This window comes from Cervus canadensis, chromosome 3 (assembly GCF_019320065.1).
Source record: "Cervus canadensis isolate Bull #8, Minnesota chromosome 3, ASM1932006v1, whole genome shotgun sequence".
In the NCBI taxonomy this organism is placed as follows: domain Eukaryota; kingdom Metazoa; phylum Chordata; class Mammalia; order Artiodactyla; family Cervidae; genus Cervus; species Cervus canadensis.
In genome coordinates, this window is record NC_057388.1 from 26,163,769 (window position 1) to 26,307,947 (window position 144,179).

The window sequence follows — 144,179 nt, forward strand, 5'->3', positions numbered from 1 at the left end:
AGCAAAATAGTAATTTGTAAGTCCTTTTTAAAAGGTTTACTTTCTATTCATTGATGAATAGGTTCTAATCCTTTGTGTTTAGGGCACATTTTCTAAATTTACTTGGTTATTTGTTGGAATATACTAGTAATATATTCACATTTTTTCCAATTCTGAAGATTGCAAAAATATTTCCCTCCCAGGTCTGTCATCAAGCACACAGACACCTTCCTGTATCAGCCAGGGTTCAACCAAAGTGGTAAAATTGATCGTGGCAGAAAGGTAGATAATCTATCTCAAATATCCCCTGTATATATTTATATATTTGTGTGTGTGTGCACACACACACACTATCCATGCAACATATGTATATAGAGAGATTTATCACATGGCATTCTCTTACGTGATTGTGGAGTCCAGCTAAGCAAGCCCAGAATTTCTATGGCAACCAGTCAAGGGAATGTAATGGGCAGACTCAAACTCACTGGTATGCGCTGGGGCTACTGCCTGTCAGTACTCAGGAAAGGAGTTTTATGAAAAGAATGGAACTTCACAGACACAGTCAGAAGCTGTTTTCCACAGGTGGAATTTCTTTTTTCTCTCAGAGAAATCTCAGCCCTGCTTCTTTTGGCCTCTGAATAGATTAAATCAAGTCATGAAGATTATCCAGGATAAATTAAAGTTAACTGATTAGGAGATTTCCTGATATAAACATCTTTGATATTGTGTAATATTCTTTTAATATTGCATTGTGTTTTTTCTAAAATATGTTATTAAATTTTTGTAGCTATATTCATAAGTGAGATTGTGATTTTGTTTTATCTTTCTACTCTGTAAGATTTTTGTAGCAGTGTAATTCCAGCTTCATTTTTTTTTTTAATTTTTTTATTAGTTGGAGGCTAATTACTTCACAACATTTCAGTGGGTTTTGCCATACATTGATATGAATCAGCCATAGATTTACACATATTCCCCATCCCGATAACTAGAATTTTTTTTCTTCCTTCTATGCTTTGTGAAAATACATATGTCACTAGAATTTTCTTTTCCATAATTGTTCAGTTGAGTTTGACTGTGAATAGTCTTGGCTTGGATGGCATATTTGGAGGTAGCTGCTTGACAAGTTTCCCTATTGCTTTTAATAACAAAATTAGCCCACTTACAGCTTCTTTTCCTTTTGGAGCAAACTTAAATAAATTATCCATCCCTGAAAATGTGACTTCCTCATTCAAATTCTCCAAAATTTTTGCATAAACTTGGGTGAGCAAAGCATGTTTAGAATTCTTTTATTTCTCCTGTAACCATACTTTGTTGGTTTCTCAGAATTTCTTAGTTTGTAAAAGTGTGTTTTCTCTCCCTCCTTTCTCATGGCCCCTTCAAAAAAGTATTAATGCAACTAAAATATTGGTGAAGTGGTATAAATAGGTTCATGTACTACATATACCCAAGAGAAGGAAATGGCAACCCACTCCAGTATTCTTACCTGGAGAGAGAATCCCATTGACAGAGGATCCTAGCAGGCTACAGACCATGGAGTCACAAGAGTCAGACATGACTTAGCGACTGAACCACCACCACCACTACATATACAATGTAATGTGTAGCATGGCATCTCTAGTTAATAATACTGCATTGCATATTCAAAAGTTCTAAGAGAGTAAATCTTAAAAGTTCCCTTCACAAGAAAAAAAAAATCTGTATTTATGTTTGGTGACAGGTGTTAAGTAAGATTATTGTGGTCATTTCAGAATATGCACAAATTTTGAAGCACTGTGTTGTACACCTGAAACTAATATAATGCTGTATGTTAATATACCTCAAAAACAAAGCAAAACCAATGGTTAAAAGCATTGTTCAGTCTCTAAGACCTTGGAGAAATTTCCTTGGCTTCAGTGTTCCTCAGTTTCCCCATTGCTAAAAAGGAGTAATATGCTACTTACTGTATATGATTGCTTGAGTTGACAAGAAATGTGTTTTTAAGTACAGTGTTAATTACTATTACTGTTATTATTGATATTATTATCATTTTTTCCAGGGAGGCAGCAATTGGATTTATTTATTCTATTCCTTTTTGTTTTCAAATATAATTCTTTCTTTTTGAAATCCTTAGACTTATTTTTATTATTCTTTCATTGATACCAAGGTTTTTGCTGTGTTTTTATTAGTTCATTCTTTAATTGGTTAAACCAGCCTCTGATAAGTTTTAGAAAAAGGGTTATTTGGTTTAATAGTTGAAGATCCTTCATATTCAGAAATATTTGTTAAGTGGCTTTATAGTTGGGCTGTTTGGGATTGGTAGACATTTCTTGGATCCTAGTTTCTTTCTTGAAGGATTCTTTCAGGCATTGCTTTAGTATCTTGAGTTATTGGTTAAATGTTTGGAAATTCATAAGGCCATCTTGATGATTTTTCTCTTTAATGGGACTTCATATTCTTTGCTAAAGTGTCCAGTGATGTGTTTATGTACTTTTTAGATCCAGTAGTTTTATTTCTTGATGTGGTCAATTTTGCATTGGTTTTTCTGGGAGGCAGTTTGCTGTTATAATCTGCAAATTCAAATCATTTTTTTAAAATATTTTAAGTTTAAATTATTTTAAACATATTTATTCCATTTCCATATCAAAATTTAATATAGGAATCCCAGTTATGTGTATGTTGGATATCTTTTGCTTACATTCAATATCTATCATTTTCTTTCAAACTTGTAAACTTTTTATTATCATTTGCTATTTTTTTTTTCAGATTCTGGTATTCTGCATTTTTTACTGTGTCATCAGCATTGTTAGTACTAATTTGCATAGTATCATGGTCATTTCTTTGATTTTTAAATTCTTCCAATTCTTTCCTAAACTCTTCTAGCTCATGTTTCATCCTCTTTTGTCTAGCCCTGTTCCTCCTGAACTCTTATCTCTATTTTGCTCTATAAAGCCAATAACCTCATTGAAAGTTTGTAAACATATAGTGTAGTATTTGTGTAACATTTCCTCTGATTTCTGGTGAATGTTGTTTGATTTCTGTTTTTTTAATTTTCCTTTTCTCATTTTTTTTCCTCAGGAAGTGTATGTAGATCCTGTACTTTTTTTTTTCTTAAATCTTTGAAATTTATTGAGCATTGCTTTCATCTAACATCTATCAGTTCTTCTAAATAAATATTCCTTGAAAGAAAAAATAGCATAATTTTTCTTTTGTAGGGTACAACGTTTATATGTTTCTTTAGATCAAGCCTGTTAATTTTTCTTTCTTTTCTTTTTCTTATAAGTAATTTGTTTATTTTAATTGGAGGATAATTACTTTACAATATTGTGGTGGTTTTTGTCATACACTGACATGTATCAGCCATGGGTATACATATGTGCCCCAATCCTGAACCTCTCTCCCACCCGCTTGGCCTTCTGGGTTGTCCCAGAATACCGATTTTGAGTGCCCTGCTTCATGCATCTAATTTTCACTGGTTATCTATTTTATGTATGGTAATATACTTGTTTCAATGTTATTATCCCAAATAATCCCACCCTCACCTTCCCCACGTAGTCCAAAAGTCTGTTCTTTACATCTGTGTCTCTTTTGCTGCTTTGCATATAGGATCGTAGTTACCACCTTTCTAAATTCCATATATATGTGTTAATATACTGTGTTGGTGTTTCTCTTCCTGACTTATTTCACTCTGTATAATAGGCTCCAGTTTTATCCACCTCATTAGAACTTACTCAAATGCATTCTTTTGTATAGCTGAGTAATATGCCATTGTGTATATGTACCACAACTTCCTTATCCATTGCTCTGCTGATGGAGATCTAAGCTGCTTCCATGTCCTAGCTATTGGAAACAGTGCTGCAATGAACATTTGAGTACATGTGTCTCTTTCAGTTCTGGTTTCCTTGGTGTGTATGCCCAGCAGTGGGATTGCTAGGTCATATGGCAGTTCTATTTCCAGATTTTTAAGGAATCTCCACACTGTTTTCCATAGTGGCTGTACAAGTTTTCATTGCCACCAACAGTGTAAGCCAGTTCCCTTTTCTCCACACCCTCTCTAGCATTTTGATGGCAGCCATCTGACCAGTGTGAGATGGTACCTCATTGTGATTGTGATTTTGATTTGCATTTCTCTGTAATGAGTAATGAGCATATTTTCATGTGTTAGCCATCTGTATGTCTTCTTTGGAGAAATGTTTGTTTAGTTCTTTGGCCCACTTTTTGATTCGGTTATTTATTTTTCTGGTTTTGAGCTGCATAAGCTGCTTGTGTATTTTTGAGATTCTTTGTCAGTTGTTTCATTTGCTGTTATTTTCTTCCATTCTGAAGGCCACCTTTTCACCTCACTTACAGTTTCCTTTGTTGTGGAAAAGGTTTTAAGTTTAATTAGGTCCCATTTGTTTATTTTTGCTTTTATTTTCATTACTCTGGGAGGTGGGTCACAGAGAATCTTGCTGTGATTTATGTTAGAGTGTTCTGCCTATGTTTTCCTCTAGGGGTTTTATCATTTCTGGTCTTATGTTTAGATCTTTAATCCATTTTGAGTTTATTTTTGTGTATGGTGTTAGAAAATGTCCTAGTTTCATTCTTTTACACGTAGTTGTCCAGTTTTCCCAGCATGTTAAAGAGATTGTCTTTTCTTCATTGTGTATTTTTGCCTCCTTTGTCAAAATAAGGTATCCATAGGTGTATAGATTTATCACTGGGCTTTCTATTTTGTTCCATTGATCGCTATGTCAGTCTTTGGGCCAATACCATACTGTCTTGATGACTGTAGCTTTGTAGTATAGTCTGAAGTCAACCAGGTTAATTCCTTCAGTTCCATTCTTCTTTCTCAAGATTGCATTGGCTATTCAAGGTTTTTTTTGTGTTTGCATACAAATTGTGGTATTGTATATTCTAGTTCTGTGAAAAATACTATTGGTAGCTTGCTAGGGATTGCATTGAATCTATAGATTGCTTTGGGTAGTATACTCATTTTCATTATAGTGATTCTTTCAGTCCTGAACATGGTATATTTCTCCATTTATTTGTTTCATCTTTGATTTATTTCATCAGTGTTTTATAGTTTATAGGTCTTGCATTTCTTTAGGTAAATTTATTCCTAAGTATTTTTTTCTTTTCATTGGGATGGTGAATGGGATTGTTTCCTTAATTTCTCTTTCTGTTTTCTCATTGTTAGTGAATAGGAATGCAAGGGATTTCTGTGTATTCATTTCATATCCTGCAACGGTACTATACTCATTGATTATTTCTTGTAATTTTCTTTGGTGTCTTTAAGGTTTTCTATGTAGAGGATCATGTCATCTGCAAACAGTCAGAGTTTTACTTCTTCTTTTTCAATCTGGATTCCTTTTATCTATTTTTCTCCTCTGATTGCTGTGGCTAGGACTTCCAAAACTATGTTGAATAGTAGTGGTGAGAGTGGACACCCTTGTCTTGTTCTTGACTTGAAAGAAAATGCTTTCAATTTTTCACCATTGAAGATAATGTTTGCTGTGGGTTTGTGGTATATAGCTTTTACTATGTTGAGGTATATTCCTTCTATGCCTGTTTTCTGGAGAGTTTTTATTGTAAATGGGTGTTGAATTTTGTCAAAGGCTTTCTCTGCATCTATTGAGATAATCGTATGGTTTTTATTTTTCAATTTGTTAATATGGTGTATCACATTGATTCATTTGCAAATATTGAAGAATTCTTGCATCCCTGGGATAAAATCCACTTGGTCATGATGTTTGATCTTTTTAATATGCTGTTGGATTATGTCTGCTAGAATTTTGGCGAGGATTTTTGCATCTATGTTCATCAGTGATATTGGCCTGTAGTTTTGTGTGTGTGTGTGTGTGGCCTCTTTGGTTTTGGTATTAGAGTGATGGTGGCCTCATAGAATGAGTTTGTAAGTTTACCTTTCTCTGCAATTTTCTGTGTCTTCAAATAGGCTTTTATTGCTATGAACCTCCCTCTTAGCACTGCTTTTATTGAATCCCAGGTTTTGGGTTGTCATGTTTCCATTTTCATTTCTTTCTATGTGTATTTTGATTTCCTTTTATTTTCTTCCAGGATCTGTTAGTTATTCAGAAGCATGTTGTTTAGCCTCCATATGTTTGTATTTTTAATAGATTTTCCCCCTATAGTTAATCTTAGTGCACTGGTGATCATAAAAGATGCTTGAAATCATTTCAGGGTTTTTTAAAATTTAACAGGGATAGATTTATGGCTCAGGATGTGGTCTATCCTGGAGAATGTTCCCTGTGCACTTGAGAAAAAGGCGAAATCCATTGTTTATGGGTGAAATGCCCTATAGATAGCAGTTAGGTGTAACTGGTCCATTGTATCATTTAAAGCTGTGTTTCCTTGCTAATTTTCCATTTGGTTGATCTATCCATAGGTGTGAGTGGGGTATTAAAGTCCCCCACTATTATTGTGTTACTGTTAATTTCCCCTTTCATACTTATTAGCATTTTACTTACATACTGAGGTGCTCCTAAGGTGCAGTTCAATTATATTTATAATTGCTGTATCTTCTTGGAGTGATCTTTTGATCATTATGTAGTATCCTTCTTTGTCTCTTATCTGGTCTTTATTTCAAAGTCTATTTTATTTGATATGAGTATTGCTACTCCTGCTTTCTTCTGGTCTCGATTTGCATGAAATATCTTTTTCCAGCCCTCCACTTTCAGTCTCTATGTGTACTGGTTTAAGGTTTAAGGTGAGTCTCTTGTAGACAGCTTATATAGGGGTCTTGTTTTTGTATCCATTTTCCCAGTCTTTGTCTTTTGGTTGGAGCATTTAACCCGTTTATATTTAAAGTAATTATTGATAAGTGTGATCCCATTACCATTTACTTTGTTGTTTTGGGTTCATCTTTATAAACCTTTTATGTGTTTCTTGCCTAGAAAAGATCCTTTTGCATTTGTTGAAGAGCTGGCTTGGTGGTGCTGAATTCTCTCAGCTTTTGCTTTGTCTGTAAAGCTTTTGATTTCTCCTCATAGCTGAATGAGATCTTTGCTGGGTAGAGTAATCTTGGTTGTAGGTTTTTCTGTTTCATCACTTTTAAGTATGTCCTGTCATTCCCTTCTGGTCTGAAGAGTTTCTACTGAAAGATCATCTGTTATCCTTATGGAGATCCCCTTGTGTTATCTGTTGCTTTTCCCTTGCCGCTTTTAATATTTGTTCTTTGTGTTTCATCTTTGTTAGTTTGATTATTATGTGCCTTATGTTTATCCTGTTTGGGACTCTCTAGTTTTCTTGAACTTGGGTGGCTATTTCCTCCCCCATTTTAGGAAAGTTTTCAGCTATCATCTCCTCAAGTATTTTCTCATGCCCTTTCTTTTTGTCTTTTTTTTTTTCTGGGACACCTATGATTCAAATGTTGGGGCATTTACATTGTCTCAGGAGTCTCTGACGTTCTCATTTCTTTTAATTCTTTTTCCCCTCTGCTTCATTTATTTCCACCATTCTATCTTCCACCTCACTTGTCTGCTCTTCTGCATCGGTTGTTCTACTGTCAGTTCCCTCCAGAGTGTTTTTATTCTGGTATTGCACTGTTTGTTATTGATTGACTGTTCTTTATTTCTTCTAGGTCCTTGTTAAGTATTTCTTGCATTTTCTCAATCTTTGTCTATAGTCTATTTATCTGTAACTCCATTTGGTATTCAAGATTTTGAATCATCCTTACTGTCATTATTCTGAATTCTTTTCCAGGTAGACTCCCTATCCCCTCCTCTTTTGTTTGGTTTGGTGGGTTTTTATCATGTTCCTTTGTCTGCTAAATATTTCTCTGCCTTTTCATTTTGCTTAGATTGCTGTGTTTCCAGCCCTTTCTGCAGGCTGGAAGTTTGTGGTTCCTCTTAATTGTGGAATCTGCTCCATGTGAGTGGGATTAGATAGTGGCTTGTCAAGGTTTCCTGAGTGGGGGAGCTTGCCTGTGTGTTCTGGTGGATGGAGCTGGATCTCTTCTCTCTGGAATGCAATGAAGTGTCCACTAGTGAGTTTTGGGGTGTCTGTAGGTTTGTCATGGCTTTGGGCAGTTCATCTTTTAATGCTCAGAGTTGTGTTCCTGTTTTTTTGGAGAACTAGCATGGTGTGTCTTCCACTGGAACTTGCTGGCCCTTGGGTGGAGCTTGGTTTCAGTGTAGGTATGGAGGCTTTTGGGTGAGATCATATCCATTAATGTTTCCTGGAGTCAGGAGTTCTCTGATCTTCTAAAGTTTTGGAGTTAAGCCTCCTTGCCTCTGCCTTTCAGTCTTTCTCTTACAGTAGCCTCAAGACTTCTCCATTCATACAACACAGAAGATAAAACTCCTAAGTTAATGATGAAACAATTCTCTACAGCCAGAAATACCCAGAGAGTATATCCTGTACTTGTTTCTCTTAATTTTTCAAAATTCTGAAAGAGTCCCCTCTGTCACTGGATTAGCAATTTAAAGGTGTTTAACGTGACGGATGGGTCATGCTCAGACTTGCAGAAATTTTGATATAACTCGGTTTTTTGAAGAGTTTTTTGAGTCTTTTCTTCACCCGTTAGTAGAGCCTGGTAGTTGTTGGGTTGCTCACAATGGAGAGTTCATTTCTTCTAGCTGTTTACTGATAGACTGACCCATGCTTACACATCAGTAGGATTGCTAAATTGGATCTTGCCTGCTCTGTTTCTTAAAACCAAACCATGTCCAGGGACCCTGCAGCCACTAGCCGATGTGTTCCATTACTACTTTTCCAATCAAGAGATTATGGCCATGAAACTCAGATTGCCTCTCCTCTCCAGGCAGTGGTACATTCTGCCAGCCTTTTCTGAGATCTACAACTATTAGTAATCTCTCTGTACTTCTTATTCTGCACTATTCACTGCTTTTGCACTTACTTGTGATTCATAATTGCAGCTGTCTCTGAGTTTCAGTAAATATTTTGTTTCCCTTTGATTTTGTCCCTGTTGACTTGATGTTATTTTCTGTGAAGGAAAGGTGAACATTGGACTTTTCCATTTTCAAGCCAGAAGTTTTCATGGGGGTCAAATTTTCTATTACTACAATTTTGACTGCACACTTTGAAGATATTAAGCAATAAATATCAAGATAAAATTATGATCTTGCTTCTCCCTTCTTACTTGCATCAAGCTGTCTCAGCTCTACAGTAGGACATGTGACTTAATTAGCTCAGCAGTCACTTTAACATAGATCACAAAAGATTGTTTACTCAAAGTTAGCCAAAATATATTTAACTTATTTTCAAAATTCCAAAGTCCACCAGCAAAAGGATTACAATCCTAGGTAACTATAGTATACTAATTGGGAAAGAGTGACATTTTAAAGTGTATTTTCCACCAGTTATTGATGCCAGTAATTATTTTATTGATTCAGTTGTTCAAAAGCATTAGATGTTTATTTTGACAAAGAGTATATGAACAATTCGTTCATTTCCAAAATATACTCCTGGCTATTCTTTTAAACTTTAAAATGAAAAAATGATGTTAGATCTAAACACACTGACTTTGATGTTATCCTTAATGTAGCCAACAAGACCCATCGTGGACTGCACCCTATTAACTTTGTGATCCTGTCTCCTGTTTCTCTTGCCTGCATTCATTCTACTCCAGCTACACTGGCTTCTTTGTTATTCTTCAAGCATGACCAGCTTATTTTAGACTTGAAACCTCTTTTGCATTTGCTGTTCCCGATAGCTAGAATTCCTTTCCTCATGTCTGCATGGCTTACTTCTTCACCTTCTTCAAGTCTCTGCCCAAATGTTACCCTTGCAGTGACATTTTCTCTGAGTATTCAAAGAGCAACATTAATCTTCCCAACCTCTACTCTCATCTTTTGGTCTCCCTGGTTTCCTTCATTGTTTTTTTCTACAGCTGTATTTAACTTTCTAATATACTCTATCACCTGGTGTCCCCTAGTAATATAAAAGCCTCATGGGAGAAGGGCTTTCTTTCTGTTTTATTCACTGCCATATCCTGGATCCCTATTGCAGTTCTTGGAATATTGGAAATGCTCAATAAAATGTTTGTTGTTGAATAAGAGTATTGTATGTACCAGTTAGTCAAAAACCAGTTAATCACCTTTACAGTCAGCAGTGCAAATCAACTTTTAAGTTATTACAATAATTTTGATTCAATACAGTAACTGTTTTGGGAGCAGAAGCTAAATATCCAGTATATCAGCTGGAACTCTTTAATTTCTGAGTAAAAGATTCATTTAGCCAAAACTGACTAGCCATGTCACCAACCTGCCTGAAATTGCTTAAGGTAAAATTCAAATGATTTGAACCAGGAATCTGGCTCTGCTTCCATTGTGTTAACGTCAAGTTGAATGAACAGCAGCTCCAGAGCTTATTAGCCTCGGATAGTTGATCCATCAACCAGTCGATATTGCCATGTCAAGGAGTACTCTGTCTGACTGAGGGCTAAGGTCATGCCTAGGCCTTGAAGTTAGGAGTTGCCAGAACCACGTAGTCTGAGAATGGGGAAGGAAGAGATTGAACAATAAGACAAAAAACAAACTAAATACTATACAAAATATGTAGGTGTTCAATAAATACTGGTTGTACATTTTATGGTCATTTCCCCTCACAATAATTCATTTATCTGTTTAATACTTGCAACTTATAAATGCTTGCTTCACTTTCATTCAAATGCTGGAAGCTTTAAAAAATGTTTTAAATTTAACTCGGTTTTTGTTTAAGATCTTCAGATAATTGTCCTTCCTCTTCTCCTTTTGTAAGAGAAAGTTAATTGCAGTCAAGAGGTACTGTTGTAGCAACTTCATGGAGTTTTCTGGGTCAGTAGGGAAAATAAAGTCAGTCTTGGTGGGAATCTTGGATGTCTTGTCCTACCATGGAGAAAGTTGCTGCCTATCTTCTAAGCATAGTCACAATTAAGGTTAGGTTGTCCAAACTGTTGCTCAAGACATCATTCTACCAGAATTACCAGGATATTGCTATAGTCTGTAAACTGTATTAGAAATCTAAAAAGATTTTTAAAGTTGTATTTCATGAAGTATTGTATGTTGTTGAAAGAGCCATTTTACAAAGCACCCCACACCTTGGAATGAGGCCTCAAGCCCTGGGAAGGCTTAAGTATAATTAGCAGGTATTGCAATGGTATATAATAAACCACCCACACCTTATTGGCTAGAAGCAGCAAGCTCTATTCCTACATTCAGAGGTCTTCCAGTTGAGGTTTAGCCTGTGTAAGAGGGCCTTCAGCTGGGTTGGCTCCAAGTTGAGGATTCACTTCTGCACAACATGCATGCCTTTTGGGACCCAGATGAAAGAGACGTCGACAGCCAGGGCCATGATCACTGCTTCACAGAAAGCAAGAGGAAACACGTGAACTCCTTTTGGGTCCTGGCCTGGAAATTTCACATTGTCACTTTCTTCTGTATCTTGTTGATTGAAGCAAGTCATGTACCAAGTCTGTGGTTTGAGGAAATATCTTATTTGTCTAATGGCAGAAATTGGAGAGTCTCAGGACTGAAGGTGTGATATATAATTCTAACACAGAAGGCTATGAAGAATTGGGAACATAGGTTCAGTTATCCCCAGTAATGAGAGATATATGCTAAATCACTTCTGAATTGAGGTTGGGAGTTACAGGATGTGTGTTCTGCTGAGTGAAGTTTATAGATTAGGTCTTGTGTTAGGGTTCTCCAGAAAAACAGAATAAGTAGGAAGTGTGTATACATGTGTGTGAGATACAGATAGGTAGAGACAGATAGATAGATGATAGATATAGATGTAGATTAGATATGATTTATGATTATGTAGGCTGACAAGCTCTAAGATGTGCAAGGTGAGTAGGCAAGCTGAAAACCCAGAAGAGCTGCTGGTGTAGTTTTGTTCTGAAGGCTGGTGAGTTCCAACCCTAGGAAGAACCAGTATTTCAGTTCAAGTATGACGGCAGGGAGAAAAGCCAGGGTCCTAGTTTGAAGGGCAACAGGCAGGAAGAATTCTCTTTCACTCAAGGTGGGTGGGAGTAGAGGGGGGAAGTCAGCCATTTTGTCCTATTATGACTTTCATCTGATTAGATGAAGCCTAATCACATCAGGGAGAGCAGTCTGCTTTACTGTCTACATTTAAACGTTAATCTGATTTGAAAACAACGCACCAGATATTGACCAAATATCTGTTCCCCAGTCAAATTGATACATAAAATTAGTTCCTATGTTTTGGGTTTGGTTTTGTGTTGATTCTTCATGACAAAAAAAGAGAATCTGCATCAGTACTCCTTTTTCTGTCTTTTTCTTACTGAGTTCTCAACCTCTTTTCCAAATAGAAAGCCAGCCAAACTTTGAAGAATATAGGTTTCAAGAGATGCCAAATTATTAGTCTTGAGCACCCATGGATCTTGGTCTGGCTGTGTTCCTAAGGTTTGTGCATGTGGTCCTCAGTAACTCAAGAGAATGAAAGTTCCTTTTCCTTCAAGAGAGAACCATACTCTGTGGGCATCTGAAGTCTTGATTCACATGACCTCATTGTGGAACTCAGCATTAAAACAGTGGGTAGGGATCTCTGAGGCTACTTAATAGCATGCTGATGCCTGACGTTTCTTCTTGTGGGTGTGGTACATAGAAATTGTGGTGATACTTTTGCTGATTCTTTTATGGTGAACTGACTTGTGAGTCAATAAGTAGATTTTTATAATTTTCTTATTCACTTGCATAATAATAGGAATGTCCAAAGAACAGGTTGAAGAAGCCACACCTTGCCTTTAGAATAACAAAATGTCTGAGATAAAATGTTATCTTTAGAGTACGTTAAAGGTGGGATTGGGAACCTAAATATGTGAAATGTCAAAGGAGAAGACCCAAAAGTGGTTTCAGTACTGTCCAAAGAAAAATGATGTAAATTTAATGAATAGTAAAGACCATATAGTTATTTTTTTATGGTTGCCTTTAAGGAGAAGAGTTACATATGAGATCCTACTGGAAGTTTCCAGAGAAATAAAAATAATCACTTTATCCCTCTGCTTAAAGAACTTGTAGTTTGGTTTGATTAAAGAATAGAGGGTCAATGTATGAAGGTGAGAAAGACAGCTCTGGCTATGTAACATTGAGGGCCTTTCTCATGAAGCCAGTGAGTGTGAACCTTTCCTTATGGGTGGTAAGGACCCCTTATAATCTAAGATTAAGATATTGATCAAATTAATTAAGCAACAGAATGACCGAATTGGTGAGTTTCTGGAAAAGTTGCATTGGTAGTAGTAAGAAGGACAGATGAAGTCTTCATCAGAATTTTTGAAAGATTTAAGCATTGAAGTTTCTGTGGGAGCCCTTTATGCAGTTCAAACTAGTACAGAAAGCATATGCAAATGTTGAAACTAAAAGAACATTTAAAATGTAAATATCATTATTATAACCTCCTTCCAGAGATTCTAATTTTTTAAATTTGGACAAATTTGTTGAACCTAAGCTCTCCTCATATTTTGTATTTTTTTTATTGGCACCCTAAGAACAGATATTACTATAACTGGGTAATCCAGTGTTCCATCAAGATTTGTACTAAAGCAATAGCAGTGGGGATGCACAGACAGAGGAAATTTTAAAACGTAGAGGTGAAAGAAGTTAGTGATTAACTGGCACAGGAAAATGTCAGGGATTTGCATGTTTCTAGCTTAGAACCATGGGTAAATTAAAATGAAAGCCATAGGAGAAAGCAACATTTGGAAGCATATGATAAATCTGGAATGTAGATTAATTCTTATTGTATCATATAGAAGTAGTTGGGAAATAAGTTCCCTGGTGGTAGAGAGATTTTTTGCTAAATTTATATGGACCAAGTTTATGTTGTTAATAGTGGCAATTCAAATAACTTCCACAGCCTAACACAAATTTGAGATTCAAAATCAAAATTTTACCTTCATATTATCTAGACAGCTTTTTATTTTTTTATTTTTTTTTCTAGACAGCTTTTTGATGACAGATGTCTAATTATTTGGAGAAAATCTAACTTTCATTACCAAGTTACAAGCATTATGATTTTAATAAATTGTGTAATATTAGTTATGCCTATCAATGATTTGAACTCCTTCAGCCACAGATGAATTTGGAACCAAATAGTTTCAGAGTTCTAAAGAGCTCACTTCCACAAAATTGTGAAATCCCCTTCATTACTTCAGCGAATGTTTCTTTGGCACAGTAAACACACACAATCTGTAAGTAATCCTGATATTTGCTATAGTGTATGAAACAATCTAATCCATTCTTTATGTCCTAATACATCTTTGACCTGACCTGTTATAAAATGCTGGAATTGAAAGAAAGCAACAGAGAAGTGGTGAGTGTTTTGTTTGGTGTTTGGTTGTTGTTTCTAATCTTATTGCCAATCATGGTATACTTTGAAATGTTGTTAATTAACATAAACAGACTTAAAAGAAGATATTCAGACTGACTTGGGATTTGGATTCTGACATAGAAACATGGCCTTTTCCCTCTTCTTTCTCTGTCTCCTACTCCTTCTCTCCATCTTATCTCTCTCCTCCTCCATGGGTGTTAAATACAAAAATTAAAAAAAAAAGAAATAGAATTATTTCTTCTCAAGTTCTTATAGTTGTTGATTTGCCTGTCTGCTGACATTGCCGTTCTTTACACCCTGGGAGAAAATCAGCGTGAAGACAGTGACCTTGTGCACTTGTTGTAGATGAGGGCAAACAGAAAATGATATTACTTGCCTGAACAGGGTAGACTGTCCCATGGAGGAAAATAATAGCTGTCTTCTACTTTCTGTTTTTCTAAAAGACCAGTGAGGACTTAAAAAGAGAAAGAACTGGAGAGGACAGTGATTACCTTAAGGATTAGAGTTGTTACCCCGGTGAAGTCTGCAAATACTGTTTCTAGGTGATGGGTTGAATGTCTCTTGAGTAAAATGAATTTCAACTAAGGGATTAGCAGTAAATCTTTACAGGAAAATATCTCTCAGTTATTCATTATGACAATATGATTTCAATAAAAATGAATATTGTTTCACTCATTAACCATGTTGTTACATAAATATTATTTTAAAAGATCAGAAAGAATATACTATTTGTTGAAAAAGTTCAAATTTCTGAGTTTTATCACAAGTTTAGCTCTTTTATTTAAAATTAAATCATCAAAAATGATTCTTTTAATGAAACACAGTATTTTCCTGGCCTTCTTAGTGAATTTACAAACTGAAACGTTCTAAGTGTTTTATCAAAAATATGGTAGATATAGGTTTCATAGATGTCTCATATATTACTGTATCCTTCTGTTGGCATTTTTTATTTTTGAACAGTAATCAAAAATGCATTGTAAGCTCAAGGAATAGCATATATGCTTCAGGTTAGCACAGTAATGTCTCTGACCTTTATCCCTGATGCAACTGTTCTAACAGCTCTTTGTGAAAGGACACCAAATACTGAAGAAATTGGAAAGGTTAACAAAGTTAGTGGACAAAATAAACTTGATACTGAGAATGAACTTTCACATGTAGCAAAAAAATAAACACTATTCTCTTAGGCTGATCATCAAAGGATGTTTAACATGCCTATATGCTTCTTAGTGCTAAGTTCATACTCTCTTTTGAGAATTGTTTATACAAAGGGTTACTAAATTCATAGTGAGACAGTTATTGTAAATTCATAAGAGCTAATATGTATGGGATCATTTTAAAACAATTGAAGTCTAAGCACCATTGCAGTGGCAATAATATTTAAGAACTTGCTATTCTTTCAAAGTCATTTTCATGACATCCAAATATGAGGCCCCTATGTAGACCCCAGTGACTTATTCCCCTATATAATTTACAGAATTTGGGTCCAAAATATAACCTGTATTCTTAGCTACTACAAAGTAATGTAAAGCCTGACTTCTGTTACTGACACATTTTGGAAGTTCACAGCTCAGGCTGACTCTATAATGGGAATTAGGTATCAGATTACTTTTCTCTTGTAGAAATGGTATAGAGAAAAATTACTGTAAAAGCTCTCTGATCACCTGGAACATAGTGTGGAAATTTTCTTAAAAACACTCTGAGATGGTAGGTGAATTTTTGGGTAGTTACCGCTTATCATTTACAGAGTTTCATTGACATTTCCTGAACACTGCACATCAGTGTATAGAGGTAATGATGGTTTCTCTCTCCTGTACACAAGTGCCCCGTAAGAGAAATATACCTGACTAAATCTCACCAGAGCACTCAATGTTATTTTTGTAATGAGAAATACAGGTTAGGAACTCTTCCTCCCCACCTCCCCGTATCAAGAAAATAGTGTTTACATGAAAAGAAAAGCAAAGGGCAGACAAGAATGATCATATCTGGTTTTGCATTTAAAAATCCAATCCTTGATGGCTTAAAAAAATAAAACTTCAGGTGGTCTTAGTTTTTAACTCAACAAAGTTCCACTTGTTATATAACTCATCTTACTAATTTATTGTTGGGCTTTGAAAAAGCCTCTCCATTCTGCCAGTCTTCCGAAGTATTGGTTGATGTGGCTAGCAGTCTTTCAGAAAATACCAGGATTAACAGGGTATTTGCACACCTGCAAAGCTCATTTAATGACTAAAATTGCAAATACTGCACAAGTAAAACAAAAATATGTATATTTTAAGTTAGTTAGTGACCACAGCTATATAACACTATGTAGACAACCAAGAATGTATGCCTATATATTATGTATTCCAAAACGTAGTTTTGATTGATCATTTTTCCATGTCAAAAACACTGTGATTTGCTGGAAGAGATGACAAAAATCCTTAAAAGAAATGGACAATTTTATGAAAAAATGGCTGAGCAGCAAAAACATTAAGAAAAACTTTGATTTTAGGGGTCTTAAAAGATGAATGAAAAGAGAAGAGAGTACATGTAAATAAAGATGGACCACATGGCTGATCATTTTTCTAAGGACTTTCATTCTGAGGCATTACCATGCATAAATGAACTAAGCACATCATTTCCCTGGAAGGTGTTCTCCCAGGATGGCTCCCACCTCTCAGATGTGTAGTTTTTTAAAAATATGTGTTTGATGAAGAGATTTTCATTTTGATGATTGCTAGGTTTCTTGAAATTTCTCTCTTACAAAACGGTTTTCAGTTGAAAGCTGTGTTCTCACCAGGAGTATGACTTTCTAAGAAGATAATTTATCAAGGGCTAACTGAGATAGAGAGGGATTATGTTTTATGAACTGAAATTATAACCAGAGCAATCCACACCATATAGGAATCTGACATTTTCTCCACTTCTGAAGCCCATCCTAGATATAACTAATGGATTAGAGAACTTGGATGTGGCCTCAGAGTCTTCCTTGATTTGGGACTCCAGGCAGCCACAATTAAGCCCTTAAACTGGCACAAATGGTGAAATTGATTTGCCATCCTGCATAGATTCATGTTCTAAGCTTAGTACCTACTCTTCCTCTCTTCCGTGGAGATGACAGCATCATTCTCTGCTTCGCTGGCTTAAGGAGTCCTTAGGGAAGGATCTATAGAGACATAATTCATCTTTCCTTCTAAAGCTATAGGACTACCCAATGATAAACCCATTATGATGAAAAGATGCTTTATCAAATTTTCCCTAGCACATTTTCTATTTTATTTCTAGATCACTGTTTCTCATCTTATGTTCAATGTAATAAAAAGTTAATCCACTTTTGAATTAATAAAAAATGAAATTCTGTAAGATCTTAGGTTTTATTTGTGACGTTATTGTAGTTTATACTACTGATAAGTTTTACCGTAGGTGCAGGAAAAGAAGAAATAATATTTGCTTATAAATAGATGTGTTTGATGCTATCGATTTAAGGGAGAAAATAATCCTGAAAATCACACCTCATGGAAATTAGTATCTAACGTATTAATATTCTGCTTATAGTTTTCAAAACATAAGCACTTTGCTACCTAAATTTTCAGCTTATTTAAGAATCAGTTTGCAACTTGGAAAACCCGTGGGCTTTTTAAGTTGTGACTATAAGTGAACGGGTGTTAAGTTACAGATAAAAGGCTGTAAATAAATGGAGATTCTCCCTGTGAGTGGGTTTTAGAGCACGTCTGCAAGCTGTAACCTAGATTCAGCTTGAGCCTGTGTTTTCCCTAGTGTGACTCACTCTATCATCGCCCTGTTTGTGTTATTACTGACTCCCAACTATGCGAAACACTCCCAACAGTTGGGATTCCTTTTGGAACACGGACAAACAATCCAGATCTTCCAGTTGACATTATGTGGTTGGGCCTAAGACTGTTAGGATGACAGGGAGGGAAAACCTGAAGGCGGTCTGTGGTTTTGGGGTGTGGTGTTATGTGGTGTTATGGAGTTGGTGGTAACTAACTAGGGTGTTAGTTAATATAGGAATATACTCATGTTACATCCAGTGTAACTACCACAACAAAATCCCCTCTCCCCAAATCCCTCCCCTCCCTTCAACCCTCCCACCCTTCCTCCCTCCCTCCCCGCTTCTCTCTATCATTTAGTAACAGTTGCCGCTAACCTTCCTGACAAAGTAACTGGAAGCAGATTATTTTAGGTAAACTAGAAAAACAATTTCTCTAAAGTTTTTCATCCTTCCAGTCTAACCCACCTGAAGTTTAAATAAAAAGTCATTCTAATTACAGATACTTATTTTATTCAATTTAGTAGGAACTGCAGTATCTCATCATCTCTTCTTACCAAAACGCTGAACTCTTTAAACCCCATTGCCACAGAATTGTTCTGATACATAACTTTCATCAGTTTTTAAAATCATTGCCTTTGTTTTCCAATTGTCTTGACTTTTAAAATTTGAAATATAGTTCACATACTATAAAACCCACCATTTAAAGTGTACAGTTCAGTGCTTTTTAATATTCACAGAGTTGTACAGACTTTACCACTGTCTAATTCCAGAACATGGTCATCATCCAATAGAGAAACCCTCTACCCACTAGCAGTCACTCCCCTTTCTCCCTTCTGGAAGCCATTAGTCTACTTGCTGTCTCTATTCTGAACATTTCATATAAGTAGAATCTAAAATATGTGGCCTTTTGTGACTGGCTTCTTTCACTAGGGATAATGTTTTCAGTGTTCATCTATTGGCTGAATAATATTCCATTGTATGGATATCCCACATCTTATTTATCCTTTCATCATTTTATGGACATTTGATAGGGAAATGATTTTCCTTCCCCCTCCCTTCTGCCTCATGTTATTTTGGGTTTTGTTATCCTTATGATATTTGTTGTAAGTTACTTGATTTCACACATGGAAAATCCTAGTAGTAGCTTCTGAACTAGTGCTTCTCAAACTTTAATGTGTGTATAAAACACATAAGGCTCTTTTTAAAACACAGACTCTGGTTCAGTAGGTCAGAGGTGAACCCATGATTCTAAGAAATTCCCAGCTGGTGATGATGCTACTGAAATGTAGCCCATTCTGTACCAAGGATTTGAACCACATGTTCCATTGAAAAGGAATGTTCTAAATAGGTTAGTTTATGCTGGACACACTTGAAGATGCTTTCACAAATTTTATGTAAATATTTTATTAATAGCTATGGAATAACATGTCAGCTGCTTTCATAGAAGATTTAAGTGAGCTATATGGTTGGCAACCTCAGGGCTGTGATTTTTTGCCTGCCACCATTTTGGTAAATAAAGCTCTATTAGAACATAGCCACACCCATTCATGTGCATGTTGTCCATAGCAGCTTTAGACTTTACTCAGTAGCAGAGTTGAGTAACTGTTACAGTAACCTTATGGCTTGCTAATTATGACAAAGACCACATGGCCTACAAAGCCTAAAATATTATTATCTAGCCCTTTACAGAAAAAAAGTTGCCAGCCCTGGTTTTAAAACATACTACATTATGAAACAGTTTAAATCAGTTTACTTAGGCAAATCCAACTATAGCCTAAAAAACTTATAGAACTGCAATAACTCACCAAGTACATTTTATCAAGATGAAATTAATGTTCATCAAGAACATTTCATATATTTACCACTTTCAAATGATGGTCCAACTGAAAAATAAAAGTACAGTAAATATTTTAAGTCCCTTGAACGTTTAAAGTTCAGTTTAACTCTCTGTCAATTGTTTGAGTGCACCCAAACAGTTGAGTATGGTGGGAAGTAAGACAAAAGATAGATAGTCAGACAGTAATTTTTTGATTACTAAACCCAATCCAATCCTCAGGGAAACAATTACTGTGATTCACTAGCTATTTGCATTTGCACACTGTCAGAGGACTACCCATGCCCTTTCCTCTCTGCTTAAACTTCCAACACCTTCTCTCCCATTCCAGTCTTAGCTAGGACCACTTTCTTTCTACTAAGACAATAAGATCTGTTGGAAGAGAACATCCATTTCTTCTGTCACTGCATCATATCCTAGCTTGTATCGGCCTTAGCACTCTGCTTTGTTCTTGTGTCACCAGATGAGTTGTTTATGCTCTTGACAAAGGCCAAACTCTTCAGTCGTGCCCCGTATTCCTACTTCTGTCATCTACTTCAGAACATCAGGGCAGCATCTCTTTCTCACTCATACATCATCAAATTTGGCCACTCCCCTAGATTTTCCCTGTCAGTATACAAACGTGTTCTTATGTCTTTCATCTTCAAATAAAAGAATGAAATTTTATTGACTCCACTCGCCCCTCCATGTGCACACATTTCTTTCCTTCCCTTGACTGCTAATGTCCTTGAAAGACCTGTCTACTCTTTTTCTCCAGAATTCTCCTTCCCTCCTCTATTGAGCCTGCCGTAACTGCTTTCATCCCCACCCTTCCCCTGAAATTGATCTTATGAAGGCCACCAGTGACCTCCCCAATACAAATTCCTATGGCCATTATCTATACCGAACTTGTCAGTGGCCATTTACACAGATAAACACTCCCTTCTTTTGTAACATATTCATCCCTTGGTATATAAGAGCCACACTCTTGTCTGTCTTCTGATACTCCAGCCATTTTCTCCCACTCCCTTTTACTTTTTCCTTCTCATCTACTTGGCCTCTAAACACGGATCCTCTTCCTTTCTTTGTCTACACTCAACCCCTTAGTGTATCATGGTTTCTAATACCACATACATTACGATGGCTTCAAGAGTTGAATCTGCACCCCTCTCCTGTGAACTCTGGAGTCTTTAAGTCCAACTGTTTGTGTTCTGTCTCCATTTTGATATACAGTAGGTATCTCAAACTTAATGTGCATACAACTAAATAGCTGACTTTCTCCCTTACCCCAAATTGTATACTTCCATCTTATTCATCTCAGTGAATGGTAATTTCATCTTTTTACAACTGCTCAGACCAGAAAGCTTGGAGTCATTCCCTATTCTTCTTTCACACCCCCCATCTAATCCATAAAAGCATATTGTCAACACTTGCTTTAAAATACATCTGGAATCCAACCATATTTCTTCATTTCTACAGCCACCATCCTTGTCCAACTCACCATCATCTCTCACCTGGATTATTGTAATAGTCTCATAATGGGTGTCCCTGTTCTTCTCACCCTTTGCTATTTTTCACTGCAGCAGCCAGTGATTCTAATAGAATATCATGGTGCTTTATACATATTTCAGTAACTTCCCCTCTTGCTTAGAGTAAAAGCCAGTATGTTTCTAATGGACCATAAGTAACTACACACCACATCTATGACTTTGTCCCCTGCTTATCTCTTTTTTGCTCACTCAATAGCCTTGGCCACTTTACTTTGTCATGAACCTGCCAATCACATTCATGTCATGGAACATTTGTACTTTTAGTCCAGTTTGCCAAGATTATGTCCCACATTTACTTGACTCCCTTCATTTCCCTCAGATACTCACTTTCTGTTAAGCCTTAAGACTTCTTTCCCTATCCTTTTTTTTTTTTTTTTTACGTAGTGTTCTTCATTATATTTTTGACACTCAAACAGTTTCTATCTAGTTATTTTGGTTATTGTCTCTGTCCTTCAATTAAAATGTAAGTGAAATGAGATTAGGGATTTCTGTATTTTGTTTATTGTCATATTCCTGAGCTTGCCTGGCATATAGTAAGTATTAATACTATGCATTGAATTTATGATTTTCAAAATAAGTAAACTTTTTTTTTTCTTGTGAGGTTATAGTTAGAGACCCAAAACCCTTTACTTCTAGATGGCAGGAATTTCTCTGGCAAAAGCAATTTCAGCTCAGTGTTATCTCTCCTCAAAGGGTGATCTGGGTGATGTTACTTGTCACTTGTCACTCTTCTTCATCTTCTTTTTTCCCTTCTTTTCTCTCCTAGATAAAAAGACAGAGTGCTGACTTTTGCCATCACTCAGAAATACTTGAAGGGCTTTTACAGTGCTTTCCCCACAAAACGTCTTCTTATGTCTTTGAGTAACAGTCACAGTGCAGCTCTGCGTCTGTCTTTGAATTCCTTTAACAAGAGAAACTCCTGTCATTATCTCAAAACACCCCATGTGTTCTGATTAAAACCAACAAAAAAAGAGACGCTTTTATCCTATAAAGAAGTCCTCTTTAGAAAGAGGTTAGCTGTTACAAGGGAAGCATTGTAGATGGCAAAAATCATTTTCCATTTTCCAAAAACAGAGTAGTGAGTTTTTAAATATCCTTGAAAGTTAAGAAGTCATGTTTCAAATCCTCTCCCAAAGGGGGTGTCTAGCTATTCCATTTTGCCTTATATACTGACTCTTTAATCTCTACCTATTGACAGATGAAGTTCCATTCAAATTCCATGGAGCAGTTGTAAATTTGTTTGTAAAAGATGTAGGTATTTAGCATCTTGTTAGGTGGATTAATGTATTTTATGTTATATTTACTGCATTTGGATTTGTATCTGTATTTGGAGACCACTGGTAAACTTGGTCAAGAAAAAGTCAACCTAAAAATTAAGACTGAATATTAATTCAAACTTTTTGTTAAATTGCTCCCTTGCTTTGAGGAACTTTGCCAGCACAAAAACCAGTCCACAGTAGCCCCAGATAGTGGTTTTTGGCTAAGTATCATATGATTAACAATATTCATATGTATTTCAAAGTACAAAAGCTGGCTACACTTTGTACTGAATATAGAATTGTGCTATTTAATATTTTTAAATGTTACCAAGGGATTTGACTTTTTTGAGTTGCTGTGATATAGATTCCTTGCTTTTACATAGAATTGTATTTATATTGAACCCCAAATCCCACCTTTTTGTACGCACATATAATTATAAGACTTCAATATCCATTTCCAAATTCCCTGTGCCAGCATGCTTTCCTTTCACATTTTATCAGGAGAAGAAACTATTTCTCCAAATGTGAGATTTCTGATACTGCCCCTTGGTTGCTTGTTTTTCTTCTGCCCTGGCTTTATTCCAACACGTGTTCCTCTATACCGTTTATCTCTCTAAAGAATCCCTTTTTTCAACCTAAGGACTAACCTTTTTATGTCAACTAAAAAAAAAAAAAATCAACATTTCCAGTTTTATACAAATTCTTTATGACCTATTTTAATGTTTTTACAGTTAAAGTGTATTTGACTCATCTATGAGTTTAATCTGCTGATTTTTAACCAGAGTCTTAAGGGTTACTTTTAAAATCCATTTACCTGATTTTGAGATTAGAAAACAGGCTAAGTGAAAAAGTTGCTTTATGGGTCAGTTTACTGTGTGGATGGTAATAGTAGTAGTAAGTAATATATTTTAATTGCACTCTGTATTTTATAATCTCTTTTAGAAGTGTTGGCTTATTCATTACTGGAGACTGTTGTATAGTTCTGCAACAACCAGATTTTAGTTTCTAATTATTGATTCTTAAAGTGGGTCTTTTAGGCATGTTAATGGGAATGGGAAAATATTCTTCCTTATGTTTCCACTATATAATTCTCTTTAAAATAGCTATAATCACATATTTACTATTTCTTTTTTTCTATAGCTATTCTTCCATAGATATCTGTCTAGGAATTCAAGAAAAAAAATTTATAAGCAATCTTACAAAGATTTTTCAATAATTCCTTAAGCATCAAATTCAATTTTAGTCCACATTCTTCCTATATTCTCTAAAAATTTTAATACTAAAGCAAGCTTCTCTTGAAAATCTCGTGACTTCTAAATAATAGTCTCCTATTTCTTTCTCTGGGTCTGGCTGATTAGGTGATAAAAGGTCTTGGACCATTCACCTTTTAATCAAGATTTTATCCTTGAGTCCCAGTAACTCTTTCGTAATGTCCTCAACCAATAGGCAGCCACTTTGTGAACCTGTGTCTGTGGCTCTGTTCTTTTTCCTGAGTTCTAGTTGATCATGTTACTGCTACTGCGAAGTCACTTCAGTCGTGTCCGACTCTGTGCGACCCCATCTCTGGGATTCTCCAGGCAAGAACACTGGAGTGGGTTGCCATTTCCTTCTCCAATGCATAAAAGTGAAAAGTGAAAGTGAAGTCGCTCAGTCATGTCTGACTCTTCGTAACCCCATGGACTGCAGCCTACCAGGCTCCTCCGTCCATGGGATTTTCCAGGCAAGAGTACTGGAGTGGGGTGCCATTGCCTTCTCTGAGTTGATCATGACGACTAGTTAAAAAAATTTTTTTTTACACGCCTCCATTCAAGCTCGTTAATCTTTCCTAACAATTTGCTTCTTTATAATCCTTGTCATTCAAGTTTGAAAATTTAATCATCTTAATTTTCCTAGCTTCTTTTGTTACTTGTAGCACTATCTCCCAGATCCATTCTTTATTCACGCATCAACTTCCCTGTCTGTTTTTGTTTCTTTCTATCTAAAATCATTGCAAGAGCCTCTCATTTTCTCTTTTGTACCATCTTTTGTTTCGTCTTCTAATTTCCCATATGTTCATCTAGTCTTAAATAATGTTTCTAGTTTCAGATCTTATATCTGGACTCATGGACTCTGTCTCTTGAACTTCAAATTTGAAGCCCAGCTTCTGGAGGGAATATGAGTGTTAGTGTCTTTAACACTGTATGTTTCTACTCTGTTCCTCAGTATCACTTTCCATAAAGATGTCCTTGATCATTATGGCTGGAAGTGATTGCTCTCCCTTCTGAACTTCCACATGATTTATATTCCAGTATGATTTGCTTTCTTTGTTGTATAATTGCTATTTTTTGTGGGATTAAAAATTCATGGAAGATAGAACTCATGCCTAGTTATCTTTATAAGTCCTATAGTGACTATGCCAGTGCTTTGCTCATCATAGGTACATGATAATTGTTGAATGAATAAAGAAAGATCCCACATGCATTACATTTATACCACAATTGCTTTATACATTATTAAAGAATCCTTAGATTCTGTAAATATGAAAGATATTGCTTAACATAGCATCATATAGTGTATGAAACAACTGACATGTTCATATTTTGTTTTGGGCATATGGTTCTATAGCCTTAAATTTTATGAGGATACCTAATCAAAAAGGGACACAAGCAAAGAGTAGAGAGAACTGTTATTCTGAAAGTTTCCTTCAAAGGCATAGAGCAAAAGGCCTGGATTTGGCATCACAAATCATTGTTCCCATCGTCTGCCAAACCACTACTGCCACCAAAAAGAAAAAAGAAAAAATCTTGTATATGAGACTTTAGCAATCCCATGTATAAATCTATAGAAATTTGTCTCACTCTTCAGAAACAAGATGGTACTGGTCATGTTGTTGAATATCACCGTATTATATAGTGCTAAAAGATATGGTGTTTGGTGTTTATTATGTATATGATTTCCACGATTTATATATTACATATTTTTCAAGAAGGAAATTTGAAAATTATTTTCTTTTTAATGTTTCACCTCATATCAGAAAGTACTTAAACAGAATATGTTGCATAGGGGTTATTTTGAATGTAAACTGAAGTAAAATTAATTAGAAGTTGCTGAAATGCTAGAGAAGTAATCCTAATTCTAAATGGGCTCCATCTGATGTTTGATTTCATTACTGACAAATTCAGAATGGACTTCATTTATTATGCCGCGAATGTTCATTATTTTTGCAATGTATTGCACACACATTTCTATCCATTCCAACCTATTTTTTAGTCTCAGCATTTCTATTTTGACATTAGAAAAATATACAACCAAAATCTATAAGACTTTGATTAAATGTTGATACAGCTGATTTCAACATAGCCAAAGCCAGTGACCATACATGGAATCTAAACAACAGCTAGTAATTACAATGTCAAAGGCATGTATACACTGTGAGTTATGTTTCATTGTCTGGCATGCAAATACAGTCTCCGTTTCCTTTACACTATGTCCAAAGTATAAAGAAAGCCAACCAAAGAGTTCTGTTTCGTTTACACAAAAGAACAAGGTTCAATCATGTTTGATAAGTTGCAAATTACTGGTAATACCACAAGTGTTGTTACAGCTGCTAAGAATGGTCAGGAGGATGTACAAAATGCAGCAAAGGCATGAATCAAAAGAAAAAATCTAAACAAGTTTGAATGATGGTGTATAGTATGGCTAACTTTAACTTCACTTGGGGCCTGGAAATGCCATATTGGGTGCAATGTGAGGTGCCTCATATGGGATCTGGCCTTGTGCAGATCTGCTGGGCTTTCAGATCTTTTGTACAAATGAAGTGGCCTCCTCTTGTTTGCAGGCAAGCGTAACATTTACAAATCAAAATTCCTACAGTCTTATAATTTAAGATCTGATCAAGCAGGGACAAAGAAAAGGGATAAAGATGGGTGAAAATATTCAGAGACAATAGGAAACCATCTGAATTTTTCTCTGCAAAACTGAAACTCCTTTTAAAAAATCAGATCAAGTTGGTGTATTAAAAGAAAAAACAAACAAAAAACCCAAACCACTATACGTCTCTGTGAACCTGAAGATTTGAAATAGGAGAGTTTTGAAAGCCTCTAACGCATTCTGGGATTTAAATTCAATAAGTGTTTATTAAATCCTACCGTATGCAGCAATTTCTCATTTCACATAGAACTTTCATCTCTGCCCCCCCTCTTCGTCGATCTAACAATTTAGGTAAAAGTGTTTTAGAAAAAGAAGAAAGCTAAACCAAGCTCTGGGATAGTGGAAAAAGAGTCAGAAACGGTAGTTCCTATTCCTTGTTGAATTGTGAACTTACATACCTTGCTGAGCTCTTCTTGGCTCTCACTGGTGTGCGTGCAAAGTGAGGAGGGTGTGCGTGCAAAGTGAGGAGGAATGAGTAAAATCAGAAGCTGCAAGTGAGCGATCCTACGGCCAGATGTGGCTGCAGACCTCTTTGGTTGAATCCGCAATCTGAATTAGGTTTAAATACTTAAAAGCCAGAATGTTTTATAGAAAACTCCAGATTTCTAGCTTCTCTTGAGAGAATCGTAAAATCTGCCAGCGCTGGGCTTGTCTTTCTACATGATTGGGTGCAGCTAATTAGGTATGCAGAGCACACAACCTCCTCTCAAGGGCAGTCTTGAAGTGAAGTGAAGTGAAGTGGCTCAGTCGTGTCCGACTCTTTGCAACGTGTGGACTGTAGCCTACCAGGCTCCTCCGTCCATGGGATTTTCCAAGCGAACGTACTGGAGTGGGTTGCCATTTCCTTCTCCAGGGCATCTTCCCTACCCAGGGATAGAACCCAGGTCTCCCACATTGTGGGCAGATGCTTTCCTGTCTGAGCCACTAAGGAAGTCCTAGTATGCAGAGCACACAATCTCCTCTCAAGGGTGGTCTTAGAGGGATCATTTGTGTTACCTGTCCTACCCTTTAATGACTTTTTCTTCTCTAAAATTTGTAAAACTATTTTTTTTAAATTTGCCTTCAGAGTCATCTTCTTATGATTATGCTATATTCATAATGTAAGTACAGATAGAAGTTATTTATGTCTCATGAAAGCAGTTCTACAGTATTGCCCCACTACATAGTTATAATACTGTTACTACTATTGTTACTTCTAGTAGCAGTGGGAATGCTCACAACAGTCTACTATAATGTAAGTTCCAAGAGTTTAGGACCTTTCATTCTAAACCAGTGATCCTTAAGCTTTAGCACACATCACAGTCATCTGAGGGGTTGGTAAAACATAGGTTGCCAAGGGTGAACTCTATAGTTTCTTATTGGGTAAACCTGGAATGGGGCCCCCAAATTTGCATTTCTGACATGTTCTAGGTGTTGCTGATGCCATTGAGCGAGTGACCACACTTTGAGAATGATCTTTGGTTTAAACACTGCTATATCCTCAGTGCCTACCAGATAGTAGGTATAACTTAATACTTATTTGCCAAAAGAATATACAGAAGTTGTATTATGTAAATGCTTTTACTCAGTGAAGTGATAAGGAAACTAAGCAATTTGGCTAAGGTCATATATCTACTAAATATTAGAAATAGGATGTTAGTACTTGTACTTACATCATAGTATTATAACGAGAATTAAATAAGATAATACATGTAAAAGTACTAGGTTTGAATTAAGTGTTCAATATATGTTAGATATTCTTATTCTACTGTGGAAATCTGTCAGACCATTTGACATACATTAAGTTTTGGGCATAGTGCCCAAGCATTTCCACAAAAGTGTTTTTTGTTTTTTTTAATTGTTTTTTAATTGGAAGAAAATTGCTTTACAGTGTTGTATTGGATTCTGCTGTACAACAGTTCAAAAAGACAGATGTACCCCAATGTTCATTTCTGCACTATTTACAAAAGCCATGACACAGAAGCAACCTAGATGTCCTTTGATAGATGAATAGGTAAAGAAGATGTGGAGTACATATATATGATGGAATATTACTCAGTCATAAAAAGGAAAATTTGAGTCAATGTTAGTGAGATAGATGAACCTGGAGTCTGTTATACAGAGTGAAATAAGTCAGAAAGAGAAAAACAAATATCACGTATTAATGCATACATATGGAATCTAGAAAAATGGTACTGATGTACTTATTTGCAGGGAAGGAATGGAAACACAGATGTAGGGAATGGACTTGTGGACACAGTGGGGAAAGGAGAAGGTGGGGAAGGAGGCTCCATAAAAGCTTTCTGTATGGCCCTACATTTAAACTGAATCACAAAGTTACCAACAATTTGATTCCCTTCTTAAAACATACTTAGCAATGAGGAGGGTCTGCTGAAGGTTTATAGCTAGAAGGCTAGTGTGCACTAATAGTGTACACTACTCCTACCAACTGAACTTGGTGTTTTCCAAGAGACATTATGTTTGTTTCTAACTGGTTTATTTCTGCTTTGGTTATTATTGTAATTTTAGTGAACATTGGGTAGATCTTTGAAACACGAATTTCAAAAGTAACAGACATCCTTTCCAAAGGAGGCTTTGGAAAGACTCCAAGTAGAGTAGCTCTAATAAGATACTAAAATATAAGGTGTGAGTGAGGAAGCTGTAACAATCCGAAAAAACAAATCACAAAAATGTTTACAAATTCTGCATTTATACTGCTTTGCATTTTAGATGATTTATTGAAAGGTGAAGTTCAGAGCTGAAAAAAAAAAAAACAAAACAAAACTGGGAAATTTCACTCAATCCATCATGGATGTGATTTGTGCAAAGAAAGAAAAGCAGCAGTGAACCTACACACCCAGAGGTCGGCCAACTATGGCTTAGATCGGAACTGGCCCATGGCCTGTGTTTGTGCTGACCATGAACAGAGGATGGTTTTTAAAATTTTAAAGGGCTGTAAAAAGAAGGAAAAGGAGAAAAAGAGAAAGAGAAGAGGGAAGAAGAGGAGGAGGAACAGGTGATGGTAGCTGAGGAGGAGGATAACCTAGAGCAGCAGCAGTGACAGAGGCCAAATGTGGTCCTAAAAACGAAAGACATTTACTATCTAGTCTTTTTAAAGAGAAAGGTTGGAGGACTCATCTTATACAATAAAAAGGGCTTTGTCCCATTTTAGCAGTTTGTATCTATGTATGTGTCGTGGTGTGTCTGACTCTTTTCAACCCCTTGGACTGTAACCTGCCAGGCTCCTCCATCCATGGCATTTTCCAGGCAAGAATACTGGAGTGGGTTGCAATTCCCTTCAGGGGATCTTCCTGACCCAGGGATTGAACCTGGGTGTCCCGCATTGCAGGCAGACTCTTTCCTGTCTGAGCCACCATACCTGTATGTCTTTTTTTAAAAAAAGGGGTCACCTTTAATTGATTTTTTCCCTCTATTACTTAGCAAACTATCTTGATCACGTGATTTTCCACTCCTCGAGTTGCTCAGAAAAATAACCACCTCATTGTGCATTTACCTTATAGACTTCAAATCTGCTCAACTCCCTTTAGTGTCAGGATTCTTCTGAGACACTATCTAGCATTTTCGTCATCAGTCTTTTCTGAATAGTCTGGTCTTGTGGACTGAGAAATCCCTTACAGATAATAGCAAACTCATACAACCCTAATGACGTTATAAAACTTATTCATTGATTTATCCATCATGGATTGGGTGTCACCCTGGTGCCAGGCAATGTGCTCATCACTGTTGCATTAACTCCTCATACTATCCTCAGGGCCTTACTTTCATACCAAGTTGAACGAAAGGAAAACTCTGCATTGGCTTTTTTCTTTCATTCCTGCATGGGTCCCCTACACAACTAGTGTCTCTGCATGCATTGTTTGGAAGAATTTAATTTACTTCTGAATTACTTAGCTTGATGAAAGTATGACTTCATTCATGGGCATCTTGACTAGGTGAGGTAGTAGGAAAAGATAAGCGTGTAAACTTAACCTCATCCATGAGCCAATTTCCCCCAAATGTATGGAGGTACTGGTACTTTTTTGTGTAGCACAGAACCTTTAGGAAATAGTATTTTTTAAAAAAGCCTTTTTAATCTCCAAGGTAAAATAAAAGTGTACTATAAAGCCATATGGAAATACTTTCCAACAGCTGCGCTGAGACACTGTACTGCTAATTTGCACAGTCCTTTTATGTAGGTTAAATGTATTTCTTTTGCTAAACGCAGTTCCGAAGGCAAGGGTCTTATTAATTGCTAATGCTGCCCCTGGTATTCCGATATTCACTCCTAATTACATAAACCAGTATGCTACAATCTCAGTGAACCATTATTCTTCTGCTCTCAGATATTTGATCAGAAGGAATTTCACCTCTGGAACAACTTGTATTAGGTTAGCCCCCTGGGAAAGTTCTAATTTACAAGATACTTACTAAAAAAATCAAATCTATTTCAAAGAGATTACATTATAAATGTAAACTTCCTAATGAGCTTGAGTGAAATGCTGTAGGCTACAACTGGTGAACTTTCAAAGTTTTACCCTTTTCCTCTTCCTATATATATATTTTATGTAATCTGTATCCTAAAGGCCTGTAAAGAGACCAGCTGTTACTCACAGTGAACTGATGTATGTAGCCAAATCCGTCTTTTTCTCTGAAATAGGTGATACTTCTCCTTTTATTATTTTCATTTAAGAAAACGTTTACTACTGATAAAAAGAGCTAACACATTGGTGATTATATACCAGATGGCAGGCTAAACACTCCTGCGTAAAATACTTCATCTGATCTTCACAAGAAGGTGAGTAACTTGCCCAGGGTCTCTCACCTATTAATACTTAGAATTAAAAAAAAAAAATGGGGCACGTCAGTTTGCTGGAACTTGAGATTTTAAAAGAAATAATAAAATCATGAAGATGTCAGAGACGGAAACTATTTGATTTTTAAAAATCATTAATATCTATCATTTAGAGATCAGAATACTGACTTGTATGGTTTTTGGAATCCTTTTCTTTGAAAATATGAAAACAGATGAAAATGAATCAAAGTAAAGTGACTGATATCTTACTCTATTCTTACTTTTATTTTTATTGAAAATCTAAGGATAGTTTTTGAGTAATTAGTGATCCTAATAATACTGTCAGTTGACTGATAAATGTCTGGTACACAATTACCTATGACTCTGACTGTAGCATATGACAATATTTATATCTGGCATTAAGCTCTTCCCAAAAGTCCACCATTCTTTCAGGTGGCCTGGGTTTAAGTTCCAAACTGATCACCGTTATTACGTGTATGACTCTGGACAAATCTTTCCATCTCTGTGGACTCCAGTTTCTTCATGTAAGAGTAAAAGGGAATGGTTGCATTTTGCTATCTCTGAAATAACTTATAACTCCAGAATTCTATGGACATTTGAATTCAAATTTCCCAAACTATTAGTTGCATGCCCAAGTAAACCTACTGCTTTTGAAATCTGGTATGTAGTTCGTCACTTACTTGTTTCTTGCCGTCCATTTCCTCTCATTTGACTCAGTTTAGCTACTCTATCCTTCACCTCTTTGTTTCTCTGAAATGATAGTGGCCCTGCACAGAGAGACTTCTTACATGCTGTTGGCAGTGTAGTAGAGTTAAATTGAAGGAAAAGCTGGCAGTTTTCCACTGGTTGGTAGAAACAGAAAGAGAAGGGAGGAACTTTTAAACAACCATCCTTTGATGCCTGCCCAACTTTCTCCCATTCTTTCCTTTCCTCTTTTGCTCCCTGTAGTAATTAAGCAAAACAAGCCTAATGCACTTTATTCTCCTTTACTATCCACATCCAAAAAGTTTCATGTCTGTGCCTCTTCACTCCCATCCGACCCTCCATGGACATCTTGAAGGAAAATGCTAAGGGCCCCAGTAGCGCATGTCAGCTCTCCTTTCACATGCTATAGCATAGCCAGCTTTTAGCAGGCATCATTCTCTCTGAACGGCACCTTTTAGCCCTACTGGGGATGAGAAATGTGAGAGATGAATCAGTTATGAACTTTATTAGTAGTCTCTGGGTGAATCATAAATATTTAGAACTTGGAGATGAAATTCTCAAAAATTAATACTGATTGACATAAATAATAGAAATTAATGTTATTTATGATGTACATGGAAGGGAAGGCAGTGATTCAGAAGGAGAGAGATAATGAAAAAGAAGGAAGGAGAAAAATATTGTGATCATACTATACATTGAAATACTTAGAGTAATAGTTTACAGCTATAATATATATTATATATATAATATTATATATATATGTATATTTGTGTGTGTGTAGTCTTACATCGTTTGGTCTCTAATTAAAGATTTTTCTCAGATAAGCCTAGGCAGTATTCAGTCGACATGAAATTTGCTTTTTCTAAAGATGCCAAATATTTACTTTCTGAACAAGAAGGGGGTTTTCTAGAAGAACTGAAACTGTCTAAATCCTTTTTGGGATGGCTATATCAATGTAGAGTGAAGAGGTAGTAACTTAGGGAGTGAAATGTACATTCTGAAATGTTGGCAATTGGAAAACTTAAAGATACTTCCTGCGTAGTTCCTTGAAAAAGCCACTCTCCCTGAGGCCAGGTCTGCTCTCCAGTTTGTGGCGTCAGTGAGTTTTGACTTCACTTGGTCCTGACACTTGCCTCTTTCCCCATTCCATAGTGTGTTACCCCCTCTATGTTTGTGGGATTTCTTTCTGCTTTGAAGATTTCTGAGAGAGAATGGGAGACATGCTGTCTCCTCCTTACTTTTCTTCTGAGATCGTTATTGTTGTCATTAATCTAATGATATGAAGGAAACTGAGTTTTCTGAACATCAGTTGGGAGAATTTCTTCGTAGGGAAACCTGAGCTTTGCTGAGAAGACTTCTGAAAAAGTCTATGGTGGGAGAGAAACTAGATTGAGACTGGTATGTAGGATTGGTGAAAGGAAGAAGGTAACATTCAAAGAGGGGAAGGAAAAGAAAACGGTTCTGAAGACTATGTGGGAGGAACGCTTAGAGCTGTTGGCAGCAGGAAGGAAGGAAGGACTTGGTGAAGGGAAACATCTATTTTTTTTTTTAAGTGAAATGCCAATGCACTGTGGGATGTTACCTACCCAACCCAAGCCACAGTGCCATAAAAATTCAAAAATAATATACTAAATGTGCTTGGATTCCTTATGAAAGAGAGTGAAGGGAGTTGTGTTTCAGGTCAAGATGAACAATGGCCAGAAAATGGAAAGGGGCAGTTGACATCAGGGTGTTATTATTATTCAGAGGCTGTGGTTTTCTGGAGGAAAATTCCTCTGCACTTCTCTCAACTTTCGGAGGTTTTCTACCATCTATACGCAGAACACAAACACCAGGTTCAGGTAAGAAGTGTTCTTGGAAAGTCTTCAAGTACAAAGTGTGTAAGAGTGTTCGAGGTACAACAGAGATGTAGGCACTGATTGATATTAACTGATATTTAGACAACTACATTAATTTCCCTAATATCTGTATAAATCTCAGTTGCATGTCATTATGCCACATCTAAGCTAAGAGTCTGCCTGCAGTTGTGTTACCAGTTATTTTATTTTAGCCAGAGAAATAATCAAGAAGGAGAAAAATCCTACATTGTTAAAAGTTGCCAGGTATCCTTAGCTGATGAAACAGCATTCTCAAAGGCCTCATCTTCTGCGTTATCCTAGTTTTAACTAAACACAGAAACTATTTTGTTAAAATGGATTGCAGACACAAAGAAAAACTATTTCCAAACCCTCCAGTCAGGTGAAAAAAGTCTCTGGCACTTAGTCCGGGGATCTACAGCAGTGTTTCTGGAGCCAGGAGCTCACCCAATGCTTCCTGCCTGCCTAGCTGCTGGCAGATATGGCTGCTGGTTGGAAATAATCGTTTTTAATAATGCAGATCATCACAAGAGCTCGTGGGAAATCACTCTAAATATTACCCTTGGACTTTAGCATAGAAATATAGCAAAGGGAAATTGTCCCTGTGATGCTCAAGGGTTAGAATAATATGGAAAAACCAACTCAGTTCACATAATTTATTGTCTCTGCCATGCTTTTTGCATAGCACAGCTTAAGCTGTCATTCACCGAAGGGCTATTTATACAGTCTGAAATTCCAAAGGATTCCTGGATTTGTGTTCTTCTGCTCTTTTTAAATGATGCATAATAAGGTACTCTACAGAGGTCTTTTGTAATGAATGTGGAGATGTTTAGTTTGGGCCCCATCAAAGGGATGGAAGAACAGAAACGGGCTGTTTGAAATTTTATATTATAGAAACTAGACTCTGCCATCGCTTGAATTTGTTAGCATCTTTAAAATAAACTCTATCCTCAGACAAAACCAAATAATTCTTTGTATTCTTGACATTTCACTGTAGTGGCCAAGGAGAGGTGTAAATAGAAGCCCTAAGGAACGGAGAAGTAGTTTTCCTAGAGGAACATACTCCAGGAGATACACTAACTGTTGTTGATGGTGCTTTTTTTCTAAAGGTGGCCAAGTTTTTCTTGGTTTCTTTGACTTAATTATAATACTTGCTTTCCAGCTAGGCATGACAGTGTTGGGATTAGAGTTGCAGAGCTGTCAAGCCAAATACCTGCCAAACATCTTGAACTGGGTGTCCTGCAGGATCCCCTGCTCTACATGGTCAAGTTCTTGCCTCCAACCACCCCCTCCCCCAAGTACCTGATATCTCTCTTTAATTCTTCATCTCAGCACATGGCAAATAACTCACTCAGGAATCAAACACATAATCATGGAGCACAGTGTGGGTAACAATATGAGGACAGCGTGAGATACTTAGTGCAGTTTGGAGTGTGTTCACAAGTTAGTTAAAAATATGGCTCTAACAAGATCAGTGGATCATATCCATGTCAGTATACTGAATGTGCTACTGTACTACAATTCCACAAGGTGTTTTTATTGAGTGAAATTGGGTAAACTGTACCCAGTTAAATGTACCCATATAAAACTATGTTTCTTGATTCAGGTATAGAAATGCAGGTCAAGTACTCTTTTAAGCATAAATTATATTTTCACTGTATGGAAGGTTCATGCTTAAAGTATTATAGCTAACTTTAAAGGTGGTTTTCTTCTATTATTCTAGTTCTTTGGTTTTTTGGAGTTTGAAACAGTAAATTAGACAAATCAAACAATAGTCCTAGGCTGCTTGTTGATATCTTATATGGAAACATACGTAGATGGTAGGGTTTGAGATGACCAAGTACACTTTCACTGCTAAACTTGCGCTGGCTTTCTTCTTATAACATGTAGCTCTATCACTGAGAGAACTTTACCTTCCTCCCAAAATGCAATATGATTTTTATAATTATGTGTGACTTACTTTATATCTTGAATTTCTCAAGGGATACTGGATCAGATTAAGATAATTCTATTTATGGATTCTGCATTCTGATTAATGACCTGGCCTGCAATTGCTCAAATAGTTTGTATCTGATGGATTATGTATAATATTATCTCTAAGGCCATCTGAGGACCTCAGAATGACAGGAGATAGTGAGGACCAGTATGATTGCACCTTTCTATGTATTATTTGGGAATGTGGTTTGTTAGAAACAGATGAAGAAATCACGATGAAGTTCAACTTTATCAAAAAGGAACTCTTGGCCTATAAAAGTTGTGTCATATTCCCAGTACTGTGTCTTGCCCTGGCATAATTTCTTAACCTAATGTTTACTTAAAAGAAATTAGCACAACATGCTGCTAGAATGTAAACTGTAACCAGGAAATTTCCAAGGTTTAGGAAAAAACACATTATTTGGTTAAGCTATTGATTCTTGTTTTGCATATTTTCATATCAGTTGTTTGAGGTTGAATGCAGTCATTTTTGGTCACTTGAGCACAAATAAAGATGTAACCAAGTAATAGATAAAACACATAAGATAAGAAAAACTTTTCTTCTTTCTGTTCTAGTAGACTGTTCAGGATTTGCTTGTATCAAGGGCTTTGATTTTCCCTGTGTTCATTTATTTTGAGGATATATTTATTCACTGGAAAGCTTAATCTGTAATCAATTATATTTAACAAGTTAACTCAATTTTAAATGATATGATATAAATGAAGATTAAAGCTAATTTAAGACAGCATTTTTTACTACTGTATAAATTAGCATTGGAAAAGTCAGAAGGAACTATGTTTTTGATTAAGGTTTTGTTTAGGCTGAAGAGTTTCAAAAAGATAATTTTTATAAAACTCTAAACTGGAGCCAATACCTGGTAAAAGATAACAGGGTATATTAAAACCATGTTAGAAATTTTAAAAAATCCTTAAAAATCTTGAATCAGGAAACAAATTGTGTGTGTGTGTGTGTGTATTGTGAAGCCTACCCCCATTTGCCATACCTTTCCTTCAGTTCAGTTGCTCAACCATGTCTGACTCTTTGCAACCCCATGAACTGCAGTACACCAGTCTTCCCTATCCATCACCAACTCCCGGAGCTTGCTCAAACTCATGTCCATCAAGTCGGTGAAGCCATCCAACCATCTCATATCCTTCCTAATCCTACTTCCTTTCCTGTAAGTCATGCCACCATCTACTGTAGCCAGAATGATTGGTGTTCTGACTAGCATCCCTTGTGTACAGTTTGCACTCTGCCTTAAAATTCCTGATTCATATTTTATTCCAAAATCAAAATGATCTAAAATACTATTCTGAAAAAAATAAATAAATAAATAAAATAAAATAAAATACTATTCTGATCATGGCCAGCTCTCTGCCTAATACATCTCCATTGGCCTCAAGATGAAGTCCAAATACTTTACCTTAGTGTTAAATGCAGTGTTGGGTCTACCCCTGTTCAATTAATGTCATCCCTCACAACACTCTCCTTCCTACCTCATGCTTACTTACCCACCTTATGCTCTAGTATTGTATGAAGTTTTCATTTATCTCCCAGTCTTTGCAATGTTTTAAAACTCTTCCTGGAATATCTTCCCCCTGCCTTTCAAACAAGTCATCTGCTAACGTCTAACAATGGCTCTTCCATGTCTTAGAATGGAAGAATCTCCTGGGTTATGGAGGTAGCTTAAGTGTCTGTCTTCCCAATAAGTATGAAAGGTCACTTAGATCAGGGACTGGATCTTGCACAGCCTCACATGTCCCTGATTTATCAGGTCTAAAGACTCTCTTGATGCAGGATACTATACAACAGAGTGACAGTTGGATAGGTGGAATGAAGAACCCTTTGTTCCCATCAGTACCAATGGTGAGAAGACTGCCAGTCAGGATCATAGCTCTAGGCTGCTTCACCTGGGACAGGTTACCAGCAAGTTGGAGGAGCAGAGGCAGCTTATATGTGGAGAGTGGGGTGGGGTTAGCCTCCCTATGCATTGGCCAATATAAAGAGTTTGGGTGGCTCTGGGACAAAAGGGCTGTGCCCAGATAGCCTGGTGTTTGGCCCTTGGAGAGCTGGGACTATAACAACCAAACAATGGAAGTGGTTGGGATTTGGACTCAATCAGCTGTTCAAGATGAGTGATCAAGATGACTAATCTCTAGCCAGTGCCTCAAAGCTGGGTCAGGACATTTCAAACAAATAAACAACAGTAGTATGTTACAGTTCAGTACCTAAATTATGTGCTAAAAATAGATGTGTTGACACAATGAGTGAAAAAATGAATATATGTATGCATGAAAATGTGCTACTATTTGGCCCTATAACAATTGCACTAAAAACAATGCTAGTTATTTAGTATAATTTACAGGCTCACAATGCCATCTTCTATTCACTAAGTGTATCTGGCCCTCAGTTTTTACAAGACTAAAGGGGGTCTCAGTTCAGTCGCTCAGTCCTGTGCAATTATTTGTGACCCCATGGACTGCAGCACACAAGTCTTGCCTGTCCATCACCAACTCCCGGAGCTTACTCAAATTCATGTCCATCAAGTTGGTGATGCCATCCAATCATCTCATCTTCTGTTGTCGCCTTCTCCTCCTGCCTTCAATCTTTCCCAGCGTAACAGTCTTTTCAAATGAGTCAGTTCTTATAAGGTGGCCAAAGTATTGGAGGTTCACCTTCAACATCAGTCCTTCCAATAAATATTCAGGACTGATTTGCTTTAGGATTGACTTGTTGGATCTCCTTGCAGTCCAAGGGACTGTCAAGAGTCTTCTCCAATACCACAGTTCAAAAGCATCAATTCTTCAGCGCTCAGCTTTCCTTATACAGTCCAACTCTCACATCCATATGTGACTACTGGAAAAACCAAAGCTTTGACTAGATGGACCTTTGTTGGCAAAGTAGTGTCTCTGCTTTTTAATATGCTCTCTAGATTTGTCATAGCTTTTCTTCCAAAGAGCAAGCGTCTTTTAATTTCGTGGTTGCAGTCACCATCTGCAGTCATTTTGTAGCCCCCCAAAATAAAATCAGCCACTGTTTCCACTGTTTCCCCATCTATTTGGCATGAAGTGATGGGACTGGATGTCATGATCTTAGTTTTTGAATGTTGAGTTTTAAGCCAACTTTTTCACTCTCCTCTTTCACTTTCATCAAGAGGCTCTTTAGTTCTTCTTCACTTTCTGTCATAAGGGTGGTGTCATCTGCATACCTGAGGTTATTCATATTTCTCCTGGTAATCTTGATTCTGGCTTGTGCTTCATCCAGCCTGGCATTTCACAAGATGTACTCTGCATATAAATTAAATAAGCAGAGTTAACAATATACAGCCTTGACATACTCCTTTCCCAATTTGGAATCAGTCTGTTTCTTCTTGACCTGCATACAGATTTCTCAGGCAGCAGGTCAGGTCTTCTGGTATTCCCATCTCTTTAAGAATTTTCCATAGTTGGTTGTGATCCACACAGGCAAAGGCATTGGTGTAGTCAATAAAGCAGAATTAGATGTTTTTTCTGGAACTCGTGCTTTTTTGATGATCCAGTGGATGTTGGCAATTTGATCTCTGGTTCATCTGTCTTTTCTAAATCAGCTTGAACATCTCGAAGTTCATGGTTCACGTACTGTTGAAGCCTAGCTTAGCTTCAGCAGTTGATACTGTTGAGCATTACTTTGCTAGTGTATGAGATGAGTGCAGTTGTGTGGTGGTTTGATCATTCTTTGGCATTGGCATTCTTTGGCCTTTCTTTGGGATTGGAGTGAAAACTGACCTTTTCCAGTCCTGTGGCTACTGCTGAGTTTTTCAAATTTACTGACATATTGAGTGCAGCACTATCACAGCATCATCTTTTAGGATTTGAAATAGCTCAACTGGAATTTCATCACCTCTACTAGGTTTGTTCATTGTGGTGATTCCTCAGGCCCATTTGACTTCACACTCCAGGACTCCAGGATGTCTGGCTCTAGGTGAGTAACCACGCACCATCGTGGTTATCTGGGTCATGAAGATCTTTTTTGTATAGTTCTTCTGTGTATTATTTCCATCTCTTCCTAATATCTTCTGCTTCTGTTAGGTCCATACCATTTCTGTCCTTAATTGTGCCCATCTTTGCATGAAATGTTCCCTTCGATCTCTATAATTTTCTTGAAGAGACCTCTAGTCTTTCCCATTCTATTGTTCAGATCTCTGTTAACAGTAGGAGAAGTGTTAATATTTCTGATAAGTTTTAAAATGTACATATTTTATTTTTAAGATATTTGATAATTATATTTATCCAAGATAAATGTCTCAAATACTCTACTATAAGTATGCTGGCTGGCTGGTCACATTTTTGTAAGATTTGATTGGTTAAGAAACAGTCTCTAGACCTGGAAGGCCAAATTTACTCTCTGCTTTTTAAAATATACCTAAAGAGTAGCCTTTCAGTATACAAGTGTTCTGAAATATAACTGCTGACATGACAGACAATAATCCTAACACATGAAAGAAAAAAATAGCTTTTGTTTTAAGTATGTTTTTTCTAATTAAGGATAACTTGATTATTTTTCTTACTCTTGCTATAGTTGCAAGAATATATTGTAATATAGCTTATGTAGCTATGTTGTTACATACCAGGCTATGGATAAGAAGGAATTCTAAACCACAAATATATGACAAACCATAACTCATTCCTCATGTCTTCAGTGGTCTTAAATTGCATATATCTACTTAGAATCCATATCTCTAAGGAAAGTGAGGAAAGAAAACAAGCTCACTTGGTATGGAGATTCCCTAAAAAACTAGGAATAAAACCACCATATGATGCAGCAATCCCACTCCTACATTATATACCCTGAGGGAACCAAAATTGAAAAAGACACATATATCCCATTGTTAATTGCACACGATTTACAATAGGTGGAACATGGAATCAACCTAGATGTCTATCAACAGATGAAGGGGAAAAAAAAAACCAAAAACAGATGAATGGATTAAGAAGTTGTGGTACATATACACAATGGAATATTACTCAGCCATAAAAAAGAACACATTTGAGTCAGTTCTAATGAGGTTGTGTGGTGCTGGAGTGGCGAGTGGCAGCTGCATGTCGCTGGAACCGCAAGTGGCGGAGAGGAGATACCCCACATAAAAAATAAATAAAAGAATAAAAAAGTAGGAAGTCAAGAAATACCTGGAGTAACAGGCAAATTTGGCCTTAGACTACAGAATGAAGCAGGGCAAAGGCTAATAAAGTTTTGCCAAGAGAAAGCACTCATCATAGCAAACACCCTCTTCCAACAACACAAGAGAAGGCTCTACACATGGACATAGCCAGATGGCCAACACTGAAATCAGATTGATTATATTCTTTGCAGCCAGTGATGGAGAAGCTCTATACAGTCAGCAAAAACAAGACCAGGAGCTGACTGTGGCTCAGATCATGAACTCCTTATTGCCAAATTCAGACTTAAATTGAAGAAAGTAGAGAAAACCACTAGACCATTCATGTACAACCTAAATCAAATCCCTTACGATTATACAGTGGAAGTGAGAAATAGATATAAGGGACTAGATCTGATAGAGTGCCTGATGGACTATGGACGGAGGTTCGTGACACTGTACAGGAGACAGGGATCAAGACCATCCCAAAGAAAAATAAATGCACAAAAGTAAAATGGCTGTCTGAGGAGGCCTTACAAATAGCTGTAGAAAGAGGAGAAGCAAAAAGAAAGGAGAAAAGGAAAGATACACCCATTTGAATGCAGAGTTCTAAAGAAGATTAAGGAGAGATTAGAAAGTCTTCCTCAGTGTTCAGTGCAAAGAAAAAGAGGAAAACAATAGAATGAGAAAGACTAGAGATCTCGTCAAAAAATTAGAGATACCAAGGGAACATTTCATGCAAAGATGGGCTCAATAAAGGACGGAAATGGTATGGACCTAATAGAAGCAGAAGAGACTAAGAAGAGGTGGCAAGAATACACAGAAGAACTGTACTGAAAAGATCTTCACGACCCAGATGATCATGATGGTGTGATCCCTCACCTAGAACCAGACATCCTGGGATGTGAAGGCCCACACACACAAGTGGGCCTTAGGAAGCATCACTACGAACAAAGCTAGTGGAGATGATGGAATTCCAGTTGAGCGATTCAAATGCTAAGAGATGATGCTGTGAAAGTGCTGCACTCAATATGCCAGCAAATTTGGAAAACTCAGCAGTGGCCACAGGACTGGAAAAGGTCAGTTTTCATTCCAATGCCAAAGAATGCTAACTACTGCACAATTGCACTCATCTCACAAGCTAGTAATGTTCAAAATTCTCCAAGCCAGGCTTCAACAGTACATGAACCGTGAACTTCCAGATGTTCAGGCTGGTTTTAGAAAAGGCAGAGGAACCAGAGATCAAATTGTCAACATCCATTGGATTATAGAAAAAGCAAGAGAATTCCACAAAAACATCTATTACTGCTTTATTGACTATGCCAAAGTCTTTGTGTGGATCACAATAAACTGTGGAAAATTCTGAGATGGGAATACCAGACCACCTGACTTGCCTCTTGAAAAATCTGTATGCAGGTCAGGAAGCAACAGTTAGAACTGGACATGGAACAACAGACTGGTTCCAAATAGGAAAAGGAGTATGTCAAGGCTGTATATTGTCACCCTGCTTATTTAACTTATATGCAGAGTACATCATGCAAAATGCCAGGTTGGATGAAGCTCAAGCTGGAATCAAAATCACTGGGAGAAATATCAATAACTTCAAATATGCAGATGACACCAAACTTATGGCAGAAAGTGAGAAGTAACTAAAGATCCTCTTGATGAAAGTGAAAGAGAAGAATGACAAAGTTGGCTTAAAGCTCAACATTCAGAAAACAAAGATCATGGCACCTGGTCCCATCACTTCATGCCAAATAGATGGGGAAACAGTTGCTGACTGTGGTCAAGGCTGTGATTTTCCCAGTGGTCATGTATGGATGTGAGAGTTGGACTATAAAGAAAGCTTAGCGCAGAAGAATTGATGCTTTTGAACTGTGGTGTTGGAGAAGACTCTTGAGAGTCCTTGGACTGCAAGGAGATCCAACACGTCCATCCTAAAGGAGATCAGTCCTGGATGTTCATTGGTAGGACTGATTTTGAAAGTGAAACTCCAATACTTTGGCCACCTGATGCAAAGAGCTGACTCATTTGAAAAGACCCTGATGCTGGGAAAGATTGAGGGCAGGAGGAGAAGGGGACGACAGAGGATGAGATGGTTGGATGGCATCACCGACTCAATGGACATGAGTTTGGGTAAACTCTGGGAGTTGGTGATGGACAGGAAGGCCTTGTGTGCTGCAATCCATGTGGTCACAAAGAGTTGGATTGACTGAGTGACCAAACTGAGCTGAATGAAGTGGATGAACCTAGAGCCTCTTATGCAGAGTGAAGTAAGTCAGAAAGATAAAGATAAATATTGTATCCTAGAGCAGATATATGGAATCTGGAAGAATGGTATGGAAGAATTTATTGGCAGGGCATCAATAGAGAAAGAGACATAGAGAATAGACTTATGGACATGGGGAGAGGAGAGGAGAGGATGAGATATATGGAGAGAGTAATGTGGAAACTTACATTACCATATGTAAAATAGATAGCCAATGGGATTTGCTGTATGTCTCAGGAAACTCAAAAAGGGGCTCTTTGTCACCCTCGAGAGGTAGGATGGGGAGGGAGATGGGAGAGAGTTCAAAAGGGCAGAGATATATGTATACCTATTGCTGATTCATGTTGAGGTATGACAGAAAACAACGAAATTCTGTAAAGCGATTATCCTTCAATTAAAAAATAAATTTAAAAAAGTGAACAAAAAGCAAGCTCACTGAAACCAATAAAATAGATGCAAGATTCTAGACTTAAGTTGTGAAGAAAGAGTTCATTTAGATGTCATAAGCAATTAATTTTGTATTTTTCACCCTTTGCTGGAATTATCTTTTTTTAAAATTTTGAAATAAGCAGATAAACCTTGCAAACCCAGTGCAAAATACTGTTTCTTTCCTCCCCTGCTTTTGAGAGTAAGCTGTCAACACGATCTACAACTCAAGCACTTTGTTATTTACTAAATACAAGGTCTGACCCCTACATAACCACAATGACCCCCCCCCCATAAAAAAACTAACATCATTGTATTACTATGAATTCATCCACAGATCCCACTCAGGTTTTACCAGTTTCTTCAATAATGTCTTTTATAGGAAAGGATCCAGGTCAGCATTATAAATTGAATTTAGGCATTTTGTCTCTAAATTTGTTCAGTCTCAAATAGTTGCAGTCTTTCCTTAATTTTCATGACTTTGATACTTTTGGAGGCTAGAGGCTATTTTGTAGAATGTTCTCAGTTTGAGTCTTTCTGGTGTGACCTCATGATTAGATTCAGGTGATGCATCATTGTCAGAAATATTGATACTGGGGTCTTGTTATAAACTACAATTGGCTCATGATTTCTATGTATTCCAGTTTTGCTGATGTGGACTTTGATCATCCCACTCAAGCTGACTTTCCATACTAGCCTTTTTGCCATTTCCAGTGTCCTGGAACTGGAACATATACTCTCATCCCACTCTGACGACACCCCACATCAGACCATCCCTCCACATGGATGTCGTCTTGAGCCTGACTTGTACTGTCCCACTAATGGTTTTAGAACTGAAGTTTTAGAAAGGCAAGGGGGAAAAAGGAAGGCAAGGCAAGGAAGAGATGGGAGAGAGCAATCTTCTTTAACTTTATGAATGTTGTATACCCACAGCCTTTAATTAATGAATAAAATATATGGAATTCAGGTTTCTGGTCCAATACATAAAAGGCTTAGAAGTCATGGCTGTCACCCTTATTACAAGAAATGGTAAATAAGATATGAAAAGATGTTCAACATCACATATCATTAGGGAATTGCATATAAAACAACAATGAGGTATCAGTACATGTTTTTAAGAATGGATGAAATCGAAAACACATTCAACATCAACTTCTGGCAAGAATGTGGAATAAAAGGAGTTCTGATTTGTTGCTCATGTGAAATTATAGAGCCACTTTGGGAGACAGCCACACAATTTCTTATAAAGCTAAACATAGGCATACTGTACAGTATGGCCGAATGAGATGAAAACTCATGACCACGTAAAAAATTGCACATGATTCATTTTATCAGCTTTATGCATAATTGCTGCAAAAGCAAACAAAATGTCTTCAAAAGATGAATGAAGAAACAAACATCCATATGATAGAGTAATACTCAGCAATGAAAATAAATGGGCTATCAAGACACAAAAAGGCATGAAGGAAAGTTAAACGCATATTACTAAGTTAAGGAAGTCAACCTGAAAAAGGCTATTAATATATACTATATGATTCCAACTACAGGACATTTTGGAAAAGCCAAACTATATAGACAGTAAAAATATCAGTAGATGTTTGAATTTAAACTATTCTGTATGATACTATAATGGTGGATATACAACATCATGCATTTGTCACATCCATAGAACTGTACAACATGGAAAGTGAACTCTATTGCAAACTATGGACTTTAGTTAATGATAATGTATCAATAGTGGTTTATCAATTGTAATAGATGTACCACATTAAAGCAAAATTTTAATAATAGGAGGAACTTGGAACAGGGTAGGTATAGGTAGTAGGATTTGAGAACTCTGCACTTCCTGTTCAATTTCTCTGTAAATCAAATACTGCTAATAAAAAATGCAATATATGCACAGGTGAATATATGCACATTCACTATAAAAAGTTACAAAATGGAAATATATTTTTCTTAGATCTGCAATCCTACTATCCCATCATTGAAATGTTCTTCTGTTTCCTTGCGGAACATTATTGTCTGCTCACCAGCCTGAGCACATGTGCATGTTCATATATACATCTATATATGTAGATATCTATACCTCTTTCATTTATATAATTTAGCACTGATTTTATTGAAAATATAACTTGGAGTTGTCCTGTATCTGCACATACAGGATGCCTCATCATGTTATTAGAAATGGATAACATTTGTCCAACATTGATGATTATTTAAGTTTTTGTTCTTATCATTGTCTTTTCTTCCCCATTATAAGCAGTTTTCCATAATAATTTTTGTATAAATTCTTGGCATTCTTCTGTAAGTGTATGTACAGCATAGATTCCAGACTGTGGAATTGTTAGGTCCAAGGACATGTATGTTTTAAATTTAACTGTGTATTGCCAAATTGGGCTTCCCCAGTGGCTCAGCAGTAAAGAATCCTCCTGCAGTGCAGGAGCTGCAGGAGACGTGGATTCATCCAGGGGTCGGGACGATCCCCTGGAGGAGGAAATGGCTACTCGCTCCAGTATTCTTGTCCCAAGAATCCTGTGGATAGAGGTGCCTGGCAGGCTACAGTCCATATGGTTGCAAAGAGTCGGACATGACTAAAGTGACTGAGCATGCACGCATACCAAATTACTCTCCAGAGTTAAGGAATCAATTTTCCTACATCCATTTTATCAATCCAGTAGTTGAAAAATGGTATCTTATTTCGTTTCAAATTTGTGTTTAAAAATAGTATTTGTATCAGTTCAGTTCAGTCGCTCAGTCGTATCCGACTCTTTGTGACCCCATGGACTGCAGCACACCACGCCTCCCTGTCCATCACCAACTCCCAGAGTTTACCCAAACTCATGTCCATTGAGTCAGTGATGCCATACAACCATCTCGTCCTCTGTTGCCCGCTTCTCCTCCCGCCTTCAATCTTTCCCAGCATCAGGCTCTTTTCCAGTGAGTCAGCCCTTCTCATCAAGTGGCCAAACTATTGGAGTTTCAGTTTCAACATCAGTCCTTCCAATGAACACCCAGGACTGATCTCCTTTAGGATGGACTGGCTGGATCTCCGTGCAGTCCAAGGGACTCTCAAGAGTCTTCTCCAACACCACAGTTCAAAAGCATCAATTCTTCGGTGCTCAGCTTTCTTTATACAGTCCAACTCTCACATCCATACATGACTACTGGGAAAACCGTAGCCTTGACTAGACAGACCTTTGTTGGCAAAGTAGTGTCTCTGCTTTTTAATATGCTATCTAGGTTGGTCATAACTTTCCTTCCAAGGAGTAAGTGTCTTTTAATTTCATGGCTGCAGTCACCATCTGCAGTGATTTTGGAGCCCAAAAAATAGAGTCTGACACTGTTTCCACTGTTTCCCCATCTATTTGGCATGAAGTGATGGGACCAGATGCCATGATCTTAGTTTTCTGAATGTTGAGCTTTAAGCCAACTTTTTCACTCTCCTCTTTCACTTTCATCAAGAGGCTCTTTAGTTCTTCTTCACTTTCTGCCATAAGAGTGGTGTCATCTGCATATCTGAGGTTATTGATATTTCTCCCGGCGATCTTGATTCCAGCTTGTGTTTCATCCAGCCCAGCATTTCTCATGATGTACTCTGCATGTAAGTTAAATAAGCACTGCTGAATTTTCCAAATTTTCTGGCATATTGAGTACAGCACTTTCACAACCTCATCTTTTAGGATTTGAAATAGCTCAACTGGAATTCCATCACCTCCACTAGCTTTGTTCGTAGTGATGCTTCCTAAGGCCCACTTAGCTTCACATTCCAGGATGTCTGGCTCTAGGTGAGTGATCCTACCATCGTGGTCATCTGGGTCATGAAGATCCTTTTTGTACAGTTCTTCTGTGTATTCTTGCTACCTCTTCTTAATATCTTCTGCTTCTGTTTGGTCCATATAATTTCTGTCCTTTATTGAGCCCATCTTTGCATGAAATGTTCCCTTGGTATCTCTAATGTTCTTGAAGAGATCTCTAGTCTTTCTCATTCTATTGTTTTCCTCTGTTTCTTTGCATTGATCACTGAGGAAGGCTTTCTTATCTCTCCTTACTCTTCTTTGGAACTCTGCATTCAAATGGGTATATCTTTCCTTTTCTCCTGTGTTTTTCATTCTCTTCTTTTCACAGCTATTTGTAAGGCCTCCTCAGACAGCTATTTTGCTTTTTTGCATTTATTTTTCTTGGAGATGGGCTTGATCCCTATCTTATGTACAATGTCATGAACCTCCATCCATATTTCATCAGGCACTCTGTCTATCAGATCTAGTCCCTTAATTCTATTTTGCACTTCCACTGTATAATCGTAAGGGATTTGATTTAGTTCATATAATTATAAGTAAAATTGAATATTCCTTTAAATTCATGAGGTTTTTAACTTCATTTTTTGTATAGAATTATTTTATATTTTATTTTAAATACTTCTTGAGCTGGACTTTTTTTTTTAAACATTTCCCTGACTCTTCTCATTTTTTTCAGATTAAGTTGATAATAACAGTTATATTAAAACAGTTTCTCTGATTGTTAAAGTTTTTCACTGTGTGGAATATTTGTTAAAATTCATGAACAATTCCCAGGGTCTCCTGCATTGCAGTAAGATTCTTTACCAACTGAGCTATCAGGAAAGCCCCTAATTAGAATATTGGTATCATATTATATATACAAAGTAATTTAGAAAATACTGATATCTTTTTTAAAATGCTGTCTTATATGTTTAATTCCACTGTCTAATGTGTGAATTTATGGAGAACTAATAAGCTACATCTATGAAAAGACAATGATATCCCTAAATACTGTTTTTCTATTAAAATAGTTTGAGTTCTCACCTGATTCTGTTTCCTGAAGAGATTCAGTTTTTTAAAAAAATGTAATTCATGTGGATAATATATTTATATGCACATATATTAATCTTATTTTAGAAATATTATTGCCCATTTTTTAAAAAATAGAAGCAATTCCATTCTGTTGAAGTAATCTAAGAAACACATTGCATACTTGAAAGTTCAGTGAGCTTTTTCATTTCTTCTCAGTAATTCTTTTCATAGGAATTGTTTGAAAAAGATTGTGTATGTTGGTGCCAGTCCTAGAAAGAAACACTTATGGTTGAGTTACCCTTAAGTTGCTGATAGGCTGCAAGGATTTTGTTCTTTTCTCACACCCCTACTATTTCCAAAAATGTTTGACTTTTGATTCTTTCTTTATGAGATAAGCTTTATGAAGTTGTGTTTATATATGTTTATATTAAAAAAATGTCTTCTTCACAATGCCAGGTTGAATATTAGCACAGAAATCGCACAAAGTAGGGAAGTGATTTTCTAAATAAGATGACAGTGCAGTAGAGTGGGGTTCAGAGATGATGTAGTAGAATGGGAAAATAAATTTTATTTATTTAAAAAATTTGTATACAATTTTTAAAGGTTAGTTTTTTCATTTAGTTATTATGTAATATTTGTTGTATTCCCTATGTTGTACAGTATATCTCTGAGTCTATTTTATATCCCATAGTTTGTACCTCCCACTACCTGACTCCTACACTGCTTCTTCCCCACACTGGTAACCGCTAATCTGTTCTCTAAATCTGTGAGACTGCCTTTTGTTCATTATAGACTACTTTGTTGCATTTTTTAGGTTCTACACATATGAGTGATATCACTGTTTTTGTCTTTCTCTAAAATACTTCCCTTAGTACAATGCTCTCCAAGTCCACCCGTGTTGCTGCAATTGGTAGAATTTTGTTCTTTTTTATGGCTGAATAGTATTCCTGTGTGTGTGTGTATCCTATCATCTGTTGATGGACACTTAAGTCATTTCCATATCTGTTGATGGACACTTAAGTCGTTTCCATATCTTAGCAATTGTTAATAATACTTCTGTGAATACTGGGATGCATGTATCCTTTTGAATTAGTGTTTTCATCTTTTTTGGATATATGCTCAGGGGTGGGATTACTGGGTCATATAGTAGTTCTATTTATAGTTTTCTGGGAAGCCTCCAGACTGTCATCCACAATCACTGTACCAATTTATATTCCCACCAATAGTGTACAAGGATTCTCTTTCCTCCACATCCTTGGCAACATTTGTTATTTGTGGTCTTTTTGATGATAACCATTCTGATGTGTGTGAGATGATATCTCATAGTGGTTTTGGTTTGCATTTCTCTTATGATTAGTACTGTTGAGCATCTTTTCATGTGCCTGTTGGCCATCTGCATTTCCTCTTTGGAAGAATGTTTGTTCACTTCTGCTCATTTTTAATTAGACTATTGTGTTTTTTTTTTGATGGGTATTATCCCCTTTTTAGTCAGATCATTTGCAAATTATTTCTCTCATTCAATAGGCTGTTTTTTACTTCTTATTTTTAAATTAATTTTTGTTGGAGTGCAGTTGCTTTACCATATTATGTTAGTTTCTGCTGTGCAGCAAAGTGAAGTAGCTCTACTATACATATATCCCCTCGTTTTTGGATTTCCTTCCCATTTAGATCACCACAGAGCAATGAGTAGAATTCCCTGTGTTAAACAGTATGATCTCATTTGTTATCTATTTTATACTTGCTATCAATAATGTATATATGTAAATCTCAATCTCCCAATTCTTCACAACCTTCTCTTTCCCCTTGGCATCCATATGTTTGTTCTCTACATCTGTGTCTCTATTTCTGCTTAGCAAATGTGATCATCTATGCCATTTTTTCTAGATTCCACATATATGCATTAAATAAAATAAACTTTTGTTTTTCTCTTTCTGACTTATTTCCCTCTATATGACAGTCTCTAGGTCCATCCATATCTCTGCAAATGACCAGTTTTGTTCCTTTTTTTCTGGCTGAGTAATATTACATTGTATATATGTACCACATCTTTTTTATCCATTCCACTGTTGATGGACATTTAGGTTGCTTCTGTGTCCTGGTTATTGTAAATAGTGTTGCAGTGAGCACTGATGTGCACGTGTCGTTTTGAATTATTGCTTTATATGGGTATATGCCCAGTAGTGGGTTTGCTGGGTCATATAATAGTTCTATTTTCAGCTTTTAAAGAACCTCCATACTGTTCTCCTCAGTGACTTATCAATTTACATTCTCACCAACTGTGTAAGAGTGTTCCCTTTTCTCCACACCCTCTCTAGCATTTGTCGATTATCACTTTTGTTTTGTTTTGTTTTTATGATGCTAGGTATTCTGATGTGTGTGAGGTGATAGTTCATTGTGGTTTTGGTTTGCATTTCCCTGTTGATTAGTAATGTTGAGCATCTATATGTCTTATTTGGAGAAGTGTCTCTTTAGGTCCTCCACCCATTTTTTATTAAGTTAAGATCAGTTCAGTCGCTCAGTCATGTCCAACTCTTTGAGACCACATGGAATTCAGCATGCCAGGCTTCCCTGTCCATCACCAACTCCCAGAGCTTTCTCAAACTCATGTCCATCAAGTCGGTGATATGATCCAACCATCTCATCCTCTGTCGTCCCCTTCTCCTGCCTTCAATCTTTCCCAGGATCAGGTTATTTTCTAGTGAGTCAGACCTTTGCATCAGGTGGCCAAAGTATTTGAGCTTCAGCTTCAGCATCAGTCCTTCCAATGAATACTCAGGATTGATTTCCTTTAGGATTGACTGGTTGGATCTCCTTGTAGTCTAAGGGACTCTCAAGAGCCTTCTCCAACACCACAGTTCAAAAGCATCAGTTCTTTAGCATTCAGTTTTCATGATGGTCCAACTCTCTTGTCTATACATGACTACTGGAAAAACCATAGCTTTGACTAGTCAGACTTTTGTTGACAAAGTAATGTCTCTTCTTTTTAATATGCTGTCTAGGTTGGTCATAGTTTTTCTTCCAAGGAGCAAGTGTCTTTTAATTTTTAAAATTTTTTGATTCTTGTTTGTTTTTTGATATTGAGCTGCAGGAGCTGTTTGTATATTTTGCAGAGTAATACCTTATTTGTTGCTTTGCAAATATTTTGTCCCATTCTGAGGGTTGTCTTTTAGTTTAGTTTATGGTTTCCTTTGCTGTACAAAAAGCTTTTAAGTTTAATTAGATCCCGTTTGTTTATTTTTGCTTTTATTTTCTTTGCTTCAGTAAACAGATCTAAAAAAATATGGCTGCAATTTATGTCATCATGTTCTGCCTATGTTTTCCTCAAGGAATTTTATTGAATCTAGTTTTGCATTCATGTCTTTAGTCTATTTTGAATTTCTTCTTGTATATAGTGTTAGAGAATGTACTAATTTCATTCTTCTACATGTAGCTGTCTAGTTTTCCCAGCACCACTTATTGAAGAGACTGTCTTTTCTCCACTGTATTTTCCTGACTCCTTTGTCGTAGTGTAATTAACCATAAGCTCATCTATTTATTTCTGGGCCCTCGATCCTGTTCCATTTATCTGTGAGTCTGTGTCTGTGCTAGTATCATACTGCTCTCATTTCTGTAGCTTTGTGTTATAGTTTGAACTCAGGAAATGTGATTCCTCCATCTCTGTTCTCCTTTCTACAGATTGTTTTGGCTATTCAGGATCTTTTGTGTTCCCATACAAAATTTAAAGTTACTTGTTTGAGTTTTATGAAAAATGCCATGGGTATTTTGATAGGGATTGCATTGAATCTGTAGATTTCCTTGTGTAGTGCGTTCATTTTAACAGTAATGATTCTTCTAATATAAGAGGATGATACATCTTTCCATCTGTGTCATCTTCAGTTACTTTCATCAGTGTCTTATAGTTTTTGGAATACAGGGAACATAAATTTTCAAAAGATAAACTTACTTTATCCAAAGCTTATTAATTTTTCCATCTTCTTTGGGCAAGCAAATAAAAAATGTCAGTGGCAAAAATATAAAGTTGAGCATGAGAACTCATACTAGCTGTGTACTTACTCTGCTGTGACTTATACTATGCTGTACTCCATGACAACATCAGGACCACTTTGGCACTCAGAAATCAGTAACTACAAATGGAAAGAATACTAGGCATAGGGCTGTGGGTAATAGGCCATAATTAATAAACAAAACATACAGAATATGCCTAAATAAAATGGAAAAAATTAAAAACTGACCTCTTTCCCACTTTCTCACTTGTACCCTATAGGCAGTTTCGTCAGGCGTATCACATTGCAGGTGACAAATAACATAACTGCCAATGCTTCTACACTGTATTCTTGTTTTTTTTAATTTCCAATTGTGCTGTAATGTTTATGGCATGTGCCACAAAGTTTTTTTTTTTTTTGTCTGTGAGAGACTTTATTAGTAAGGTAATTAAAAAACCTGCATTTCTCTTTATAAAATAAGAACTCAATATTAAGCATTTAGGGCTTCCCAGGTGGCTCAGTGGTAAAGAATCTGCCTACAGTGCACGAGACACGGGAGACATGGGTTCGATCCTTGGGTCAGAAGATTCCCCTGGAGGAGGGCATGGAAACCCACTGGACTACTCTTGTCTGGAGAATTCCATGGACAGAGGACCCTGGTGGGCTATAGTCCATGGGGTTGCAGAGAGTCAGACATGACTGAGCGACTAAGCACAGCACAGCACAGATTCTGCCCACTTCCCTTCCTGTTCTCCCTCCATTAATGTTGCTTTGTCCCTGGCCCTATGACTTTTCTGTGAACAGCCCTACACATTTGTCAGTCTGTAGAGTAAATGCCAGAGAACAGAGCATAGAGGAATTTAGAATTGAGACAGCCCAAACAAGGGATCTGGATCACCATCCCTCATAATGCCTGAGGTATACGGCCAGGAACAAACCTTGAAATCACACAAAGAACTGATCTGGGAAAGACATAACTTCACAGATACCATGACTTTTGCTGCTGACAACATCTAGTGCATGACTTAATGGTGATGCCTCAAGAAATTGGATCCACAGTCCCTGATTTTATCCCTGCTAGAATGAATTCTAAGTATTCCCTGCTGCTTTACATTTCTGGCTCCAAAGCCAAACTCCACTGCAGGTGCTTCTGATTAGAGCTTAGCTTTATGCCGGCATCATAGCTTCAAAGGTCTGAGCAAGCAGGTATCTGATGTCTATGGTGGGGGAAAAAATGTCAAACAGCTATTGCATTTGTCAAGGTCCCTATTACAGAATGTCTCCCTAAATTGAACGCATCATTCCACATGGCTTATGCAGTATTCAGTATGCAGCACAATTAACCCTCTTCATCTGGACAGAATACATAATTATATTAAAGCACATCCTAAGATTATATGAACATTTTTAAGATCCACATCAAAGGGCTGGTTTATAATTAAGCTTGCAGTTAACTATAATCCTAAAACGTTCACCTTTTATTGCTGTTTAGCCATGTGTTCTCCATTCTGTATTTATACAATTGTGTTTTGATTTTTTAAATCCAAATACAGAACTTTATATTTAGCCCTGTTAAATATCACTTTGTTTGCTTTGGCCCATATTTCCAACTTTTTGCAATGCCTCGGAATACGGTTTCTGTCATTCAATACAGTAACTCCCCAGTTTTGTGTCATACACAAATTGGATAAACATGCTTTTTGTTTACATTCACATCTCTGATAAAATGTTGAAAAGAGTATAAACTGCTATAGAATACCACAAAGTATTTCCATCTAGGGTGGCATCTAACCATTAATTAATACATTGCACCATATTAACCAAACCTCATTTATCTAGAGTTATATTAAACTCATGTTCATTATTTAGCTTGTATCATGATGATGATAATAATGAAAAGGAATAGATGAAAGGTATTTAAAAGAAAAATTCTTTATACTGTGAGCCTTATACTCAATAGAATCAGGAAATAGAATGTGATTAATAATCAAAGAGAACACATTCTCCTGTGTGTGCGCATGCTCAAAAAAGTAAAATTAGAGAATCCCAGATCTCTATCACCTGTATATTGAAGATCAGTCTCAATAATGTACCCATATAAATCTCAAAGTATGTTAGAATGGAGGCCAGCAAGCATTTTCTGTGAAGGAACAGACAATAAATATTACAGACTTTGTAAGTCCCATGACCTCTGTGTACCTACGCCCTTGTAGAACAAAAGCAGCCATAGACATTACATAAATAAATGGTCATGACAATGTTCCCATGAAAGCTTATTTATAAAAATGTGTTGCCAGATTTGGCCCCAGGCTATAGTTTGTTCATGTTAATGATTATCTATTCAAGTTTTACCTGCCTTTAACTGATCTTATACACAGGCTAACCTTATGAGTTTGATTTTGAATGCTAGTCTTCCTATTTGAAGTCCATGTAGATTCCTTTTGTCTTTCCAAATCAGTAAAGATCATCTTTTACAGTTAATCTTAAATAACCACACCAATTGCTTGCCATTTATACAACTTTGTGGTTCTCAGAATTCTCACAATTTCTAGAGCAAGCATCATCTCTTTACTGATGTCTAGGGACACTAAAACATTGCCTTACCAAACTTGAAAGTCCTAAATATCCACCAGAAGAGACAATAAATAAAAAAAGTCAACAAGTTTATTCTTTCAAATGAGCTGTATGGAACATTAGGGAATAGAAAAAGCAAATATGAGATTAAATTTGTGTTCCATATGAGTTTAAAAATCAGTTACAGAGATGAGAAATGGAAAGGAAACTAATGCCTCCTAACAAATAGGAAGTGCCCAGTGGATGGTGAGAAAACTAAGATAGTTAACAGTATACCATAAGATGGTCTAGGCAAGGGAAAATGAAGGAGCATTTAAATGAAATGTCACCTTTTCCCAAATTACTTTCTCCCAAATGATTTAAAAGTCATACATAAAATTACTATCAGTTCAGTTCAGTTGCTCAGTCATGTCTGACTCTTTGCAACCCTGTGGAATGGAGCACGCCAGGCTTCCCTGTCCATCGCCAGCTCCCAGAGCTTACCCAAACTCATATCCATCGAGTCAGTGCTGCCATCCAACCATCTCATCCTCTGTCATCCCCTTCTCCTCCCGCTTTCAATCTTTCCCAGGATCAGGGTCTTTTCCAGTGAGTCATTTCTTCGCATCAGGTGGCCAAAGTATTGGAGTTTCAGCTTCAACATCAGTCCTTCCAATGAACATGATTCCAATGATTTCCTTTAGGAAGGACTGTTTGGATATCCTTGCACTCCAAGGAACTCTCAAGAGTCTTCTCCAACACCACAGTTCAAAAGCATCAGTCCTTCAGTTCTCAGCTTTCTTTATGGTCCAACTCTCATATCCATACATGACTCCTAGAAAACAACAGCTTTGACTATATGGACCTTTGACAGCAAAGTAATGTCTCTACTTTTTAATATGTTGTCTAGGTTGGTGATAGCTTTTCTTCCAAGGAGCAAGCATCTATTAATTTCATAGCTGCAGTCAACATCTGCAGTGATTTTGGAGCCCAGGAAAATAAAGTCTCTCGCTGTTTTCATTGTTTTCCCATCTATTTGCCATGAAGTGAAAATTACTGTAGCATGGTTAAAATCAGGAGAGATGATTAAAAAAAAAAAAGTTAGAGAATGGCAGGGAAGTAACTTTTAGCACTTTCTTTTGCTAGTGATCCTGTAAAGCATTTTACATAGGCTGATCATTTAAAGAAATGAGCTTTAAAGAATCATTTAAAGAATGAATCCGCCTGGCAATGCAGAAGACAGAGGTTCCATCTCGTGTGTGGGAAAATTCCCTGGAGTAGGAAATGGTAACCCACTCCAGTATTTTTGCCTGGGAAATCTCATGGACAGAGGATCCTAGCGGAATACAGTCCCTGGAGTCACAAAGGAGTCAGATACAACTTAGTGACTAAACAACAATAGTCATTTAACCACTAACTCACTGTGAGATGAGTTTTGCTGATTACTATTTTATAAAAAGGTGACTGAGAATCAAGGAAGTTAAATAGTTTACCTAGGGACACGAAATTGTTCAATAGTGAACTGAGACTCTAATCCAATTCATTCTGTCTCTAAACACTTTTCCCCCTATTTACGCTACATTGAAAACATATCAATATAAAATATGCAGATAGACCTAAAAAGAGAAACAATTGCTTGTATACTTTATTTAAACTGCAACCTAATGAAGATTGCCTGATTCATATTTTCTTCAGAGAAAGAAAAATAAGATAAACAGATTTCTAAATCTATCTTCAGAATTTACACTAGCAAAAAAGTGTTAAATGTATTTGGACAGAGCTAGCAATGAATATTCTAAATTTTATTCAAACAGAGATTGCATCCGTCTAATTTACAACATTTACATTTTAGAATGGAAATTGCTCCCATGCTGTGGTGTTTCTAGAAAAATAGTGAAATACATTCTTTAGCAATTAGAAATTTGTAAACTTCAGGTGCTTTCCATTTTGGAAGATTCTTCACTAAATGTTGTTGCTGGAGTCAAAACTGAAATTGCAGCATAGAAGTATGAATACAATGCAGGTTGAGAAAGGATAGGGTTTGAAAGAGCGTTGGTGATGAGCAAGTGCCAAAAGTGTATAATGAGATATTAAGTCTGAAATTTTAAATTAGGCACTAGATACAGTCAAGTCTGATTCAAAGACAGGTTACAAAAACTTAATCCAAAGTTGTTACACACTCTTAAGAATCTCATACACATGAAGACAGATGAAGAGTAGGGAGGCTGGTGCAAAGACTTTAAATATAACTGTTTTGAGTGCTATTCTCTAGATTTGTTTAGTGGAAGGAAGGTAATTTTCCCTTCAGGCCAAGACAATGTGAGGATTGTTAGTAGGACACTCAAGAGAGCTTCCTTGGTCTCCTGAAGTGAATTACATCACTTGCTGATGCCTGCCAAGAAAATGGAAGGCAAAGAAGGCTACCCAGTCACCTGATGGCAGTGTGAGGAATGTGCTTACTCTGCTGTGATTGTGTTTTCAGAGTTTGTATAGGTGAAGACTGTTCGAGTGCTTCCTAAGGACCAGACACAGAACATAATTAAAGTCTATCTTAGAGTTTGTCCAATAGGGTCACCTAGAGGGAAAGCTGAAGGCAGAGATTGAGTTTTGAAGGGGTTAAGGGCGGTCATAAATAAAATGGTCAAGAATCTTGCAGATGAGGTCACCAGTAACAGAAGTCTTTGTAGAACCCATGAAAGTGTCCCATGAGAGAAGAGGTCTGCTTTAAATATTCCTCATGCCACTCTTCAGAGTTCCAGCCAGGAACAGATATGAAATAGCAGTTAGGAGTGGGGGAATGAGTATACAAAAGAGGGGAAGAAGCTAAGTACAGTTCCTGTCCCCACCCCTTATTCTGCATACAGCTAGCTAGCAGGTCATAACTGGAGGAGGCAAAGAAGTTGTAGCTTTGCCTTGAGATTGAGTGTGGATTAGTATATTATCCTGATAGTCACATTATTTAATTTATGCTCTATAGATGTGTGAAAGTGACTGTAGAATTATAGGACTTACCTAGGTTTTCTTCCAAGGTGACCACTATGGAAGAAAATTTCAAAGATTAATCGAAACAAAAATGAAAACTCCTTTTGGTTCCATGTCATGAGTTCTTCTTGGTCAACCTATCAGGTACATATCTTTTTATGATCAGGATAATTTTATTTCAGTGAGCTCATAAGAAAGAGTAGGAAGGAAAATTGACAAAACTGGGAATTACAGCACTGTGAATGTCAGGCTAAGGCATCTGGTCCTTATTAGGTAGGAAGGGGGATATCACTGAATGTTGGGGTCTGATAAGATGAGTATTATGACAATGACTAGCATTATTTGTAGTGATGAAATGGATCATTTCCTGATGGAAGCTTAGTAATGCAGAAGGCAGTAAAGATCTCTGAACATATTAAATACTTGAGTACATAGAAATAGATTTTTCTCTTCTGTTTTAAAACAACAATGATAATATTTTCTGAGGTGTAAAATATATGTGAAATTAAAATACACAAAAGGAAGGCATTGAAATATAAGTTCCTTATTTTACTTTGGAAAAAGTACAAATTAAGAAAAATAATTTGGAGATGAATGTTAATCTGTAAAGTAATGACAAAGAATAAAACAATATGTCATTAGAAACCTAGTAAAGTACTCGAGATTCATGCACTTTACTGATGTAAATGACTCTTCAGTGGAAACAAGAAAAATTTTGAAATATACCTTTTGGGAATGTCTCATGGCTTTTGATCATATCTATTTTGCAATGCCAAGATGCACACAAACAAATACACACACACAGACACACACACACACACACACATTCTTTATCTTCCATTGTTTATCCTCTTATCTGCTCTTTATATCTTTCTCTAATTTGCTTGTGTCTGTTCTTTCTCCCACGTCAGTACCAAGTTCTTAATGGTAATGGCACTAAGGAGCCCACAGGGGCTCCTAGTTTCATTCTGAACCATTTTATAAGATTCTCTGGAACTGGGCTTTTATGGCATCCATGACTGGAGCGGGGAGTTGATCATTGGATGGACAGGGGGCTGATATGGGGTTTATCTTGTTGAGAACAATTGCTTTAGAGCTGGGGTTGACAAACTTTTCCTTTAAAGAATCAGATAGCAAAATTGTTCAACTTTGTGCACCGGTGAACTATGTTGTGACTCTTCAACACTGCTATTATAGGGATGAATGCAGGCATGGACAGTATGTAACCAACTGAATGCGTCTGTGTTCCAATAATACTTCATTTACAAATGTGTGAGGCAGGCAGGCCATATTTGTCCCACTGGACCCTAGTGCTATGACCCATGCGGTAGATAAAAGAAGATAGGTGCACATAACTTTTTAATCATTTTTCTGTTTGCAGATCAGTCTGTTGAAGCTTTTCTGCTGTTTTATAAGCTTTGGCTAGCACCAATGGTATTTCAGACATTCCTTAGATTTAAGGTTCCATTTTATTATTCTATTTTAAATTTCAATTGTTTATAGTCTTGAGTCTTAAAAACAGAATGTAACCAACTATATTAGCATAAGAATATAAAGTAATTTTTAAAGATGTCTACTGTTATATCAAAGAGAATCAATATTTTCCATTTAATTGTTGAAAATGTAGTCTACAATACCAAAAAAAAAAAAAAAAGGTGCACATTTCACTTTTTATAGACCTACTGCTAATAAGCCCTGTTTTCCCAGTCCTTCTATCTATATTGTGAACATGGATAAAATATAGAATTACCTAGAGAAATTCAAATAAAATAGGAGAACTTTGGGTCATGGCAGTAATGTACTTCTTGTTCCAAGAGAAGGCAAGCAATGACTTCTTATATTCAGTTTGGCTGGGTGGATATTCATTCTGGCTTTTTTATTTCTGTTATCCTTTGGCACAAAAATTTTAACATTGTATTAACTTTATCCCTAAAGTTGAAAAATATATGTCCCAAAGGTTAATTTTAAGCAGAGTTGTCCTTGGTAGAAAATATATTTAGTTCCAGTTATGAAAAAAAGTACATAAAAGTGTAATAAAGCTGTTTGGAAAAACAAACATCAGGTGCTTTTTCCTGTCCTCTCAGGAGAGAGCACAGCTCTGTTGGAAAGCAGCTTTGGAGACTGAAATGCCTGTTTTCTCCTCATCTTACCATGCCTTATTAGTGTGCTCCTGGTAAATGACTTTGGCCTTTTAAAATCTCAGGTGATGAGTTTGCAAGAACTCATTGCCTTCTACTCAGAGGTTTCAGGAAGCCATATTAACTGCTTTTTTTTTTTTTTTAATTAGCTCTTTGTGATCTTCCAAAGCATCTTTTAAAAAATATATCTCTTAAGTCATTTCTCTTCCTTCACCAGGTTTTGATTGGTCTTCTTAAGTATTAAGTGGAAAATAGTATCTATAGTTTCCATTTCATGAAGTATTTACTCTGTGGCACAATGAGAAAATGGACAACTGAACAATAGTTAATTTTGAAATTAGGTGGATTTTCTTTTGGCTGCAAACAGTTGCTCTTTATAGCTTCACGGTTTCTAGGGAATTTGGCTGTGGTATGAATTTTGTTTCTTGAAACTATTCATATAGTCTTAATATACACATATGTGAAACATTACAAGAAAAATTCTCTGTTTGGAGTTGGGGACAAAGAAAAATTACCAGGAAAGTAGATAAGGACACTGGTGCTCACACTAGTGAGATCTGAATTTTATGATCAGCCTTTATCTGTTCTTTAGGGATCCATTTTATGGAGGCCTCTCATCCTTACTGACCCCACGCATCCATATTTACATTATCATTTTTTATTTGATCATAGCTCCAAGAGTGAAGTCTCTAAATGAAAAAAGCCTGAATCCACTTACCAATTTATGTGCCATACCTGGCAGCTCCCTAGACCCTGAGGCTGGTTGCTCTTGTTGATGTCTGACAAACAGTAAATTTGGGACATTACTCTTTTATCTAAGTTGTGTAAAAACCACTCAAAATACATGACAGGTATCAGAAAAGTGGAGGCAGAGGTTAAATGCTCTGATTACTTGAAGAAAAGGAGCTGGGTAAATGCAAAGAATGTTATCATTTATGGAGACACATTTCCTTATTAACCACCACTTTCATGCCAACAAATATCCTCCAAAAGGCTCAATTTATCTTTGACTATTTTGCATGCAGTCCTTGGCAGCCACCTAGTAAACCTTTTGGTACTATTCCTACTGTTTACAAATATTTCATTATGAATTGGGCCTTTCAGCTGGTAAACACAGAAAAATTAACCATGAAAATAAACCAATACTCCATACCAAAAAATAGAGCAAAGTGAAAAATATCAAACCAAACTTCTCAAGCCAAACATGACTCTAAATGTCCTATCCCATGATAAAGCCCAGCTTATTGGAAAGTGACAGCATTATTTTCATTCAAACATGATAATTTATCTTAAACACATGATATCCCTCATTAATAAAGAGAAAGGCCATAGAAAATAGGTACAATTAAACTTTTCCTCCCACTCAAATTTAAGAAATACTTACTAGGTAATTCATACCCTAATATTTCAGGTTAGCCTATTTGTAAAATTTGACTGTAGGAGGTGATGCCTTATTAGCTGCTGCAGTACAGTGAAATTAGAAATTCAATTTTAAGTTTGTGTTAACATGCTTATACTTCATATTTATTACTTACCAGTAGAAGAAAAAAATATACAGTACTAGCTACTCTGTCTGGATTCTCACAGGAAATTAAGTTGTTCCTCTGTATATCATGAGGGCAGATTAAATGTATTGACATGTCACTGATATTAACACAGCCTATTCTGAAATAGGTTAGTTTTTTAGCTGGTTCTGAAAGACTAGTTACAAGCAAAGCTTGAGGATGGAAGACAATACCTTATTAAGGTAAGTGGAAAATGGAACATGAGCAAAAGTACAAGTAGCCTTCATGTATGTCTTCTTGCCTGGAGAACCCCATGGACAGAGGAGTCTATGAGCCTACAGTCCACAGATTTGCAGAGTCAGACACGACTGAGCTACTAACACACTATTTGATTTTTAACTATTTTTGTATTTAGATGATATTTGACTCTAAGCCATTAATTATTATCATTTATTTCCACATGTTCCTCCTGCATTTTGTGACTCATTCTCAAGAATTCTGTCAAGTATAATCATTTTAAGACTAATATACAGTTTAGTACAAAGGGAAAAGTTTAATTCACATTATAACAAAAAATACAGAACTAATGCACTTTTGATAGTAATTTTTTTCTGTTAGGAAGAACTAAAAGTTTACAGTGGAGACACAAAATAAAAAGGTTATCCCCCCTCAGCAAAGTTATTCATTCAGTCATAGCATTTTAGCATTTTCTGTTCATGGGCAGTGTACCACAAATATATTTGACTAGTGCCTAAATATCCAGATTCTCTTGTCTTATAAGTAATATGGAAACTGATGATTTTCTAATGTTGATATATCTAAGATTTTGAATCTGTATAATTCATCTAAATGAAACACTTCCTTAGAAATCTCTTTTTACCTAAATTAACCTTGTTGGAGTTTCATGGCCATTGTTCAGTCGGTAAGTTGTGTCCAACTTTTTGCAACTGCATGGACTGCATGCAGTACACCAGGCCTCCCTATCCTTCACAGTCTCCCAGAGTTTGTTCAAACTCATGTCCATTGAGTTGGTGATGCCATCCAGCCATCTCATCCTCTATCATCCCCTTCTTCTTCTACCTTCAATTTTTTCCAACATCAAAAGTCTTTAATAATGAGTCAGCTCTTTGCATCAGGTGGCCAAAGTATTACAGCTTCACCATTAGTCCTTCCAATGAATATTCAGGGTTGATTTCCTTTAGGATTGACTTCTTTGATCTCCCTGCAGTCCAAGGGACTCTCAAGAGACTTTTGAAATACCACAATTCAAAAGCATCAATTCTTCGGCGCTCAGCCTTTTTTTATGGTCCATCTCTCACATCCATAATGACTACTGGAAACACCATAGCTTTGATTATATGGACCTCTATTAGCAAAGTAATGTCTCTGCTTTTAATATGCTGTCTAGGTTGGTCATAGCTTTTCTTCCAAGGAGCAAGTATCTTTTTAATTTCATGGCTGCAGTCAGTGTCCACAGTGATTTTGGAGCCCAGGAAAATAAAGTCTGTCACTGTTTCCCTTTTACCCCACCTATTTTCCATGAAGTGATGGGACTGGATGCCATGATCTGAGTTTTTTGAATGTTGAGTTTTAACCCAGCTTTTTCACTATTCTTTTTCACCTTCATAAAGAGGATCTTTAGTTCTTCTTTGCTTTCTTCCATAAGGGTGATGTCAAGTGCATATCTGACGTTATTGATATTTCTTCCTGCAATCCTGATTCCAGCTTGTGCTTCATCCAGCTCGGCATTTTGCATGATGTCTTCTGCATGTAAGTTAAATAAGCATGGTGACAATATATAGCCTTGATGTACTCCTTTCTCAATTTTGAACCAGTTCCTTATTCCACATCCAGTTCTAACTGTTTCTTCCTGAACTGCATACAGTTTTATCAGGAGGCAAGTAAGGTGGTCTGGTATTCCCACCTGGTAATACCCATCTGGTATTCCCCTTGAAGAATTTTCCAGTTTGTTGTGATCCACACAACCACACAATTAACATTTAGCATAAGCAATGAAGCAGAAGTAGATGCTTTTCTGGAATTCTCTTACTATTACTATGATCGAACAGATGTTGGCAATTTAGTCTCTGGTTCCTCTGTCTTGTCTAAATCCAGCTTGTACATCTGGAAGTTCTGAGTTCACGTGCTGTTGAAGCTTAACTTGAAAGATTTTGAGCATTTCCTTGCTAGCATGTGAAATGAGTGCAATTGTGTGGTAGTTTGAACATTCTTTGGTATTGCCTCTTTTTGGAGATTGGAGTAAAAACTGACCTTTTCCAATTCTGTGGCCACTGCTGAGTTTTCCACATTTGCTGGCATATTGAGTGAAGCACTGTAACAGCATCGTCTATTAGGATTTGAAATAGCTCACCTGGAATTCCATCACCTTCACTAGCATTGTTTGTAGTGATGCTTTCTAAGGCACACTTGACTTCACACTCCAGGATGTCTGACTCTAGGTGAATGATCACAGCATCATGTTTATCCAGGTCATTAAGATATTTTTGTATAGTTCCTCTATGTATTCTGTTTATGAGTGAAAGAGATACACTTAATAAGTATGTCAGGATAACAATTAAAAAGTAGCACCTTGACAAACCAGAATATACAGAATGCTACTTATTACATAGACACTAAGTTTTAAAAAAAATCCTCATATACATGAAGGTGTGAAACTATTTGGCATAGTAAAACCCAATTATTTTGAATAGGATAGCATTTTGATTTAGTGAGGATACTGAGAAATGCTATAAAATTAAAGGTTACTATTAGCATATAGTGATTTGTTTTCTATAACGTCTTTGAAAATTAAGGAGTAAATTTTGTGCAATATAAAATAATTTATAGTAATACAGTATATGCAAGTGATGGAAAGTTTTTTAACTCGATAAATTAATGGATACAATCATTCTTGTACTAATTCCACTGGAGCATCTGTTGCTGATAAAGGTTTCAAAGATCACTCCTACCCTCTGTTTGGAAGCTGGCACCACTACTGAACGCTCCAGCCTCCACTGCCAGAACCCTTGCTCTTTCTTCCCTTGCCTTAGGCAAATCACGTGCTTTGTCCTAGTCTCTATAGTTACTGCATCAGGATTGTTGTCAGATAAAATTAATAGTAACATTTTAATTCTCATCCACCCTAGCCAAGTGGTCAGATAAAATTAATGGTTAATACTTTCTCACTCTAACCAAGCATAACTTGACAGTTATAGAGAAAATATTTAAGTCTCCTTCAGGATTAACCTGTAAATCAACCTTAAGTTGAGTATACTTGAAGAACTGAGTTTTGCATTGTTAGTTGTGGGCACTCAGATGCCAGAACTCACATTTCTAGGGCATATTAAGATCTTTGTTTGGCTATGAAGAAAGAATACTCAAGTATATTAGCAAAAGTTAGAATTCTTACCTATATGTGTAAACATTCACCAATTTTCTGTTCATAGGATGTTTGGTTTCATGAAGAAAAGTTTTACCCGTAAATTTAAAAGTTCAAAACATGTCATATCCTGTGATCTCCCAAAGAAATGTGGAATCATCATACTTTATGGGTAAACTCAAGAAACATGGACCCTCCCATCATTAATGATAGATTTTTCTAGTTGTATCTGAAAATGGTTTCCTTGCATGTAGTCAACACAGACCCCCATATTTGGTACAACTGTCTTTAGTTTATATTATTACTTTGTAAAATGTTTTACTTTAAGATAGCACATTTGTAAGATTACCTTGTTTACAGCATTTGAAGACACAAGACCAAAAATAGTGTAAACTTGATTTGTACATTGAGTGGAAAAAGAAGATGATAGAATCCCATTAGAAGAAAACAAGTAAACTAGATTGTCACTTTAAGAGATTTCTTTTGGAGGATTTATTCTTTAGCTTGTTATGATTTCATTTTTATAGAAGCAGCTGTACTTGTTATCGCACTCTGCCACATCATCAGTCATCTAGCTACTGCAGAGAATTCCCCCCGGCAGAACAGGACATTCATGGGTTTATATTACTGCCATAAATTCTTTCACTGTAAGTTTTTATACAAATAATCCCATGTCTCTTGTATACATTACACCAATTGGTTAATAACATGATCTCTACCAGGGGATTTCTGGAATGTTCTATCTTTTAAAACAATGGTCCAGAGTACATTTTTACATACACTAAAAATACTCTAAATGAAATTGGGCACTCTGAGGACATCTATATGATGAGAAAATATGTTTTCTCTTGATTTTTCAATTTAACCTGGTGACTTTTCTTTTAGCTGAATGACATGAAAACAAGTTTTGGCAAAAGGGATATTATAAGGTTAGTATGTTTAAAAAAATTAATAATGGAGTAGATCCTCAAATGAGAATAAGTTTCAGGCCATGAAACTTTTCACAGTTCTTTTCTTCCATTGCTTTTCAGAATCCCAGCATTTCCATTATGCCAATTGCTAAGTAGTTGTCAGATTTTCTGGCCATTAGCAATTTCTTCACACAATAGAAGTGAAGAGTACTTAAGAACACCAATTGGTCCATTAACTAAAGCTTGAATGTGCTTATCTGATTTTCCTTTACCTCCTTTTATGTGTGAAGAATACAGTAATAGGATCTCAAGTGTTATTCCACAACTCTAAAAGTTGAAAATGTTCTTCCTTGGGTCTTCTTTCATCAATTATACCATCTGCTATGTTCTGGTGAGCTCCATTTCTGATTCTACTAAACCATTAACTGGGTCTCAAATTTTAGTGATAAATAATATCATCTGAAGAACCATAGGTAAGTTTTCAAGAAAAGAGGCAGATACAACATAAAGTACATCAATTTAGATTTGGAGAAGAGAGTTTGGGGATAGTGTTTATGATAATTCAGAGTGATCTAACATCATTATTCCAAGTCCAATCACAATTTTACAATTTGAAAAAGTATGATCAAATAAATAAAACTTTAAATTGCTCACGTACTACCCTCAGTACTATGCTCTTTTGATATAAATATATTCAGTAGCTTAAATGTAGCTTCAGTTAGAGTTTAAGATATGCCTGCTGTTGAAATAAAAGATACTGCTACTGCTAAGTCACTTCAGTCGTGTCCGACTCTCTGCGACCCCGTCCCTGGGATTCTCCAGGCAAGAGTGGGTTGCCATTTCCTTCTCCAGTGCATAAAAGTGAAAAGTGGAAGTGAAGTCGCTGAGTCATGTCCGACTCTTCGTGATCCCATGGACTGCAGCCTACCAGGCTCCTCCATCCATGGGATTTTCCAGGCAAGAGTACTGGAGTGGGGTGCCATTGCCTTCTCCAAATAAAAGATAAGGTCACTCCAAAAATGATATTCTCAAAATAGAGGTAAGTCGATTATCAAGTTATAGATTCATGTATATAGTAGAATCCATTTGTAGGGAAAGGTCATAAATATGGTTGCTTGTGCTTATACTATTTACCTACAAAAGTATTCATTGTGATTATTTATAGCTGGAAACTCTGAGAGCGAGAATAGTTTAAGTTGTAATGTTTACTTATATTTTTTGTACTATTTGAATTTTAGGAGAATTGGGTAGTTTTGTTTTTTTTTTTCCTTTTCTGGAAAAAAAATTAAAAACAATTTAAAAACAGATGAAAGAAAAATGATGTGAACTCTTTTAATCTTTATCAAGAAAGATATATTTTTTTCATTCAGACATATAAAAATAGTACTGACAGTTCTAAAATGGAAATGAATTAAAGAAACATTTTATTTTTTTTAATTTATTTATTTGAATTGGAGGCTAATTACTTTACAATATTGTAGTGGGTTTTGTGATACATTGTCATGAATCAGCCATAGATGTACATGTGTTCCCATCCTGAACCCCGCTCCCACCTCCCTCCCCATCCCATCCCTCAGGGTCATCCCAGTGCACCAGCCCTGAGCACCCTGTCTCATGCATCGAACCTGGACTGGTGATCTGTTTCACATATGATAATATACATGTTTCAATGCTGTTCTCTCAAATCATCCCACCCTTGCCTTCTCCCACAGAGTCCAAAAGACTGTTCTATACATCTGTGTCTCTTTTGCTGCCTCGCATATAGGGTCATTGTTACCATCTTTCTAAATTCCATATATATGCATTAGTATACTATATTGGTGTTTTTCTTTCTGACTTACTTCACTCTGTATAATAGGCTCCAGTTTCATCCACCTCATTAGAACTGATTCAAATGTATTCTTTTTAATGGCTGAGTAATATTCCATTGTGTATATATACCACAGCTTTCTTATCCATTCATCTGCCAATGAACATCAAGGTTGCTTACATATCCTGGAAGTATAAACAGTGCAGAGTTGAACATTGGGGTACATGTGTCTCTTTCAATTCTGGTTTCCCTGGTGTGTATGCCCAGCAGTGGAATTACTGGTCATATGGCAGTTCTATTTCCAATTTTTTAAGGAATCTCCACACTGTTCTCCATAGTGGCTGTACTAGTTTGCATTCCCACCAACAGTGTAAGAGGGTTTCCTTTGCTTCACACCCTCTCCAGCATTTATTATTTGTAGACTTTTGGATAGCAGCCATTCTGACCGGCATGAGATGGTACATCATTGTGGTTTTGATTTGCATTTCTCTGATGAGTGATGTTGAGCATCTTTTCATGTGCTTGTTAGCCATCTGTATATCTTCTTTGGAGAAATGTCTGTTTAGTTCTTTGGCCCATTTTTTGATTGGGTCATTTATTTTTCTGGAATTGAGCTGCAGGAGTTGCCTGTATATTTCTGAGGTTAATTCTTTGTCAGTTGCTTCATTTGCTATTATTGTCTCCCATTCTTAAGGCTATCTTTTCACCTTGCCTATAGTTTCCTTCATTGTGCAAAAGCTTTTAAATTTCATTAGGTCCCATTTGTTTATTTTTGCTTTTATTTCCATTACTCTGGGATGTGGGTCATAGAGGATCCTGCTGTGATTTATGTCAGAGTGTTTTGCCTATGTTTTCCTCTAGGAGTTTTATAGTTTTCTGTTCTTACATTTAGATCTTTAATCCATTTTGAGTTCATTTTTGTGTATGGTGTTAGAAAGTGTTCTAGTTTCATTCATTTTCAAGTGGTTGACCAGTTTTCCCAGCACCACCTGTTAAAGAGATTGTCTTTTTTCCATTGTATATTCTTGCCTTCTTTGTCATAGATAAGGTGTCCATAAGTGTGTAAATTTATCTTTGGGCTTTCTATTTTGTTCCATTGATCTATTTTCTGCCTTTGTGCCAGTACCATACTGTCTTGATGACTGCAGCTTTGTAGTATAGCTTGAAGTCAGGCAGGTTGATTCCTCCAAGTCCATTCTTCTTTCTCAAGATTGCTTTGGCTATTTGAGGTTTTTTGTATTTCCATACAAATGGTGAAATTATTTGTTCTAGTTCTCTGAAAAATACCGTTGGTAGCTTGATAGGGATTGCATTGAATCTATAGATTGCTTTAGGTAGGATACTCATTTTCACTATATTGATTCTTCCAATCCATGAACATGGTATATTTGTCCATCTATTTGTGTCATCTTTAATTTCTTTCATCAATGTTTTATAGTTTTCTATATATAGGTCTTTTGTTTCTTTAGGTAGATTTATTGCTGAGTATTTTATTCTTTTCATTGCAATGGTGAATGGGATTGTTTCCTTAATTTCTCTTTCTGTTTTCTCATTGTTAGTGTATAGGAATGGAAGGGATTTCTGTGTGTTAATTTTATATCCTGAAACTTTACTATATTCATTGATTAGCTCTAGTAATTTTCTGGTGGAGCCTTTGGGGTTTTCTATTTAGAGGATCATGTCATCTGCAAACAGTGAGAGTTTTACTTCTTCTTTTCCAATCTGGATTTCTTTTATTTCTTTTTCTTCTCTGATTGCTGTGGCCAAAACTTCCAAAACTATGTTGAATAGTAGTGGTGAGAGTGGGCACCCTTGTTGTGTTCCTGACTTGAGGGGAAATGCTTTCAGTTTTTCACTATTGAGGATAATGTTAGCTGTGGGTTTATCATATATGGCTTTTATTATGTTGAGGCATGTTCCTTCTATGCTTGCTTTCTGGAGGGTTTTTATCATAAATGGATGTTGAATATTGTCAAAGGCTTTCTCTGCATCTATTGAGATAATCATATGGTTTTTATCTTTCAATTTGTTAATGTGGTGTATTACATTGATTGATTTGCAGATATTAAAGAATCATTGCATCCCTGAGATAAAGCCCATTTGGTCATGATATTTGATCTTTTTAAGATGTTGTTGGATTCTGTTTACTAGGATTTTGTTAAGGATTTTTGCATATATGTTCATCAGTGATATTGGCCTGTAGTTTTGTTTTTTTGTGGCATTTTTGTCTGGTTTTGGTATTAGGGTGATGGTGGCCTCTTAGAATGAGTTTGGAAGTTTACCTTTCTTTGCAATTTTCTGGAAGAGTTTGAGTAGGATAGGTGTTAGCTCTTCTCTAAATTTTTGGTAGAATTCAGCTGTGAAGCTATCTGGTCCTGGGCTTTTGTTTTCTGGAAGATTTCTGATTACAGTTTCAATTTCTGTGCTTGTGATGGGTCTGTTAAGATTTTCTATTTCTTCCTGGTTCAGTTTTGGAAAGTTACACTTTTCTAAGAATTTGTCCATTTCTTCCAAGTTGTCCATTTTATTGACATATAGTTGCTGATAGTCTCTTCTGATCCTTTGTATTTCTGTGTTGTCTGTTGTGATTTCTCCATTTCATTTCCAATTTTGTTGATCTGATTCTTCTCCCTTTGTTTCTTGATGAGTCTGGCTAATGGTTTGTCAATTTTATTTATCTTCTCAAAGAACCAGCTTTTAGCTTTGTTGATTTTTGCTATGGTCTCTTTTGTTTCTTTTGCATGTATTTCTGCCCTAATTTTTATAAATTCCTCCCTTCTACTCGCACTGGGATTCTTCATTTCTTCCTTTTCTAGTTGCTTTAGGTATAGAGTTAGGTTATTATTTGATGTTTTTCTTGTTTCTTGAGATACACCTGTATTGCTATGACCCTTCCCCTTAGCACTGCTTTTATAGTGTCACATAGGTTTTGGGTTGTTGTATTTTCATTTTCATTCGTTTCTACGCATAATTTTTATTTCTTTTTTTATTTCTTTTGTGATTTGTTGGTTATTCAGAAGCATGTTGTTTAGCCTCCATATGTTGAGATTTTTAATAATTTTTTCCTGTAATTGACATCTAATCTTCCTGCATTGTGATCAGAAAAAATGCTTGGAATGATTTCAATTTTTTTGAATATACCAAGGCCAGATTTATGGCCCAGGATGTGATCTATCCTGGAGAAGGTTTCATGTGCACTTGGGAAAAGGTGAAATTCATTGTTTTGGGGTGAAATGTCCTATATATATCAATAAGATCTAACCGGTCCATTGTATCATTTAAAGTTTGTTTCCTTGCTAATTTTCTGTTTAGTTGATCTATCCATAGGTGTGAGTGGGGTATTAAAATCTCCCACTATTATTGTGTTATTGTTAATTTCCCCTTTCATACTTGTTTGCATTTGTCTTACATATTGTGGTGCTTCTATGTTGGGTGCATATATATTTATAATTGTTATATCTTCTTCTTGGATTGATCCTTTGATCATTATGTAGTGTTCTTTTTTGTCTCTTTTCACAGCCTTTATTCAAAGTCTATTTTATCTGAGTATTGCTACTCCTGCTTTCTTTTGGTCTCCATTTGTGTGAAATATAATTATTGATAAGTATGATCCCGTTGCCATTTACTTTGTTGTTTTGGCTTCAAGTTTATACACCTTTTCTGTGTTTCCTGTCTAGAGAAGATACTTTAGCATTTGTTGAAGAACTGGTTTGGTGGTGCTGAATTCTTTCAGCTTTTGCTTGTCTGTAAAGCTTTTGATTTCTCCTTCATATTTGAATGCGATCCTTGCTGGGTACAGTAATCTGGTTATAGGTTTTCCTCTTTCATCACTTTAAGTATGTCCTGCCAATCCCTTCTGGCCTGACAAGTTTCTGTTGAAAGATCAGCTGTTATCCTTATGGGAATCCCTTGTATGTTATTTGTTCTTTTTCCCTTGCTGCTTATAATATTTGTTCTTTGTGTTTGATCTTTGTTCAGTTGATTAATATGTGTCTTGGGGTGTTTCACCTTGGGTTTATCCTGTTTGGGACTCTCTTGGTTTCTTGGACTTGGGTGACTATTTCCTTCCCCATTTTAGGGAAATTTTCAACTATTATCTCTTCAAGTATTTTCTCATGGCCTTTCTTTTTGTCTTCTTCTTCTAGGACTCCTATGATTCGAATGTTGGGGTGTTTGACAATGTCCCAGAGGTCTCTGAGGTTGTCTTCATTTCTTTTAATTCTTTTTTTCTTTTTTCCTGTCTCCTTCATTTATTTCCACCATTCTATCTTCTACCTTACTTATCCTATCTTCTGCCTCAGTTATTCTACTGCTGGTTCCCTCCAGTGTGTTTTTTATCTCATTTATTGCATTGTTCATTATTGATTGACTCTTTTTTATTTCTTCTAGGTTCTTGTTAAACATTTCTTGCGTCTTCTCAATCCTTGTCTCCAGGCTATTTATCTGTAACTCCATTTTGTTTTCAAGATTTTGGATCATTTTCACTATCATTATTCTGAATTCTTTTTCAGGTAGACTCCCTGTCTCCTCCTCTTTTGTTTGGTTTGGTGTGCATTTATCATGTTCCTTTACCTGCTGAGTATTTTTCTGCCTTTCCATCTTGTTTAGATTGCTGTGTTTGGAGTGGCCTTTCTGTATTCTGGCAGTTTGTGGTTCCTCTTTATTGTGGAGGTTCCTGCCTGTGGGTGGAGTTGGACGAGTAGATTGTCAAGGTTTCCTGGTTAGGGAAGCTTGTGTAGGTGTTCTGGTGGGTGGAGCTGGATTTCTTCTCTCTGGAGCGCAATGAAGTGTCCAGTAGTGAGTTTTGAGATGTCTACAAGTTTGGTGTGACTTTGTGCAGCATGCATATTAAAGCTCAGGGCTATGTTCCTGCGTTGCTGGAGAATTTGCATGGTGTGTCTTGCTCTGGAACTTGTTGGACCTTGGGTGGAGCTTGGTTTCAGTGTAGGTATGAAGGCTTTTGGATGAGCTCTTATCAATTGATGTTCCCTGGAGTCAGGAGTTCTCTGGTGTTCTCAGGTTTTGGACTTAAGCCTCCTGCCTCTGGTTCAGTCTTATTCTTACAGTAGCCTCAAGAGTTCTCCATCCATACAGCACCAATGATAAAACATCTAGGTTAATGGAAAAAAGATTCTTCACAATGAAGGACACCTCGAAAGGTTTGCTGCGTTACATGGAGAAGAGAAGAGGGAGGAGGGAGATAGAGGTGACCAGGAGGAGAAGAGGGGTGTCAAAAAGGGAGAGAGCAATCTAACCAGTAATCAAATCCCTATGTGCTCTCCACAGCCAGGAACACCCAGAGAGGTTCACAGAGTTACATAGACAACAGAAGAAGAAGGAAATAGAGGTGATCAGGAGGTGATGAGGGGAGTCAAAAGGAGAGAGACAGATCTACCCAGTAATCAGTTCCCTGAGTGTTCTCCACAGCCCGGAATACCCAGAGAGATTCACAGAGTTGGGTAGAGAAGAGAAGGGGGAAGGAGGAGATAGAGGTGACCTGGGGGGGGGGTGGGAAGGAGAGTCAAAAGAGGGAGAGGGCTATCAAGCCAGTAATCACACTCCTAAGTAAAAATGGGTACTGAAGATTGGATTCTTAAAGATACAAAATTGATAACAAATACCCAACAGCAAAGATTAAAAATCTAGAGGAGAGGTTAGACTCTTAAAAATACAATACTGAAAAACAAACAACGACAAAATCACAAAGATTATAAAAAATATATATATGAAATTTGCTTTAAAAATAGGGTGTTTTTTTTTGCAAGGTAATAGTAGGTTATAAAAATGAAAATTAAAGGAGTAATAGAGGACTTAAAAATAAAAAAATAAAAATAAAAAAATTTCAGAACTAATAATAGTAAAAATATATCTAGGAATTTCTCTGGAGCTGTTGTGGGTGGTGTGGGGTCAGTCCAGTTTCAGATAGTTCCTTGTTCCAGCTTATACTTCTCAAGATCTATAGGCTCCTCCCAGTGTAGTCGGTGCTAACTACCGAGTTTTAGTCTGGTGCACCCGTCACTTCATAAGTGGTTCCCTCTGTTTATCTTGGCTTCTTCTGTTTGCTGGTCTCTTCAGGGTCTAATTTCCGCCCTGACACAAGGGGGTGACGGTGGTCACTTATTTAGGCTCACTTGTTCAGTCGTGCTGCGGGGAGGGAGGAACACGGCAAACAAACATCACTGGCGTGTATGGGGAGTGCTCACAGTGTCTGGGCCACACTGGGTTTCCCCCGCTCAAGGCGTGTGCGCTTGCCCCGTCTACACTGCTCAGGCTCCAGGTTGCTCTGCCGGGAACTGTCTAAAGCGGGCCCTGGGTTGTGTGCGCTTCCCAGGTCTAAGCCCATCAGGTTCAGGTTCTCGGGTGCTCCCCAAAGGCGCAGACTTGTTTGGGCCTGCATTTTGTGCCCTTCCCAGGTGTGAGCGGCTCAGGTGACCAGTTGCTTGGTGAGCGCCCTCTCCTTCGGTGCGGCCCCTCTCTTCTCACCCCCCCCCCCCGCCACACCCCCCAGCCCCCACTCCCGTCCCAGCCACTTGGTTTCCCGAGTGCGCCGTGTGTCTCTTCAGGGGAGCTGATCTCTGGCTGCAACCCTCCTGGCGGATGTCAACTGTCCAGGATCCCAGGAAGTTTTCGTTGGCAACTGGGAGCCTGCTCACAGTTTGGTGGAGGATGCTCTCTCTGAGGCTGAGTTTGCCCCTTTCAGGCTCTGGTTGCCAACCACCTGCCTCCCTGTCTCAGGCAGGGGACCAACGATCCACTGCAGGCTAGCTGTCCTCTGGTATTCGCTCAGTCCTTTGTTCTGTGAGCGGCCCGCAGTGCCTTAGGTTAGGGCTTTTCTGGGGAAAGTTCTCTCTCTCACTCTGTCTCTCTTTTCTCTCTCTCTCTCTCTGGCTATCCCACAGTTTGGGTTGCTATCTCAAGTTAGCTCCCTTAGATTGCCCTCAGGGCATTCAGTCTGCATCATAACTCTAAGCAATGCTGCCGGTGCCTCCCTGTTCAGCCCTCACTTGCTGGTGGCGGATGCGAGTGTCTGGGCTACATCTCCGCTGGGAATTGCCTTTAGGCATGCAATCTGTGGGTTTTTGTTTATTTATTTTATTTATTTATTTATTTATTTATTTTTCCTCCCAGTTATGTTGCTGTCTGAGATTCCAAATCTCCCCACAGACCCACCAATGAGAGGGTTTCCTGGTGTTTTGAAACGTCTCCTCTTTTATGACTCCCTCCCAGTGATGGGTCTCTGTCCCTAACTCTTTTGTCTCTCTTTTTATCTTCTATATTTTGTCCTACCTCCTTTTGAAGACAATGGGCTGCCTTTCTGGGGCCTGGTGTCCTCTGCCAGCATTCAGAAGTTGTTTTGTGGAATTTGCTCGGCATTCAAATGTTCTTTTGATGAATTTGTGGGGGAGAAAGTGGTCTCCCCATCCTATTCCTCCACCATCTTAGGACGGACCCCTAAAGAAACATTTTAGTATCGTGTTAAAAAAAAAACAAACAAAAAAACCATGATGAGCCATCGATCATTTCATTTGTGTAATATTTTACTAACATAAATTGTTCAGTTTAGTAACTTACTTTAAAATAGAGAATATTATAGCTGTGTTGTAAATTCTAAACTTTAATCAAGATTTTAAAAATGAATATTCTCCTTTAAAATAGATTTTCTTTTAGTGGGCAAAAGTAGGCCAAATAAACATGATCTTTATGTGTAGAATGATAAATGTTTTTAAAGCTAAAAATAATATGTCTTTTTAAATTTCACAATCCATCAGCTTTGTGCTACATAGGTATAGAACATCTGTTAAGTAAAATGATACCTCAACCTCCTACTGCTATCTAGGTTCATGTTGGACTTAGGGATGATAGAATTAGATATTTAGAGAGTGAGCATGATAAAACAAATTGTAAGTAATGCCATTTGAGAATTAAAATTAATATAATTTTTTATGCAGCACCGGAACATTCAGGGAGATGTTGACTTCCATAGTTAAGTGCAAAGTGAAAAGCACAGGTTGCACAAATCTATATCAAGCCACCTCGCAATTACTGAGCACTCTACTCAAATGCAGTGGACATTTTATTGCATTTTTCTGTTATCTGACCTCTTTAAAAATTTTTCTGGTGTATTCTGTATCTGGTGTTTGGGCATTAATAATCTCACCAGAAGAAGGCTAATAAAAATATGAGCGAAAATAGTGTTTTCCTTGAAATTCTTCCATCATGATATAGGAGTTCATTTAGATACTATATTCCTCTTACACCAAGCATCTTCTTTCTTTCTCTAGAAGCCCAGGTGCTTCCTTTATTTATTTATTTTTTTATCTGCACAATGACTATGACAAAACAATAGGTTGATCAGTTTTTTTTTTTTTTTCAATTAATGGTGTCACAAGCAGTGACCTTTCTGTTAATCGGGTGAAGTGATATTGAAAATTATCCAAAATGAATTCATCTCAGTCAATAGGCATAACGTTTTAGATACATATGTTGTTATGTATACATTTGATAGGGTGAGGTTTCACTTAGAATAATAAAGCCACAGTTGGATGATCTGACACAGGAGAAACTGGAATGGAGCCCACTTCCATGATCTAATTCCAGACTCAGTCTTATTTTGTAAGTGCCTCCAGGAAGAAACTAGAGTCCTCCAAGTTCTGTCCTCTCAGTTCTTATCTGTAACATAATACTACCCAGCTGTTTAGGAATCTCTTCACTCAGAGAAAATAGGAATAAAACAAATATTTAAATGAGGTGCTTTTGGACTGTTACACAAGATAACACTAGGATTTATAGATAATTTGCCCACTGATATTTAAGATTTATTATCAAAAGAAAATAATTTTAATGAATCTGCATGTTCATTCATTTATTCAGTCAGCAGACATTTACTCATCACCATTAGTACCACTTTTGTTTAGTGCCACAGGGTGAATAAGATAGTGAAAAGCAGTTTACAAACCACTGCCCTACGTGAGCTTACAATTGGACAGAAAATAAATTCTGTCCATATGTGAGGATTATGTGAATCATCATGTAATGAATGGCTAAAGAATTATGATGAAAAATATTGTACACTGCTTGTAATGAGTATATGAGTCTTCATTGTGAAAAGATCAATTTTTATTATGTAAAGCCTAATTTCAGTGTTCCATTTCCCCCAGTAACAGATTTATTTTTGTGATCCTCTGTTAATTTTTTTTTAATTTTTATATATTCATTAAGTAGGAACATATGTCACTATTTCAGTTAGGATGTATATCTAGGGATACTGGGCAGATGGCATGGTGGTGGAGGTGGCAGAAGAGATTTTGTATCTTTCTAACTCCCCACATAAAAACAGAACCACTGAATTACAAACCCCCAAATCTATGTACATGTATGACAAAACAAGGTGACAAGGTTTCCCTACAAACTCCAGAACCCTCACATACAAGCAGGTGGCGATGATGCACCCAAAGCCTCTGATCTCAACATCTGTATGGGAGGAAGCTGAAAGAAACAGGGCATGTGATAATGCTGTAGAGGGAACCACAAAATAGCCAAGTTCTTGGATTTCTTGATGAGCTTGAATTAGATTGCAAATTGTGATATCATATTCAAGAAAATTGGGCTTCCCTGGTGGCTCAGACGGTAAAGAATCTGCCTGCAATGCAGGAGACCTGGGTTCAATCCCTGGATTGGGAAGATCTTCTGGATAAGGGAATGGCTGACCACTCCATGATTCTTGCTTGGGGAATATCATGGACAGAGGAGCCTGCTGGGCTACAGTCAATGGAGTTGCAAAGAGTCAGATACAACTACACGACTAACACTTTTTACACATAAACAAATGGAAGTGCGAAAGGCTTAAAGAGTCATTTGACCAAAGTCATGAGGCTTACAAATAGCAGGGCCATGAATCCCTTGCAGTGCTCAGTGGCTTCAGACCAAATGATGACCATTACAGCATATTGCATCTCAAAACACAGAACACAACAATGTGCATGTGTTCATTTCTTCAGTTGTATCTGTCTGATTGGAGAAAATGTGTGCCAAATTTGGTTTTCTATACCAGGAAGTCAGGTTATAGCTAAAATGAAAAAATACCTAACAGTATTAGATGATTTAGAAATATGAAAATAAATGGTAGCTAAAAAGTTGAAAGCAGGATCAGTTAATACACAATGGGAGAGAAAGGTGCTATTTTTTTTCTTATAATTTATGTAATACTATTGAATTTTCTGAATGATGTATATATATCTATACATATATATATATATAAAAGGCTGAGAAAAAATTTTGATGTCATTGTTAATAGTATTGGCAAGAAATTTAAAAATACTATTTCAATGATCTAAGTGAAAATTGAATATAAACCTTTGAGGCTAACATTGGAGTGCCTTTTAATGTCAATATAGAAAAATATTAAGGAGAATTTCAGTTAAATCCCAATTCCATCCAGAGAAAACAACCCTTGCTGGCTTCACCCCAAGCAATTTTGGCTCTAGTATATGTTTGAAAATTGTAGTGCTCTCTTCCTTTCTTAAAAAAACACTGAATTTATTTTGAAGAAAATTTCTACCTGAAGTATTTCCAAAATATAGAAATTTTTAAAATTAATTTAAAAATAGTAATGACAGATATCATTTACAAAAAGATGTCACATTCATTTCTTGTTTGATCATCAAAAAATATTGATGAGCCTGAATATTCATATGGTCAGCAAATGACTTTTCATAAAGTAAAAAAAGAATCATACTTTAACTTCAAATGTTTTGACACAAAATTGAGTGATACTAGAGTTTTTCCAAAAGGTGATTTTAATAATTAGTATTAGGTGACAAAACTAACTTAACTAGATCTACGGGTTAATATTATTTAACTCAGGTTATAGTAGTATCTTCCTTGATATTTTTCTTGAAAAATGTTTATAGTTGAAGTAGAAAACTTTTTCTCACTGAGTGCATGAGCATGCTCAGTCGCTCAGTTGTGTCCAACTCTTTGCGACCCCATTAACTGTAGCCCTCCATGCTCCTCTGCCCATGGGTGTTTTCAGGCAAGAACACTGTACTGGGTTGCCATTTCCTCCTCCAGGAGTTCTTCCCAACCCAGGGGTTGAACCTGCATCTCCTGTGTCTCCTGCACTGGAGACTTTTTACAGCTGAGCCACCTGGGAAGCCCCATTCAGCACATAACAATATTTTATTCCTCCTCTTCATAACCTAAGATACTGACTTGTCAATACTTAAATTCTGAAACATTAAAATTACTATTGGAAGGTGGTTGATAAGTTTGTGGGGATGTAAAGATAACTTGAAAAATAAAGTTGGGCTTCCTTGTGGCTCAAACAAGTAAAGAATCCGCCTGCAATGTGGGAGTCCTGGGTTTGATTCCTAGGTTGGGAAGATCCACTGCAAAAGGTTTTGGCAACCCACTCCAGTATTCTTGCCAGGAAATCCCGTGGACCAAGGAACATGGCAGTCTACAGTCAGTTGGCTCACAAAGAGTCAGACACAACTGAGTAACTAAGCACAGCAAAGATTACTTGAAAAATAAAGTATGCATAAAGTATAAGCTTTTTATAGAAGCATAACATAATTATATACAAAAAACATAACTAATAAGTGCTCAGCAAAAAGAATTTTTGTGTACTCGACACAGCCACTTTATCAGCATGCCAATGAAGAAAGAGAATAGTACTACATTCTAGAAGCCCATGCTTATAATGGATTACTTTTATCTGTCTTTGAACTTTACAGAAATTAAGTAACAGTTTATACTCTTATGTATGGCAGATTCTTTTAGATGACATATATAATTTTTGCATGTAGCAACATTTTTTCTTATTTCTATATAGTACTTTGTTAAATTAATATACCATGATTTCCTTATTCATTTGATAGAGATAAGAACTGTTTGCAGTTTGGGAGTATTAAAAGAAGTGCAAGTGTTATGAACTTTTGCATGTTCTTTGGTGATAAATGGATACCTATCTGTTAGATATATACAAAGGAGTAGGATTCAAGGGTTGTAAAGTTACCATGGGAATGGCTTTGGTAGATACTATCAAAGACTTCCATGCTTATTGATCCTGTTTGTATCAATAAATACAAGCACCCATAGTATACCATTTTAATAGATGCATGGTGGTATCTCATGTTGCTTTTAGTTGACATCTTCCTGATTACTTTACTAAACTTTTTAGCCTTTATTTTGTTAAACATTTTTCGGCTCCATGGTAATCCAAGTGTATGCCCCGACCAGTAATGCTGAAGAAGCTGAAGTTGAACAGTTCTATGAAGATCTACAAGACCTTTTAGAACTAACACCCAAAAAAGATGTCCTTTTTATTATAGGGGACTGGAATGCAAAAGTAGGACGTCAGGAAACACCTGGAGTAACAAGTAAATTTGGCCTTGGAGTACAGAATAAAGCAGGGCAAAAGCTAATAGAGTTTTGCCCAGAGAACACACTGGTCATAGCAAACACCATCTTCCAACAACACAAGAGAAGACTCTATACATGGACATCACCAGAAGGTCAACACCAAAATCATATTGATTATATTCTTTGCAGCCAAAGATGGAGAAGCTCTATACAGTCAGCAAAAACAAGACCAGGAGATGACTGTGGCTCAGATCATGAACCCCTTATTGCCATATTCAGACTTAAATTGAAGAAAGTGGGGAAAACCACTAGACCATTCAGGTATGACCTAAATCAAATCCCTTATGATTATACAGTGGAAGTGAGAAATAGATTTACGGGACTAGATCTGATAGATGAGTGCCTGATGAACTATGGTCGGAGGTTTATGACATTGTACAGGAGACAGGGATCAAGACCATCCCCAAGAAAAAGAAATGCAAAAAAGCGAAATGGCTGTCTAAGGAGGCCTTACAAATAGCAGCGATAAGAATAGAAGTGAAAGAAAGAAGAAAAGGAAAGATATTTCCATCTGAATGCAGAGTTCCAAAGAATAGCAAGGAGAGATAAGAAAGCCTTCCTCAGTGATCAGTGCGAAGAAATAGAGGAAAACAACAGAACGGGAAAGACTAGAGATCTCTTCAAGAAAATTAGAGATACCAAGGGAGCATTTCATGCAAAGATGGACTCCATAAAGGACAGATATGGTATGGACCAAACAGAAGCAGAAGATATTAAGGAGAGGTGGCAAGAATACACAGAAGAACTGTACAAAAAAGATCTTCATGATCCAGATAATCATGATCATGTGCTCACTCACCTAGAGCCAGACATCTTGGAATGTGAAGTCAAGTGGGCCTTAGAAAGCATCACTATGAACAAAGCTAGTGGAGATGATGGAATTCCAGTTGAGCTATTTCAAATCCTAAAAGATGATGCTGGGAAAATGCTACACTCAATATGCCAGCAAATTTGGAAAACTCAGCGTGGCCACAGAACTGGAAATGGTCAGTTTTCATTCCAATCCCAAAAAAAGCAATGCTAAAGGACGTTTAAACTACTGCACAATTGCACTCATGTCAGACGCTAGTAAAGTAATGCTCAAATTCTCCAAGTCAGGCTTCAGCAATACGTGAACTGTGAACTTCCAGATGTTCAAGATGGTTTTAGAAAAGGCAGAGGAACCAGAGATAAAATTGCCAACATCTTCTGGATCATAGAAAGAGCAAGAGAGTTCCAGAAAAACATCTATTTCTGCTTTATTGACTATGCCAAAGCCTTTGACTGTGTGGATCACAATAAACTGTGGAAAATTCTGAAAGAGATGGGAATACCAGACCTCCTGACTGCCTCTTGAGAAGCCTGTATGCAGGTCAGGAAGCAACAGTTAGAACATGGAACAACAGACTGGTTCCAAATAGGAAAAGGAGTATGTTAAAGCTGTATATTGTCACCCTGCTTATTTAACTTAAATGCAGAGTACATCATGAGAAATGCTGGGCTGGAAGAAGCACAAGCTGGAATCAAGATTGCTGGGACAAATATCAATAACCTCAGATATGCAGATGACACCCCTTATGGCAGAAAGTGAAGAAGACCTAAAGAGCCTGTTGATGAAAGTGAAAGAGGAGGATGAAAAAGTTGGCTTAAACCTCAACATTCAGAAAATGAAGATCATGGCATCCGGTCCCATCACTTCATGGCAAATAGATGGGGAAACAGTGGAAACAGTGGCTGACTATATTTTTTGGGCTCCAAAATCACTGCAGATGGTGATTGCAGCCATGAAATTAAAAGATGCTTACTCCTTGGAAGGAAAGTTATGACCAATCTAGACCATATATTAAAAAGCAGAGACATTACTTTTTCCACAAAGGTCCCTCTAGTCCAGGGTATGGTTTTTCCAGTAGTCATGTATGGATGTGAGAGTTGGGACTATAAAGAAAGCTGAATGCCAAAGAATTGCTTTTGAACTGTGGTGGACAAGACTCTTGAGAGTCCCTTGGACTGCAAGGAGATCCAACCAGTCCATCCTAAAGGAGGTCAGTCCTGGATGTTCATCGGAAGGACAGATGTTGAAGCTGAAGCTCCAATAATTTGGCCACCTGATGTGAAGAGCTGACTCATTTGAAAAGACCCTGATGCTGGGAAAGATGAAGGCAGGAGGAGAAGGGGACGACAGAGGATGAGATGGTTGGATGGTGTCACCGACTCAATGGATATGGGTTTAGGTAGACTCCAGGGGTTGGTGATGGACTTGGAGGCCTGGCGTGCTGTGGTTCATAGGGTGGCAAAGAGTCGGACACGACTGAGCGACTTCACCTCACTTCATTTTATATATATATATATATAAAAAACAGAATCTCTAAAGTAGAAGTGTTCAGTACAGTTCAGTCGCTCAGTCGTTTTTGACTCTTTGCGACCCCATGGACTTTAGCCTACCAGTATCCTCAGTCCATGGGATTTTCCAGGCAAGAATACTAGAGTGGGTTGCCATTTCCTTCTCCAGGGATCTTCCCGACCCAGGGATCGAACCCAGGTCTCCCACATTGTAGGTGGATGCTTTACCGTCTGAGGTACCAGGGAAGCTTATATATATATATATATATTTCATTGTACTGCACATCCTTGAGGTTTTATTCATTTATTTTAAAATCTATTGTGTCTCTATTGTTCAAATTTGAAAAAAATTTATTGATATATCTTCAAGTTAATTTTTCCTTCCATGTAAGTTTTTGAAAACTTTGTGGTTATAGTACTTTTAGTTCTTAAATTTTCATTTGATTGCTCTTTATAAATTTACTTTCTTTTGTGACAATTTCTACTTATTCAGGTGTTTCAAGAGTGTTCATAAATACTAAATTATTTTTATGACAGCTGTTTAAAATCTTTCTCAGAGGATTCAGGTATCTGTGCCATCTCAATATTGGTGTCTGTTGATTGTTCTTCCTTATTTATGGTTTTGGTGTGACAAGTTATTTTTATTGTATCCTCGACATTTTGGATGGCATTGTATGTGACTTAGGTTCCTCTTTGAGTTTATTGCCAGATTAGGATGGTAATCTGAGCTGTGTTCACACAAATAATCTCTACAGATATATCCTGGCTGGGAGGGGAGTTGTATCCTTAATGGAGTGTGTTATGATAGTCATTGTCTGCCTATACTCCTTTATGGATGCACTGGCTGGCAAGGAAACTCTCCTTACTGCCTTCTGGGGATAGTAGTGAATCTGTGCTTACAGACAAAGTCTACAAGTATCTCACCTAACCCTGGAGCAGACCTACCTCTTCACTGTAAGGTGGGGTGGAAGTCAGAGCTCTGCTCACTTTGGCTGGAGTAGAGCTGTTGGGTAACTAAGATCCCACATACCACATGGCAAAAAAAATAAAGCAAAAAAAATTTTTCTCTTTTTGTCCTCCAGGGCTGCTCCTCTCCCAGGCCTATAGCTAGAACTTTACGCTATATATAGGCGTATGCTAGAACCTGCTTGTGTGTGTGTGTAATTTTTTTTCTTTTTGTTGTGCCTATTGATATATTTTGGCTGCCAAAGCTTTTTTATCACCTAGACTGGGCTATGTGGAAGGAAAAAAGTAACAAACCAATAAATTGCAACTAACAAACAGGAAACTCAATTCTAGGTTCTGAGGCCTCAAGAGAGTTTACCTTCTTCTTCACCACCTTTCCAGTTCTCTGATTTTGTCTCTTGTATTTTACCCTAGACTTTTAGGTATAATAAGTAGGATGAAATACAGTGAATTATATCTACTCTATTTTGTTCAGAACTAGAAACAGAATGGTATTATTTTCAAGTTTCTTTTCTAATTGTGTATTGCTGGTATAGAAGAATACAGTGGATTTTTTATATTGATCCCTTCACTGGTGATTTGCTAGATTTACTTACAAATTCTAACAGTCTATTTTCTTCTGGATTTTCTATATTTAAAAATGTGTTAACCATGAATAATTGCAGTTTTTCTCTCTTTTTTAACATTTTAATTTTTTTAATTTAATTGCACTGAATACAGGGTTTGGGGTTTTCCTGGTGGCTCAGCTGGTAACGAATCTGCCTGCAATGCGGAAGGCCTGGGTTCAATCCCTGGGTTGGGAGGATCCCCTGGAAAAGGGAATGGCTACCTACTCCAGTATTCTGGCCTGGAGAATTCCTTGGACTGTGTTTCCATGGGTTCACAAAGAGTTGGACACAACTGAGCAAATTTCACTTTCACTCCAGGGTTTAGTAAAAGCATTATGCCTAAATTCATAGGGGAAATTTTAATATTTGATCATTAAACACAATATTTACTATAGGCTTTTGGTAAATATTCAATCACAGTTAAAATTTTTCTTTTAATTCATTGCTTTCTATGATTTTTATCCTGATAGAGTATTTAATTTTATCAATTGCTTATTTTACAACTAATAAAATGATCATTTTCTCTGCTTTTTAGTTAAGCTGATAAATTTTGTTGATAGTTTTTCATATGTTAAAGAAACTTTGCATTCATGGACCAAACCTTGAAAGTGAAACTGTGAAAATATTAGTTGCTCAGTTGTCCCTGACTCTTTGTGACTCCATGGAATTCTGTTAGTGAAATTCTCCAGGCAAGAGTACTAGAGTGGGTAGCCATTTCTTTCTCCAAGGGATCTTCCCAACCAAGGAATCGATCCCTGGTCTCCTATATTGCAGGGAGATTCTTTACCATCTGACCCACCAGGGAAGCCCTGAACCAAACAGTATTTCATCATGATTTCTTATTCTGTTTTTATATTTACTGGGATCTCTTTACTAATGTTTATTTGTGACTTATCATTGGTATTCAGGAAAGAACTTGACCATTAATATCACCAATAGTCATTGTTTTAAGGAAAAGTTTCATGTTACAAATTTAATTTTTAATATGTGTATAGTATTCTTCAGATATTCTATTTCCTCTTGTGTCAGTCCTGATAAAGTGTATTTTCCATAAACTTCATTATTTTAACTTAAGACAGCAGGATGGCAGAGTAGTTACCAGCCTTCTTCTCCCACAAAACATCTATCTATCTAATGCAGATTAAATTCGCCCTAAGTTTAGCTTCAGGTGCATCCCACAAATTTTGATAGATTATATGTTTATTATTTAGTTCAAAATTTAGTCTAATATCCATGATAATTTCTTTTTTACCCTTGAATTACTAAAGTGTATTCCTAAGGCACAATGAAGCGTCTAGTAATATTCTTTTGCTTGATTTAGGTGCTAGTTACATGTGTGTTCATTTTGAGAAATGCTTTTTTCATTAAGCTGTACATTTTGGTTTATATGCTTTTTCCTAAAGGTATTTTCCTTCATTCCAATTTAAATTAGAAAATATAGTCTTTAATTTCCAAATATTTTGGCAATAATTTATTTTTTAATTATTTGTTTTAGTTTGACTCTAAATATGTTGAATTATTTCAATTCTTTGTTGGCACTTGCTAGAAGTTCAGTATGTGATAACATCATATGTTTATTTTAAAAATATTTTAAATATCTTAACATATATTGTTTTATGTATGTCAATCAGGCTAAGATTATTAATCATGCTGTTCAGTTACATAGTAGGGCACGTTTTTCTGCTTAAATTGTGGGTTTGTTAATGTCTCCTTTTAGTTTTATCATTTTTTGATTTATGCATTTTGGAGTTTTTAAGATACATGTGTCTTTACAATTATTATTTTAGTGTATATCCACTTTAATGTTTATAGATTTCTTTCATATATAGTATGTAAATTATTTTTTATAGTATGTATGTGTTTCTTTTATATATAGATAATATATATGATTGTATTACATGTAGTAGAACTACATAAATTAAGGTCTACATGACTGATGATAGCATATGCCACGAGCTTTATTTTCCTTAGTATCTGCATGTATTTTTAACGACATTTTAAACTTCATATTTAAACTTTGTCTATTCTTATATTCAAGGTGATTATCTTTAAGTAGCATATAGTTTTTGTTTTTCTTTCAATCTAAGAATCTTTTTTTGAAGAAAAATAATTTAAGAAATTGAATTTAATAAAGCCAGATATATTTGAGTTTATATCCAGTTTCTTACTATTTGTTTTTTTAATTCTCCTAACTATTAACTCACTAGGTATACTTTCTTTTACACTCTTTAGTCATGATAAATGAAACCCTTGATTTATTATGATGTAATACAATTGGTACTTTTTATAATTCTCCTGACAATTCTAGTGCCTTAGGCCTTTAATTCAGTTCATCCCTACTTACCTTTTGTCAGTCATGTATTTACATACATGCATACACACTCCCCACAACAAAAGACTTTATTATTGTTTTGCCCACACATTTACTTTAATTGCTCTTTATTCCTTCATGTGTTACCTAGTTTCATTTCCTTCTGCTTTTAGTATTTCTTGTACTGTAGTTCTTCTAATTAGAAAAATTTCTCACTTTTTGGAAAAGTATTCTTCATTTCCAAGGGCATTATCGCTGGAAATAGTATTCCATAATGAAAATTAATTCCCTTCTCCATTTTTAACATGCTATTTCATTAACTTTTGTCCTTCACCATATCTGTGAAGTGTTTGGCTACAAATCTAATTGTTGCTCCTCTGCAAATAATGAGTCTTTCTTTTAATGACTACCTTCAAGATTTTATCTTTCAAGATTTGTTTTTCATCAAAACAAGTAGTAATTCAGTGTATCTAGGTGTTCTAGTCTTTATATGTATCTTGCTTGGTTTTCCTAGTGCCTACTGAATTATTGGCTTGCTATATTTCTGATTAGAAAAAAATTCAGCCGTTTTCTCCCTACTTTTTATTCCATTTTTCCAAATAGTAACTAATCACACATATATTAGTTGCTTTAATTGTGTCACATAATTTCTTATGAGCTTTTCTCCATCTTCCAGTTTCTTTTCTCTCCTCACTTCATACTGGATATTTTCCAATGGTACCTCTTTTGTTTTGCATTCAGCTGTGAAATTTATATATTTAGTGTCTGCATGCGTGCTAAGTCGCTTCAGTAATGTCCGGTTCTTTGAGACCCTATGGACCATAGCATACCAGACTCTTCTGTCCATGGGATTCCCCAGGCATACTACTGCAGTGGGTTGCATTTCCTTCTCTAGGGGATCTTCCGGACCCAGGGATTGAAACCGCATTTCTTAGATCTCCTGCATTGGCAGGCAAATTCTTTACCACTGGTGACACCTGGGAAATATCAGTTCAGTTCAGTTCAGTCTCTTAGTCATGTCTGACTCTTTGCGACCCCATGAATCGCAGCACGCCAGGCCTCCCTGTCCATCACCAACTCCCAGAGTTTACGCAAACTCATGCCCATCGTGTCAGTGATGCCATTCAGCCATCTCAGTCTCTGTCATCCCCTTCTCCTCCTGCCCCCAATCCCTCCCAGCATCAGGGTCTTTTCCAATGAGTCAACTCTTTGCATGAGGTAGCCAAAGTATTGGAGTTTCAGCTTCAGCATCAGTCCTTCCAGTGAACACCCAGGACTGATCTGCTTTAGGATGGACTGGTTGGATCTCCTTGCAGTCCAAGGGACTCTCAAGAGTCTTCTCCAACACCACAGTTCAAAAGCATCAATTCTTTGGCACTCAGCTTTCTTCACAGTCCAACTCTCACATCCATACATGACCACTGGAAAAACCATAGCCTTGACCAGATGGACCTTTGTTGGCAAAGTAATGTCTCTGCTTTTTAATATGCTGTCTAAGTTGGTCATAATTTTCCTTCCAAGGAGTAAGCGTCTTTTAATTTCATGGCTGCAGTCACCATCTGCAGTGATTTTGGAGCCCCAAAAAATAAAGTCTGATACTGTTTCCACTGTCTCCCCATCTATTTCCCACGAGGTGATGGGACCAGATGCCACGATCTTAGTTTTCTGAATATTAAGCTTTAAGCCAACTTTTTCACTCTCCTCTTTCACTTTAATCAAGAGGCTCTTTAGTTCGTCTTCACTTTCTGCCACAAGGGTAGTGTCATCTGCCTATCTGAGGTTATTGATATTTCTCCCGGCAATCTTGATTCTAGCTTGTGCTTTCTCCAGCCCAGCGTTTCTCATGATGTACTCTGCATATAAGTTAAATAAGCAGGGTGACAGTACTTGACGTACTCCTTTTCCTATTTAGAACCAGTCTGTTGTTCCTTGTCCAGGTCTAACTGTTGTTTCCTGACCTACAGGCCAGATGGGTTCGATAAAGGACAGAAATGGTATGGACCTAACAGAAGCAGAAGATATTAATAAGAGGTGGCAAGAATACACAGAAGAACTGTACAAAAAAGATCTTCACGACCCAGATAATCACAATGGTGTGATCACTCACCTAAAGCCAGACATCCTGGAATGTGAAGTCAAGTGGGCCTTAGAAAGCATCACTATGAACAAAGCTAGTGGATGTGATGGAATTCCAGTTGAGCTATTTCAAACCCTAAAAGATGATGCTGTGAAAGTGTTGCACTCAATATGCCAGCAAATTTGGAAAACTCAGCAGTGGCCACAGGACTGGAAATGGTCAGTTTTCATTCCAATCCCAAAGGAAGGCAATCCCAAAGAATGCTCAAACTACCGCACAATTGCACTCATCTCACACGCTAATAAAGTAATGCTCAAAATTCTCCAAGCCAGGCTTCAGCAATACGTGAACCGAGAACTTCCAGATGTTCAAGCTGGTTTTAGAAAAGGCACAGGAACCAGATATCAAATTGCCAATATCCACTGGATCACTGAAAAAGCAATAGAATTCCAGAAAAACATCTATTTCTGCTTTATTGACTATGCCAAAGCCTTCGACTGTGTGGATCACAATAAACTGGGAAATATATTTACTACTAAATATCAATATTACAAATTTCAGTTATATAATTCTCATTTATTTCCTATGTAGTCTTGTTATCTAGAGACATTTATCTTTTTGTTACCTATTTTATGTCTAAGTCTAAATCTTATAACTCCAGTGATTTAGGGATTTGTGTATTTGTTGGCTTCAGTTCAGTTCAGTCACTCAGTCATGTCCAACTCTTTGCAACACCATGAACCACAGCATGGCAGGCCTCCCTGTCCATCACCAACTCCCAGAGTTTACACAAACTCATGTCCATTGATTGGTGATACCAGCCAACCATCTCATCCTCTGTCATCCTTTTCTCCTCCTGCCCTCAATCTTCCCAACAACAGGGTCTTATCAAATGAGTCAGCTCTTCACATCAGGTGGCTAAAGTAATGGAGTTTCAGCTTCAACATCAGTCCTTCCAATGAGCACCGAGGACTGATCTCCTTTAGGATGGACTGGTTGGATCTCCATGCAGTCCAAGGGACTCTCAAGAGTCTTCTTCAACACCGCAGTTCAAAAGCATCAATTCTTCTGCACTCAGCTTTCTTTATAGTCCAACTCTCACATCCATACGTGACTACTGGATAAACCATAGCCTTGACTAGACGGACCATTGTTGGCGAAGTAATGTCTCTGCTTTTTAATATGTTGTCTAGGTTCCTTCCTTCCAAGAAGTAAGTGTCTTTTATTTTATTTTATTTTGTTTTTTAGTAAGTGTCTTTTAATTTCATGGCTGCAATCACCATCTGCAGTGATTTTGGAGCCCCCAAAAATAGTCAGCTACTGTTTCCCCATCTATTTGCCATGAAGTGATGGGACCGGATGCCATGATCTTCATTTTCTGAATGTTGAGGTTTAAGCCAACTTATTCACTCTCCTCTTTCACTTTCATCAAGAGGCTCTTCAGTTCTTCTTCACTTTCTGCCATAAGAGTGGTGTCACCTGCATATCTGAGGTTATTGATATTTCTCCTGGCAATCTCGATTCTAGCTTGTGCTTCCTCCAGCCCAGCGTGTACCATGATGTACTATGCAAATAATTTAAATAAGCAGGGTGACAATATAGAGCCTTGATGTACTCTTTTTTGAATTTGGAACCAGTCTGTTGTTCCATGTCCAGTTGCATGTCCAGTAACTATTGCTTCTTGACCTGCATACAGATTTCTCAGGAGGCAGGTAAGGTGATCTGGTATTCTCCTCTCTTTAAAAATTTTCCAGTTTGTTGTGATCCACACAGCTAAAGGCTTTGGTGTAGTCAATAAAGCAGAAATAGATGTTTTTCTGGAACTCTCTTGCTTTTTCTGTGATCCAGTAGATGTTGGCAATTTTATCTGTGGTTCCTCTGTCTTTTCTAAATCCAGCTTGAAAATCTCAGAGTTCTTGGTTTACGTACTGTTGAAGCCGGGCTTGGAGAATTTTGAGCATTACTTTACTAGCGTGTGAGATGAGTGCAGTTGTGCAGTAGTTTGAACGTTCTTTAGCATTGTCTTTCTTTGGGATTGGAATGAAAACTGATGTTTTCTAGTCCTGTGGCCACTGCTGGGTTTTCTGAATTTGCTGGCATATTAAGTGCAGCACTTTCCAAGCATCATCTTTTAGGATTTGAAATAGCTCAACTGGAATTCCATTACCTCCACTATTTTGTTCATAGTGATGCTTCCTAAGGCCCACTTGACTTCACATTCCAGGATGTCTGGCTCTAGGTGAGTGAGCACACCTTTGTGATTATCTGGATCTTGAAGATCTTTTTTGTACAGTTCTGTGTATTCTTGCCACCTCTTCTTAACATCTTCTGTTTCTGTTAGGTCCATACCATCTCTGTCCTTTATTGAGCCCATGTTTGCATGAAATGTTCCCTTGGTATCTCTCATTTTCTTGAAGAGATCTCTAGTCTTTTCCATTCTATTGTTTTCCTCTATTTCTTTTCATTGATTGCTGAGGAGGACTTTCTTATCTCTCTTTGCTATTCTTTGAACTCTGCATTCAAATGGATATATCTTTCCTTTTCTCCTTTCTTTTTCGCTTCCCTTCTTTTCCCAGCTATTTGTAAGGCCTCCTCAGACAGCCTATGTTCTTTTTCCATTTCTTTTTTTGGGGAATGTCTTGACCCCTGTCTCCTGTACAGTGTCACAAACCTCCATCCATAGTTCATCAGGCACTCTGTCTATCAGATCTAGTCCCGTAAATCTATTTCTCACTTCCACTGTATAATCATATGGGATTTGATTTAGGTCATACGTGAATGGTATAGTGATTTTCCACACTTTCTTCAATTTAAGTCTGAATTTGGCAATAAGGTGTTCATGATCTGAGCCACAGTCAGCTCCCGGTCTTGTTTTTGCTGACTGTTAAAGCTTCTCCATCTTTGCCTGCAAAGAATACAATCAGTCTGATTTTGGTGTTGACCTTCTGGTGATGTCCATGTATAGAGTCTTCTCTTGTGTTGTTGGAAGATGATGTTTTCTATAATCAGTGTGTTTTCTGGGCACAACTCTATTAGCCTTTGCCCTGCTTCATTCCATACCCCAAGGCCAAATTTGCCTGTTACTCCAGGTGTTTCCTGACTTCCTACTTTTGCATTCCAGTCCCCTATAATGAAAAGGACATCTTTTTTTGGTGTTAGTTCTGAAAAGTCTTGTAGGTCTTTATAGAATCATTCAACTTCAGCCTCTTCAGCATTACTGGTCAGGGTATAGACTTGGATTACTGTGATATTGAATGGTTTGCCTTGGAAATGAACAGAGATCATTCTGTTGTTTTTGAGACTGCATCCAAGTACTGCATTTTAGACTCTTTTGTTGACTATGATGGCTACTCCATTTCTTCTAAGGGATACCTGCCCACAGTGGTAGATATAATGGTCATCTGAGTTAAAGTCACCCATTCCAGTCCACCTTAGTTTGCTGATTCCTAGAATGTCGACGTTCACTCTTGCCATCTCCTGTTTGACCACTTCCAATTTGCCTTGATTCATGGACCTAACATTCCAGGTTCCTATGCGATATTGCTCTGTACATCATTGGACATTGCTTCTATCACCAGTCACATCCACCACTGGGTGCTGTTTCTGCTTTGGTTCTGTCCCTTCATTCTTTCTGGAGTTATTTCTCCACTGATCTCCGGTAGCATATTGGGCACCTACCGACCTGGGGAGTTCATCCTTCAGTGTCCTATCTTTTTGCCTTTTCATACTGTTCATGGGGTTCTCAAGGCGAGAATACTGAAGTGGTTTGCCATTCCCTTTTCCAGTGGACCACATTCTGTCAGAACACTCTACCGTAACCCATCCGTCTTGGGTGGCCCTACATGGCCTGATTCATAGTTTCATTGAGTTAGACAAGACTGTGGTCTGTGTGATTAGATTGGCTAGTTGTCTGTGATTGTGGTTTCAGTCTGTCTGCTCTCTGATGCCCTCTCTCAGCCCCTAGTGTCTTACTTGGGCTTCTCTTACCTTGGATGTGGGGTATCTCTTCACGGATGCTCCAGCAGAGCACAGCCACTGCCCCTGACCTTGGACGTGGGGTAGCTCTTATTCCTCAGTAATTATCAATTCAATGTCACATATTTTGTATGACTGCAGCCATGAAATTAAAAGACGCTTACTCCTTGGAAGGAAAGTTATGACCACCTAGACCACATATTAAAAAGCAGAGACATTACTTTGCCAACAAAGGTCCGTCTGGTCAAGGCTATGGTTTTTCCAGTGGTCATGTATGGATTTGAGAGTTGGACTGTGAAGAAAGCTGAGCGCTGAAACATTGATGCTTTTGAGCTATAGTGTTGGAGAAGACTCTTGAGAGTCCCTTGGACTGCAAAGAGATCCAACCAGTCCATCCTAAAGGAGATCAGTCCTGGGTGTTCATTGGAAGGACTGATGTTGAAGGTGAAACTCCAGCACTTTGGCCACTTGATGTGAAGAGCTGACTCATTGGAAAAGACCCTGATGCTGGGAAAGATTGAAGCCAGGAGGAGAAGGGGACAACAGAGGATGAGATGGTTGGATGGCATCACTAACTCGATGGACATGAGTTTGTGTAAACTCTGGGAGTTGGTGATGGACAGGGAGGCCTGGTGTGCTGCAGTCCCTGGGGTCACAAAGAGTCGGACATGACTGAGCAACTGAACTGAACTGAACTGAACTGATTTTGTATGAAACATTACAGAAGGTGAGGATCAGTATTCCCATATTCAAAGAAAGTTCAGTATTTTCTCCTTTAACCAGTTATAATGGAGTTTATCTGTAGACTTTGTAAGGTGTGATCTATTTCTGTTCCAGCCCCCACCAGTTAGGCATCCTAACTAAGAGTTTGGGATGTCTAGTGGTCGGCTTTAGTATTGGGTATTGACCTCCTGTTTTTTGTTTGTTTTTGGCTGTAATTAATTTATTTTTTATTGAAGGATAATTGCTTTACAGAATTTTGCTGGTTTTTTTTTTTTTCCTAGTAAACCAAAATTTATTTTCTGTCAAACCTCAACACGGATCTCCCCAGCATCATGGGATTGCTTGAAATTTCATTCTGTATTTTAAAATGTCTGATAGTCTTCTCAGACTTTCACCTGGGTAGCTGAGGAATTTGACCAAATATTAGCATGTTAAGGGGAAGTCTTCCCATTGACTGTTCTGCTCATACTTTGACTCTTTTTCTCTCTCTGATCTCGTTCCCACAGGTACTGACTGCCTTGAGAGACACAAAATATATTTTTCCTCCCAGTTTGTAGGATTTCCAAAACCTGATGCTTCCTCTTTATTTTAATAGTGATTCTCTTCTCGAATTTGTAATCTTTCCAAGCACCATGAGTCAGTAGATTCTCCAAGGACAAAAGAAAGTAGAAAGTCTGTTCATCTCTTGGAAGTTCCCTTCTCTCTAAAACATTGGCTCTTCCAATTCTGCTCACTCTATCACTTCTCCTATACACCCAACTTTGTGGGTGCATGTCAGGGAGAGGGGTGTTATTTGGCTTTCCTAAGTGTTGTTTTCTGTATATCAAAAATGATAAAATAGACCAAAGGGGAAATTGAGATATGTGCTTTAATTCTTAAGTTATATTTAAGTCACATTTCTATCAAATTGTTTCTGATATTGTTTTTATTTGATAAACTGATGGAGCATGTTGACTACAAAATTTTACTTCAGACTTTCTACACTTTTCACTTACGCCATTAAGAATTACTTATTTAAAAATTACTTAATTCATAGTCAGATAAATCTATGCTAGAATCTTTTATCACTTCTTCTGTGGTGGCCTAGAGGGATGGATGGGGGGAGAGAAGGGAGGCTCAAAAGACAGGATCAAATCAATTATGACTGATTCATGTTGTTTTATGGCAGAAACAAACACAACGTTGTAAAGAAATTTTCCTCAAAATAAAAAATAAATAAAAAATTTTATACTGAAGTACTAAATATCTGATTCCTATTAACCAGAAAATAAATGTTATTTTCTTTTCTCTAATTATCCTGTCCTTGGCTAATGATATGAAATAATAGTGGCTAGTGATTTATTATAGGAAATGATAGAGAACTAAGGGACTTGTATATATGTGAGTAATCAAGATTGGGCAATAAATGCCAACATAATTATGGAATTCAGTTTAATTAAATTATTTTTTCTTCATTTATATAAAATTATGAAAATGGAATAAGGAGAAAGTTAGTGAAAAATCAATGAAAAGATAGTAATATATATTCTTCCATCATCAGACATATAGTAGGGCTCTCATGTAATTTAAAGAAAGTTATGAATCAATTATTCATTACTGTCATGAAAGAATATATTCCCTACTGTTTATCAATTCATTCACTCTGAGCAATAATCATTTGGTAAATTAACTTTGATGAAATATTTGTGATAAGCTTATCTACTGTCTCAGAAAACATCAAAATGTGTGTGGGCATTTTCCTTTATCAACAACCACATCATAGTCATCTCTTACCAGCAACATATACAATATGCTGAGGCAAAGGGTGTAGCTCCCCTACCCTCCCATAACTTTTTAAAAGGTGTCAAATGAGAGAACTTTTGAAGTCCTTTTTCTTTAACTGATAAACTCAGTTACATATCAATGTCAATAAAGTGTTGTAAAGGACAGAAACAAAGGTGGCAGAAATACAGGAAATTATGTCCTTTAAGGGAAAGTGTAAGACATAAAAGTAGCCCAGCTTAGAAAACAATTGACTATCTAAAGATCATATGGGAAAATTTTATATATTTTAAAATTCCATTGAAGTCCAGAAGAGTTTGGTTAAAAAATGTGGATTTGAATTAGAATAATAAAAAATACTAGCATCTTAAAACTAATGTTTTACCAAGAACACTGAGAAGGGTAATCTTTCATTGAGGTTATAAGAAAGTTGGCAAATGTTTTAAAAATTGAGACTTCATTGTTTTGCCCTTGACTATCCATATGTCTAAGTTCTCTGGGAAGTGATATTGAGCTGATTGGGTTTTTTTTTTTGGTTGGTATTTTATTTTATTAGACTCTTACTCTCTGAAAGATTCAGGGAACATACATATTAATATAAATTTAAAATAATATGAGTCACACATGTAGGTAAGGCCAATGAAGATGTTGAGAACTTTGTAGAAGAAATGAATAAAGGATGTTGATAGGTCTTAATTTCCCAAACTTGCAAAACTACTCCAGGAACCAGCTTTCCATGCTTTGGGTTTCTTCATTTTTATTTTCTTTTACTATGTTTTTTACTACTTGTTCTCCATTTATACAAAAAATTTTTTAGTCAGTGCAGATTACTAAATCAAGCATGATTTATATTTACAACTTCAGAGGCGAACCTGACTGTTTCATGGGGTGGGTCAAACCAAACATTTTTTAGAGTCATCCAGCCTATTTAATTTGAAAAGTAGTTGACAATGGCATGTTTTTGTGTAAGTTAATGATGTGAGAAATATGCATTGCATCCTGGGCTATTTCAACATTCAGAAAAGTTCTCCGCTAACAGAATTTCTAATATTATTTTTTACCCATTTCATGACACGTTTAGTTCCACCAAATAATTCAAGTTCAGTTATATACTGTTCAAGTGCCTGGATTCTTCAAATAAGACATTCTTAAAGAGTTTCTTTGCCACTAGGGATGGTTGGGCAAATGGAGAAAAATCTTGTCAGCTTTTTTTCCAAGAAAAATCTTGAATGTTTTCCTTACTTAGTCGAGTCACAAAAGGAAAGCAAAATGGCCTCTGGGCAATGTTCTACAAACTGTGACCTGTCAAGGACCTCAGTTTTCAAGTTTATTTTGTCCCTTTCTTTCCTTTATTTCCCCCTCAACCACTTGCTAGGCCAGTTATTCCAGGATTCTAGCAGAGAGAAGATACCTTGAGAGTCTGTTGCCATGAATATATTTGCATTTGTTGTAACTACTCTTTTAGATAGGTAAGGAACAGAGACATATATAAAAGAGCAATAGGAACATAGCAAGAGCATTGAAGAATACCACTAATTTCTATATCCCCCATGCCTCTGGCTGTAGCATTTATAAAAACTGAGAGCCACTGTTTAAACATCCATATGTTTAGAGATGGGATAGAATGAAAACACCAAAGCTTAGGAAACCTAGAAAACTTGATTCTGGTCTTGTTGTGGCCACGAATACTGTATCCTTAGTCTTGGTGCATTATGGTTTCCTCAGCTGTAAAATGGATGCTGTCAGCTCGACTCTAAGCTGCTTTCTTATTGTGTAAATTTTTGTTGACTGAAGGTGTGACAAAGCCAAACTTTATCTGGTCAGTGTCTTCTGCATGTGTGTTTGTCTGTTCAGTTGTGTTCGGTCCCATTCTGTGACCCCATGGACTGTAGCCCACCAGGCTGCTCTGCCCATGGGATTCTCCAGGCAAGAATACTGGACTGGTTGCCATTCCCTTCATCAGAGGATCTTTCTGACCCAGGGATCGAACCCACATTTCCTGTGTCTCCGGTATTGGCAGGCAGATTCTTTACCACTGAGCCACCTGGGAAGTGCTCTGTATCTTCTAAGGAATGCTTATTCTAGACGTCTCAGTGATTTCGCTTAGGCCTCAATGAGCCCAAAGCTACTGCAGGTAGCGGTCATGGGTTTTGTCTGGCAATTCTGAGGGAATATTTGCAGTTAACACAGAAGTTCTGAAAAGAGCAAGAGGAAAGGCTGTCTCTGCTTGCTGTGACTTCTCATGGGCAACAAGAGTAGGTGAGCAGAACACTGAAAGGATGTAAAGAAAGTGAGAAGAATAAGAATACCTGAAAATCATCTGTGCACCTGTGGCACTAAAAAGTCTTCCTGTGAAAATTAGCTAAGAATAGACTAGCAGTCTTTATTTGTGGTTTTATCAGATTAGCTATTGGAGCAATATGCATGTGAGTGTGTGTGTGTGTGTGCATTTTCTCTGAAAAATTGTTAATGTAAACACTGGATCATCCATTTGAGAAACAAGGTATTTTCTTGAGGGATCTCTTATTTTTAGTTCAGAAAGTTAACTGATTTTTTATGCCTTGGCCATTAAACCATCATCTTGGAGGTATATGGACAAGGTACAAGAAGTGATGGAGGGGATACCTTGCAATCTGTCAGATACTGTGCAAACATTATGTATTTATAGTTTTATGTAGTGTTCACAGTTAATTTATAATATCAGTCATTAAAAAGCTCAGAAAGATCAGTTAAATCCTCTAAGATCACACAACTATTAAGTGTTGGAGGACTGATTGGAATCCAGATCTTCTTCACTCTGATACTCTTCTTTATGCCTTGTAGCCTCTATCAGCTGAACAGGGGCATTATCACTAATATTTACTAATTCTCGGCACCGGTGAGTCTTGACTTTTATTTAAATCACCACAAACTCCGCAGCTTAAAACCATACTCACTGCTTCATAGTTGTGTAGGGCAAAATTCAACCTTACTGACAGGTAGTCTGCTTAAGGTCTCACAAGACTAGAATCAAGATGTCTGTGGAAGTTATGGGGAAGGGAGAATCTGATCACAGGCACATTTAGCTGCTTGATGTCAGAATTCAATTCAAATCCATGGGATTCTAGGACTGAGACCCCTGTTTCTTTGGTGGCAGTTCCCGAGGGTTTCTCTCAGTTTCCTGAGGTCACTTGTATTCATTGGCTTGTGGGACCCTCCATTTTCAAGCTGAATAATGGCACAGCAGATATTTCTCCCTCTCTGAATCTCTTTATTTTCTCTTTGTTGTATCTTTATGATCACCTCTTCTGCCTCTGCCTGTAAGGACTGATAGGAATACATTGCGCTCACACTGATAATTCAGTATAATCTTCCTATTTTAAAGTCAAACATTTAGTAACCTTAATTATCTCACCAAACTCCTCTGTGTGTGTGTAAGGTAACATATTCAGTATTGTAGCTCATCATAGTCACAGTCCCAGGGATTAGGAGTAGAATCTCTCTCTCTCTCTTTTTTTTTTTTCTTTTGGTGGTATCACCAGCATATGGAATCTTATTTCCCCAACCAGGGATTGAACCCTCACCCCTTGTACTGAATGTGTGGAGTCGTAACCCCTGGACTGCCAGGGAAGCCCCAGGAGTAGAATCTCATTGGCAACACAGTTCTTCCTGCCACAGGTGCTCTTCCCCCAGATCCCTTGAGGACAGTAGTATATGGTCTAGATGGATGCTCATATGCAGTGAATTTTACTTTCAATGAGAAATTCTAAGCTTTAGGAATCCACTTTTATAGGAAGCATCCGGAAAGACTGTCTTTTGTTTAGTGGAGAGACACTAATTCATCTTTCAAGGTTTTCTCTCTCAATCGCATAACACAACCCTGAGACATTACTCACATAAAGAGTGGCCAGAGCCTTGTATTCTTGGCACAGTTAGCAAGAATTTCAGGGGACAAGAGACCCAGAGAGGACCCCCTCTTTAACCAACTCCCAAAACTCTTAAGGAACCCCAAATGACAAATTAACCCTGAATCTATTACACAGGTCATTACCAGTGAAGTAAAAGATGTCTTGTGGATCAGACTTTCAGTTACATGTGTGCTCCATGAATTTTAATAAAGAGAGGACTAGAAATAAGTCTGACAATCAAATTCTATACAGTATTGGTGGTTAGAGCATAGTCTGTACTGTTTGTATAATAATATTATTGACAAGAGTCAACTCAAAATTTCTGAAAAAGCTTAGGATGGCAGGTTAAAGAAAGATATAATGGAAATACCTTTGATTACATTATAGTAGGGTTTCAGGTTTGCCCTGTACCTCTACAGATGTGTGATTTTTGACAGATCATTCAAATACTCTTTGAGCTTCTGTTTCTAAATCTATTTTATGAAAATAATAATACCTATTCTAAAGAATATTAAGAGATATGAATGAGATAATTCTTGTAAAGCTACTAACATTGTGTTTATAAAATAGTAGGTATCCCACACATATTTCTCTACCCCTCCCCTCCCCAACTCTTCATCTACCCAACAAATATGGAGTATTTGATACAAACTTGCCTTTGATCTGATAGAACATGAATCCTCCAAAAATATCTACTAAAAATCAATAGCTACTGTATGTTGAGCACTACCATGGTGCACCAAGATACCTTTCATAATTATTTTCAAAATTAATATGACTATGTACATAATAAACATAGGGTTGCAAATTATATTGAAGTCTACATATATCTGTGGATCCCCTCATTCAAAACATTTCACTTTGCATTCTAAGTTTAGAAGACTTTTGAAATAAATTTTGAGTATCATGTGCACTGTATTCTTAATCTATCATAAAAGCATATAGTAAAAGTATAGAAAAACTCCCCATGCTGGGAAAAATCTGGCACTTTCCCTAAGATAAACAGTCACCTGCAAGAGACTTTAGGGAGATTATAGTGGTTGTGCCACTCTGCACCAGTTTCCACAGACCACTTAGGCAGGGCATAAGGCCCTGTGGACCACCTACTCAAGTGTATTACTTTCTTTGATATCCCAAAGCTCTCAGTACCATTTTGTGGTGTTTTTGCTTGGCTCTGTAATCATTATTGTGGTTAGATTTTTTTTTTAAACCTTCATTTTCATGCTCTCCAGCACAGACTCAGATCTGCAGTGGAAAATACATTTATAAAAATACGTTGTTGCATGTGTATAACTTGCATTCTGGGCTTGTCCCAGACCACCTGGAACACCTTCATGGGTTCCAGTTATCCAAGAGCCACATTGTGAAAATCAGTGAGATGCTTCATTAGGTTATTACTGGTGGGACTTTGAGATCCCTGAGTAAAAATTAGAAGCTGAGATTAAACTTACTCTCCTTTTGCTACAAATAAAGTGTACCTTTTCTACATGTTAGTGTCTTGGTTAATATTTGAAATGTGCAGCATAAAAAAATAATAAAATATTTGCCTTTCACGTTAGGCAAGAGTAAATTTTAAAATGACTGTAACGTTCTAAGAAAGCTGCCGCCTGTTTTTCTAACCCGGACACTGGAGTCTGCAAAATACAGACCACACCCTTGCAGCCTACCTCAGGTTAATAGAAGGCCTAGTGTGTGGTCAGGGCCTCTGGACTCAGAGTTAAAAGTTCATACCATGGATGGGCTCAAAGACACCAATGGCTTTTTATAATTAAGTCAAACTCTCCTCTGGCAAAGGTCCCAAGAAATCAGTCTCCCAAGCATATACTTTCAGAGCTAGGGCATCTTAAGCTCCATGAATTTTTTTCCCCAACACTCAAGATTCTGATTTTTAAATAAATATTAATGCTCCAATTTCTATGCTATGGAAAGAGTAAGGAGAAGGCTTAGGAATCTAGCCCACAAATTTCATGGTTAAAGAGAACTAACTACCTGACCAGCAGACGGAGGAGGCCAAAGACACACCAAACCACACAGCAGAAGCTCAGGTTGCCAGAACTGTGGCTGAGTTGAAGTGGATTTGGCCGTCCAGATATTAATTCCAGGCACCCGGTGGTCTGAGACAGAAAAGGCAAAAGTAAGCAAACTAATTGGTGAGAGGATAAGCTTTTTTCCCTCCTCATCCCTTTTTGTAACTGTTTCTCTTTCACATGTGCCTTCGACTTTCCCACACAGCCCTGGAGGGAAAGCCAGGAAGGGAGGGGGTGGCAGGTGACAGCCCCACTCTGAGGTACTGCCTCTCCAGCCAGAGGCGGGATTTGCCTGGCAAGTCTCTAAAAATACATGTATTCTCCAGCCATGCAAGGAGATCCCTTGTCCTTCTAAACGGAATGGCTCATCTCCTTCCACTTCGCCCTTTCTCCAAAATGAAACTATGTGCTCTTCATGTGAGTCTTCAGGCTCACATAAACTGCTAGCAACTTCTAAACAATAAATCTGAGCTATTGGCTGCAGCAGAACTTGGCTCCTTGCCCAACATTAAACTTGGCTTGATTTGCCTTTATCCATTCTTCTTATGCAAAAGGAAAACAAAAACAGGAACACACATTTTAAATCAAATGCCAGCTATTCATTGTACTTCAGTAATGCTGTTATGTTTTAAAAAGTCAGTTCAATTTTTTTAAGTGTAGAGTTCAATTTCTCCTTTAAATAATTGCTTTTGAGAAAAAAGGGCTCCCTCTAGCCACCAGCTTAAATAACACACATCCTGCTAACCAGAAAAACTTCTTAAGTGTGGGTTTATGTTTACATAGCAGTAAAACTGTATTCTAATATCAGTGACAGGACTTCACAGGGCTATTAAACTTCCATCGTGTTGGATTGGATTATTTTCTATGCCCTTTGTTTTATTTTACTTTTTATATATTATTGACAGGAAGATATTTCTGAAAAAGACAGATAATGAGCATAACCAGTGGTAGTAGGAATGATCTTTCAGAACAACCAATTGGAAATCTGTTATAGTATTTAAGGTAGTGCTTCTCTTTATATAAATGTGAGAGGGAAGTCAAGATCCGAAAATTGTTGTACTTTAAACACAAATCATATCAAAATTAACCACAAAACTTGCAGTAGAGTGTGAAGATTATATTTGTGTGACTTCATCTAAAAGACAATGTTAGAAAATAGGTAGACATCATGCTTCTATTTTAAACCTACTTTTGCTGCTGTTTTATCAGACGTTACAGTTTGTTTCCTCATATAACTGCACAGAAGTGTTTATGCTTCTAATATGCTCACCTGAAGTGTTAAAAGAAAACTGAAGCATGTAAACATTCCAAGTCAAAATTATTTCAAAATGTATTTTAACTGCATTAAAACAGTGGGTTTTAATATTTCCCTGTCAAGAAGTCAGTCAGGTGAGGGTAGGCATCTTATTAGGTTGGTACAAAAGTAATTGCAGTTTTGGACTCTGAACTGTAAATCATTATACCTAGGTGCAAAAACATCTTCATTAATCAAAATATGAACCATTACAGTCAACACAGTTTTACCAACAATAAATAAGTTTGTTTCTTTGCAGCATAAAAGTCCATGCCTTGGGATTCGATGAACTCTTGGAAAGCATTTTCTGCCTCCTGCTGATTGTGGAAGCTTTTTCCCTGTAAAAAGTTGTCGAGATGCTTGAAGTGGTAGTTGGTTCATGAGAAGTCAGGTGAATATGGCAGATGAGGCAAAACTTCATACCTCAATTTTTTTTTTTTAAACGTTTGAAGCATTGGTTGCATGACGTGCAGTCAGGCCTTGTCCTGGAGAAAAATTGGGTTCTTTCTGTTGACCAATTCTGGCTGCAGGCTTTACAGTTTTCAGTGCATCTCATCAATTTGCTGAGCATTCTTCTCAGGTGTAATGATTTTGCCAGGATTCAGAAAGCTATAGTGGATCAAATGGACAGTAGACCACCAAATAGTGACCATAACCTTTTCTGGTATAAGTTTGACTTTGGAAAGTGCTTTGGAGCTTCTTCCTGGTGCAACCGCTGAGGTGGTTGTCTCTGATTGTTGGATAAAAATCTATTTTTTGTCACATGTCACAATCCAATCAAGAAATTATTCCTTTTTGTTGCATACGATAAGACACTTCAAAATAACAATTGTTTTGATTTGCGGTCAGCTCATGAGGCACCCCCTTATCAAGCTTTTTTACCTTTCCAATTTGCTTCACATTCTGAACAACTATAAAATTGTTGATGTTGAGTTCTTCAACAACTTCTCATATAGTTGTAAGAGGATCAGCTTCAATGATCATCTCAGTTGGCTGTTGTCAACTTCCGATGACTGGCTACTATGCTCCTCATCTTAGAGGCTCCTTTGTAAAACTTTGAGAATCACCACTGCACTGTATGTTCTTTAACAGCCCATGGGCCAAATGTGTTGTTGATGTTGCAAGTTGTCTCTGCTGCTCCATGACCCATTTTGAACTCTAATTTAAAAATTGCTCAAATTTGCTTTTTATCTAACATCATTTCTATAGTCTAAAGTAAGTATCAAGTAAACAGCAAGTAATAATGCATTAGCAAAAAATCATAAAGTGAGACGTGCACATTAAAATAAAGTATAACATAACTACATTTAATTAAGTATTCCAATATCAAACAGCAAAGTTCAACAAATGCAAAAACCGCAATTACTTTTGCACCAACCTAATACAAAGAAAGCAGCAGCCATCTTCCACACAGGCAGCTAATGGATTTCCCCTCATTACCTCTGCCAGTAGGTCATCTAAGAACAGCATAGAGAAAGCAGGGCTAAAACAGTCAACTTGAGTGGCATGGCATATAGAATAAGCTAAAATTATGATACAGTGTGATATAATGATATGAAGAAAAATTATGAATAAACATTTAATTCTTAAAGTTTTTAAAATGAATGAAAGGATTTATCTTGTAATACGTTTATCATAACAATTACTAGCATCTGATAGCAATTGGGACCTTGATAGTAAAAGTTTTTTGTTTTTGTTTGGTTTGGAGAGAGGGGAAAGTAGGTACTTAAACTTTTAACTGTTCTGAGAGAGAATTCAAAGAGCACCCAGAGTCTCCAGGTTCTCAGCTCTTCTGCTAGAACCACCTCGCACTTGGGACTTGTTCACCCAGAGTCCTTTCGTGCTTTAGCATTTTTAGTTTGTATGCATGTACCTTGCATATGGGAATGATTATGGCATTCCCTGAAGTAGAGTGGATTTTGAGATGATATGCATTTCCCCTTCTCACCTTCCAGAGCAAAGATTTCTATTTCTGCTTTAGTGTCTCTATAGTGGCAATATACCACGTCTTGGCATGATGTCCAACATTTCATGGATACTTTAGATTCCAAAGATCAATTGGACATTATCTGTGCACTCTCACGCAGCTAGTTGTTTGTAGTTTCATTAGAACATTCTGAGTTTTAAGCCATCATTCAGCCTTTACCTTGATAATAAATATATACTATAATAATGTAGCCAGAATTCGAGAGGTATTCTAGATTCTCATCAACTTTAAGGTGAAGAGCAGGGAGTACTGGTGCTTCCTTTTGATCCTGTGCTATTGAACCCAGTACGTTGGATACTGACCCTACATGCTGACGAGTCAGTGTGCATCATGCATCAATATCTGTAGATTGGAAAAAAAAAAAAAAAAGGCTTCCCTGGTGACTCAGATGGTAAAGAATCTGCCTGCAATGCAGGAAGCCTGGGTTCTATCCCTGGGTTGGGGAGATCCCCTGGAGAATGGAATAGCTACCCACTACGGTATTCTTGCCTGGAGAATTCCATGGACAGAGGAGCCTAGTGGGCTACATTCCATGGGATCGCAAAGAGTTGGATGCTACTGAGTGACAGACACTCACTTTTCACTTTCACTTGGGGATTTTGGAAGCCGCACATTCCTGACTCAAAACAATAGCTAATCACACCTAAGCTCACACAGCTTTCTTTTAGGGGTAAGAGTAAGTTTAGATCAGAAAACACCAGAAATATTCAGAAGTTTCCCTGGTAGCTCAGTCGGTCAAAAATCTGCCTGCAGTCCAGGAGACCCGGGTTCAATCCCTCTGGGTTGGGAAGATCCCCTGAAGCAGGGAATGGCAAACCACTCCAGTATTCTTGCCTGGAAAATCCCATGGACAGAGGAGCCTGGTGTGCTATGGTCCGTTGGTCACAAGAGTAGGACATGACTAAATTCACCACCATTCAGAATCTTCTAGCTATTCTCAAATAGATGAGAATACTTCTGTTTTTCACTTAACTGATTTGAAATTGTCAGCTTCTCAAAATAAATGTCATCTGTTCTAATTTGAATTTGAAATCACTTTAAAATAATAGTATACTTAACACAGAAGACCTTCAATTTGAAATTCTTACACTTCATATAGCCTGGTCTGACATAATAAATTTTTTAATATGACAAGAGTAATTTAAATTAATTAGAATTTTGACTTTCAGTTTATTATTAATTGATCAAATGTGTTATGAACATACATAACAAAGTAAGCTGAATATCAGTTGTATCTTTGAAACTTGTAAGCAATTAAATGAATATTAAAATATTGGCCTGTAGCAAGAAAAAACTAGACTTAAAGTGTTTGAAAATTACTTTTTCCTGTTTAAAATTGAGTTTATTTTTTACTTTATTGATCAATATTTTTGATAATACAAGGATGTTTTATTTATTTATAAAAAATAAATATGATTTATTTTTTACCTGTGTGTCTAGATAGTTCCAAAAAATAAGCTTGAACAAATTCCACCACAGCATGACCACAGAGCTTTCATTAAATTCAAATTGCTTATTCCCATTGCTATTTTCAGGAAATTTTGTAAACTCAATCCAAAGCTAATTTATCATTAGTAATAATATTATTGTTATCATTGTTAGTTAGCATCAGGGTTTGCTGATATGTAAAACTAGGCTAAGTGTGAAATTTTTCAACTCTAACGCAGAAACCAAACCATTTTGCCTAAAGTGAAAAATTCCAAATATTCTCCTTTGATTCATGGAGGAGGTGATGCAGAGGTGATATTTAATTTTATGAATGAGGGTGTGTGGGATTGTTGGTGGTTAGGGAGACAAGGTTATAGGGCCCAGTAGATGAAACTAGTAGGATAAGAGTTGTACATGTTTTCTTTCATAATTAGAACAGGCAGCAAGTAGCTGAAATATACGTATGAATATGAGAAATGTATGTGTGGTGTTGAGAATAGAAACAGAGCTCTAAGTAGCTACTTTGAAATGGGAGCACTGAAATGGAAATAGAAACCAGAATGCAGGATATACAATCAGGCCACTCCCCAGCACATTTTAAGGGATTGAATTTAGGGATCACAATAAATAATTTAAAATTAATTGCAACAACATCTAATTTACTTAAGACTATGAGAATTCTTTTTTTTTTTGTAGTGTTATTAGAGTGTAGTTGATTTAACATATTGCATTAGTTTCAGGTGTGCAGCTTAGTGGTTCAGTTCACATTTACATACTCTGACTCTCTTTCAGACTCTTTTCCTATATGTTATTACAGAACATTGAATAGAGTTCAATGTACTACACAGTGGGTACTTGTTGGTTTATCTATTTTACATGTAATAGTGCATATATTTATCCCTCCTTTCCATGTTTCCTCTTTGGTAACCCTAAGTTTGCTTTTGAAATCTGAGAGTCTTCTTTAGTTCTGTAAATAGGTTTCTTTATATCATTTTAAAAAATTAGATTCCTCATATGACTGATATCATATGATTGTCTTTCTTTGATATACTTCACTTCAGGTGATAATCTCTGAGTCCATCCATATTGCTGCAGATGGCATTATTTTGTTCTTTTTTAAGACTAATATTCCATTTTATATATGTACTGCATCTTCTTTATCCATTCCTCTGTTGATGGACATTTAGGTTGCTTCCATATTTTGGCTATTGTAAATAGTGCTGCAATGAAGATTGGGGTGCATGTATCTTTTCTAATTATGGTTTTCTCTGGAGCTGACTGTGGCTCAGATCATGAACCCCGGGTATTGCCAAATTCAGACTTCAATTGAAGAAAGTAGGGAAAACCACTAGACCATTCAGGTATGACCTAAATCAAATCCCTTATGATTATACAGTGGAAGTGAGAAATAGATTTAAGGGACTAGATCTGATAGACAGAGTGCCTGATGAACTATGGATGGAGGTTCGTGACACTGTACAGGAGACAGGGATTAAGAACATCCCCATGGAAAAGAAATGCAAAAAAGCAAAATGGTTGTCTGAGGCGGCCTTGCAAATAGCTGTGAAAAGAAGAGAAGTGAAAAGCAAAGGAGAAAAGGAAAGATATTCCCATTTGAATGCAGAGTTCCAAAGAATAGCAAGGAGAGATGAAAAAATCTTCCTCAGCGATTAATACAAAGAAATAGAGGAAAACAACAGAATGGGAAAGACTAGAGATCTCTTCAAGAAAATTAGAGATACCAAGGGAACATTTCATGCAAAGATGGGCTCAATAAAGGACAGAAATGGTATGGACCTAACAGAAGCAGAAGATATTAAGAAGAGGTGGCAAGAATACACAGAAGAACTGTACAGAAAAGATCACAATACAGATAATCATGATGGTGTGATCACTCACCTAGAGCCAGACATCCTGGAATGTGAAGTCAAGTGGGCCTTAGAAAGCATCACTGTGAACAAAGCTAGTGGAGGTGATGGAATTCCAGTTGTGCTATTTCAAATCCTGAAAGATGATGCTATGAACATGCTGCACTCAGTATGCCAGCAAATTTGGAAAACTCAGCAGTGGCCACAGGACTGGAAAAGGTCAATTTTCATTCCAGTCCCAAAGAAAGGCAATGCCAAAGAATGCTCAAACTACTGCACAATTGCACACGCTAATAAAGTAATGCTCAAAATTCTCCAAGCCAGGCTTCAGCAGTACGTGAACTGTGAACTTCCAGATGTTCAAGCTGGTTTTAGAAAAGGCAGAGGAACAAGAGATCAAATTGCCAACATCCGCTGGATCATCAAAAAACCAAGAGAGTTCCAGAAAAACATCAATTTCTGCTTTATTGACTATGCCAAAGCCTTTGACTGTGTGGATCACAATAAACTGTGGAAAATTCTGGAAGAGATGGGAATACCAGACCACCTGACCTCCTTCTTGAGAAACCTGTATGCAGGTCAGGAAGCAACAGTTAGAACTGGAAATGGAACAACAGACTGGTTCCAAATAGGAAAAGGAGTAGGTCAAAGCTGTATATTGTCACCCTGCTTATTTAACTTAAATGCAGAGCACAACATGAGAAATGCTGTGCTGGGAGAAGCACAAGCTGGAATCAAGATTGCCGGGAGAAATATCAATAACCTCAGATATGCAGATGACACCCCTTATGGCAGAAAGTGAAGAAGACCTAAAGAGCCTCTTGATGAAAGTGAAAGAGGAGGATGAAAAAGTTGGCTTAAACCTCAACATTCAGAAAATGAAGATCATGGCATCCGGTCCCACCACTTCATGGCAAATAGATGGGGAAACAGTGGAAACAGTGTCAGACTTTATTTTGGGGGGCTCCAAAATCACTGCAGATGGTGATTGCAGCCATGAAATTAAAAGATGCTTACTCATTGGAAGGAAAACTATGATCAACCTAGATAGCATATTTAAAAGCAGAGACATTACTTTGCCAACAAAGGTCCATCTAGTCAAGTCTATGGTTTTTCTAGTAGTCATGTATGGATGTAAGAGTTTGATGGTGAAGAAAGCTGAGCGCAGAAGAATTGATGCTTTTGAACTGTGGTGTTGGAGAAGACTCTTGAGAGTCCCTTGGACTGCAAGGATATCCAACCAGTCCATTCTAAGCGAGATCAGTCCTGGGTGTTCATTGGAAGGACTGCTGCTGAAACTGAAACTCCAATCCTTTGGCCACCTCATGTGAAGAGTTGACTCAACCCTAATGCTGGGAAGGATTGAGGGCAGGAGGAGAAGGGGATGACTGAGGATGAGATGGCTGGATGGCATCACCGACTCAATGGACATAGGTTTGGGTAGACTCTAGGAGTTGGTGATGGACAGGGAGGCCTGGCATGCTGTGATTCATGGGGTCACAAAGAGTCGGACATGACTAAGAGACTAACTGAACTGAACTGAACTGGATACATGCCCAGCAGTGGAATTGCAGGATCATATGATAGTTTTATTTTTAGCTTTTTAATGAACCTCCATACTGTTCTCTATAATGGTTGTACCAATTTACATTTTCAGCAACAGTGTAGAAATGTTTCCTTTTCTCCACACCCTTTCCAACATTTATTGTTTGTAGACTTTTTGATGGTGGCCATTCTGACCTGTGTGATGTGATAACTCACTGTAGTTTTGATTTACATTTTTCTGATGATTGGTGATGTTAAGCATCTTTTCATCTATTTTTAGCCATTTGTATGTCGTCTTTGTAGAAATATCTATTTAGATCTTCTGCCCATTTTTTGGTTGGGCTATTTGCTTTATTTGACATAGAGCTGCATGTGTTGTTTGTATGTTTTGGAGATTAGCCCTTGTCAGTCACTTTGTTTGCAGATATTTTTTCCCATTCTAAGTTGTCTTTTCATTTCATTTATGCTTTCCTTAGCTGTGCAAAGGCTTTTAAGTTTGATTAGGTCCCATTTGTTTACATTTGTTTTTATTTTTGTTACTCTGAGAGGTGGATCCAAAAAGATGTGGCTGAGGTTTATGTCAAAGAATGTTCTGGTTTGGTTTTCCTCTAAGAGTTTTATAGTGTCCAGACTTACATTTAAGTATTTGATCCATTTTGAGTTTATTTTTGTACATGATCTTAGAGAATGTTCTAATTTCATTCTTTTACATGCAGCTGTCTAGTTTTCCTAGCACCAGTTATTGAAGAATCTGTCTTTTCTCCATTGTATATTCTTGCCTCATTTGTCATTAGTTGACCATAGGTGCATGGATTTATTTCTGGTCTTTCTATCCTGTTCCATTGATCTGTGTATCTTTTTTTTGTGCCAGTGCCATACTCTTTTGACTACTGTTGGTTTGTAGTGTAGTCTGAAGTGAGCCTGATACCTCCATTTCCTTTTTCCTTTCTCAGGATTGCTTTGGCTATTTGGGGTCTTTAAAAATGTTTTTGTTCTAATTCTGTGAAAAGTGCCATTGGCAATTTGATAGGCATTGCATTGTATCTGTAATTTCCTTGGGTTGTATAGTCATTTTGACAATATTGATTGTCAAGAAATAGTACATTTCAAACCAAGAAGTAGTACATCTTTTCATCTCTTTGCATCATCTTTGATTTCTTAAGACTATGAAGGATGCCTTATGAGAGACATCATCATATTTCCTTAGCTTAGGGCTGACTAGTTTAATCCCTCAGTCTCCCGTGTTATCAGAAGCCAGTTCTCTCTGTCTTGGCCAAATATTAGATAAATTGGTGTCACATCCCAGAAAGCTCTGACAAATATTTATTTATAGAAAAATAACCCACCATTTTTTTTTTTTTTGTACCATACCTCACCATATGTGGGATCTTGGTTCCCCTATCAGGGATCAAACCTGCACTCCTGGCAATGGAAGTGTGGAGTCTTAATCACTGGACCACTAGAGTAGCTCCTTATAAAGAAAATACAGAAGCTTAAAACTGTTGATAACAATCATCCTCAACCAGGTTAATTTGTGGCTGAGCCCTACTTCAAGAAAATGGGCCATCTTGTAGAAACAGAAGCAATATGTGATAAATTGTGAAGTTTGGGCCATTAGTCCATTCTTCATCTCTATAGGAGCCATTTGAAAATAGTTCTGGAAATCTAAGTTTTAAAAAAGTAAAGCAAATGGATTAGCATCCTATTAAGATATCTGCCTGCAGTACAGGAGACACATATTCAGTCGTTGGGTCAGGAAGATTCCCCTGAAGGAGGAAATGGCAACCCGCTACAGTATTCTTATCTGGGAAATCCCATGGACAGAGAAGCCTGGTGGGGTACAGTCTATAAAGTTGCAAAGAGTTGGAACAACTGAGTGAGCATGCACACACATGGAAAATATGCTGAATCTCACAAATGAGAGAGAGGCAACAAATGAGGCCCAAAGACCACATACCATATGATTCTATTTACATAAAATTTAAAAAATTATAAAGCAAAACTATCTGGTCTAGGTAGAATTGTATATAGTGGATATTCTTTGAGCAGTAAGTCCAAACAGGAAGGAGCATATAAGAACTTTGGGCTCCTGAAAATGTTATATGGGTGTGCACAGTTTATTAAAAATGTATCAAGTCATATACTTGTGATAAGTGCATTTATCTGTAAGTCTACTGTAGTTCAGTAAATTAAGATAAATAAATTCAAAAAGATATAAGAAAGCTAGAATGAATTAAATAAACTTCTTGTTCTTTTTTTGGATTAAAGTTGTGTAGCTGCAGAGTAAGAGAGTTATTTTGCTAGCATTTATGAATGTATCCATTTTTATTTCAGAGGATATAGTAATCTAATGTTTAGCACTGACTAGCATGGAAAGGTAGTCAAAATTCACTGCAGAACATTTTCAAGGAATGCCTTTGATAGTCTGTGTTGTAATGTACAGGATAAACCCTAGTAAAGTCCTTTGAAGGCTACTAAATGTTGGACTCACTGCTGGAACACTTAACTTCTTTGACCTTTACTGAAGTCATGCCAGGAGCTCTACAGAGTACTGTGTTGTTTCCTGAAACACACTGTCACATGGGACCTAGAAATTCAATCAGAAATCTGTCTTTTTGCCCATAGGTTCTGGTGTGGCTTAATTAAACTAGAAAAACAAAAATTAATAGAAATTCTTACTTTTTGATGCTGGTTAAATATCTATGTAAGATGTAAAAACCAAAAGTCAAAATATTCAGAATATGTTTTCTAATTCCTTTTGTTATTGAAGCAAAGAGTTTCAAGTTATGTAAAATTCTAGATATTAACTTGTCCATTGAACCTTAGGTGGCTATGTATTAACATTTTGCAATTTTTTAGGCATTTTCTATACCTAATGTATCTTTAGAATATCATATATATTTGTTCAAGGGAAAATATTCTAAAACTTGAGCAATATAATTGTCAAAGCCTCAATATATCAGAATTTAAATCCTTTAGCCTCTCAGGTTTAATGTGCTTTTAAATACAATTTAAAATTCATGCTTGGTGTCACCTTAGGATAAGTAAAACTCATCTCTCTTCAACTTGGACAGGTCAGTTGTACAGATGTGTGTGACTGTTTGTGACCCCATGGATTGCAGATTGCCAGGCTTCTGTGTCCTTCGCCATCTCCCAGAGCTTGCTTAAATGCATATCCATTGAGTCGGTGATGCCATCCAACCATCTCATCCTCTGTTGTCCCCTTCTCCTCCTGCCTTCAATCTTTCCCAGCATCAGGGTCTTTTCTAATGAGTCAGCTCTTTGCATCAGGTGGCCAAAGTACTGATCTTTTATATATCAGGCGTGTGTGTTTGTGTTTAGCTGCTCAGTCATGTCTGACTCTTTGTGACCCCATGGACTCAGAGTAACCCTCCAGACTCCTCTGTCCATGGGATTCTCCAGGCAAGAATCCTGGAGAGGATTGTCATGCCCTCCTCCAGGGTATCTTCCAGACCCTGGGATTGATCCCATGTCTCTTATGTCTCTTGCATTGACAGGCAGGTTCTTTACCACTAGTGCCACCTGGGAAATTCTATATATCAGGCAGTAAGTGAAATCCTTTACATAATTTAATCTACTTGTTACTCAGAAAACTCTAGTAATAACTGAGGCTTACTAAGATCATGTAGTTTATCCAGAGTAATGCTACTGATAAAAATCAAGTTGGAGATCAAAAGTCAGGCAGTTTAAATCCAGAGGACTTGTTTTTAACAGAAAAAGGCAATGAGTGTTGCTCCTAACTGTAGCGCACAGTTGACCCTTGGGCAATGCAGGTTTGAACTGCACCAGTTCACTCATATACCAATTTTTTTTCCAGAAACATACAACTGGCTCTCTGTATTCACAGGTTTCTGAATCTGCAGATACAGCCACTGCAAATTGAAGTTTCTGGGGGTTCCTTAATCCTTGCATGCTGAACTGTGCGTTTGAAGGGTACTCTATGGGATTTGAGCATCCATGGATTTTGGTATCCATGGCAGGTGCTGGGACCAATCCACTGTGGATACCGAGGGACAACAGTGTATGTGTTTCTGTTGTAATATAATATACAGGCAGTATAATACAATAAATAACATTGCATATGTACATGTACACATATACATATTTGTATATATTTTGTATTATAAATTCATCTGTATGTTATACATTATAAACAATGTCTACCTTTTTCCCAGTAATAGAGAATCTTTTTATGTCTGATTTTATTTCAGGCCATAGATGATACATCAAAATATACAGAGATTGTTATAGACTTCTTTATCCGATTAATAAAATTAAATAAAGTAAAAATGAAACTATGCATGACAAGTAGACACTTCTCGGTCACTTCAAAATGTAAAAAAGTGAAAACCAAAAACAAACCAAAAAGGCTATTGTTCTCCATAATTTTGTGGACAAATTATTAATCAGTTGAGTCACATTTTGGGAATCAAGACTTTTAGAATACAGTATATCTCCAGCAGGAACTACTGAAACATTCTCATCAGAGTTAAAATCTAAAACACAAATAATTTTCTCTAAATTAAAAAAAAAAAAAACATTTAACTCAAGATAGAATGGAAACAGCAGGACAAACTAGAGCAAATAGAAGAAGAATTTAATAAAGATCAAGGAGAAAATTAATTAACTGTAAATCAAAATACATCACAATGACTCATTGTTTAGAGAGACTAGGCTATGAAGCAAGAAAATGGGAGAAAAGATAGAAGATTAAGTCAGTCTAGATTCAGAGAAATTTTTAAATATATCTGAAAATAACATGTAATAAAATTAATAATAACAATAAAATGAATTGCTTCCAGAAAAATATAAATTTACGTATATTTTAAAGTGCTGAAAGCTTAGGCTATCTAATATTGCCCCTAGTTTAAAAAGTATCCTAGAGTTTATAAGTAATGCAATGTGTAAAAAAAGATAGGTAAGTATTGAAAAATGTATAAAATTATATTATGCATGTATTATTGTCTACCAGGATAATTTAAACAAATCAATTGAAAATCTGTCCAATTCAATAAGAGGATTCTGTAGACGTCTAGTTAAAATACTAAATATTCAGATGGGCTCGGGATAGGGGTTGGCCTGGCACTTTTACATAACCACAAAAATGGTTCTATCTATCAGCGCTCCCATAGAGTTAGTCTAGTTACCAAATATGGATGATATTCTATTCTGTGAGTCAGAATTAAATGACACCTTGATCCACTTGAGCCATTAAATACTCCCTGTTGTACAGTTACAACCAGGTCTGCAGAACAAACCAGACCATTTTTATTGTGAATATTAATGAGAAAATATTTTTCTTCATGTTGTTTATTCTTTGCATTAAGTGTAAAGATGATTAATACTTTAATAAAAGTAATAAAATCAGTTCAGTTTTGAATCGCTCAGTCATGTCTGACCTTTGTAACCCCATGGACTGCAGCATGCCAGGCTTCCCTTCCATCACCAACTCCTGGAGCTTACTCAGACTCATGTCCATTGAGCAGGTGATGCCATCCAGCCATTTCAGCTTCTGATGTCCCCTTCTCTTCAGCCTTTAATCTTTCCCAGCATCAGGGTATTTTCCAATGAGTCAGTTCTTCACATCAGGTGGCCAACATATTGGAGTTTCAGCTTCAACTTCAGTCCTTCCAATGAATATTCAGGGTTGATTTCCTTTAGGATTGACTGGTTTGATCTCCTTGCAGTCCAAGGGACTCTCAAGAGTCTTCTCCAACACCACAGTTCAAAAGCATGAATTCTTTGGCGCTCAGCTTTCTTTATAGTACAACTCTCACATCCATACATGACTACTTGAAAAGCCACAGTTTTTACTAAATGGACCTTTGTTGGCGAAGTAATAGCTCTGCTTTTTAATATGCTGTCTAGTTTGGTCATGCTTTTCTTCCAAGGACTAAGCGTCTTTTAATATCATGACTGCAGTCATCATTTGCAGTGATTTTGGAGAACAGGAAAATAAAGTCTGTCACTGTTTCCATTGTTTTCCAATCTATTTGCCATGAAGTGATGGGACTGGATGCCATGATCTGAGTTTTTTGAATGTTTAGTTTTAAACCAGGTTTTTCACTCTCCTCTTTCACTTTCATCAAGAGGTTCTTCAGTTCCTCTTTGCTTTCTACCATAAGGGTGGTGTCATCTGCATATCTGAGGTTATTGATATTTCTTCCTGCAGTCTTGATTCCAGCTTGTGCTTTATCCAGCCCAGCGTTTCTCATGATATACTTTGCATATAAGTTAAATAAGCAGGGTGACAATATACAACCTTGATGGACTCCTTTTCCTATTTGGAATCAGTCTGTTCCATGTCCAGTTCTAACTGTTACTTCGTGACCTGCATACAGGTTTCTCAGGAGGCAGGTAAGGTGGCCTGGTATTCTCATCTCTTTAAGAATTTTCCACAGTTTATTGTGATCCACACAGTTACAGGCTTTGGTGTAGTCAATAAAGCAGAAATACATGTTTTTCTGGAACTCTCTTGCTTTTTCTATGATCCAGAGGATGTTGGCAATTTGATCTCTGGTTTCTCTGTCTTTTCTAAATCCAGCTCGAACATCTCAAAAGTTCTCAGTGTATGTACTCTTGAAGCCTTGCTTGGAGAATTTTGAGCATTACTTTATTAGCATATGAGATGAGTGCAGTTGTGCAGTAGTTTGAACGTTCTTTAGCATTGCCTTTCTTTGGGATTGGAATGAAAGCCGATGTTTTCCAGTGCTGTGGCCACTGATGAGTTTTACAAATTTGCTGGCATATTGAGTGCAGCACTTTCACAGCATCATCTTTTAGGAATTGAAATAGTTCAACTGGAATTCCGTCACCTCTACTAGTTTTGTTAGTTGTGATGCTTCCTAAGGCCCACTTGACTTCGCACTCTGGGATGTTTGTCTCTAGGTGAGTGATCACACCATTGTGATTATCTGGGTCATGAAGATCTTTTTTGCATATTTCTTCTGTGTATTCTTGCCACCTCTTCTTAATATCTTCTGATACTGTTATGTCCATACCATTTCTGTCCTTAATTGTGCCCATCTTTGCATGAAATGTTCCCTTAATATCTCCAATTTTCTGAAGCAGATCTGTAGTCTTTCCCATTCTGTTTTCTTCTCTTTCTTTGCATTGACCACTGAGAAAGTCTTTCTTATCTCTCCTTGTATTCTTTGGAACTCTGCATTCAAATGGGTATATCTTTCCTTTTGTCCTTTACCTTTAGCTTCTCTTCTTTTCTCAGGTATTTGTAAGGCCTCCTCAGACAACCATTTTGCATTTTTGCATTTCTTTTCTTGGGGATGGTCTTGATCCCTGCCTCCTGTACAGTTTCATGAAGCTCCATCCATAATTCTTCAGGCACTCTGTCTATCAGATATAATCCCTTGAATCTATTTGTCACGTCCACTGTACAATCATAAGGGATTTAATTTAGGTCACATCTGAATGCTCTAGTGTTGGGGTCCAGCCCCAGCAGGATCCAGGGGTACCCTCAGGATGAATGGCGTCGGCGAGTGAGAGAAAGAGAGAGAAAGAGAAAGAGACCAGACTGGAGTGTGCAGCAGGGTCTGGCAGCGTTTTATTTTTCACCATAGCTTTTATACCCTAAGCTAGTACATTTCTAAGGGGAGGTGAAAGATAAGCATACAAATTTTAGTTTAACATTACGTCAGTTTTGTCCTTCACGAAACCAGGGTGTTTTCTGCATACTTCTTTGCTCATGAGAGTCTTCTTTCATAGTGGATCTTTGTACATTATCTTCTGGCCTTGGGGCCTATTAACATTTTATGATCTAGGTGAAGGCAAAACTGTTTTCCCTAGTCTATTCTTTATTGTTCTATTTTGCCTTGAGTTTAGCAGAAAACAGAAAAGTTGCAGTCTCATGGTACAGCAGGTTGCAACATAGTAGAAATACAATCCTGTTAACACAGATGTCAGCCTGTTTTGCAAAAGTTCTCAGGTATTTATCTAAAAAGTTTAGCACACAAAGACTCTGTGACTCTGATGAGGCAGCCTCTGTTTTAGCACTCTTGATTAAAATTAGCAATTATCTTATTGTTTCCACGCTAGGGCTAAACTCTTATTTTTCTAAATCCTTAACTATATTAACAATAGTTTTTATTGCACAACCTCAGCACATTAACAGCAATCAAACGTTGATCCAATAACCACTTTTAGAATAACATTTTTTGTGTTCTCTAATAGGGCTTCCTCGCCCCCCGAAGGGCTCTGTGCCTATCAGGGCCTTTTGTGATCAGGTTCTTTATGCTGTTTATGATTAAGGTGTTGTGAGCAGTCACGTGCATTGGTACGCATCTGCCAAACAAGCCAGAGTGCCAGCAAATGGGTTTTTACTTGAAACATTTCCTTCATTCCTGGCCCCTTCACAGGGAACCAGCGTCCAGGAGATTTATTACTTAGGGTTCTATGCTGGTCTTTATTTAGTGAAAGAGGAGCAGGAGAGCTCTCGGCAGGCAACGCAAAGATCCGCAACAGGACAAACAAGGACAACAGCAAGAGGGGGAGGCTACAGGGTGGGGTAGAGGCCGGGGTCAACCTGGAGGGTCCCTTGTAGCCTGAACAGCCTTGCGTTTCAGGTCTTCTCCTCATGACCTTGTCATGGGTGGGATCTCCCATAATGGCTCCTGACAGTCTAGAAGTTTTCCCTACTTTCTTCAATTAAAGCCTGAATTTGGCAATAAGGAGTTCATGATCTGAGCCACAGTCAGCTCCCGGTCTTGTTTTTGCTAACTGTGTAGAGCTTCTCCATCTTTGGCTGTAAAGAATATAATTAATCTGATTTCGGTATTGACCATCTGGTGATGTCCATGTGTAGAGTCATATCTTGTTTTTTGGGAGAGGGTGTGTCCTATGACCCATGTGTTCTTTTGGCAAAGCTGTTGGTTTTTGCTCTGCTTCATTTTGTAGTTTCAAAGCCAAACTTGCCAATTACTTCAAGTAACTCTTGACTTCCTACTTTTGCATTCTAGTCCCCTATGATGAAAATGATATCTTTTTTTGGTGTTAGTTCTAGAATATCTTGTAGGTCATCATAGAACCATTCAACGTCAGCTTCTTCAGCATTAGTGGTTGGGGCATAGACTTGGATTACCATGATATTGAATGGTTTGCCTTGGAAATGAACAGAGATCATTCTTGATCTTGTCATTTTTGAGACCGCATCCAAGTACTGCATTTCAGACTCTTTTGTTGTCTGTGAGGTCACTCCATTTCTTCTAAGGGATTCTTGCCCACAGTAGTAGATATAATGGTCATCTGAGTTAAAATGGACTGTATACAGAAGCTCTATGCAGTCATTTTTAGTTCACTGATTCCTAACATATTGATGTTCACTCTTGCCATCTCCTGTTTGACCACATCCAATTATCCTTGATTCATCGACCTAACATTCCCGGTTCCTATGCCATATTGTTCTTTACAGTATTGGACTTTACTTCCATCACCAGTCACATCCACAACTGGGCTTATTTTCATTTTGGCTCTGTCTTTTCATTCTTTCTGGAGTTATGTCTCCATTCTTCTCCAGTAGCATATTGGGTACCTACTGACCTGGGGATGCATCTTTCAGTGTCATATCATTTTGCCTTTTCATACTGTTCATGGGGTTCGGAAGGCAAGAATACTGAAGTGGTTTGCCATTCCCTTCTCCAATGGACCACGTTTTATCAGAACTCTCCACCATGATGCATCCATCTTGGGTGGCCCTACAGGGCATGACTCATAGTCTCATTGAATAAGACAAGGCTGTGATCCATGTGATCAGTTTGGTTAGTTTTCTACGATTGTGGCTTTCATTCTGTCTGCCCTCTGATGAATGGAGAAGGAAATGGCAACCCACTCCAGTACTCTTGCCTGGAAAATCCCATGAATGGAGGAGCCTGGTAGGCTGCAGTCCATGGGGTCACTAAGAGTCGGACACGACTGAGCGACTTCACTTTCACGTTTCACTGTCAAGCACTGGAGAAGGAAATGACAACCCACTCCAGTGTTCTTGCCTGGAGAATCCCAGGGACAGGGAAGCCTGGTGGGCTGCCATCTGTGGGGTCACACAGAGTCGGACAGGACTGAAGCGACTTAGCAGCAGCAGCCCTCTGATGAATAAGGTTCAGAGGTTTATGGAAGCTTCCTGATGGGAGAGACTAACTGTGGGGGAAACTGGGTCTTGTTCTGATGGGCAGGGCCACGCTCAGTAAATGTTCATGGCATAGAAAAGACTACAGTAACAAATTAGTGGGTACTTAAGATTTGAAAAGAGGATGTTTTCAGCATAACAATTAGAAAAGAGGGAGAAAGTGTTTCTGAAGGTAAATCAGTGTATGCAGAGAAGCACAATATGAGAGTGCTTGCTCAGGATTAAATTCTTTCTGTAACTGGAGTTCATCATACCGATAGTGAGAGCCAAGGCTGCAGATGTAGATGAGGTCTCATTTAAGAAGGGTTTTGCTAATTCTAAGAAAATAGATATTAAATATACAGGTGAATGGATGTGAGGGTTGTAGGTATACATGGTGTAAGAACAGAACTTTAAGTGCTCAATTTTGCTTATTCTACCAGCCACTTACGTTGCACCAACCTCTAACAGAATTGTCACTATTAGTTTTTAAATAATGTACTTCATTTCGTCTTGAACAGATACTCTCTAAGGAGCAGAATATATTCCTATCCTTTCACCAATAACATGAGGCTGCCTTGAAACATATACTAGAAATTTACTGAGTTTAGATTAGGAATAAAACCTTGCATTTATTAGTACATGAAATGAGAGAAAAATTAAATTGCATTCATCTATTAGTTCTTAAGATGAAGAATTAATCTTAAATCATTTTTACATTCTTTTATTAAAGCTAGAATATTATAATAGCTCTAATTTTGTATCTTTTTATGAGTACACAGCAATTGCTGAATTTTTCTTCTAAAATTTTTTTCTTCTAAAACACAGGATAGAGGTGCCTGCAACTTTTGCCCTTCAAATATCTTAATGGACGTAAAGGGGGAAAAATCACTTTTATGTGGACAGAGATGCTTTTGGACTTTAGAATACATAAATCACACTGAATATACAAACTGAATTTCTTGATAGAGATTTTATTTGTGTTATTATTTGTCAGTAAGTATGGAATTTATGAATAATTAAATTAGTCTCAAAATAAACGAGATGAGTTTCTTTCACTTGATTATTAATTATAGGAATTAACTTTGAACCCTTGGCCCAGCTGCTGATTTGCTCAGACTGAAAAGTACAAAGTGAAGACCCTGCTGTGTGGGTAAACTGATGACTCACTTTTAATATCAGGTTGAGCCAGGAACTCCACTCTGCCAAGTTAACTCCTCAGGGAGTCCCACTTCAACCCACTCACATTTCCTAATAACAGCAATCTCTTCCAGCAGAGCTGAAATAAACTGAGCTTCTCTTTGGCATTTTGATTTGTAAATGGAGGAACGTGTAAAAAAATGAATTTCAGTGGTTTCTAGGATAACAGTTTAAAATAAAAAGAACACTTATACAGTGACAATGGCATGCAGTTGTGTCCTAAAGAAAATTAAAAAGGTTCACTTTTAGCACACGTTTTGTCTCCATTTTAATTACAAAATTATTCCACCTGCAGAACCAGAGGATAATTTTGCTGTTATTTATAATAGGAAGATGGTAGTAGGGAGGAAGGGTATTTATAAATTTATGCTTGTAAAAATAAGAGTTTGAAAGAAGTTTAATTTATAAACCTGGGGCCAAAGAAGTTTCATGTGATATAGGCCATGCATTTCTGTGTTTTGACGTTGGGATTTAAACTATCACACTGGTTAGGATTTTTATGACTCCTTTAGACATGTTTATTTGAAATCTCTCTGGCTTTGCTTGGTGAACTCTAGACGGGAAAAAATAACCTGAGGACACACACTCACCTCTGGCAGATTTGTTTCCCATTTTTCTCCTTTTAGAACTCAGGCTCTGTCACTATTGCCACCCAGATCAAAAGCCCCATGTTTATTGTCCTGGCCACATGATGGAAAATATATCTCTGGGTAAGCCTTGCCTTAGATTTCCTGCCTGGAAAGACAAAATGTTTTCTGTTCAGACACAAAGGTTGTTCTTAAAGAAGCTTGTGTTCGCCTATGAAACTGCACGGCCACAGTGATGGCAAATCCAGCAGCATTTTGAAATGGTAACAAATCACTGTTTGGGTTTTGTTACTTTAATGTTCACCTCCCTTCCCTTCGGCAATAGCACTGGAGTCCTTTGTAAAAGCCATTCTAACTACTTCCCTGCACATTGCTCTTCCTCAGGCTGAAAGAGGCAGTTGGGAGTACAAAGGACTGGTAATTTGAAATGCTTTAAGGAGACTGGAGAGGTGAGCCACAGATCAATCATGCTTCCTAAATTCCAGAGTGGTGCCTTCGTGATACTGCAGGAATATGTTCAAGGAGTTAAATAAGCAGTCATTTAATTGACTAGATCTAAGCTCCAAAATCACTGCAGATGGTGACTGCAGCCATGAAATTAAAAGACGCTTACTCCTTGGAAGGAAAGTTATGACCAACCTACATAGCACATTAAAAAGCAGAGACATTACTTTGCCAACAAAGGTCCATCTGGTCAAGGCTATGGTTTTTCCAGTGGTCATGTATGGATGTGAGAGTTGACTGTGAAGAAAGCTGAGCGCCGAGGAATTGATGCTTTTGAACTGTGGTGTTGGAGAAGACTCTTGAGAGTCTCTTGGACTGCAAGGAGATCCAACCAGTCCATCCTAAAGGAGATCAGTCCTGGATGTTCATTGGAAGGACTGATGCTGAAGCTGAAACTCCAGTACTTTGGCCACCTCATGTGAAGAGATGACTCATTGGAAAAGACCCTGATGCTGGGAGGGATTGGGGGCAGGAGGAGAAGGGGAAGACAGAGGATGAGATGGCTGGATGGCATCACCGACTCGATGGACATGGGTTTGAGTAAACTCCGGGAGTTGGTGATGGACAGGGAGGCCTGGAGTGCTGCGATTCATGGGGTCGCAAAGAGTCGGACATGACTGAGAGTCTGAACTGAACTGAAGACTAGTGCAACACCAAGGGACGCAGGCTTACTCAGTAGCAAGATTTCACTGACCGTGGTGAGAGCAGCCCTGTCTGGTGGTCTATGCACCGCCTATAGATATGCTCTGTTACAGTACAGAATTGTTGACTTTTCCTAATCATAAATCCTGTTTTCAGACCTGAACTTATGATGATTCTCTCTTCTGCTTTGTGGAGGAGAGTATTAGAAAGAAGGAAAAGAAGAAGGGGAAAGAGAAAGGAGGGGGATAAGAGGAAGTAAGAAAAAGAGAAGAAACAGAAGTAACTAAAATAGACTGCATGATAAACAACTGTGTGTATCAAGACATGTACATTCAAATACGACATAGAATATGACAGAATGTAGTCCAGAATATCAATCATGTCGATAAATACATGCAGGTTAACAAATCTATTAAGAGACAAGAGGTCTTATACTGTCCAAGAATCAGCATTTAATACGATGCTTATGTGAGAGACACATATAAAAAGCAATTAGAAAGAAACTGAGAGGAAAGTAATACAGTAGACAAATTCAAATAAAATAAAGTAGAGTTCATGAAATTAATAACTGATTGTGTCAATGAGAAATAGAATTAAAAGACGCAAAGGACATTTTTTAATGCTTGGCCACAATTCAAAATGAAGAGGAAGTATATAGGTATACTTATAAACCTAACATTTATATATGTATATATATGTGTGTGTGTGATATATACACATATATAAAACAATAACCTAACAAATTTTGTAAAGCAAAAGCAACAGATGATATTTGGAGAGATAGATACATTAACAAAGGAGGATTTTAACATAAGTCACTCCTTCAAAGGTAGATGGAGTACAGAAAAAAAGTTATTGAAGACCTAAATCCCAAAGTCAGTACGATGATTCTGATAAATACACATACTGAACCCATTAATGAGAATACATCTTATTCTCACAAAATTGAAAAAGTAGAAATAACACAAAGAGCTTTTTTGACTGTAGAACAATGTAAAATAAGGAATATCACTTGCCATCCAGTTCTATGAAGAATGTCATTGGCTGCTGCACTCTGACCTACAGGACACCCTGAAAGGAATTCAGGGCAAACGACAGAATGAGACACTCTGTGCTTTGGGAAAATAAGCCCTTAGGTAGTTATACTTTAGGAAGAATTGTAGTGAACCTGGATTCTTGCATCTTCCCATACACAGAAAAACACTAAAATAATTAACTTTAACTGGGATATCTGATCCTCATGGCTAGCAGTAATCTTTTACTGAGATGTACACTTGAGTGCTTATATCCCCAGCTGAAATCATAAAAATGCTGGCTTTTCCCCCTACCTCTTCCAAGCAGTTTCTCAGGGCTATCTGAGAGGCTGTCTTCTGGGCTATAGTCCTCAGCTAGTCCTTCTAATAAAACAAATTTACAAATTTACAACACTTATGTTGTATGTTTTTATTTCAGTAAACAGCAATAATCTAGAAATTAATAACAAGATATAAAAAATTTTTCCACTTATATATAGAAAGAAAAACACACTATGTATTCTTAAAGAGCTGTTTCAAAGTCAAAATAAAAAATAAAGGTGATAAAAAAAAATAAAGGTGATAAAAATTGAACATTAGAATTTGGAGGATACAGCTAAAACAATCAGTGAAAATGTTACTACTTGAGATAATTGTATCAGTAAAAAATTATGAAAGAAAGTGAGTAAATTAAACTCTCACTTCAAAATCTAGAAAAACAATGATTAAACAAACCAGAGAAAAGTACAAGTACTTATTTAATAAAGGTGAAAACAAAAATGTACAAATTAGAAAATGAAAAGCCAATAGAAGCAGAAAAATAACAAAATAGGAAAACCATTAATAAAATCAAATAGAAACAAAAAGATGAAAAACCAATTCACAAAATTAACAATCACACAGGAGACATAATCATCAAAAGATTTAATTTAAATACATCTTAAGAGATTGCTTTGTACAACCCAGGTTGAAAATCTAGATAAATTAGTGTTTTTCAGATATGTAAAAAATGTCCATCAACAGATGAATGAATAAAGAAATATATTACTTTCTTCATATATAGAGATGATCATATTATTAATTTTATTAATGTTTTTCCTACTGAGCCACTTTTGAACTTTAAAATCCTATTTGGCTGTGATATTCTGTTTTTTTAGTCATGAAGATATAGCAAGTATTAATTTTAGTCACATAATATAACATCAAAACAAAGTAAAATTTGAAAAAAGAAATACAAATATAAAAATCCACAATTATAGTGGGAGATTTTTTTAACATTTTAATTTATTTTTAATTGAAGGATAATTGCTTTGCAATATTGTAAGTGATGTATTTTGCCATACATCAGATGTACTGTCTTTTGATGTGCTGTTAGACTCTGTAGATTAACATTTAAGATTTTCTGCATTGATTTGCATAAGGGATGTTGGCATAGATTTCTTTTTTCATTATCAGGTTTTGATGACTATAATACTTGCTTCATGAACTTAATTTGAAAATATTCCTTGTACTCTTAAATTGTTTAGTAGCATTAGATTATTTGATCTTTTAATATTTTATAGAATTATCTTGTGAAACCACATGACTGGTTTTTTACGTGGACAGATTTTTAAAATATATTCTCTACTTCTTCTATTTCTGAAAAAATGCTAACTTATCCAGGTTTTGAAATTGAGCTGTACAAAGCAGCAAGTAGTTCCCAATGCTTGACTATTGTCAATAATGATGTATGAACGTGGGAGTGCAGGTATCACTTTAAGATAATGATATCATTTCCTTTAGATATATACTCTGAAGTAAAATTCCTGCATCATTTGCTAATTCTCTTTTTAATTTGGGTGGGAACTTTTGTGCTCTTTCCCACAGTGGATATACCAATTTATATTTCCACCAATAGTATACAAGGGTTCCCTTTTTTCCACATCCTCACCAACACTTGTATTTCTTGCCTTTTGATAGCAGCTATCCTAAGAGGTGTGAAGAGATATCTCATGTGATTTTATGTACATTTCTCTAATAATTAGTGGCACTGAGCACTTTTTCATATACCTGTGGGCCATTTGTATGTCTTCTTTGGAAAAATGTCTTTTCAGATCCTTTGCCTACTTTTTAGCAAGGCTATTTTTAGTAGGGCTTATTTTTTTCTCTTTTCCCTCCCCTTCCCTCCCTTTCCCTTCCCCTCTCTCCCTTCCTCCTCTCCTTTTTTCCTTCCTTCTTTTTTGCTGTTGAGTTATATGTGTTCCTCACATATTTTGGACATTAATCCTTGATCAGATACATGGTTTGCAAGTTTTTTCTCCGATTTCATAGGTTGTGTTTTCCTTGATTGATTATTTTCTTTATTATACAGAAACTTTTTTTAGTTTGATGTAGTCCCATTTGTTTATTATTGTTTTTGTTGCCTTTACTTTTGGTGTCATATCTAAAAAATCATTGTCAAGGAGAGTTTTTTTGTGTGTTTTATTCTAGGACTCTAATCCATACTAACACCATTTGAATGTGTAGCATATGATAAGGGTCCAATTAAAGTTTTTTTGCATGTGAATGTCCAGTTTTCCCAACACCACTTATTGAAAAGGTTTTTTCCTGTTGTGTATTCTTAGTGCTCTTGTTGACAGTATATGCATGGGTTTAATTCTGGACTCTCTCTTATGTTGCCTTGATCTGTGTGTCTTCTTTTATCATAACACCATACCATTTTGATTACTATAGCTTTGTAAGATAGTTTGAAATCAGGAAGTGTGATTCTTTTCAGCTTTCTCCTTCTTTCTCAAAGTTTCTTTGGCTGTTTGAGCTCTTTTGTATTTCCCTACAAATTTTAAAATTTTTTTCTATGAAAAGTGCCATTGGAATTTTTTATAGGGATTGAATTGAATCCTAAATCACTTTAAGTAGTATGCACATTTTAACAGTATTAATTCTTGTAATTCAGGAACATAAAATATGTTTCCATTTGTTTGTTCCATCTTTTATCTGAAGAAATGATAGTGTCTTGTTAGATTTACATGTGTAAATTTAGAATATGCTATAGGTAGCAATACAAACAACCAGGAAAAAGGAAAAAAAAGCTTAAAATAAGTATTGCTGGAATAGAAAGGCAAAATTGGATTTATTCTGTATGCCATATGTTATGGTAAATTTGACTTGGATCAGAAATTCAAATTTAAGAAATAGAACTACACAGGTAACTAGAAAATAAAATCATGGGTGAATTCCCCTATATTCTGAGTAGGAAGGAAACTTTCCTAAATAGTACTGAAAGCTCATGAATATAAAGGTTAACAATGATATGTTGAAATTACATGATTTAAAAAATGTGTCACAGAAGAAAAGCATATTAAGTACAGTAAAAGAAAAAAGTCAAACGGTTTAAAGTATTTGCAAATAAAGTTACAGTTTATATTAGTTTTATATTATTGCTGTAGCAAATCATCACAAAATTTGGGACTTGAAACAACATAAATTTATTATCTTACAGTTCTGGAGGTCAGAAATCTAAAATGAGATTCACTGGAGGGCCTCTCTTCTTCACAATGCTCTAGATGAGAACCTATCTGTTGCCTTTTCCAGATTGTAGAAACTGCCTGCATTCCTTGGTTTGACTCTCTCCTTCATCTTCAAAGGCAGTAATATAGCTGCTGTTTAGCTTTTTGTTATGCATTTTCAATTTTTAAAACTCTATTACAATAGCTTCTGCATATTTTTATCAAAAAATTAATTCAATAGCCTATTTTTCTAAATCAACAACACTTCAGAAGATTCTAAACTTTTGTCTACAAATGAAGTATGGCTAAAAATATAGTGAGGACTCTTTGGTGGTATACTCTGTGTAACCAACCATACACTGCCTGAATGAAGGACTAGATTTTAGAGGAAACAGCCCCACAGTCAGCTGTGCAATCCTTATCTCATCATTTTATCTCACTGACAGCTGATATTTTGAATTCTTGAAAGGAAATAGCCAAACTTTTTTGTCTTAATCTCTTTATGAATAGGAGTTTCTGGACTTCCCTGGTGGCTCAAATGGTAAAACATCTGTCTACAATGCGGGAGACCTAGGTTCAATCCCTGGGTCGGGAAGATCCCCTGGAGAAGGAAATGGCAACCCACTCCAGTACATTCACTTGGAAAATCCCATGGACGGAGGAGCCTGGTAGGCTACAGTCCATGGGATTGCAGAGTCGGACACGACTGAGCAACTTTACTTTATGAATAGAATTTCTGAATATTTTGAGAGATATTACATAGTTTATACTGTAAAATAAACCTTATAAAATTTATTACAATAAATATAAACACAGTTTTACAAAGAACACAGTGTATTCAATCATCTCTCTCTCTTGTTGAATCCCTTAGTTTGGTTGTGCCAAAAGAAATTGTTCTACCCTGCTTTCTTAGATCTTCTTTTTCTTATTTTCATTTTACAGAAGTCAGTGATTGTGTTCTACACCTCAGTCTTTGTTGACATCATCATTTTATTTATTTTTTATTAACTGCAGAGCAACCAGTTACTTTTTTTTTTTAACCAGTTACTTTTTATACAGTCAAGGTAAAGCATGTGTCAAATAAAATCTTTGTAATTCCATTGCTTTTTCTGTTGGTATTACTTTCCACTGCTCATGCATGCAAGAACTATGACGCTCTCAAGTGCATGCTGTGCAAAAGCCTTTCCTCTCTGAACTCTGCACTGAGCAGCAATTCTGAGGCTAGTAAAAAGGGACCATCTTGATAAGGACAAGTTGCCTGTTGAATACTTACTTTTAAAAATGTTCCTCCATTGTTCAGAAGCTTTTGACTCCATCTAGCTATCAAATACCTCTGTTACTTCAACTGTTTGGGATTTTACATACTAGGCTCTTCAATACCCATATTGTATGGGTACCCAAGAACTGACTAAAATATGAGTGTATATGTGTGTGTTTATACACACACACACACATGAATAAGAAATTCCTTTTGCTAGTGAAGTATTCTCCCAAACCTTTGTGTTGGGAGTAATTGGGATTGGTTTAGAGAGTTAAAATTTAAAACCAACACATAACTGATCAGAATATTATGTGCAAAATCAATTTAGAAATAGAGTAATTCTTTGCCTTCAAAACTTTGCTGCTACATAACTTAATATATAAACTTATCTAAAGAAAGAATAAGTTCATTGAAGGAGGGTGCAATGCAGTATATTTTTTCAGTTGCTAATTAAAAAGAGATGCATACAGGCAAATGTTAGATCTTAAAGCCAGAAAGTCCAGGGGAGAAGTGAATCTTTGCAAATAGACTTTATGAAGTCAACACATGTGCAGAATTGAGGAGACTGTAGATGAGAGCTAGTATTCTATCCTGTTATGGGATGGGCACACCGGCCTGTCTTATCAGAGTTCACTAAAACTTTACTCTGAAAGTGAAAGTGTTAGTCCCTCAGTGATGTCCGACTCTTTGTGATCCCATGGACTGTAGCCCACCAGATCCTCTATCCATGGGATTCTTCAGGCAAGAATACTGAACTGGGTTGCCATTCCCTTCTCCAGGAGATCTTCCCAACCCAGGGGTTAAACCTCGATCTCCTGCATTGCAAGCGGATTCTTTACCATCTGAGCCACCATTTCTTTTGTTTTGATTCCATGTATATTGAGGAAACTTCTATTAATTTTTATTTCCCATTTGACTTTTAGAGAGATGGTGTGCTAGTCAAACATACATTAACATTCAAATTCCCAGGAAAGTTATATTTCTCATTACAAATTTAAAATTTTCTTTCTGTGTATGATTTAGCTTAGCATTTAACTTGACAACAAAGAAGTCCATTCTGATATTGTTGACTTGATTTTTCTTGTTCATGTGTTAGTTTTTCTTTTAAATTAGTAAATGATCATTTTTCTTTGATACAGCTCTATCTTAAGTTGTTGAAGTTGAGTACAATCCCAAGAGGCACATATAGATGTGCTGATAAGATCAAGATTCTGGACTTCACTAAATTGACCCTTAAGACAACTAAGATGTATTGCATTGTTTTAAGTACTTGGGACAGAACAGAAAACAAAACAGATTTTGTTTTGTTTTCTACCCTCAGATTCTAGCTCAGACTCTAGTGGCAATCTGTGGATATCTGTGAGGGATCTTCCTGACACTTTGGCTGGTCTGTCTTTTTCCCAGCATGCTCAAATCTAAAATACCTGCCTTTCAAGTCTCAGGTGATATGTCTGAAAAAGAGTATTTACTTTCTTTCTCATTGTAAGAAATACCTTATTAGAAAACACTTAAAGCATTTTTCTCCTACCAAGTTTGCAGTTTTCTTATTCTCAGAAAACAATATTTCCAGGAAATTCAAATTTTCTACACATATATTCTGAATCATATATCTTTCTAATCAGAATCATCATCTGTCTATGGGACTAAACATTTAGCTATAGTAGCATGGTTTACTTCCTCTTCTCCATCTATTTAAGTTATAACTTGGCTTCTTCATAGAGCAATATTCTTCTAAAAACTCTCTTTGAATTTTTGTGCAAAGAGAAGAAACCATCACTTCTTAGATTTTTACACATATAGAGAACTCTTTTTAGAGCCAGGAAGTATTAGACGAATGCATCCTTGGTTGTGATACATGAAGTTTCACTCTCTTAAAAGGCATCAGCAAGCATTTCTATCAAGTTTCTTCAGTTCAGACCTCCATGTGAGCATAAGATTGTTTCACAAAGTCAAGAACTGAGATGATGCTGATTAAACATACTTTATGTAAAATCTGAAGTTGGGTAATTGACCTCATGTGTATCCGTGCATTTATGTATTTAATCCCAGAAAAGTGGCAGTATAGTTTTGCTTTTATGTTTAGTCTCAGCTTCTGTCTCTTTTCCTAAGTCCTCCCCATTTCATTTTTTCTTCCAAATCATTCTCCAGTCTCTTTATCACCTATATCCTCATTATCCTAGTTCAGGCCTTTGTAATCATCAGACCAGACTATTGCAATAGTCTCCCTAACTCAGTGTTATTCAAATGGCTGATGGACTGTAATGAGAAAAGTACTATAGAAATTGAGGTTAAGCATTTAGCAGCTATTATATCAGCTTTTAAACTTTATATTCTTTTGATTTGTTAATTTAGATACATGCACACACACACACACATATATATATATATATTATGGAGGTACAGTTGATGTACAATATTATATATGTTTCAAGTGTACAGCATATTAATTCAGAATTTTTAAAGGTTATACTGCATCTATAGCTATTATAAAATACTGACTATATTACCAATGCTGTATAATATATCCTTGTAGCTTATTTTAACACAATAGTTTGTACCTCTTAATCCCCCAATAGTCAAGCTGAAGCTATTTGCTTTGCCAGGATGTAAAACTATTCTGTCTCCCCAAACATACTGCAAAGCCTGCCATATGCTTTTTAATGCCGTCTATGAGTCGTTTGGGTGAAATAAAAGATCTGCACCTGTAAGATGGTGCCTAGCAGGAGGGGGAGATAAGTTGCAGGTGTTGGGTGTGATAAGGTGAATATGTTTGGATATTATAGCGTTTTGACATGTTTTGAATTCCAAGCATGTAATGATTGAATTTGTCTCATTGATAGTTTGTGGACCACTTAGGGTGTTATTAACTCTTGTGGTGATTGGATTGTGGCATAAACTGAGTACTAATGATGTCCAGGATGACCACACATGGATCTGTGGCCAACTGGAAATTAAAGCAAAATAAAATGAATAAACAACTTGTCCAACAAAAATAGTTTGATAATAACTCACCCAACTGCTCTGTCTTCCTCTTCTGCTCAAAAATATCTCTATTGATGACTCCGAATTGGTATAAAATAAAGGCCTAGCCCCTGGTCTTGCCATGCAAGATCCTCATTTATCTTTTCCTTTCTCCAGTCTATCCATTCATCACTCTCTTAAACCCACTGTAAACAACAGAAATGTGAAATTGTTTGTGTGCAAGCTATGTGCTATTTATACTTTTAAAGTTTTTGCTCAAGCATGTGTCTCTTTCAGTATAAAACCTTCCCTGGACACCCAGGCTGGTTTTATTGTATTGTAATCTCCTCTCTCCTCCTTCAGCTATATGACTATTATTACATACACCCTATTGGAACTTTGTTATCATGGGAAGAAATCTTTTTCAGACAACCATTATGTCCCATTCCTCATTATTACACCCATATCTTGCAGAGTCAACATTCAATACTAGATTGTTAAATTAATGAATGATTAGAGTTTATTACACAAGAGTCAAAATTCCTCAGTTTGGGTTCCAGCTCTGTAGTAGGCATAGATGTTTCCTTGGGTAATAGACTTGCACATTTATTTTATGTTCAAGAGTATTTTCAAATGCAAAGGCAAAGAATTGGACTCAGTGATTTCTAGTATCATGTCAATAAAATTTTAAGGCTCTACATTTTGAGAATTCTATATATAGCTTTAATCTAAAAAATTATATTTTTCATTCTTTCTTCAAATCTCCTCTAATCCCTTGGACCTGTAGAACCATTTGGCAAGTGGAGACATCTTCAATTATTGTTATAGAAGCCTTTCGATCACATTAACTACTTTTCAGTATTGGTATTTTCCCCGAAAGAGTTCATCTTATACATGCACTCCATTCAAAGTAATAATGAATTATAAATGAAATTCCTTTCTAAATGAACATTGCAGGAAAACAGTGGAAACGTTACAATCCTTTTTGTTTTAAAAGCCACACAGGTAGTAAACCTATATTAGACTTTTAGTAGAAATTCTAGTAGTTTGAGGAGCAGTAAAATATGTACATATAAAAATATTAAGCTTCCACACAGAGATATTAAGTTATGTAAGTGATAGTCAGTTACAATTATAAATGTGTTGGGCGCAATGCTGCAGACCACCTCTTTCTTCCCTTGTCTCCCTCCACCTACCACATACTCAGAGACATCTTTTGATTCCTTCCCTACCCGTGGCCACCCAGACACAGGAATGGTTACCTAAGGGTAATTCAGTAACATGACACATTTGAGTACTCTGGGTCACACACAGTGTGAGATCATTATTTGGTACCCACATACATTAAATTTTTTAAAGCCGTTCTTGGATTTGATCCAAGAATTATCTCATCAATTAACACCCCAGCCACAGATGCAGAAGCAGAAGGGTGGAATATCACCCTGAAATGTGAACGAAAGGAGAGATGGAATTGAGACAGAGAGGGGGAAAGTGCTTTGTGTCTACTCGGGGGCCACAGTTAGCCTCCCAACCCAGGTACTCAACCTAAGGTGAGTCCTTAGGACAAGCGCTCACATCTCTACAAAGAGATGTGACTGTTAGCAGAAACAGGGTGTGGGGTGGGAGGGTGTGAAAGGAGAAGGGGTGAGAGGAAGTCACTGGAAGAACCCTGAGAGCTGCTTGAGGGAAAAAAGGACGAAATGAGAAAAGTAGAGAGGCCCTGGTGGTTAACACCAGGCTGCTGTTTGCTGAGAAGGAAAGTAGGAAGGTTTCTTTTCAAGCCTTTCAAGATTTAGAGATCTATTACAAAAGTAGATTTACTTTCAAAGACATTTAGCTCTTGGAGTAAAACGTATATGAGAGAAACAACATTTTTGGTGCATGCAAAGCATAGGCTATATCACTCTTTAAAGAAATACTCTTTTTCTTCACAGGATTTAGATGCAACTTTTTACTTGACGCATTCAAAACTAATGAGAAAAGAAAATCATTTATGAACTAGAAAGAACTTTGAAAGGTGATCTAGGTTGTTATGACTGGTATTGTTTTAATTCTTTTATGACTTTCAAGGATGTACTTACATCTTTTTGACTTTTAGAAATGTTTATTAACTGTTGGTGAGTGTTTGAGAACTGGGGATAATATGATGAACAAAATGACTCAGTCCTGATATCTTTCATAGTCACTGAGGAATATGGGCAAAAACCAATCACAAAAAAACGTATAGATGTTATGATGGGGAGGTAATAAATGTTGTGAAAGGCATTGCAGGAACTCTTGATCTGTAAGGGTAACAGGAAAATTAAAGCACATGACATTTTTTTTTTCTAAAATGAAGAGGGTGAGTAGGAGTCACCCAGTGAAAAATGAAGCAAAGTGTTTTGTTTTTGTTTTTTAATCATTAAAAGATGAGGCAGGAAGGGGGAAAGGATGGATGGGGGAGAAAATGCACAAGGCAGTTAATCATAGCTGGAGTATAGATGGCAAGACAGGGAGTAGCCCGAGATGAGTCTTGAGAGGAAGGCAGAGAAGCTGGTAAGGTCAGGGATACCCTTGTGGAAGTGGTATAAACTGGGATACTTTCTAGAATAAGAAGAGGCACTATTAATAATTAGACAAGGACATAGGCATCAGTGATTCTATTGAAAAGACATAGAAAGAATTCTAGACTGGAAGATGGTTTGCTGACATAGGCATTTTTAAAAATTCCATTTAGTAGAAAATGGTTTGGAGAGATGTAAGAGTAGGCAAAGGGAGACCAGCTAGGAAGGTTCTAAACTAACTTGGATGACTGATTATCATAACCTGAACTAGAAATAGCTTTGGCTATTTGGAGTGGAATAGATACTCCTTGATTTAAAGGAAGTATAATGGACACAGAGTAGGTGGAATTGAGGGGGTGCTGGGAATGGGTTGGAGAAAAAGTAGAAGTCCAGGATCACTTCCAAGTTATTATTTAAGCAACTAGTGTACAGTAGTGACTTTATGAGATTAGGAACATTGTCTAGATTTGAAGAAGTTTCAATAGAAGGTGTTGTCTGTGTCACATTGAGTTTGAGGGGCCTGGAAAGTTTCAATTGGCAGGTTTGTGTGATGAGATATAAAAGCAGAGGGCATTGACAGAGCTAGTAAGGTGTAACTAATAACCTTTTTTAAGAAGAGAGGGCAGAAATGATAAAAAGATCTTGGACCAAGGCTTTAAGTTTTCTAGCATTTAATAGTTGGGTGTAAAAAGAAAGGTTGGTAAAGAAGGCTGAGAGAAAGCAACCGAACAGATCCAGAGCACACTTCTGAATGAGGTATCAGGTAAAGGAAGGTTACTAGTCTACAGTGAATAGAGTCACAAATACGTCATTTAGACTGCCACGTTTAATGTCTTCCTTTTTTTTCTTGTGCTATATTTTTCTATATTGATTGCTATAAAGATTTCCTGTATAGATTTTCTATATAGATTGCCATGAACTGCTTGTTTTACTTCTTTTACATTGAACTGTCAGAAATTTACTGTAATTTTGACTCTATCAATGATAATACAAGCATTATATGCAAACCTGCAGAACTCTCAGTTATAAAAGAAGCAATAATTTTAACTCTGTTTTGTGAGCAAACAATTTAATTGTTTGGGGACTTACATTTCTTTTTTCTTTTTGCTTTTTTTTTCATTTATCTAAACTGGAATTGCCAATCCTATAAATATACCTACTAACTCTCTACTATCAGTATTTGTTTTCTCCCTGTGTTCTATTTTGGTGGTATGATCACAGTTATTTAGAAATCAGATCAAATTCTCTTTCACAAATAATTATTTCATTTCCTTTGTGCCTTCTGGAAACTAAATATCTGGATGTAAATACTAGGTCAAGCTTATATTAGTAATATTAGCTTAAGCAACCAGATAAAATCTCTGTGGGCTTTTGTTTTTTTTTTTTTTAAAAAAAAACTTTCTGGCACAAGTTGGTATTCAGAAAGAATTTATTTTCTCCCTTTCATTTATTTCTGATATTTAGCTTATTTTAAGCTTCACTTTCAATCCATTTCTACTGTCACTCCCCAGTTCTTGGATTCTGTTCTTGATTGAGTCATCTGACCACATAGAAAGCTTTGGAAAGAAAAAGGACAACATTAATGCATCTCCCCAAAACCTTATAAATCTGAGGATGTCTTTATAATACAATAAAATCATTGGGTTATGATCCTTTCCACTGTCAAATCTTTAAAGATATTTTTTCATTGCCTTATGGAATTTTTATTGTCACAAGGCAGAAACCTAAGACTGGTTTGGTTTTGCTTCTTTGAGATTAACTCTTCTCTCCCTTTTGGATGCTAGCAGTATTTTTTAATCTTGAAATTTAACATTTTTACAGTATGTGTGTGTGTGCACACACACTGTTGAACTCAGTACACTGGTTTTCCTTGAACGGTTTTGCCATCTCTAGTGCTCCCAAATTAGATCTTTTTGTGTACTGGAATGCTCTCTTTTCCCATACAGTGGACTGTTGTTTCTAACCTATTTGCATTGTTTTTCAAAATCATCCATATTTTGTAACCTGGATTTTTATGAACAAATTTTTTGGCCAACCCTGTGTTTATTTATGTAATTTGTTCTCCTTTTGGCATTCTTTCCTGAATTTGTCTTCTTTATTGAGACTTATTCTGAAGTACTGTGTGATTATGAATGCTTCCAAATTTTATTTAATTTTGTCTACTACTTTTTAATTTCATTTATCTTTATAGTGAAGAATAAAAACAGAAAGTTTATGAAGTATTGCCCCATAGCCTCTAAGGTTTTTTATGAAGTAAGTGACAAGATGTTGCTAAGAGTTAAGGTAAGCAAACATGAAAAGAGGATTTGAGAAGATAAGAGAAATAATGACATAGTTTTAGAGACAAATAGGAAATTAACAAAGACAAGAAAAAGAAGAGCTGAGCAAAATAAAATATTTGGCTGAAACTGAGAACCATAAATTTGTGGTTTCCTCGGGGAACATAAAACCCAGTTGGGGTAAATAAGAAATACTGAAGGCATTACTACCCAAACAATGTACAATGGTGCATAATTGTAATAAGCAGTACAGATATATTTATAACTCAGTCTTTTTAAATGATAATTAGACCTTCCCAAATATACAAGTTTTCTTCTTCCATCAAGAAATCTATAAAGAATAATCAGCATGATCACATCTTTCTACTAGCCATCTTCTTTTTGTAAAGTTTTAATTTTATTGGTGTATAGTTGATTTATAATGCGTTAGTTTCAGCTGTACAGCAGAGTTATTCAGTTATACACATACATACAATCATTCTGAGATTCGTTTCTCGTATAGGTTAGGATCACATTATTATTCAGTTCAGTTCAGTCGCTCAGTCGTGTCCGACTTTTTGCGACCCTTTGGACTGCAGCACACCAGGCCTCCCTGTCCATCACCAGCTCCCAGAGTTTACTCAAACTTATGTCCATGGAGTCAGTGATGCCATCCAACCATCTCATCCTCTGTTGTTGTATTCTTTTTTAAATTTATTTTTAATTGGAGGATAACTGCTTTACAATGTTGTGTTGATTTCTGCTGCACAACAACCTGAATCAGCTCTAAATATACAGATGTGCCCTGCCTCTTGAGTCTCTCTCACTCCCCGCATCCCACTTCTCTAGGTCCTCACAAGGCACTGGACTGAGTTCCCTGTGCTATATGGCAGATTTCTACTAGCTATCTGTTTTCCATATGGTAGTGTATATATGTCAGCGCTGCTCTCTCAGTTCCTCCCACCCTCTGCTTCCCTCCCCTGACCCCCAGCCCACGTCCACATGTCTGTCCTCTGTGTTATAGTTTCTGCATATATGCGTTAGTATACGATATTTGTTTTTCTCTTTCTGACTGACTTCACTTTGTCTAATAGTCCATCCTCTTACTGACAAGTTTTCTTATAAATGCACCACTCATATTCAGATCAGATGTATCTAAATTTACTTGATTTTTTATATATTTTAAAATGTAGACTCTGACCTAATTTTGTTCCTGCTGCATCCTAAATACCTTAAGCTTCTACTTTTCTAATTTAAGCATAAAGAAGAAGAAAATGACTTCCTAAATAGACAGTTGTTTCAAAATAACAGTGCATATATTTAAGCTAAAATTACTATTTAATCTATTTTTTATATCTAGAAAATGCGTCAAAGACAGTTACGTTAACTATACATATGGGTCTTAAATTATGGATTATATTATTTATACTGAAATAAGAAACATTAGGGTTTCCCAAGTGGAGCTGGTAAAGCACCCACCTGACAACTCAGGAGACATGAGAAACATGTCAATACTTGGGTTAGAAAGATGCCCTGGAGGAGGGCATGGCAGCCCACTCGAGTATTCTTGCCTGGAGAATCCCATGGACAGAGGAGCCTGGTGGGCTATAGACCATAGGGTCTCAAAGAGTTGGACATGACTGAAGCGGCTTAGTACACATACAAGAAACATTACCAAAATCTGTTTCCTAAGTTCTCCATCATATGTATATGTATGTACACATATATATGTGTGTGTGTATATATATATATGTAGTAAATTTTATGGTGGTCATAGAGAATAATGTGATGATATAAAATGATGCAATGATAAACTTTCAGGTATTATTTTAGAATTACTAGAAAGCATGAAAAGATTTATTCACTATCTTGCCTTATTGCACATAACTCAAGGCAAACCTGAAAAACTTACAGATTCACTCAGTCCTAGAGGTCAAAAATCTCGGGAATAAAAAAGCAGAAAGGAATGCCACAAACAAAGAGAAATAATGACAACAGTGTCTGCTGCTGCTGCTGCTAAGTCACTTCAGTCGTGTCCGACTCTGTGCAACCCCATAGATGGCAGCCCACCAGGCTCCCCTGTCCCTGGGATTCTCCAGGCAAGAACACTGGAGTGGGCTGCCATTTCCTTCTCCAATGCATGAAAATGAAAAGTGAAAGTGAAGTCACCCAGTTGTGTCCGGACTCTCAGCGACCCCATGGACTGCAGCCCACCAGGCTCCTCCGTCCATGGGACTTTCCAGGCAAGAGCACTGGATGGGGTGCCATTGCCTGCTCTGACAAGAGGGACTAATAGCATAAATTTAGATCTAAAATTGTAGCTGTTCTGAGGTACACCAATGTGCCGGGTAACAACTAGATGTATAAAAATGATTATTTTCACTAGAAATTTCCCCCAAACAAGTGTCACAATCTTTAAAGAAAATAGAGAAAAATCCTTAACTTCATCGTGGCAATGCCCTGCATCTAGACCATCCGTATTTATCTACTAGGGCTACTATAGCAAAGTGCCACAGATTGGCTTAAACAATAGAAATTTATTTTCTCATAGTTCTAGATGCTGGAAGTACATGATCAATGTGCCGGCAAATTCAATTTTGGTAAGAACTCTCTTCCTCCCTGGAAGAGGATTTTTTTTTTTTTTTGCTGTGTCCTCACTGGCTTTTCCTTGGTGGGGGGTGGAGGGGTGTGTGTGCGTGTTATGTATGTATGTATGTACATACACATGCATATACACACAGATCTGCTGTTGCTTCTTATAAAGACACTAATGCTATAGGATCAAGGCCCCACCCTAGTGCTTCATTTAATTCTGCTTCCTTAGAAGCCCTATTCAAATAGAATCATGTTGGAGTTTAGTGCGTCGGCATGAGCTTCAACATTCATTCCGTCGTTAATACCATCCCTGGAATGCAGTTACTGGAAAAATATTTTAGGTTCATTAAGAAGTAATCCTCTCCATATGTGCCATTTTGGAGCTATTTAAATTAATTCTAAATACGTGAGATCCATAGTTTAAATCAGCTTTAGGATCTTCCATGCTTAGGACCACTTTGAAAGCTACTTGATTCTCAGCTTTACCCTAGCTGCTTTCCATGATCTGCCAGGGAGGTAGCCAAAGTAGGAGTGGAGGATGGAAAGTCCAAGATTATACAGTATCAGTGGTGCACTCTAAACTTAAAAAAATTTTTTTAACTGAAGTATACTTGCTTTACAATGTGGTGTTGGTTTCTTCTGTATAGCAAGGTGAAGCAGTTATATTAATACATATATGCCCTCTGTTTTGGATTTTATTCCCATTTAGGGAACCACAGAACACTGATAGAGTTCCCTGTGCTATACAGCAGGTTCTCATTGGTTACCTGTTTTATACATAGTGGTGTAGACAGGTCAACCCCAATCTCCCAGTGTATCCTCTCCCTCTTCCCCCACCTCCCTGCCTCGGTGTCCATACATTTGTTCTCTATGTCTGTGTCTCTATTTCTACTTTGCAAATAAGTTCGTCTCTACCATTTTGTAGATTGCACATGTATGTATTAATATACAATGTTTGTTTTTCTGACCTACTTCACTCTGTATGACAGTCTCTAGGTCCATCCACATTTCTACAAATGGCACAATTTCATTCCTTTTGATGGCTGAGTAATATTCCATTGTTATATGTGTCCCTACCATTTCTGTGCTTTATTGAACCCATTTTGCATGAAATATTCCCTTGGTATTTCTAATTTTCTTGAAGAGGTCTCTAGTCTTTCCCATTCTGTTGTTTTCCTCTATTTCTTTACATTTATCGCTGAGGAGGGCTTTCTTATTTCCCCTTGATATTCTTTGGAACTCTGCATTCAAATGGGAATATCTTTCCTTTTCTCCTTTGCTTTTCTCTTCTCTTCTTTTCATAGCTATTTGCAAGACCTCCTCAGACAGCCATTTTGCTTTTTTGCATTTCTTTTCCATGGGGATGGTCTTGATCTCTGTCTCCTGTACAATGTCATGAACCTCCATCCATAGTTCATCAGGCACTCTGTCTATCAGATCTAGTCCCTTAAATCTATTTCTCACTTCCACTGTATAATCATAAGGGATTTGATTTAGGTCATACCTGAATGGTCTGGTGGTTTTCCCCACTTTCTTCAATTTAAGTCTGAATTTGGCAATAAGGAGTGCATGATCTGAGCCACAGTCAGCTCAGTCAATAGTGTAGTCAAGGCTATGGTTTTTCCAGTGGTCGTGTATGGATGTGAGAGTTGGACTGTGAGGAAAGCTGAGTGCCGAAGAATTGATGCTTTTGAACTGTGGTGTTGGAGAAGACTCTTGAGAGTCCCTTGGACTGCAAGGAGATCCAACCAGTCCATCCTAAAGGAGATCAGTCCTGGGTGTTCATTGGAAGGACTGATGCTGAAGCTGAAACTCCAATACTTTGGTGACCTCGTGCAAAGAGTTGACTCATTGGAAAAGACCCTGATGCTGGGAGGACTGAGGGCAGGAGGAGAAGGGAATGACAGAGGATGAGATGGCTGGATGGCATCACCAACTCGATGGACATGAATTTGAGTAATCTCCGGGAGTTGGTGATGGACAGTGGGCCTGGCGTGCTGCGATTCATGGGGTCGCAAAGAGTTGGACACAACTGAGCGACTGAGCTGAACTGATATGTGTCCCACATGATCTCTATCCATTCCTCTGGTGATGCACTTTGAAGTTGCTTTCGTGTCCTGGCTGTTGTAAATAGTGCTACAGTGAACATTGGGTGCATGTATCTTTTTGAATTATGATTTTCTCTGAGTATATGTCCAGGAGTGGGATTTTTGGGACATATGGTAATGACCAAAATGTATCCTATGGACTGGCCAAAAAGCTTGTTTGCTAAATCTAAATACTCTTCTCAAAAATAGTTACAGTTATAGTTAGAATTAAAGTGTTTTGTTCAAAGCACTGTCACTTTTGAGTAAATAGCCAACCTAGTTAGGTTCCTTGGAGCTTGCAACAAGTTCTTTTTCCTAAGATTAAGCTTGCCTAGATTTTACAAGCTTAAAATATTTAATTTTGTTATTGTCTTATGTGTTTGTTTTTTGAGTGCTATTGTGAAATTTATATATGTATATTTGTTTCACACTTTACCTAAAATAATTTTATGAAAATTGCCTTGAACTAAGAATTGTGACAATTTTTATAAATTAATCTTTACTGAACTCTGCTAAATGATTATCCTAGTATTTCACTTGTTACCTAAACCTAGCACTCCTTTTTAACCTTCCTAGTTACATTTCTGAGAGAGTTTGCTACATATGTCATTTTTTTGAGGTGAGGAAGTAATTTATCAGACTGTTTCGTGTTTTCTTTTGTTTAATTTAAGACAAAACCTATTTCTGGAATGGACTGTTATAGAGGAATTGTGTCAAAAGCAAAGTATCTAATAACCTCTTCACTGCCTTTGCAAGAGCTCAGTATTAAAATGTTTGTCCAGGGCATTAAAATGACGTACAGAGTGATGTTTATTGCTCTGGAATAAAAAGCCCTACATGCTGTTTTTCCAGAAATTCTTTTCTTTGTCTCACTGCACACTTGGATTTGCTTTATGATATGATTTTTATTCCTTGAGCCCAGACTTCCTAGATATACCATTCTTGATCTGTTCACCTCTCGTCTTGTGTACATCAAACAATGCACGCATCATTGGAGTATATTATTTTTAAAAACAGGTCTGGTACTTTCTTGGCTCTTCTGTAACTGTTGTTATTGGAATTTTTACAATATTATGGAATTCAATGGGACCCTACAATTTCCTTGAGTGTAGGATTTCTTCTTTCCTGTGTTTTTATGCCACAAAACTAAGTTTCAAAGAGAAACATGAGAAACACTCTTCTTTCTGCACAGAATAAAAGGGCCTCAGCAAATTCCTAATCTAATTAACATCTTTAACAACTCAGACAATAAATTGACTGCAACTGCCCTTGAAGCTCTATGCCATCTTGTTAAGCTCCTTTCCAAGACGGCTATAAATCAGAGGAGAAATGCTAGGGTTGTTGCACATGTTTGTTGCTTGTTCCAATGTGAAAGGCTGATTGCTTTACCAACTGCTCATTTAGACTGGATACTTTTTTAGATGTGTTTAGCATTTCAGGTTTGGAAAAGAGGCCTCTCTGAATTCGCAGAACTATATGTTGGCTACAGTTCCTTTAAGCCAAAATCTAATAACCTGGCTGCTTAGCTTGTAACGGATTATGCACATTTTTCAAATAGAATACTGAACAAAATAGAACATGTGAAAGGGGTTAAGCTACCCTTCAGTATTTGATCAGAAGTGATAGCATGCTATTGAAATTTTGTAATTCCTTTTGTAACATGAATTTCTATGAGATATGGTTAGGGAACTCAGTTTACTCTGTGGTTGAGGTAGCCCCAAGTTATCATGTATGTTAAGATAATCAGTGTTGTATTTCAAACTGAACCTTTACCCAACTGAGGTGCAGATGGAAAGGCAAGTGTTGGTTAATTATTTGAATGTAAATTTAGTCCATCTGGACACATTTAATCTTCCAGATACATGAGTACTGTGGTGGGCTGAGCTCAATGGGTTTTCTGCGGCTAGTCCAGTTCACTTGTAGAGGACCACAATATATATTATGTGGCATCACTCTGGGATTTTTAACCAATGCCTCTTTTTAAATGATACCTTTTATGAACCTCAAAAGAAAGAGTCCCTCAAAGATCATGCTGTGGTATAAAACAAAAGAAGACTAATTATTTTGAAGTCTAATTCAGAAAGTCTTAATTATTGTCACACAACATACAACCATCAAATAACCTAGCTGAAATTTAAAAAATAGTCAATTATATTGCATCATGTTGACAAACAAGGAAAAGGTTTTGGCCTATTCATAAGCTGGGGAAAATAATAAAGAAAAAATTAGGAAAAATATCATCTAACTAGTTATTAGAGAAATATGAATAATGATATCCTTGAACAACCATTTTATACCTGTTTATTTCAAAAATATATAAATGATACCAACATCAGTAAAGGTCATACTTTCACATACTGTTCATGGTGTTAAAAAGAAACATAATTTTTCAGAAGCCAATTTCATAATATATACAGCCATTTCTAATATTTGGCCATCCTATCTGTCAAAGAGAAATAACTGAAATGGTTAGAAAAGCATTATTTATAATTGCCAAAATTTGATAACACAAAAGTGTCTGAAAATCAAATGGTTAAGTTATAACACATCAGCTAGCTGCATATTAATCAACAACTAAAATGATGATAATAAATATCATATACCAATGTGGAAAAAAGCTTATGAACTAACATTAGGGGACAAAAAAAACAGGATGAAAATTTTGTGCACATTAAAGATACTTAGAAATATGCAGATAAATAGATAGAGAATAATACTCCAGAACAATGGTAGCTGCAATTTGGGGGCAATGTTTTAAGAATATTTTTCCTTTTCTGCTTTTCAAACTTTTTAGTAATATGGCTATGTTAATATTATCTTTATACGCCTGGCGTGCTGCAATCCATGGGGTCACAATGAGTTGGACATGACTGAGGGACTGAACTGAATATTAAAAAACATAGTGATTTTTAATCCACTGTTTATAGATTAGTAAACAAAGATGCCACACAAATAACTCTTTGGGAAATGACCTCTGCCCAACTTTCTAACATTCCATAAGTATGTATTTATTTCTGAATTATTGTGAAAGAATGAGAAAATATTAAAGAAAAATGGGGCAAAGCCTACCTGCACTTCATCAATGGCTAATATGTCATGAATGAGTTGTGAATAACTGGAAGATTTTACAGAGTGACTTAACTGTCTATTTCCACATCTTTGGGATGGAGGCTAGAAAATATTTTGCAAAGAATACTTTTCCATAAAGCATATTATATATGAATTGAAGCTTATGGAAAGTCTCTTTAAAATGATGGGTCAGTCAGCCTAACTGAGAAGGAAATGGCAACCCACTCCAGTATTCTTGCCTGAAAAAATGCCGAGGACAGAGGAGCGTGGTAGGCCATAGTCCATGGGGTTGCAAAGAGTCAGGCCACAACTGAGAGACTAAGAACACACACATCAGCCTAATGGCGGGCTGTGAAGAACCACTGATGAGGGTTTCCCCCCCCTCCAGGGTGATATCACAGATCTTCCAAATTAGCATTTACCCTTTAAGGTTAGACTTGAGAAATGTAACTTTCAATGTCTCTGTTACCCAGATGAGCTTTTGTTTCTTGACAAGTTGTGGGGTAGTGTTATTTCTACATTTAAGGTTACCAGATGCCTGCAGTTCCAGGACAAGCCTGGGATGTGCCCTGTGCATCCTCAGCTCCCTCATGTCCCTGTTTGGAGGAAGAACTTAGAGAATTCAGCCATTCCTGGGGGATAAAGGGTTTAACTTGACTTTATTTATGGAATCCACATTCAGTTGAATATTTGTTGCATGCATTCATGAGTGACTACATAAATGAGCAATTGGATATATGATTGAATCACATTTTTATTCTTCTTCTTATGGGCTCTCTAATATTTTTTCTTACAGTTTCTCTAGATGAGAGTGAGGAGGCTTGACCTACATTTTTCCATCCCACATTCAAGGGCAAGATGAATGAT